This window comes from Bombus bifarius, unplaced genomic scaffold (assembly GCF_011952205.1).
Source record: "Bombus bifarius isolate JDL3187 unplaced genomic scaffold, Bbif_JDL3187 scf7180000007977, whole genome shotgun sequence".
NCBI classification, from domain to species: domain Eukaryota; kingdom Metazoa; phylum Arthropoda; class Insecta; order Hymenoptera; family Apidae; genus Bombus; species Bombus bifarius.
In genome coordinates, this window is record NW_022884362.1 from 1,932,414 (window position 1) to 2,059,237 (window position 126,824).

General features: G+C 34.2%; 8 protein-coding genes and 1 long non-coding RNA gene across 24 annotated transcripts; 5 read left to right on the forward strand and 4 right to left on the reverse strand.

Moving 5' to 3' along the window:
- Positions 1-6,576: 6,576 nt before the first annotated feature.
- LOC117204063 lies at positions 6,577-8,332 on the reverse strand. The gene is made up of 3 exons (XR_004487008.1): positions 8,225-8,332; positions 7,871-8,148; positions 6,577-7,783 (listed from the first exon to the last, which is right to left on the reverse strand). It is a non-coding gene; the product is annotated as an uncharacterized LOC117204063 (long non-coding RNA).
- Positions 8,333-38,305: 29,973 nt separating this feature from the next.
- Positions 38,306-44,226, forward strand: LOC117204062 (methyltransferase-like protein 7A). 3 transcript variants are annotated; one of them, XR_004487006.1, is made up of 4 exons: positions 38,306-38,804; positions 41,102-41,361; positions 42,871-43,735; positions 43,853-44,226. XR_004487006.1 is itself a non-coding variant. In XM_033441079.1 (3 exons), exons 1-3 carry the CDS (start codon positions 38,528-38,530, stop codon positions 43,129-43,131), a joined length of 798 nt encoding a protein of 265 aa, XP_033296970.1. In that variant the 5' UTR covers positions 38,306-38,527; the 3' UTR covers positions 43,132-44,226. The 3 variants fall into 3 exon arrangements, 1 of the variants encoding a protein (XP_033296970.1); XR_004487007.1 differs by having other exon boundaries at positions 44,016-44,226; XM_033441079.1 differs by having other exon boundaries at positions 42,871-44,226.
- A 619-nt stretch (positions 44,227-44,845) lies between these two features.
- LOC117204057 lies at positions 44,846-64,308 on the reverse strand. 7 transcript variants are annotated; one of them, XM_033441068.1, is made up of 4 exons: positions 50,938-51,057; positions 50,722-50,861; positions 48,578-48,680; positions 44,846-48,480 (listed from the first exon to the last, which is right to left on the reverse strand). In XM_033441068.1, exon 4 carries the CDS (start codon positions 48,379-48,381, stop codon positions 45,949-45,951), a length of 2,433 nt encoding a protein of 810 aa, XP_033296959.1. In that variant the 5' UTR covers positions 48,382-48,480; positions 48,578-48,680; positions 50,722-50,861; positions 50,938-51,057; the 3' UTR covers positions 44,846-45,948. The 7 variants fall into 7 exon arrangements, with proteins under 7 accessions (XP_033296959.1, XP_033296957.1, XP_033296961.1 ...); XM_033441066.1 differs by lacking the exons at positions 50,722-50,861; positions 50,938-51,057 and adding an exon at positions 63,330-64,308; XM_033441070.1 differs by lacking the exon at positions 50,722-50,861 and having other exon boundaries at positions 50,938-51,263.
- On the forward strand, positions 51,767-68,522 carry LOC117204061 (pyruvate kinase-like). Of its 3 annotated transcripts, XM_033441076.1 has the most exons (7): positions 51,801-51,953; positions 56,740-56,775; positions 64,824-65,168; positions 65,447-65,633; positions 65,737-66,258; positions 66,393-66,731; positions 67,031-67,269. In XM_033441076.1, the coding sequence occupies exons 2-7, from the start codon at positions 56,749-56,751 to the stop codon at positions 67,267-67,269; spliced, it is 1,659 nt and encodes a 552-aa protein (XP_033296967.1). In that variant the 5' UTR covers positions 51,801-51,953; positions 56,740-56,748. The 3 variants fall into 3 exon arrangements, with proteins under 3 accessions (XP_033296968.1, XP_033296967.1, XP_033296969.1); XM_033441077.1 differs by lacking the exon at positions 56,740-56,775 and having other exon boundaries at positions 51,767-51,953; XM_033441078.1 differs by lacking the exons at positions 51,801-51,953; positions 56,740-56,775 and adding an exon at positions 68,173-68,522 and having other exon boundaries at positions 67,031-67,187.
- A 376-nt stretch (positions 68,523-68,898) lies between these two features.
- On the forward strand, positions 68,899-72,994 carry LOC117204060 (pyruvate kinase-like). Its single transcript, XM_033441075.1, has 9 exons — positions 68,899-68,964; positions 69,469-69,610; positions 70,020-70,258; positions 70,401-70,578; positions 70,849-71,067; positions 71,147-71,322; positions 71,652-71,882; positions 71,978-72,200; positions 72,708-72,994. Exons 1-9 carry the CDS (start codon positions 68,899-68,901, stop codon positions 72,920-72,922), a joined length of 1,689 nt encoding a protein of 562 aa, XP_033296966.1. The 3' UTR covers positions 72,923-72,994.
- A 2,817-nt stretch (positions 72,995-75,811) lies between these two features.
- On the forward strand, positions 75,812-79,894 carry LOC117204059 (lipase maturation factor 2-like). The gene is made up of 11 exons (XM_033441073.1): positions 75,812-75,987; positions 76,148-76,307; positions 76,417-76,600; positions 76,691-76,792; positions 77,186-77,379; positions 77,460-77,638; positions 77,736-77,985; positions 78,065-78,270; positions 78,349-78,589; positions 78,677-78,893; positions 78,983-79,894. The coding sequence occupies exons 2-11, from the start codon at positions 76,214-76,216 to the stop codon at positions 79,260-79,262; spliced, it is 1,947 nt and encodes a 648-aa protein (XP_033296964.1). The 5' UTR covers positions 75,812-75,987; positions 76,148-76,213; the 3' UTR covers positions 79,263-79,894.
- A 991-nt stretch (positions 79,895-80,885) lies between these two features.
- Positions 80,886-84,499, reverse strand: LOC117204058. Its single transcript, XM_033441072.1, has one exon. It carries the CDS (start codon positions 84,415-84,417, stop codon positions 81,823-81,825), a length of 2,595 nt encoding a protein of 864 aa, XP_033296963.1. The 5' UTR covers positions 84,418-84,499; the 3' UTR covers positions 80,886-81,822.
- Positions 84,500-84,840: 341 nt separating this feature from the next.
- Positions 84,841-100,150, forward strand: LOC117204055. Of its 5 annotated transcripts, none has more exons than XM_033441057.1 (14): positions 84,841-85,120; positions 85,175-85,362; positions 85,988-86,103; positions 86,208-86,341; positions 86,429-86,540; positions 86,640-86,843; positions 86,927-87,030; positions 87,127-87,259; positions 87,506-88,115; positions 88,202-88,544; positions 88,635-88,773; positions 89,136-89,385; positions 89,562-89,609; positions 95,033-100,133. In XM_033441057.1, exons 1-14 carry the CDS (start codon positions 84,978-84,980, stop codon positions 97,651-97,653), a joined length of 5,145 nt encoding a protein of 1,714 aa, XP_033296948.1. In that variant the 5' UTR covers positions 84,841-84,977; the 3' UTR covers positions 97,654-100,133. The 5 variants fall into 5 exon arrangements, with proteins under 5 accessions (XP_033296948.1, XP_033296949.1, XP_033296950.1 ...); XM_033441058.1 differs by having other exon boundaries at positions 85,214-85,362; XM_033441059.1 differs by having other exon boundaries at positions 84,981-85,120; positions 85,189-85,362; positions 95,033-100,150.
- Positions 100,151-100,751: 601 nt separating this feature from the next.
- On the reverse strand, positions 100,752-106,989 carry LOC117204056 (ER membrane protein complex subunit 1). Of its 2 annotated transcripts, XM_033441062.1 has the most exons (15): positions 106,780-106,989; positions 106,523-106,638; positions 106,028-106,211; positions 105,155-105,310; positions 104,715-105,051; positions 104,321-104,624; positions 103,807-103,827; positions 103,142-103,314; positions 102,878-103,039; positions 102,523-102,807; positions 102,269-102,464; positions 101,978-102,175; positions 101,759-101,884; positions 101,418-101,645; positions 100,752-101,283 (listed from the first exon to the last, which is right to left on the reverse strand). In XM_033441062.1, exons 1-15 carry the CDS (start codon positions 106,920-106,922, stop codon positions 101,123-101,125), a joined length of 2,790 nt encoding a protein of 929 aa, XP_033296953.1. In that variant the 5' UTR covers positions 106,923-106,989; the 3' UTR covers positions 100,752-101,122. The 2 variants fall into 2 exon arrangements, with proteins under 2 accessions (XP_033296953.1, XP_033296954.1); XM_033441063.1 differs by lacking the exon at positions 103,807-103,827 and having other exon boundaries at positions 101,003-101,283.
- Between the last annotated feature and the right edge of the window lie 19,835 nt (positions 106,990-126,824).

Here is a 126,824-nt window from a genome sequence, read left to right on the forward strand (position 1 = left end):
GTAAAGTTACTTTTGAGGAAGGCCGTATCGTTGGCTTACACCGGCGCAAATATCGCGCGTCCACTGTTAGCGTCGTCGAGAAGAGCGGTTTTAACGATCGAACGAGACCTTTTCACGTAACAAAGCGGATACAAATGCGGGACTAATACGGCACAGAGGAACAATCGACAGGTATTTGTCGCACGTAAAAACTCTTTCGCAAAAGGTGAACGTATAACATTGCTGCATCTTTAAAGAAAATACGTTTTCAACTGTTAAAACTGTTAAAATATACGGCAGAAGCCCACTTACCGAAAGAAAATTCTATCCGATCAATGAAATCTACTCGTTCGAGCTTCGACTCTTATTATTTATACGACACGCCGTATTCGAGTAAAGTCGAATTATATGCAGCGTGTGTATCGTTAAAATCGCGCGCTTTAAATATTTCTCTTTGTTTCTCACGATAAAAAGAATATCAGAAGAAAATGTCGTTTCTTACGAGAGAGTAAATATTATGACAAACGACGTATTTCTCTGTGGCTTGTATTCTTCGAGATTTCAATGTCACCTGTGTTATTTTACGATATCGCGTGACGTTTAAGATCGAAATCGATTCGACGATTTACGATACAACCTGGTTTACGTGACTGATTGGTTACAAAAAAATTCTGATAATCCTCGTGGCTAGGAATAGACAAGAATAACGAAATAACTGCGATAAAGAGATTAGCGAGGCAAATTTATTTTAATAAATGCGCAACGCGATACTCATTGACTAACTTCTATCCATTTTCCTAAGTAATCAATAAACATTCTATTTGATAACGTACGAATTATCGTCGAACGCGATTGCGATGTATTCTTTCATACAGGGCATTCCGATGTTGCAGGAAGTTTCAATTATCCTGCTAAATGTTGAGGAATTAAGACGGCGTTCGATCGTTTCGAGACACCGAAGTATCTGTCGAACACTTTGACCGCCACACCGAAATCACGTGTTTCGCTGAGGACGACACGGGAGTACTTTTATTATTCAAAGCATATAATGGCAAAATAATAATAAATCGATGATGTAAGACGACGTTCTTCCCCGATGGGCGGTTTACCTTATCGTTGATCACGGGTGACCACCGTGACGCCTTGGTAACAGTTGATAGCGACATATTACAACGAGGCTTCGTTTATTTCAACAAACCATTCGCATTCGTTATTTCGTCGCAAGCAAAACGTGCAGAATATATCGTTGAAACGTGTAGAAGACATTAGTAAACGGTATTTGCTCATTGTATATGTCGGGTTAACGTTAGAATTTAGGGCGCGTAACAATTCTTCGTTTGGATTAGCCATCGTTTTACGAAGCAGAGATTATATTTACACGTATATACAAGACTTTCACAAAGTATAACGAATATTGAGTTTAACGAATAATAAGATTAACGAATAATATGTTTCACGAATAATAAGTTCAACGAATAATGAGTTTAACGAACGCTATTAACAATGTTCTTGGGTTCAAACGAATCCACGGTCAACGGGATAACTCTTTGCTATGCGTAGAATAATTTTAGGCACAAAATACGATTGCTGAGACGCTCGGTATAAACTGCTCGATGTGTCACTCTCCAGGGCGATCGCACGAATAATAAACTGATGGAAGTTTTCCTCGCTGTCCGATTGCATTTGTTTGTTATATACTCGTTGGAAGCATCGAGAAAGTTTCGATCGCCGTTGGTAAGCAGTTTCTGCCTGGAGTTTGATTATTGATACAACGCGTGTCCCATTATATCGACACCTCCGAGGTACAATCCCACGTGGCTAGGCCCGTTCTTGAGACCGTATGCCGCCACAACCGCATTTCTAGGGAGAACCATACAACCACTCTACGCCTCCGTCAGGCGAAACGTGCATTCCGTGACCGTGGCTACGTTCGGCGACCAGTTGTCACCTCGAGCCCAATCTCGCTATCGCAAATCTCGAACAATTACAATCAGATCGAATGACAATTGCTTAATTACAGCTATGATAAAATCTAGATTGCGATGTTGCGGGATTATCCAAAATTCCAAAGGCTCCGAACGTTCTTTCATCTCCGACGTATATATAATAGCAAGGTATGTGCACACTTCTAACTTCAATTATATGATTATGAAGCAGCATTTACGATTATTTTCTGAGCTGTGTTTATAATAATATTCGTAGATTACCCCTCAAACATATTAGATGCAAGATTTGTTCTCATTTTTTTTTATCGATGTTCTAATAAAAATGTTTAATCGTTCAATGGGGCACTTTTTATTTCAAAGTATCTTCTATTCGTCGGTTACGTTCAAAATGCCCTAATTGTCGATTTTCATGCAATTTTTACAATTGTAAGTGGTTGAGTCTGGTCACCGATGACCATCGTGGCGTCACGGGAGAAACCTTGGCCGGTCGTATGTGATCGACGTGGCAGTCAAAGTGTTAATGGCCCAGATGTAAACGATCGATCTAAGAATTTGTATAATTTTCATCATTCAAAGTACGTGGAGTAAGCTGGTCGATAAAAGACGGTCGAGTAGCGTCGTTCGCATACGGTTTCGTTTCGTTTTGTTCGAGCTGAAAGATTGTACGCACTCGCGTAAAAATGTTTATGTTTTCGAGAGTAAAAGTTGTGGCGATCGAACGAGCCACAAAGGGTAGGAACCGTATCGTTTGTTTCGTGTTTTAATGCATCGCTTAACGCTTAACGTGTAAAAGAGGTCAAGGTATGTTTTATAAAGATGCAGGCAAAGGTTCGCGACAGAGGTACGTGTATTCGCGCTGAGCAAACTCACGCGATGAAAGAATAAGATAGTAATCTAGATATTGAGAGGAAGAAAAGAAAAGAAGCAAGGACGGGTAGAAAATAAAAGTGCACCGTGAAAAGAACAGCACTGAATCATAAGAAACCAGGGTCCGATGCTCCTGTCGGCTTGCGTTACCATGACGTTACCATTATATTACGCATCGTATTATACCTGCAATTTTCAACTGCTATCTAAAAATCCGATCGCTTTAACTTGAAAGTCCAGTTCTCCCAGTGATACAGAACTTGCTCGGCTATTAAATAGCGTTTACTTACTCGCAACTTTAACGTGGCGGCGCGACTTTCCTTTTGCAAATACCTAAAGTTAACTCGAACGAGGATGTTTTTCGTCATTGCCGATTTAACGCGTTCGAAATTGTTTCCATCACAGATAGGTGCAACCTGATATTTAGACTCGCGAAACTCGAAACCGAAACATTGTCGGGTTTCGAAACTCGGAATGCTTATCTTTTTCATTTTTTCTTTCTTTTTTTTTTTTTTTTTGTTCTTAAGAAATATAACTATTTTGACAGAAACTACGATCTTGGCAGACTTTCTTCGGAAAATGAAACTATACATCGGTGAAATCGAGGCAATTAAAACGAGTCCAAGCGTAAACTCGATCGGATCGTAATTATGCAAAGAAAAATAAATTCCCATTGTCTGTTCTCATAGGAATTTATGAAAACGTACATGGCGCGTAAACGCATAGACATCGACCATCGACAAATTACGTAATATCGATACGTTGTAAATTCCAAACTAATACGAGCAATGTGATTTCTATTGCGATTGCAGAAGTGGAAACGAATTAATAAATATGTAATAGTTGTTGCTCAATATTTGCCAGATGATTCGATATAATCCTTCTAACGCGATATAATCGTCCTGAAATCCCCCGTGTTCGTGTTTTCAAAGCGGAAAGATAAGACATCGATAAAGCACACACATCGTTTTCAATTACATTCGCTGTGCATGCAAACGCATGCTACTGTTGAGTGCCGGGACGAGCAACACATGTCCTTTTCCTCCTTCGATGTTTGCGTTCTTATCTCGTGAATTTTGTGCTTTATCTCTTTATACCGGAAATCAAAGATCACCGTCATTTTTACCCCTCTACCTATTCTTATCTGCGTCTCGTAACGTGTTTTGTACGAAACACCGCTTCCGACCATAGGTAAAAAGAAATCTCCTATAAAATTTACATATCTTGGATCTCGTTCGACGAGCTCGATATATTGGGTTGGCGACTAAGTGATCGCGGATTTTATCATTGGATTGTATCGACAAAATCCGCAATCACTTAGTTGCCAAGCCAATATGTGTTTTAAAAACAGATCAGATTAATATCGATTAATTCCAGTAATATTGGATAGATATTGGAGACTCGACGAGTTAAAATATAAAATATAAAATAGATAGGAAAAGTTAAAGAACGTTTTCGTTACTTCCTGCGACGTTCTCTCACGAGATCGACACCCTTTCGTTCCTCTGCTTGAAAATGACGTTTGTTGGAAGGGCAGGTAGAATCAGACAGCGGGTAGAAACAAATATTAAATGCGGTCAAGGAAGTGGAAGTAATCGAGACCGACGATGAATCTCGTAAGCTGCGAACTGTCCCATAAAACACAGTGCGACAATGCGAGCAACGTGCTGGATAATATAATATCGTAACTACGTACCTTTCTAGACGCCGTAAACTGTGTCTTCCTCAATAACGATTCTACGACTCCCTTTTGTCGATCGAAAATAGTCATAGGATGCGTTTTTTTATTTTTCCGTTGAACGAAAACAAACCATTGAGATCGAAATAGTTTACGAGACAGCGCGACAAATCTCTACCTACCTTCTCCCTTTTGTTTCTTATTTTTCCATTCGCACGTCCACCTCTTCGTAAACGTTATATATAAAAATGTGCTTGAAATTCTCTTCGACAGAAACCTTCTGACAAATACGGACGAAACGATTCGTCGTTCCTTTTTAATTGTTATTTATTCGATTATAATGTATCGCGAATAAACGGCCAAATATGTTCGATTAGGAGACGATAATACGCTGCTGTATGGAATTACGTACTTAACGGGATTAGGTGCTGAATTAGAATGTTCTAAAACGGCGTCTTTTTGTGATTTTTTTTAGAAGGAAAAGAAAGAAACGAAGTTATCGAATTTTGAGGTACGGTTTTATATATATTTAACGAATACAACGAAATTTTGTTTAAAGTGAAAAAGAAAATAATAACGGATTTCTAAGCCTATTTCGTGAGTTGCGGTTTTCGATCGGCGTGAAAGATCCACCTCGTAATTCTTGACTTAAGCGAAAAACCAAAAAAGCATTAAATTATTATATATTTTTCTTCTCGATGAACTAAAAGAAAGGCAGGGAATAATGTGGAATTAAAAATTTTGGCGGGTTTAAAGAAAAAATGTGTTTTTTAAAAAGACAAAATAAACTCTAAGGTGCTGTAACGATTATTTGAATAAACTTTTTGACGAACTTTTTTAGTTCATCGAGAAGAAAAATATACAACAATTTAATCCTCTTTTGGTTTCTCCGTTTCGGTCAAGAATTACGAGGTGGATTTTTCACGCCGACTGAAAACTGCAGCCCACGAAATAGGCTTAGAAATCCCTTATAACTTCTTTTTTTACTTAAAAAAAAATTTTGTTGTATTCGTTAAATATATATAAAACCACACCTCAAAATTCGATAACTTCGTTTCTTTCTTTACCTCCTAAAAAAAAACACACAAAAAGACGCCGTTTTAGAACATTCTAATTCAGGACACCCCCTTAATCGCGTAGACACCGTTAAAGGAAGCGAGTACGTTGGCATCGATGGAATTGCGAAAGAATCGATCGATAATTTCCCCCAAAGCAGAACCCCATTAGCGTAAAAGACGCGCAAGTGATCTCTGTAACGTATGTTTGTTAAGCGAAGGTTTTCGCGCGGATTATAGAAACGAAGAAGAGGCGAGGAAAGTGGTTCTCTTTGTTTGTCTTAACGAACAAAAGCACGTTGCTGGAGAACGTAGCGAGAGAGGGAGTGTTACCCTGTCCTTATTTCAGACGGACAGACAGACAGAAAGACAACCTAGAATTAAGTCATTCCGTTTGCCCGTCATGATTACGTTTCGATTGAGGATAGTCGCCATTTTATGCTTAGAAATTGAATAGATGTGTGCAGGAAACGCGGCCATGCTACTCGGTTCTTTGCTGACACGTATTTTAACAAGTAAACTACCTCGAAACAGTCTAGTCTCATTATCCTGACACGCGTATCCGTTCTCCGTTTCCCTTTTCGTTTCCTGCGTTACTCTCGTCACGCTGCGGTCGTTTTTATTTGCCCGGAGTACCGTTTAACTTCCAATTCGAAAACTATGCCAAAGCTACCGAAACGAGTTAATAGAATATCGTTGTACGCGCTACTGAAACGTAAGTAAAGAATGGAGATAATACGTTACAACGTTCTATCGCGTTGCGGTAACGAAATAAAATCAAACACAAAAATTTCTCCAATTTCACTCTATGGTTTATCGTCTCCTCCACAGGAGTTTTCGTCTTAACGACACCGCACTCGCCTCGCTAAAGAAATAAAATAGACAAACTGTTATTTACACGTGTTATTTAGCGATAAAGCTCGAAAAATTTAGCGAACGTGCAGCTGGACAAATTGCAAAGTAGAAATTAAACAATAAAAGAAAAATACGCGTTAACCACGCTTTAAACGCGATTTCGTACGAAAGAGGAAGATTCGAGGGGACACGAACTTGGAAAGCTCGAGTACGCGTTAACTCGCGGCTCGAGATGGATAATCGGTGGAAAAATAATAGCTCCGTGGACAGTTTCATCGAGGAACGATTTTATAATAAGTTGTCAAGTTTGATAAGTGCGCGCTATTAATTTCGACGTTTGTTACGCGCCCGGGTGGTCGAACGGGTCTCCTTCATTTTGTCAGCCGCGCGTTTTATATTAATGTTTTCTTGACACGGAAAAGCCACGAGTGCAGTTCTTTTCATCCGACGAAAGCAAGCTCGATCCTTTGGCCGGCCAAACGACGCTGGCTGCCGCGCCTTTGGACGTATACGGACACGTCCGTAGGGTGCTAATGACGATCGATTATCCTGTATACCGGCGGCACCGTCTTCCTGCTGTTATATCTGCTACACCTCTTCTTTATCCAGCCTTCTCCTTCGATCGTCGCTTTTTGTTTGTATAATATGTGCCGCAATCGCTCGAACCTATTTGTCGCGGACACCTATTAGGTCTCCGATCAAAGGCTCTCATATTTCAGCGGATCTGATACGAAACGGACCGGTACGACGAGTTCCACGCGCGGTCGACTCTGTTGCAAGAAGGCAATTGAAAAATCTCTGTAGATGCTGTATTTGGTGCACGCATATTCCATCGACAAGGTGGCAAGAAATGTGACAAGAACAGAGCAGTGGCATTCTAGTTCGTAGTCTACGATGACGAGATTTAGTAAGCGACGATAACCAACCGAGCTAATTCCTAAATAAATTCGATGTGTGCGAGAAATGCGCAGAATATACGGATAGAGACGCGCTTATGCGTATAAATAGAAAATATATTTCCATCCAAGTTCCATTTGATCGCCTAATACTTATGGACTTACGAGGGCAGTGTATGTCGGATCGTGCTTGGTTTGGGTTAGGATTTTATAAAACGAAGCTACGAACCGATATCGAGCGGATAGCTTAACGTAGGCGAAAGTTCGGTTTTCTCGTTCGTTGAATTCGATTATCCTAAGATTCGATGGCTGTAACAGTCGCGTAGCGAATCGACGAACGCTATTGGAACGGACCTTGTGAAATAAAATATTTGTTTCCGGTAAAAAGGATCGTCGACGTGTCCTACCGCTGTAGGTGCTCCTTGATACCTGACGTCTCTAAGAGGATTACGTATTACCCGCGAATTCGAGGAGGAAACAAAACGGTTCGTCTTCTCAAGCCTAAAACTTAAGGAGATTAAAAGTTAACCCTGTTTCGTTCTACATCGCTAAGAAACTTAAGGCAGATTAGCGGTAAGTTCGGTATAACATTACCTTCGCTCTCGCTGATCCTGTTACATCTTGCCTGGAATTAAAAATATTGTCATCCCGCGGGATTATACCAACGGATATCTCCGGCCTTGTCAAACACGAATAAAAGTTTCGTCGAATCTCGCTCCTTGGCCACCTTTTCGTCATCGCCTCCCAATCTACCTGTACGATCGGAGTTTCGCAACCTTCGATACGCGGTTCTCGTAGATTTTTCAATTTTTGCAGACGATTTACGCTTTCACGGTAGCAGCTGTCGAGTTATGGAGAAGATCCTGTGTACTCTACCGAGTGAAACGACTGTTATCACGTTATAAACGTACAAATATGTCGAGACGACGATGAAAGTGAAAACCACACCTGGAAGACGCGCCATTCTTTCCTCGTATTTCTCAATTTATTCGAAAAACCGAAGATCCGTGGAAAAATCTGATTCGTAGCGGGCGACAGGGCGGACGTTTGTGCCAAGGAAAGCATCAGGGAAACTACAAAGTGGCGTTCTATTTCTAGGATAAAAGCGAAACGCCTTGGCGAGACTGGCGGCGATGGCAGTGACCTTCGACGACGATACGTAGCCGCCTGCCTACCGCTTGGCGCGTACGAACGCAAAACGCGCGCGATTATTACTTGCCAACATTGAGTAACAGTGCGACCGCCGCCGCCACGAGCCTTGCCAAAGTATTTCGCTTTTATTCTAAGAACAGAACGCGATTTTGTAATCTTGCTGCGTGCTCTTCTTGCCAGAAACGTCCGCTCTGTTGCGAGCTCAAATTTTTTCTTAGACCTTCGGTTTTTGAAATAAATTGAAACATATAAGGAAAATATGGTGCGTTTTGGAGGTGTTCTTTTCGCTTTGTAACGCGATAACCAGACAATTTTTTCCTATTCGATTTACAATTAATTAGGTGGAAAAAGATTACTTCGATTTTATCGGAGATACTTCGTTTTGTATTTATATTTATCTTTCGAGTTTCAACCGAAGAAGGAAGATAAACTTAGAAGATATAGCTGCGATGACACAGCGAAAGCTTTGCCTCTAATTACAATTTCTTAAGAAGTCGGTTTCATGTCGGAATCGTGTCAGGCAAGAATTTGATCGTCTTCATCCTAACCGTCCGGTTGCATCGGGAACTGTAATTGTTTTGGTTCTTAAAGCAGCCCTTCGTTTGTCGCGCAATAACCACCTGTCAAACTCTGCTCGATGGTACCCGCTACCTAACTGGAACTTAATCATAGCTCCGCTCGTCTCGGTCGTATTCGTTCTCTTTTCTTTCTTCCATCTCGTCCTAACGATTCTCGAAGCAACATTTACACCCACAACAACGATTCGTCATTCTCCCTTCTCTCCGCTATATAACGTTCTTCAATTTCCTACCTCTTCGTAATATACAAATATACCATCGACGCAGGGTTTATAAATCGTCATCGATCCAGCTTGAATTCCATTCCTATAAAATACCTTGGGGAATAATTTTTGCGAATAAATTTCGTCGAATTTTAAACGATTATTTCCGTTGAAGCAATTACCTCAAGAAAAACTCTACATCTTTATTACGATACAGATATTACGCAGAAATATTCTAAATAAGGAGAGATGCATATTGTTGTACCCTCGAATTTACATTATGTTTTGGGTTGCAAGGTCTAGGAACAGAGGAACTAATACAATAGAAATCTGATAGAGTCGATCGAGACATCGAAGAGTAGAGTTGAGAGAGCTAATCGAGTCGTCGAAGAGTAAAGTCGTTAGAGTTCATCGAGTTGTCAGTGTCGTAGAGTTGTTAGAGTTGTCCGGCAGTACCACGCCGCTTTTCCCCAGAAGCGACCTGGTGTCCGTGCGGATTTCCTCCACGTTAATATAAAAAAAAAGAGTTGTTAGAGTTGCTAGTGAGAGAGAGAGAGAGAGAGAGAGAGAGAGAGAGAGAGAGTGTTAGATTCGTTGTGACCAGAGTTGCCAAATAACTGTAAAGTTATTTGAGATAGACACGAGTATCGCATTTAGTTTCAGTTAAACAAACATCGTTTTCTGTCCAATTAATACCTGTATATTCGATTCATTGTTAATAAATTGTAAGTAATCGGGAAAAAATGTATATCTTAATTTCCACGATTTTACAAGTGGGAGAAACTACAACAAATTTCTATTTGTGTTCCCAGTAGCCTCTAACCAAAGCTGTAGAGTTAACTATTTTGGTAATGTCCTTTTGCTGTGACTACATGAACGTGCTCCTTATTATTCCATTGTCTAGTAACACTAAGAGAGCAAGGATCTGGATCAGCATAAACTTATACTTGTGCATTATACTTATACCTTTATACTTTTCAATTACAAATTCATCCACGCGTTCTTCGATCGGTCAACCTCAACCTCGACGATTTGTATTCTACGAACGTTTCGTTTCAGAAAGATGGTAACTAAATTCCGTGACAAAACCAAACAGACAGAAAACTACGCGTTTCTTCGATTCTGCTACTTGTCTATCCGATGAATATTCGTATTGTAACTTGAATCCTGGCCAGTGACGTTCGAGAGACCGAGGAGCTGATCCATCAAGTTTCGTGATTCCTTTATCAAAACGAACAGAAAAGCGTGCAGAGGGTTATACGCACAGATACTTGTTAAATATAATGGGTTAACCCACGGGACACCGTGTACGGACGAGATTGGACACACCTCCGATTCGCTGGTGTCCATTCGCTTCCGGAACCCGCCTACGGTGCAATGCCAAAACAACCTCGCTGCTATTGTCTATCGCAATAACGTCGCCGTGATTGATGGATCTGTTACGTCTCTCTCATATCGTTGTACGAATCATAGACGCTTTCTATATTAGGAAAGATGTAGGAGCTGAAAAACGCTACGACAGCATCGTTCCGGTACGAATTTCTTTCGAAATATAGCCCTGAAAACCAGGTAACGAATCTGACCGAAATACTTGGTTTCCTATCAGTCGGATCGAAGCGAAGACAAACCTATGGATTCTCGTTGCTTTCACGACTGTGTAGGTATCCATATTGTGTTTTTTTTTTTTTTTTTTTTTACAAAGGAGTTTATTGAGTCCAGAAAATACAGATTTTAAGTACATTATTCACAATAAACATGAATTTTTGTAATGGTATGTTAGGCAAAGGTACCGATACGCCGCGGTACGACGTAGCCATGCTGTATTATGCGTCGGCGCTTTACATTTTTTGTTGTATGATGCGGTTTTTGGGTTTAAGCCTCTGGGGAGCGGAGCTTTTTTTGGGTATCCATATTGTTATCGTCTTCATATGATCGAGAGGAAAATTAGTCTTCTATCCGAGAATTCGTCTACGTTACGGTAAACCGTGCAACGTGTTCCTATCGTCGTCTACCGTAACGACGACGAATATACAAAAATTGTACTCTTCGCTACGAATATTTGTGAAGATTAATTTGGCTAACCGACAGTAAGCAACCGACAATTATTCGCGTCGAAGGGAGAAAGATGGAATTGAACGTACGTGCAGCGAGAAATCTCAAAGAATATCGAAGAGAATTCATCGGTATTGGATCCATGGCAAATCTTCCCTCGGGATAACTCGGTTTTCTCGAAGGACAGATAATTCAGGGCGGAAAAGTCCAACCTCCTAGACCGTGTGCTTGTCGGTTTGCCCTTGTAACGAATTCTAGCGCGAGAAAAGGCGCGGACGTTTGAAAGGATCGAGCCTGGCAATGATCGAGAGTGATGTATTGATCTTCGTTCGTGCCACGCGTTCGCTTGCAGTTGCATCGAGCCACGGTTCTCCATCTTCTTGAAAAGTCAAACAGACTGTTGGAAGCTTGTTCGTGTACGCCAGCCCTCTTCCCTTTCGTCGTTTTTCCAGATATTCAAAATGTATAATATGGATTTAAGAATCCCAAGGGGCGCATCGATCGACGCATTTCCAGTTAACTTTTTCCAAGCTGAAGAACTTGTATTTTCACATAATTTAACTTATCTAAAACAGCAAGGTTACTTGTACGTAAAAATTCTCACCATTCTAACGCACTGCTATTTACAGGGTGGTTGGTAACTGATGGTACAAGCGGAAGATGGTGATTCTACGCGAACAAAGAAGTCGAAAATATAGAATAAACATTTTATTTTATTTTTTTTAATTTTTCCATCGAGACAACGATCTACAGTGAGATCCGTTATAACGAGACGCGATAAAGTGGACGCGTACCGAGCGAAGATTCAAAGTCGATTTTCTCGAAAACAAAGCCTCGAACGAACAATTTTTATTCTACATTTTCGACTTCTTTTTTCGCGTAGAATCACCCCCTTTCCGCTTGTACCACCCAGTTACCAACCATCCTGTATATAGATATAAATATGGGATGGTGTGACGTCAGGGAAGGACGTGGCGTGAGGGGTGATTGTTTATAAACATTGTCAAGATATGTTAGTGTTGTCAAGGAGTGTTGTGAGCGTCACCAAAGTTCGTTAAGGGAAAGTGCTGTCAGAGTTGAATTTATCGTGGTCGAGATAAGTTCGTCGTGTTGTTGTGACGTAAATTAGTGAGAAACGAATACGCGAAACGCGATATTATATTCGATTTTGTGAGAGTGCAACGATATTATGTTTATCATACTGTTTTTTTTGTCAGCTTATAATATAACATTCCTACATAGATAGATAGACTGTTCACTGTTTAAACGTTTCACGCCTTTCGTAATTGGATCGGATCGATGATCATATCGGTTGAACGCAAATTCAGATCATCGAGCAACTGTATAGTTTGTTGAAATTATTCAGTCGAAAAACGGTGTATTTGACAAACGCATTGAAAAAGATCAATTTCTCGATCGACGTTAGGGTAAAAGGTGGACTTTAGCGAACGTAAAGTCAGGTAGATGAAAATTGGAGGAAACCCTTCGGAAATTTATTATCGAAAAACGGTCCGACCTTCGACATCAATGGATCTGAAAATTGAACTTAAACGAGGGGGAAAAAATCGGTAATTTCGTCGAAAAATCGGTGCAACGGTTGTACCGGGTGATCCGTACACCTGAATTACGTTCTACAGAGCGGAGGCTAAATTTTTGGACAAAAAACTTCAATTGCCGAACCAACCACCCGTTTGATTATACGTAATGATCGACATTTGATTCTGGAATAACCGCGGATAAGGTTACACGTACGGGGTAGTCGAAGAGCCCTTCAGCTTTTGCGCGGATTGATTTATGAAAGTTGCCAACTGAAATGATTTCCGTGAAATTTTTTTCCCCGTTGAAATTATAAAAGTTAGAGGCGACAGTCGTGCTAACGATAAAGCGACGGAAAAACGAAACGCAGATTTTTTTTTTTTAATTACGCGCGACGCAAAGTACCGTCGAAACACGGTTTCGTCCGTCGATTTTGATTTTCGATAATTAACATAATTAGTAGCCGATGCGATGAGAAAATAATTGTAATCGAGGGCCGAGACGGACGAAACATCGGTTGCGACGGATCGTAATCCCAGAAACGAGATTATTCGAAATATTTTATAATCGAAGCGTAAGCGTTTTTAATTTTAATACGAAAGAATTACGCGCTACGTAGTTGCGTCGTTAGCCGATACTAACTTTTACGATATACTCGGAATAAATATTTTATATATTTAGCTCCGTTAACGCTCTACTCGCCCGTTCAAGATGCAAACGATACTTTACATGCAGAATTCTAATACGATTTCTTCCTTTCTGACGAGCGTAGATCGTACAAAACTGTAATTATATTACGTTACGTGACAACGTGTAGTTTCGTAGTTTCGAATTCCTCGAGTTTACAGTTTCCTACGAGTGGCTGAACCTGATATCTTTCGTTTAAATAGCTGTTTTTATATACTTGTTTCTCTTTAACGCTGTCCGTTATTATACCTAAAACACGTGTTTCGTCGCTTATTTATTTTACGATGCGAGATTAGAGCTACTCTATCCCTTGGTGTCTGTGAAATAACGAAACTCTAACGATTACCATACGATATGACATAATGTAATATTTTGTCCAGAATATAAACGAATAAAAAATACGGTATAATGTGTTTTTAATGCTTTCATGTCGTATATCCTCTATATAATATCCTATATTTAATTAACTCGATCAAGAAGAGCGTCATCCATATTTGGGTGACGGGGCCCCCACGGAAGTATACCCGTCACACAGATACGTGCGACGAACGTGTTAAGCTTAAAACTCGATTTTTACGTAACGACCATCGGCCTTAACGCGAAGAGCCGAGATAACCAAAAATGAAACACTGCCACTTGTCGTAGCAGCCAACGAAGTAGGAATAACGTTGGAAGACGAAAACTCGTGAAAAAACGATTTAAGAAATTATTCGAAGAAAGGAAAGCGGCCAAATGAAAGAGAAATTTTTCAAGAATTCACTTTTACTCGGTAGCACCCAGAGATTTTCAAGAACAATGGCCACACTGATGATGACAAACGTCTTGTAACACGATACTCGACCATATGCCGTCGGAAAACTACCCTCCGGCATTAATCGTGATACAGCGAAGCGTCTGTGTACGTACAACCTTGCGGCCAATAATGAAACGAAACAACATCATCGAGCAACAAAGGAGGCCGTGACCTGAAACCCTGCAGCTCGATACAAATGTGCAGATATGCAGGGTTATAGAGTTACACAACGGGACCGAAGCCCTCGAGGGACGAAGAGGGCATGGCTTCTTACCAATCGAATTTTTCTAGTTTCCATGCAAGCTGTTATCGAACGATCGCGCGTTATTCGTTACATCTTGCGGAAATTTCACAGGTTCGACTATTAACGAAATAGCAGAGTTCCTAAGGATGTTCTATGTTACGACGATGTGTGCGACGTTACGCGTCTTCGACATGTCGGATGTTCTCGTTTCTACGTTTTCAATTCTTGTACGAAACCATAATAGAAAGAAGACCGAAGAAGAAGCATCGCGCAGACCTCGCAATAGAAATAAAATAAACAACTTGGATGATGGAACCTCGCTGGGAACGTGTTATATTATTATACCACTAAGGTATAATATTTTACCAAATGTCCTACTGGACAGATTGTAAAATTTAAATTAAATAAAAAAAAAAAAATTCTTGTATTAGGTCGTCCGGAAAGTATCTTTCCTTTAGAGACACGTGTTTTACAGTAACGCAGTCATCTTTGTACAAACATGATCTTTAGTTTGATGGAACAAAATGGATCATGCGTAATTCGATAAAATAATATAAATATGGTTGTGCATCCATTATTTCCTTATAAAACGAGGGAAACTTTTCGGGCTACCTAATACATGGCGATTTATATTTATCGTAGCTTGTACACACCGAGGATCGTAATTCGCGAGACGTACGAAACGAAAGAGATCCCTTGACTCGAAATAAAAGGGAAATTAACGATAACGCAATTTGGTTGGAGGAAGCCCTCGAGGAACGAAGAAGAGGCTTCTTACCGATCGAAAATTTCGAATTTCCATGCGAGCAATTAAGATTACGACCGAGAGAATTTTCTTAAGAACTGAAAATGCAACGCTCCTTGTTATCTCATTTTTTCGTTCTCTATGTTTGTTTTTTAAGTTGTACGTCGAAAACTACTCTTTTTGATTCTTCTATCCTACCGATTCTTCGACGCTATAACGAAATCTAAATAGAGACTGGACGAATATCGAACGATGGCAACCGATAGAATTGTAAAATCTTTTGTCTAAATCCGAATCGATCGATTCGAAAAAGGGACGCTCTTTAAAAATTCTCTAAACGGTATGAAATTAGAGAAAAGGTATTACACTGTGCAGAAAATGGACTATTTTACTATATATAATTTGGAGTAATTTGGAGTTGCGCGTATTTTATTTTACATGTAAAATTTCAAAAGCTCCGGCACACCTTCTCTCGTTATCTCGTTCGGCTTGAATTTTTCAAAAATTAGTTTTTCCTCATTAGAAGAATTTTATTAGAAGATGTAACGTATAACTCACGTATTGTACATTATTTACTATAAACGACAGCGTGTTTCCTCGCCTCCTAATCTCCTGAAAAAGCTGAGCAAAAAGGCTAACAGTCGCATCGACGAGCTGTCGCTTAACAAATTCCCTTACGTTTATTCGCTTTATTTACAAATACGCTTGTTTCTTACTTCGTTCGCAGCAACCGTCTATCCGGCATTTTCATTGCAAGCGGAAAGTGTCAGCACCGATCGATAATTTATTTATTCGTAAAACGTGCTTTTGTAAAATCGTAGGAAGCGAAATATTGGGTTGGAAACTACGTGATTGGGGATTTTGTTTTTTTTTCTTTTAAAGGAGATTTAAAGTTTATTGAGTCCAAGAATACAGTTTTAGGTACATATCCGCAATAAACGGTGAATTTTTGTAATGGTATGTTAGGAATTGGGAATTTTGTCATTAGATGGTAATGACACCCCGATACATCTATAAGAATCCTTTTTTTCTTTTGTTTATTTGGATGAATTTTACAATCGATTCTAATACGATTATAATAGGCGATTATATCGTATGTTCGATTCCTGTTGAATCTAACGCTTAAATCTAAAGGGTAATGTCCTTTTAGCCCGCGGATCTGATCCGTCGTGTCAAGTAATCGAGTGATTAACGGGTTTTGGTGGTTGTTAACTCTTACGTTATATCTGTTGCCAAATTTGGATATTCCTTCTTTAACAATGGGTATTTTAAGGTGGCGATGTATCGTTTCGTCGGTAACATACCAAGGTGCGTCTATTAAGGATCTTAGAATTTTCATTGGTATCGTCGAAGAATTTCCATGTTGGAATTACTCGCTGTTGCCCATAGTTGGACCCAAACAGGTTTTAATATCGCCTTATGTAGCATTATTTTAGTCTGCACGCTCAAGTTGCAACGTCTGCCAACGAGCCGGTAGAATTTTTATTTAATTTTGATTTAAGTTGTTTGGACTTATCTACGATGTGTCGTTTCCATGTCGTTCTTCTGTCCAGAATCGTGGCCAGATATCCGACCAGAGTCTTTGTCTGGAATTGGAATATTATTTACGGTCGCCTGTGGACAGGATTGTTTTCGCAGCGTGGAGGTCATACGACTGGATTTACTTTCATTTATTTTCAAGCGCCATTCGTGCAATCGCAAAGCATACAACCCAACAAACACGAAGATGGTACCCCGCTGGGGGTAGCGACCCACGTGATAATCAAACAGCTAAAGAATTCTACCAAATGTCCAAATTGGACAAATTGCGAATGTGAAATATTAAATAAAAAAAATTTGTACGACCATTTTTCCATAGAGTCTATCTATAAGAATCTATCTATCTATCTATCTATCTATCTATCTATCTATCTATCTATCTATCTATCTATCTATCTATCTATCTATCTATCTATCTATCTACAAGAATCGTACGAAAAATAAAAAAGATACGAACGATTGAAACACGTTGGCCGATCATTCGAACAAGTGAAATTTTGCTGTCGACACTTTGTAGACGAGTGTAGAACAACACAGCTGAATTTCGACAAACGGTTAAGTACAAATAACCGGCGAAGACGCAGACAGTAGTGGTAGTGAAAAGAAGAGGATGTAGCTGTCCGACGAAAGGCTTTTTCAAACGAGCTTGTCAGCCATAGCATGGTGGAGCAGCTGTAGCGGCTCGATGGCATTAAATGTATAATTATCGAGTCGTTAAGAAGTATATTCTGACAGCGGACAGGCAGGCTCGCTAATTAATAAATTGCTTTTTTACTCCAACGTACTCGCTACATCTGTCAAAACGTGATCAATAAGAAATATTTTCTCGTCTCGTTCAATTTATCTTCGCTTCGGACACGCTTTGCTAACCGTTAACATCGTTTCGTTCGATTCTTTTCGTTTCGTTATACTAATTAAACGATACCCGTTTCGTAGCCAGTTGTCAGTCACCGCGGTAAATCGTTGCGAATGTATGACGAATTTGTTTTGAGTTTAATGGCTCGGTGCTGAAGAAACACGAATCGTTAAAACGAGCACCACGCGAAGGAAATAAAACGGAAATCTTTATATGTAATTGCCATTATATTTTACACGTGTGATACGTTAATAGCGGTGTTAATAGCCAAGAAACGCGCGATCGAAAATCCAATTTCACGAGCTATCCTCCGTTACTCGCGACCGTAATACGTTTATGGCAAATTTAACGATACGATTTCACGAAAATATGCTAATTATATTACTCGTTGCAATATTTGGCGCACGAAGTAAATCTCTGCTTAGGTTCCGTTTCTTCGATTAGCTTCGCAAGAATAGAAATTTGCGTCGCGCACACATTTCTAACTGTTTCGTCGAACCCATGATCTTTACAACATGTGCAAACAGATTACGTGCACAAACCCGGAATGAAACGAAGGATAAGACGAAGAGACAAAAGTATCGCAAAGAATAGAATACTCGTAGGATGTGACGTTAAGTGATCACAGCCGGTCAGGTAAACAAAGGAAAGAAAAAGGCTAATAGAAGGGGTTAAATGAAACGGTTGAACCGATTTAAGAAGATACTTTTCTGGTAGACTAGGGAAACAGCGGCGATGAGCCACATAAGCAAACTAGAGACAATGCAAGCTAAAATTCTTAGAACAGCAGTAAACGCTCCATGGTACGTTAGAAACGAGGACGTTAGAAAGTGGAGAGCACGAGACACGGAATAAGAGAAGATCGAGATGAAATTCGTCATTGTATCGCGTAGAGAAAAGCTTTATTCGATACTTCGACGAAGAGCCACCCTGTTTGTGGGTGTAGCGCGATTAAGGAGACACCCTGTGTAAATTGTACAGGCATACGTTAAATTTAACCGGATAAATTATTCAGCGGGTTGGCACGTCGTTAATTAATGCGGTGTTTTGCAAACTTGCAAAGAACGCGTTTCGTCCTCACGGTTGCCGATGGAAGTTGAAAGGGCAGTTGAACAAATAGACTCGCAGCATGTTCGTCATCGTCATCTGTTGCACTCTGGTCACGAAATACTCAGAAACGAAGACAGTCAAAGATTTTCAAGAAACAATGGCACGGCTGGCAAAAGCTTGACTCGTTCACGGCTGGACGGTGTTGGTGGAGCGAAAGAAGCAACAGATAAAAATGACGGAACACCGCGAGAATTTTCGAAGGTGACCTATCCTGAGAACGAAGATGCTCGTACAGCAGCCTACGAGATGCTTTTGAAGTCTCCCCAGACCCCTGAAGAGGCAGTAACGGCTGCATTTGTCATGATTAGCCCTTTTAGTTACGGTGACCCGCCATTATGCATGTCTTAAGACGCGCTGTAATGTTCCTACGCTCTCGGCGAAACGTGCTGATCGCCGTTATTAACGCGACCAGCGTTAACATTTTCACGTTACACGATTTTTCATGTTCACGCTATATTTCAACGTATAGAAATATCTACGCGAAACTTAGTTCTATTACTTACGTTATATGCCGATGGAAAAATTTCCACGACTTCCATAGATCTTGTTCACGATCCAAGGAACACGTTTATATCGTAGTTCGCTGTTTCATAAATCACCGTGTCTATAGAAATTAGCAAGTTTGTGTATATTTGCTCTCTTCTTATACGCGCGTTGCCTTATACGTGTACGTATACGATCGCAATATCCGTACATATACACGCGCAATTTACTTTATTTCGTCGGTTTTCGCTAATTGAACGAAATCAGCGAATAAATTACGCGTGATAAAAATATCGATTTACGACGTTACTTATCGACAGTTTAACCAAATAACTTACGCAAATTGTTTAATACAAAGGAATTCGCACGATTCTCGTTGTCGTCTGTACGTATTGGATGTTTATTTTTTTTTTAATTTAATTTGTACTTTACAATTTGTCCGGCTGGACATTCGGTAAATATATGTTTATTATAAATAATATATTTGAACGTAAGAAGATATTCGCGTACTTGTACATATGATATATCGAAAAACACGAGAACTACACGGCGTATCTATGGAACGCTTGAAACGTCGGCTTGGAAATTCGTTTGGTAGAACTTTCTCTGAAGAACAAAGTCATTACGATGCGATCGTCCGAAAAATTCAAAGAAGGCTTAGAAAAAAGATTGGACGAGCTGCAAGTGTTATTTTAGGTTCGAATACAAAGCGCTGTATCAAATGGACCCCACCTAATTGAGGCAAACACAAGGATTCGTTATATATCGAAAACAAATCCTTATCCGTCTATGTAAGCATAACTCACAGCTAATCCGTGTGTAACTGAAACCTTCCCCGAAAAGAAAACAACACGTGCACGTAAAAAAAAACGTTAAAGTTTGAAACGAAACGAAAAGACGAACTTTACGTTAACAAAATCGAATAACTATAAATTCGTATTTTCGTGTATCTTCTTCTTCTTTTGAAATTTCTTTTCCCTCGGCTTATGAGAGAAAAATTATTCGTTATCGTTACGACATATTGCGATGACTATGCAAATAAAATTGTACGTAGAAGATACAAGGTCGTTGAACGTTTAAACGACACGACGTGACAGAGAATCGATGTTTAACATAGCTTTTGTTAGTCGTACGATTGATCGGTGATTGTGTTTGCACAATGCTGTGTTACCGTAGAAGCTGATTGTTTTGGGAAAACTACCCTTATTGATTTGTTTTGTGTTCCTTATACGTAAAAACAACCGAGAAACACGACACCTTGTGTACTTCTATCGAAACGAGAGTCGCGCTTTGTGAGGGCTCGTTCGTTCGCAGATTCTCAAAAGGCCAAGTCGCCTATTGTAACATTTTTAGGCATAGAAAAATCGATCGTACAAGGGAAAAAGGGAAGCAGAAACGTTGGCCCTTCATTATGAAATTACGCAACTGTAAATTGAGCAAATACAACGGTCGTGACCCTGCTCTGCTTCAGGTCTACATTTTTTCCTCTTCTTCCTTTTGCTACCCTCTAGTAATCTAGGTATCGAGTTACGCGCAACCAAAGTAACTCCTATCTGACGAGACATCTATCAGAAGGAAAAGATTCAAATAGCGTTGAATCTTTTAACAGGGAACGTCGCTTTCATGACCCGCAAAACCGGTCAATACGAATGAAAGATTCGCTTACAGATAATTTACTTTATAATAAATCGTATATACAGGGTAGTTGGTAACTGGTGGTACAGGCGGAAAGGAGGTGATTCTACGCGAAAAAATAAGTCGAAAATATAGAATAACAATTTTTCGTTCGAGGCTTTGTTTTCGAGAAAATCGACTTTGAATTTTTGTTCGGTACGCGTGCACTTTATCGCGTCTCGTTATAACGGACCTCACTGTAGATCGTTATCTCGATGAAAAAATTTAAAAAACAAAAAAAATTAAGCTAGTCATCTTTTCCATTTATTTAGCAAGTTACTAACTTGAAGTCGAAGATATAGAATACAAATTTTTTGTTTTTTTAATTTTTCCATCGAGACAACGATCTACAGTGAGATCCGTTATAACGTACCGCACGCGTACCGAGCGAAAGTTCAAAGTCTATTTTCTCGAAAACAAAGCCTTAAACGAACAATTTTTATTCTATATTTTCGACTTCTTTTTTCGCATAGAATCACCCCCTTTCCGCCTGTACCACCAGTTACCAACCACCCTGTATATATAGTAGAATTTGTCAATGTATTCGATAACGACTAAACATATCGTTTAGAAAACGTCTCTACATGCTGTCATACGAACATCAATCTTTGATTAACCCCTTAACCTACGATTTACGTTCGAGAATTTTGGCCCGAAAACGTAAACAAGCTATTACATATTATATTATATATTATGTTTGGCCCGATCATCGATTACGGGCTATGACCGTAATATTTACGTTTGGTCCGACCATCGACTACGGGTTATACCCGTAATTGTAGGTTAAGGGATTAGTACTCGTCTACCTTTTACTACCTAATACTACCTAATACTAGCCTTTTACGATTCGCATATTTCTTTGCAACGTTGCAAACAGACTGTAAATTGGCAAATAGACTGTATAGGACTGTAAATTGTGCCATTTGTTATAGAACACTCGTGATCTTTTTTTTTTTAATTGGTAGAATTTTTACGATCAATTCTCATTGAGAATTATAAGTAAATTATTCTAGCGTGGTACTACAACGTGAATAACGAGTGATTATCTAATGTTTAAATCTAATGTTTAAATCTACAGGGTAATGTCTTTTTAATCTGCCAACTAATGGGTTTTGGCGGTTGTTAATTCTTACGTTATATCTGTTACCGAATTTGGATATTTCTTCTTTAACAATGGGTATTTTAAGGTGGCGATGTATTGTTTCGTTCGTAGCATACCAAGGTGCATCTGTTAAGGATCTTAGAGTTTTTCATTGGGATCGTCGAAGAATTTCCATGTTGGAATTACTCGCTGTTGCCCATAGTTGGATTAATAGGTCCAAAGAGATTTTAATATAGTGATCGAGAACGTAAAGCAATTTTCTTCAAAATAGGGCGCTTGTGAAAAGTATCGGGTCGTTCTTTCGTTTTATATGTCGGATTATCATTAGGATTTAAGGCGCGTAACGATTCTTTGTTTGAGTTAGCCATCGTTTTACGAGACAGAGATTATATTTACGCGAATATACAAGATTTTACAAAATATTATGAATATTGAGTTTAATGAATGATAAGATTAACAGACGATAAGTTTAACCAATAATTAGATTAAAGAATAATAAGTTTAACGAACAATAAGAGGTACGAATAATATGTTTTACGAATAATAAATTTAACGAATAATGAGATTAACGATCGATAGGTTTAACGAATAATGAATTTAATTAACACTATTAACAATGTTTCCGGGGTTCTAACGAATCCACGGTCAACGGGATAACTCTTTACTATGCGTAGAATAATTTTAAACACAAAAATACGATTGCTGAGACACTCGGTAAATTGCTCGATGTATCACTTTCCAAGGCGATCACACGAATGAATATCTGATGAAAATCTTTTTCGCTATACGACTGCATGTGTTTGTTATATGCTAGCTGGAGACACCGAGAAGGTTTCAATCGTTGTTGCTAGCCAATTTCTGTCAAAAGTTTGTTGTATACTTTTTGGAAACATCGAGAAAGATCCAAACGCCATTACTAGGCAGTTTCTGTCTGGAGATTGATTCCTAATACAACGTGTGTCCCATTATATCGACATCTCTAAAGTACAATTCTATGTGATTTCTAGGGAGAACAATACAACCGATCCACACCTTCGTCAGGCAAAACGTTTATCCCGTGACCGTGGCTACGTTCGGCGACCAGTTGTCACCTCGAACCCACTTTCGCTTTCACAAATATCAAACAACTACAAATGACAATTGCTTAATTACAGTTATGATAAAATATAGGCTAAAGCATTAGAAGGCTTCCTCAAAATTGCAAAGGGAAGGCTCCGGTTTTCCTTTCATCTCCGACATATAAATAATGGGTGCGCGACATTTTCCATTTTATATTACTTTGTCGAATGTATTTTGTTCTATCGAAATAAAGATCGCAACGTTCGACAGATTAGGTTTCGTGTTTGTATAAATATGCGTTGTTGTAAAAGACGTGTCTGTAAAAGGGAGACACTTCTCGGGCAACCTAATAATTTCTAACTTTCCCGAGTATTCGACGTATTTCGTTTAAGCTGGAAGTCATCGGTATCTTGTAAAGCGTAAACCGAGATACTTGAACATCGAAATAGATGGAGAGAAAAGTGGCTCTGTAAGCAGGAACGAGCTAAGTAGCGCATTCATACTGGAAATTCGTATCGCGTCACTCCATTGAAGTCAGATTATCCCTAGCTAGGATTACGTAGGTTGCGCTCTTCAAGGCGAACAGCATTGTCGAAGCAGCATCAAATTCCAAAAATCTGACATATCACAGATAGGTATACACTTACAAATAACCGTACAATGCTCCATTTAGGGCTCATAATACATTCATTATGGATAATCTAGCGCTCTTTTTTCGTGTCTTGCACGCTTCGTCTTAATACAGTTTCGCAGATTGCGTCTTCGTAGGACTAAAGCTTGAGTTTTAAAGTCTTCCTTCGATGACGTTTTGCGAGTTTTTCGTACGATATAAAAAGTAGTCGAGAAATGAACGAGATATCCATCGATTAGCTGGGTTCAATTTTTCGCTCTGCAATTGATATCTTCGAAACGTAGATTGATACCAGGTAAACAGTTTGTTCGTACGTTCAACGAAACGTCCAAGTACAGAGACAAATTGTTAGAAGAACGGAGTATCTTTTATAACGAAGATATTATTAAAATCCAATTTGTGGCTGTACAAACGAAAGAGAGAAAAGTTAGCAAATATAAAGGCAGGGTACACGCGTTTGTTGGTAAACATATTTTTGTCTGCATATACGTACGTACAACGAAGACTTTAATATGAATTTACAAAAACAAATAACTTTGTACGAAACAGCGCGCGAAGCAGATAAGAAAAAAGACGTCGTTGGAGCAAGATTCGTTTAAAGTTGTTTTAAAAAACGATTTCGCGTAGAAGCGGTAAAACTGTTGGCAAAGCCGATCAGAGATCAACGAGGTTTCATATGACAGCATTTTTGATCCTATTGTCCTCGTAACTAGGAATGACGTGCGAACGCGTCCCCCAGGATTCGTCACAGGATCCTGAGCGACTAATTTATGAAGCAGTAGTGTAGGATAGCCTTATTGTTGGATACAATTGTCATCCGCATTGTGCCGCTACTGTGACATAACAATCGAGCTGCTTCTCTTTGTTTGCTTGTTTGTGGCTTGTTCAAAGATCCAAGTTCTCCCAACCTATGAACGACGTGGCCGTAAAAATGTATCGAATTGTGCTTCTTCGATTTCTCTAGTTTCCGTGTGAACCTTTGAATTCGCGCAAACTTTCAAATCACATACTCTGCGTGAATTATTTTTTTAACTTCCGCCAAATCAAATTGAAAATGAAATTCCGTCTGAAAGCTCTCGCGCCAGACGCAAGAATCGAATAGCACGAGCTATGTAATATATATACTTTGTCATTAACAAGGAAAGTAAATTCTACCAAATGTCCAAACTGGACAAGTTGCGAATGTAAACGATTAAATAAAAAATAAAAATTAAAAGAAAATTAACAAGAGATCAAAGGAAACGGAAGGAACTGTGGATGCCATGGAGATTCCAAAATTAACTTTGCAACGGGCATTTCGAAAATGAGTTCGAGAAGCAAGTCGAGAGCTGATCGTTGGAAACGATATCGAAATCGCGAACCAACAAAAATTAGCTTCGAACGTCGTTTTTCATCGGAGGCAAAATATACGATAAAGATGGTTATTCGTAACCAAAATCGTTTAAACCAAGATAAGACTTCTTACGATGTAATCCTTGTAACTGGTACTGCAACAATTGCGCTTGCTGATCTCAATGACGCGATCTTATTCGCATAAACAATTACGCGAAATGGAATGTTTTACACGTGCAGCGTAGTTTTAAATGGTTTAAATATTCGCCTAGATGTTTCGTTAAAATCAAATATATTAGAAATCCGTTTCAAGAGATCATAGCGATGCCGTTATGGCTTGACGTTCGATATAAACCACTCGAGTCGTCGAATCGCGTTAAACGGCTGTTTACGATTGGGCAAAGAAACGTAAGAAAATTGATTGTCTTCGATAAATCGGTAGATGAAATAGAAGAGACGTGAAATTAATCGAGTCGGTAAAATCATCGATCTTGGCATCGATACCGCTACCAAAGTAGGATAAAGCGATAAAAATTACTCTGATAATCAGTTCCGAATAGAAGTGTAAATCGCCGCTGGGCGTTCTAACGATCCATAAACGCCTCATTAATCACACGGTAGGTGCTCGATTCTTGGCCCTGTGAAAGATGAAAGGGGGCGCTAATAAGACTAACAAGAGACAGAAGTATATACATAACGTTTGCGGTGCCTAAAAGACGAATCTCTCCTTCACACGATGGACGATAATAGAGCCGCCACGAGCACGCCCAACTAATAGTAATAAAGTTAGAAATCGTGTCGTAAGCTACGGGACGTATCACGGGACGAGCAGAAAACACGCTGCGTATACGTCTATCGACAGAGACTAATACGGTAGTCGTCGAATTAGCGCAACGCGGTTCGATAATCGTGAACCTGAGAGGTTGTGTAAGCAGAGACGAAAGAGCTTGTCAGCATCTTTGTTAATTCGTCGTTTTGTGGTATTGATCGGCGAATAATAGAGAGATGAAAGGCGATAACAGTAAAATCTTCGTATTGTAAGCGACCGATGATGAATTTATAGACTTGGAAAGATAAGAAGAAAATGTGTCGTTCTGTGGCGAAAATAAAATTTATACTTAAATCGCAACTGGTTGGAACTTCTTACGAGTATTATTAACGAGCGATCGAGATATGGAAAATTAAGAAAAACGAAAGCAAAACTTAAGAATTGTATGGTATTAGGTTGTCCGGAAAGTGTCTTTCTTTTACAACTTTTAATCTGTTGTGATTTTTATTTCCATAGAACAAAATGAATCATACGTAATTTTATTCGATACAATAATATAAAACGGAAAATGTTGTGCGTCCATTATTTCCTTATAAAACGAACGAAACTTTTCGGAACACTTGATATATTTCGATATCGATGTTTCTAAAAATAAAAAAAAAAAAAATAAAACATTTCGACCGAAAATCGTACGTTTGTTCTTTTACGTTTAAGATAAGGATTCAAATCGTCGACGATCTCCTGTATTCCAATACTTGTTCGTGATACGTTTCAACGAAATGTGCAACGAAATGTTTAAAAACTCGCGATAACCCGCGACTGCGAAAAGAGCGCAAAGCAAGTTCGCGTACAAATGCAAAAGTGAAAAGTTGGTTTCGCCGTTGATCGCGTACAATGTATCGTATCGAGTGATGGATATTGGCTGCGCATAGATGAATACGTTTGGAAGAACAGGGGTCAGCTTTAGTCTCGTTCGATTAGCATGAAGGAGCAAATAGAAAGCGCCAAATGATTTTTGTTCTGCACACGCGGTACACGATGCGACACAATACGAGCGATTGAGCGTAAGGGATGAGAGGTGGATCAGTGTCTGCCCCTCGTGGTGGCAGCAAAGCTTTCCTCTTCGGTTTCTGTGTGGTAAACACGTTGTGTTAGCAAAAGTAATGATGGCCCATCGTGCGATTGATTTGTGGCTCCATTAAGTCGGGGCTCGTCGGTTTCACACCTGGCGGATCTCCTCTTCCGTCGAGCGCATCCTGCTATCGTTCGATAAATCCGAATTATTTCTCCTTCAGAAATTTCTTTCCACTGAACCGCAGGCAGCGACACTTTCTCCCTTTCTTGCCTATTCTATCTCGATTCGTTCATTGTAAGTTAATTTCCGACCATCTTCTCGCGTGCTCGCTTACCGTTATACGTATGCGCGTGCATTTGCTTTAATCGTTGGAAAATTGTTACAAAAATACCGAAGGATCGTTTGATATCAAATTTTTACAACTCCGAGACTGCGCTACGTACTCTGTTTATAATAAACGTTTCGATAGGAAAAGTGTAATTTTAAGGAGCAACGAGAAGAAATAAGAAAACCTATATATACGTATAATCCCGAAAATAAAAAAATTTTTTTTTTTATTTATTAATATTTACAATCAATTCTCGCATTGAGAATTTTCAGTACTTTTTTCTGGCTTGGCGCAGTGACATGGCTAAATATTTATAATAAGTTGATACTTATTCTAGATAAGTATAATTTTTAAGTATAAGTGTTGTAAGTAAGTAAATATTATTTAATATAAATAACTAATTAAATCTAGCGTTTAGGTCTAACGGGTAGTGTCTCTTCAGCCTGCGGATCTGGTGCGACGTATCAAGTAATCCAGTGATTAGGGGATTTCGATGTTCGTCGACTCTTTCGCTATATCTGTCGCTATATTTTGCTATTTCCTCTTTGACTGTGGGTATCTCGAGGTCGCGATGTATTCGTTCGTTGGTGACATACCAGGGTGCATCTATAATGGATCTTAGCGTGAGATTAAAAAATAAAAATAAATTTACCGCGCCAAAGTTACAACCGCACGATCCCTTCTAGAATAAGAGATATGGATAAAGAAATGTAAATTTTAATCAGCAGTAAATATTTGCTACGATTGGCACAAATGCGAGCGTCGTTTCATTACTTGCTTACGCGACATGATGTCTTCGATTGTACTCGGAGGACAGAGGCGAACAAGAGGCACCAGACGCAACTAATTTTTGAAATTCACCGTGACTGTCTCGCAAGGAACCTTCTGTAAGCTTTTCCTCCGACACATTTCCCTCGCATTTTTTCGGAAAGTGGTTGATCCTGCCTTTCGGGGTAAGTCTTAGACGAATTCTTAACGAGTATTCAGGAAAATTCGTCACTCACCACAGGAGTCACTATCGCCAATAATCTATTTATTGCGTGCATAATCGCCCTCTTACAATGCCTATGGGATTCTTATGGGATAGCCTGCTTTGCCTTCCGCTACGAAGCTGTGACTCTGTCATCGAATTTTACAATGCTATGTATTGAACTTCCTTTCCCGTACTTTCAAAGTTGAACTAAATACATTTATAAAATAAATTTTAAATTATCTCTTCTAAACAAATTTTCTGTAACTGGTGATACAAGCGGAAAAGGGGTGATTCTACGCGAGAAAAGAAGTCGAAAATATGGAATAAAAATTTCTTTTTTAATTTTTTTTTTAATTTTTCCATCGAGACAACGATCTACAGTGAGATCCGTTATAACGAGACGCAATAAAGTGCACGCGTACCGAGCGAAGATTCAAAGTCGATTTTCTCGAAAATAAAGCCTCGAGCGAAAAATTTTTATTCTATATTGTCGACTTCTTTTTTCGCGTAGAATCACCCCCTTTCCGCTTGTACCACCAGTTACCAACCACCCTGTATGATATATTTATAATTTGTCATATTTTTTTTTTTTTTTTTTTTAGTTGTTTACATTCACAATTTGTCCAATTTGGACATTTGGTAGAATTTTTTGGCTGTTTGATTATCATGTTGGTGGTTACCCCCAGCGGGGTACCATCTTCGTGTTTGTTAAGTTATATCCTTTATGAGATCTGTTGGGTGTTTCCTTTTTAATTTTGTCATATAGCGACAAATCGGAGTTCTCTATACGTAATTCGGTCATATGGAGTAAAACTATGTTTTGCAGACGTTTACGGTTGTTCCAAAACTATTTTTTTTTTTTATTATTATTTAACTTGTACTTTACAATCTGTCCAGTTGAACGTTCAGTAAATTTATCTTGTTTCAAAGTGCACAAAAAAATTTTGGCTTGTAACGATAAAAATGTACCTGTTTTATCGTGTTATAGAATATTATGGAACGTTAATAATTGTAAATGTATGTATGTAATGTATGAAGCTATATTTTTAGTATGTAACACGATAAAACTCTGTACTCTATATCGATACTCTGCGATACTCTATAACACGATAAAACAGGTACATTTTTATCGTTAAATTCGAAGATGGTATCCCACTGGGGGTAGCCATCCACATGTTATATTATTATACCACTAAGCTATAATATTTTACCAAATGTCCTACTGGACAAATTGTAAAATGTAAATAAATAAATAAATAAAAAAAAAATTTTTATCGTTACAAGACAAAAATTTATTGCGCGCATTGAAACAAGATAAATTTACTGAACGTTCAACTGGACAAATTCTAAAGTACGAATTAAATAATAAAAGAAAATAGCTTTGGAATAGGATTGAATTACGTATATAGAACTCCGATTTGTTGCTACATGACAAATTCGTTATTACAGACTTTGAACGGTATGAAATTCCGTTGATTGCACTTTTCTATCGTACGATAATCTAATAAAGCAAATATGATTTTTAGCAAATAATTTATACCATATGAAAATATTAGACCACAGACTCTCGATACTATAAACAGTCGATTCTAATCCTAAACAAAACCGTGCACAATGCGTGTTCCAGACGATGTTTATAAAACGATCCGTATCGAGGAAAGAGGAATACCTCTTTCAGGCTACTAATTTTTTCTTTCGATGAAGAAGAGAGAAAAGGCAGCGGCGAAGTGCAAATAAAGATATCATGGATTTCGGTGAACGCGGAGGCTGCCTTGCTGTACTCTTTTCAATTCTCCGCGTCTCCACGCTCTCCCTATAATCCCGAGGTAGGCTCTACCTGCGCGTATAGCTGTAGCGGCAGCTGCTCTCTAATTGAATTATCTAGTTTCCAATTCGACGCGGAGATTTCGCCCGAAAGGGCCGACGAAAAGTCATGATGACTAAATATTGAAAAACATGCCAGAGTATTGTCGGCGTGGACCCCTGACTTCTTTCTTCTTGAGGGCGGGGCTGTCGATTTGTGAGACCTTTTGTTTGTGGCGGTTGGTCTTTATGCGAGATCCAGATGCTCCTGGCAGAACAAGCGACATGGACGATGGTGGTTGGATGCCGATGTTAGAGAAACAAGTCCGCGACGACGATGGTGGTGGCGTTAGCATCCGGTATTTTTCCAGGTACGAAAAGGCAGCGCGAAGAACGGAGCGAGAAACGTTTTGCCAGTGAATTCGATTCGTTTACTTCGGTTTGCTGAAATTTCAACGCGACGTCGTGACAGCCTTTTTGTATCGAGGAGAGCTTGTTATCGAAACACGTGGCCGTATAAAGTTTGCCGAGTAAAGGAATTCCGAATTTTTAACGTTATCTATCGATATTACCAATTTTAACGTTATCGTCGATAATGTCATATAAAACGTATTATATCTGTATACGTACGAGGGCTATTACTTGTAAAATAAAGGAGGAGAACCCATCGCAAAACGTAGATCAATATTATCTAATTAACATTCTCGATATATAGACGAATAAATACACGTTCGATAAATATTTCGACGTAGCTTGAGAAACGAATACGCTCTAAATAGGATCGCAACTTATAATAGCAGGTACTGATCGTTTCTTTTTGCATAATCTCGCACAATTCGCAGACGAACACCTGACGAGTAGGTACGACAATAACGACAGAGTAAGAAAAAAATTGGAATACGCGAGTAACAAGTTGCAGATTTGAAAAGAGGACGTTGTTCGGGGAAGTTAAGGGAATCGGCGGGTGGTCGAAGAATACGGTTGTAAATTACTGATGTTCATTGCGTCACGGTTAAACATGCCAGATTTACGGAGAGACGATGAAAAAGAAAGATCGCCGCGTGCGAGCAGCGTAGTTTTGTACCGATCCCTTTCCAATGTTTGCGAACAATGGATGTCTGGATCAATACTTATCTGGTAAACGAAAAAGACGCTTTTTTCCCTCTAAAGTCGTATACCTCTTCTCCGAGACTGGTACGTCGCGTCGTTCGACCTGCTACAGATCGAAACCGATTTTTAGCGACAGCCGTGACAGCACGGATAATATCGTGTCGTAAAATACTAATAGCCTATCGTGACACGAATGTTAGCTTGCGATTTTTCTCTTTGCCAGTGCTAAACGTCCACGCGCTTCTATGCATTCAGGTACATTTAGCAAGGAAAATTGTAAGATTGCACGTGGCTGCTTATAATTAATCGACGTAAAATTCTTAACGTTAATAAGGTGTTCTAATTAATAAGGTTCTCTAATTCCGCGAACGTAATGTTAACGTAGTATCGCTATATAAATAACTATGATCAGTTTATCAACGGTAAATGGATTAAGCAGATGTAAATTAAACAGAAAACAATGGTTATTTAACATGAACCGATTGCGACAAACGTATAATAATTAAAGACAACTGGATAATTAATTAACAACTCTCGTCAACGCAATCCGCGCTCTCTGGCTTCTCAACTCATACTGCTGTTGATTCGTTTCTGTCCCATAGCAACCCCTTGTCTTTTGTCTTAGCCTCGTGTCTTTTGTCTTAGCGCCATCGCGTACGTGCTCAGCAACCGCTTGTTCATAATTCGCACGACACGATACTACACCGATAGATACGTAAGGTGTTTCTCTAATAACGTTAGATGTACGTACGTGTTATCGATCAATCGCCATATGTATCGCTGCGTGAGAAAACTTCTCAAGACGAAGTTACGTTACTTCGAGGAGTATGGCGGACTTTCTTTGTACATTTTTAAATATTTTTTTTTCTTTTTATTTATTTGAATTTTATTTATTGCAATTTGTCCAGTAGGACATTTGGTAAAATATCATAGCTTAGTGGTACAATAATATAACATGTGGATGGCTACCCCCAGTGAGATACCATCTTGGAATATTTTGAAATTCGTTTCAAATTTCATCGATACACTCGCGATAGCCGTGTCTCGTTACGGCGCTGGCGAAATTGCAGCGTTCGGATATTCGCGCGAGACAGGTGATCGATTGATTTGTTGCAATTATCGGATCGATTTGCAAGACCGTTGATACGAAGAACGGAGCGAAAGGGACGAGGACGAACGAGTTTCGGTAAAGTTGAAAAAAAGAAAAAATGAAACGGCTCGTGTGGTGTGTCGGTAAACCCGGAAACTCGATGGGCGCATTAAGGGTCGAACTTAATAGAAAATCGAGCAAGGCGTTGAATAGATTCCATTTTGATGGAGAAGAAGCGTCGGTAGGTTGGCCGACGTGGAAGAAGGGAGGCTGACGTCGGTGCAAAGATTTTGCGCATTAACAGCGTCGAGGGAAAAAAGAGGGTGTTGCCCGATATCGTAGGTTTTTACAGGACCGAAGCATGGCAGCTCGGCCATTTATTATTTCCCGCCACGCACCAGCGTCCCAACAATACCGTCCATTGACAATTTCTGCTTCACACACGACGCCGCGCACCGCGACGCTCCGCCCACGATCGAACTACAGAGAGAGCCGACGAGCTCTCGTCCCGACAGAACCTCTGTCGCTCTCCTTTGCCGACACCGATCTTTCGGGGAAAAGAGCCCTGTTCGGATCTCTTACTTCGAACCCACAACGCCTTCTTCTCTGCGTTCTTCATAAATATTTCCTTTCCAAATCTCCTTCTGTTGGGAAACAGAACGCTTCTGTTCCCGTTTCTTCCCCCTTATCGTTTCTTACTTAAAACAGACACGACGGAGGTGGGCCTATCGACCAGCGTTGTATTAGTTTCGAATTAACGCACGTCTCTGCAACTGTTCGCATCGAAACTGTAAATTAGGCTACGCGATTGTACGGAACAGAAACAAATCGCACAGTTTGCGTCTGATATCGGAATACCGCACGCGATAGCCGATAAAGCGCCAATGTGCAATTTTTTAAACTGTATATACGAGAACCAACGACCGCGTTATTTACGAGACGATCGAACAGAGACAGAAGCTGAATTTGATATCGCAAGCAATTGTTTAAAAGAGAATATCGTCCACGAAACGAGAATACCGGAACCGAAAGGAGAGAAAATCCGTTAGGAAACTAAATCGTGAGGAAGTGTCCTCGTGTCAGCGTGTTACCGTAACCTCGGAAATAAGCACTTGTCGTAAATCAAGAGCACGACCCATCGCTTTTACGGTATTCCTATACTCGATCTATAGTTTTCTTTATGTATTGTGATCGTTTATGATTTGTTTGACGCGCGATGTATTGTGTCGGCCTTAGTTAATGCGTCTGTTAGTTTACGACCTGATACCTTGGCCGTGGCATGCGCTAACGCTACAAACTACCACGCGACTCTCGTTGCGTGAAATATTGCTGCGATGTTTGGATACTGAAAGATGCCTAACTACCTTGGAACGAAAACATGGCATTAACGTCGACTGTAAAATCGGAGGTATCTTCCTTGAGAATGATATTTTGCTGGTGATTCGGTAAACTCGGTGCTACACAGTGGTTGCAATGGTACACCGATAATTACAGCGATTTAATAAAAGTCAGAGTGGACATAGGAATTGTAAAATTAATTTATATTCTAGTTAGAAAAGGATTCGGCGTTTTCTTAAGTTTTGCGTTAAAATCGATACGGTGCCCGCAGAGAAATCGAAGTAATTGCAAGTAATAATCTTACAGAAATGTAATTGATAATCGTTGACGAATTCGTATGTAACAACATATCGAATCAAATTTTCTAAATAGAAATTTTAATCAAAGGATCGTATCTATACGAGGAAATACGCGATTTTTTAATCGAAAACCTTATCGAAATCCCACGAAAGCTGGAAAGTATATGACTGGTTGCTCACCGACAGGCGCCCCCAGGAAGCTACGTTTCTCGAGCTTCGTCGTCAAACTATCGTCGCTTTCTCGATTAAAGTCGCGATTCCAAAGCATCGTATACAAAATTTCGAAAATTCTACCGGATCGATTATTTGGCTAATGTGCATCGAACAACAATGGTACGAGGCAAATATGACGGACTCTTCGTTTCGCCATACTCTATTTTGCGTTACTTTACTGTACTTGCTAAACAATGATCCGTGACGATGCCGAGAAATAAAAGCTTCTCACAGAGTACACGAAGAACCCTTGCACCTAGCTCGTGCTAAGCACAATGGCGCCATATTGTGAAAATATTGATTACGATTCGCCAACAATGGAGACAATGCCGTCGACTTCGCTGCCGTAGCGACACTTGAAAAAAAGAGCTTCTTCTCGAGTACGTCTTGTATGCCTCACGGCGTCGTGTTTCGCTCAAGTTGAATCCCTCCTACGATGAATATATTATACGGGATTTGTTGTAAAAATACTCGAGGTAAAATACTCGAGGTGCTTCTAAAAATTACGATATCGGAATAATCGACGCGAAAGAACGCGTTTTTAGAATTACGTTACATACATATACCCCATTTGCATCATGGCCCTACTTAAGAGGACTGGTCCCTGTCACCGCGCGCGGTCGGTCGTAGGTGCAGTAGGTGACATCCGAATTCTTCGTGGAGTTTATCGAAAATTTACCGTTTAAACCGACTGGTAAACAATGTTATTTCGTGGACATCGCATCTTGTATCCTTTATAACAGAGGAAGAAAGTAAAAATTATTTATTTAAAAAAAAAATGGCGATAGAAGACAGTCGCAGCGCGCGGATTAATCCGCGCTTGGATGCAAATGAGATACCGACGACTAACTAGAAGAGTCGGAACATCGACTAAGATATACTTTAACTACAGGTAACGATGCTTCGTATTCGTATTAATGCAAATTATTAGTTCGTTGATTAATTGTTTGCTACGATCGCAGGTATGTAAATTATAGTTTATAATATTAGGATATGGAATTTTACGAAACGTTGGAAAATAATCTTTCGCTAGTAGAAAGATGTAAATAAGATATGATAAGCAAGTAGCGTTCCATATCCCCTTAACCTACAACTACGGGCATAGCCCGTAGTACGATGTTCGGGACAAATATAATATACAGGGTGGTTGGTAACTGGTGGTACAAGCGGAAAGGGGGCGATTCTACGCGAAAAAAGAAGTCGAAAATATAGAATAAAAATTGTTCGTTTAAGGCTTTGTTTTCGAGAAAATAGACTTTGAACTTTCGCTCGGTACGCGTACGGTACGTTATAACGGATCTCACTGTAGATCGTTGTCTCGATGGAAAAATTAAAAAAACAAAAAATTTGTATTCTATATCTTCGACTTCAAGTTAGTAACTTGCTAAATAAATGGAAAAGATGACTAGCTTAATTTTTTTTTTTTTAATTTTTTCATCGAGACAACGATCTACAGTGAGATCCGTTATAACGAGACGCGATAAAGTGCACGCGTACCGAACAAAAATTCAAAGTCGATTTTCTCGAAAACAAAGCCTCAGACGAAAAATGTTTATTCTATATTTTCGACTTGTTTTTTCGCGTAGAATCACCCCTTTTCCGCTTGTACCACCAGTTACCAACCACCCTGTATAATATATAATAGCTTGTTTACGTTTTCGGGGCAAAATTTTCGAACGTAAATCGTAGGTTAAGGGGATATTGTCTTGTATCGTTTAATGATAACATTTCGAGGTATTTTGCATGAAAATTGTGGACGGGTAGTTTATCAAATACTGGCTTTGTTTGCGAGGGGAAAGTCAGGAGAAGCGGAGTGACGCGCGCAAGTGGGTAAAATATAAAACAGCAACGGCAGCATTTAAATATTTTTCACTCTCGAAAGATCAAACAGATAGGTAGGCCGTTCGCTTCGTGCTCACCAATAAGCCGTCCAAGTACTCGAAGAACTGTTCACGTGCTTGTACGTGTCCAACTTAAATTTGCTGACGAGCCTTCGGGCATTCTCGAATGACAAAAAGCGGGATGAAAAGAACGCGGGGACAAAAATACCGAAACTTTCCAGTCGAGTAGACAACGAATTAAATACCGAACTAAAAAAAATTAGTTCGTCGAGTAAAAGGACGTGTACTTTTCTACCTAAATAAGACAAATTTAATGTTTGCGCGTATCGTACCGTTGCACGGAAAGTGTCGCAACTCAAAAAACGCGATTTTTCAGTTATCGCTGTAAAAATATCGCAGTTATCGCTGTGAAAATATCGTTCGACCAATTATATCGAACCAAGATATTTCCAACGTATAAGAGACATCTTACGTGCCTCTTAGTTGCATAGTATACAATTCTATCTCACGGTCCGCCTGCTTTAATTTCGTGTAATCATCTTGACCGTAAAAATACGATCAAATAAATATGATTTTATCGTCGTAGATAAATATGGTGTTGTCGATTGCTGTATTTTCTCAAGATCTCCAAAGGATCTGCAAAATACGATTGAAAACGTCCCTGAGATGTCGAATGTATCTTGACCCGATATAGCTGAACTCTTTCGAAGTGAAACGTCGAGGAACAGAGCGAGCCACGACGAGCACGTAGTAAGAGAAAATAAAAACGCCGACGAAGAACGAAGAAGGGAAGATGTATGTATGATTTTTTACGGCGATTCTCTGGAATCAACGAGCCATTACGAAAACGGTCGGCCTCCTCTCCGCCCCAGTGCCAACAACAAAACGCCTCTCTGGAGCTGGCGAAATGCTTCTGAATCGAACGAATTTCGAGTTTCGTGCATGTGAAACGCAAAGATATATGTATGGTGCGTGTACGTACGCGTAAGAGCACGAGCAAGAGGCAAACGAATGCACGCACTCGCTCGAGGGACCAAATTGATCGAACCCGTTTTGTTTGTGGTCACTCTTAAAACTCGAGTGACAAAGAATCATGCTCCCCTAGCGCCGATATGTTCGTTTCGAACGTTTTTCTTTTTGCCCGCTGGCTGTTTCCCCTTTGTTAACTTGTACGCTCTTTCTCGCATTTCGAAAACGTGAGACTATTGTTCTCCCTCTTCTTCTACCAGCCGAATCGTGTTCTCTTCCGTAAAATTTTCAACACACGCGTTCTTTCTCCTCTTCTTCCTCCTCCTCCTCATCCTCCTCCTCCCCTTTTCCTTCTCCCGTCTTCTCTCCGATTTTTCACAGCGAACCGTATGGCGAATATACATATACATTTGTTTATTTATTCCCAAGTTTATCAAAGTGCGGCGAATTTTGTGCGCCTATAATCGAAAACAATAGACCGACGTCTAAAGTCTACGTTTTTTTCAAAAATATACAACAATGATCTATAGGAAAAACTTTATTTGAATCGTTTGAATTTAAAGGCACGTTGATTATTCTTCTGTTAGAAATCGTGTCTCGGATAGAAGACGTATTACTAGTAATTAGAAAATTTGCGTTAGTTTCTGGCCGATATCGATAGAATTTCGAGCTTACGGAACGATGCGATTCAAACACGGACAACCGATTCATTATCCTCCTCTTGCTTTATTATTTTCGCATCGTTCCAATTTTTACTTTTTTCTCGGATCGTTTCAAAGTCATCGTGTCATAGGTTATTGAACTGCTCTTGATACCGTGTACAACGTCACATTATATTACAAGAGCTTGATAATAACATGCAAAAAGATATCGACGATATTGAAATAACCTTCGTGGCGATCTTTTTTCATCGTGCACATTATGCACATTTCGAAACATGTAGCAGCAATCTATGCGTAACTATAGAATATAAATTAAATTTCTTTTTATTATTATTATTTAATTTGTACTTTACAATTTGTCCAGCTGAACATTCGGTAAATTTTTCTAGCTTAATTGCCAAACAACATGTGGGTGGCTTACCCTCAGCGGATTACCATCTTCGAGTTTGTCTATTTTGTTTCGTATAAATTACACGTTAACGTTGTAAACGCATCAAAGAACACTAAACAGCGTACCGTGTAGATTTGAGCCAACGAAATAGTACAAATAAAATGGAAAGCAGAGAATATTTTCCTAAAGCTGATATAATAATAATTGTTTGTCATGCGTAGGAATGTTGGTATTATTTAGTGCAAAATCTAATGACCGGTTAACTACGTTCTTTAAAATAGAACTTATTATAATGAAGTAGTACTCATTCAGAAAATATGGCAGTAATACTTATCTTATCGTGTATGATTAGCCAACAATATTCGTTTCAGCGAACACTGGCCGTGTTAAAGTGTACTCGCCTACTAATGTACACTCGCATGTCTTATAAAACATATTCGAAATCAGTGCAAGAGGTTTACATAAGAAGCGCGAAACAAGCAAAGCCGATCATTGAAACTTAGAAAGTGTCGCCGCTCGGTCTTCTTACTTAGTCGGTTGGTTCAGTCAGCAAGATACACGTTACGAAAATATTTAAGAAGTTTTCCACGAGTGTAGGCCACAAAGAACAAAAGATGAGCAGTAAGGATTTGTGGATGCGCGACGTGATTACAAGTTATGGATTGTTAATGCTTATTTTTCTTACCATGGTGATTTCGATATTGCGAAAATGGCCAAATTTGAGACAGTACGTTTACAAGGTTCACTTAACCGGATTCGAAGTGGAGTGTGCCGAACTCATGGTACCTTATAAGAAGCATTTATTCAAGTCGTTACAGTACATTGTTTCAAGCGACAAAGTATTACGATCCATGGGTTGCATACGTCTGCTTGAGATTGGCGTTAAAACGGGTGTGCATTCCATGTACGTACATTATTAACGGTTAATATCGTAATGTTCAACTGAGATCCTACTTAAATACGTATTTTGCCTCGTGATTAATTGGTACGCGATAATACACTGAGATTTTTCCGTGATTAACTTTTTATTCCTGTTTACGAAACTGAGCTTAATATTAAAGATATTAATTTATTATTACCGGATGAATTATCGAAATTAAACGACGTCTTTAATCGTGGTACGTTTAAATCTTACCGAAAGTAGAGAAGACTTACTCCTCGAGCAATTATTTTTTATTTGTGCCAGCGGTTTATATCGTAACACACATAGAACTCGTTTCAATTTTTCCTTCCAAAAATGCAAATGGACAGTTGGAAAGTTGTTTGGAATTTTTGTCTTTATACCGCTCGTATTATCCGTGATATTTTGGATACGTATGTAACACAGCTACATTACGATATTTACGACTTAGAATAATTAAATGAATATACACTACGAGCATCGAGCGTCGATATTAAACATCAAGCATTAAGCGTAAAGACTTGAAGATATTGTTCCTCGCAAGTGGGTCAAATTTAAGATAATAAAAGGAAGAACAAAAATATTTGAATAATAAATCGCGTATTAAAAGCGTATTACTAATTATAATTTCGTGCGATAAAAGATCGTTGTATGCAGCAGAAATGGTAACGAGTAATAAAATGATAAGGAGTATACGTATTATTATTTCGACGACTTTGCATCTACGTATCATTGTACCGTTAAATATAAATTATAAATTATAAGAGACAAAGATACTTCGTTATTCGATATAATTCTTATTCTTCCATATACGCGCTGTCTAAGCTTTATCCGTTGTATCGAAAGCGCACTTCTGTTACTTCGCTATAAGCACACGTACATACAGGGTGGTTGGTAACTGGTGGTACAAGCGGAAAGGGGGTGATTCTACGCGAAAAAACGAGTCGAAAATATAGAATAAAGATTGTTCGTTCGAGGCTTTGTTTTCGAGAAAATCGACTTTGAACTTTCGCTCGGTACGCGTGCGGTACGTTATAACGGATCTCACTGTAGATCGTTGTCCCGATGGAAAAATTAAAAAAACAAAAAATTTTTATTCTATATTTTCGACTTCAAGTTAGTAACTTGCTAAATAAATGGAAAAGATGACTAGCTTAATTTTTTTTTTTTTTTAATTTTTTCATCGAAACAACGTGAGATCCGTTATAATCCGTTATATCGCACGCGTACCGAGCGAAAATTCAAAGTCGATTTTCTCGAAAACAAAGCCTCGAACGAAAAACTTTTATTCTATATTTTCGACTTCTTTTTAGGCGTAGAATCACCCCCTTTCCGCTTGTACCACCAGTTACCAACCAACCTGTATATGCATACATACGTGATACGATCTTATGCTAATTTCGCTCTCGAAATATTGGGAATAAATCGAGACCTAATTGATTCTCTATAGCAAACTTAAATAAAGGAATTAATTATATTTAAAAAAGGAGATTTTAAATAACCAAAAATGACTTGCAAAAAATAATTCGATAAAAGGCGATAAAATTAATTTTGAATAAAAAAGATTAGATATAAATCTAATATGTAATTTAAAAATGAATAAAAACACACATAAACTACACTTCTTCGATACACGATATCAACGTAAAGCAGGACAAAATTACAATATACTTGATGTTACGAAGTAACTGTATCTTTTCACAGAGGATAGACAATATCGTCTTATGTTATTTCTATATTAATATATTGAATATTTAATGACATTACAATCGTAGAACTTGTATCCTACAAATGTTTTGATGAGCGTCGATTATGTCACATAGTATAGCTGTAGTCATAAATTACACAAGTATAATTTGCGACAGGAAACTCTTTTATCAGTAACATTGAAATGCAACGGTATTTTTTTGTTAGACGCTTTTATTGTTAAACGATACAAAATACCGATACAAAAGTTTCTGTGAAAATCGTGTCTGCCTTATAATATTTACTCTCTTTATTCAAATGTCACAATATGTATTTCCGAATGTCCTAGCAAAATGCAAAAGACCATCGACGATTAATATTCGGCAGCTGATAGGATCACGTTATCGCTTTAGGTTAATTCGTTTCTTGTTGTATAATTCAGTATGCATAGGTATGAACGTAACATGACTCAACTATACCAAAGTTAAAGTTGATTAGATTATTCCTCTAAGATATTATACACATATCTACGCAATTCTGTTTTATAAAAATAAGTATCAAAGTAACGTGGATATACATGCATTAAGTTTAAATGTTACAGGTGAAAATATACAATTTTACTCGGACAGTACGCACTTGATCGGAGTCGACCGAAATCTAAAACTACCAGAATATTTGATAAACGGGAATCGTTCCTGGCAATTCTCTCATATCATTATCGAACGTCTAATAGTTGGCGATGGTAGTTGTTTGAAAGAGATACCCACTGGATATGTAGACGTAGTTGTGACAACAAGATCGTTATGCTCGGTGAAATCGTTGCAGTCGACGCTTCGAGAGATCCACAGGGTATTAACGCCGGTAAAATAATAATTAATCAAATTATACTATATTATACTATACTATATATATACTATATATATGGTACGTACTAAATTTGATTGACATATTAATCGAAGGCTTTCAATATACGCCATGTCGTAATTTAACTTAAAAGATATTAATATTCCTATGTATTACAATCAATGAGAACCAAGCTAATAATTATTAACAATTAACATGTATATATTATGTATACACACGTGTATACATAGATAAATTCTCGTGGTAAAGTTTAAATAATGCTAATGATATTCGTTTATTTAATATTTTATTTGTTAGTAAGATTAAGAAATTTAAATTTCAGAAATTATACATATATATATATATAGTAGCTTGCGATTAGATATGATCAACCATGTACATAATTATAAATAATAGATTACATATTCGCCATCGTACATTTCATTATACTCATCGTGAAAAATCCATGACCTAAGCAACCGAAATAACTTGACAGAAGTATGAAAACAAATTTCACGATTTGTCCAGAAGGCTTAGAAATGGTAGTTTCAAATCGAACGGCGTATCTCGTTTTAAACGACTTTAGACGATCGAAGACGAGTATCGAAAACGTGTCTGGATAAAAATACGACACAAATGTAAAAATATCTTGTCGTATAATTTAAAGTGACTCCGACCATCATCTTCGAGTGATTTCTACTTCGTGATAACGCGAAATCGTACAAACCGGATTGCCACTGAATTAAAAAGGCATCGTTTGACCTAAAATCTATAGATCTTGCCTTACCCAATATATTCAGCAAAAGTGCTTGGTTAATAGGCGGAATTAAAAAATATATCGATAATCTTATCGTTTTGAAAGACAGCATTTCTTTTTTCGCAACGACATCCATACGTTATATATTTAATAAATAATCCGAAATGGAAGACAAATGCTTTTATCAAAATTATTATTACATTCTCTTCGTATTAATTTTTCGGACAAAAACCATAAGAACATGTCTGTGCTTTAATAATAATTTGAATTATGAAGGCTTTCGATTTTACAGGAATATAAATATCTTTAACTTGAACTATCTATAAATCTTTGCGCCAATATAACAAAATTATGTTAGTGGAATAAATAGCGTTGTTACTTAATCTTCAAACTTCTGGTGTAAACAATATAACAAATGCTTGCAAATATTTATATCATAATTTTCGAATTATCCATTAAATATTATAAAGGGTAAATATCGTACTTATGTGAAGAGTAAATATTGCATGTTAGCTATTTCATGTATTTTCGCATATTATGTGCATTAAATACATAAAAATCTACTTATTATTTTTCAATCATACTTTTCTTCGTCTTTCTATACATATATATATATCTATTACTATAATTCAATTTTGTATACATAGTTAAATACAAAAATGCAATTTAATATTATCAGCAGATATTTTATTCAAATAGATAAATATATACATATATATATATATATATGTATAAAGATTTTATCTAACTTGTTCTGTTCTTTGTTACAGGGTGGTCAATATTTATTTATAGAACATGTACCTGAGAATGAAGGAACGTTTGTACGATGGTTGCAAAAAGTGTTATCACAAACAAAAATATGGCCATCGCTTTTTGGAGGTTGCCACCTGGATATCGATCCTATTGTGAATATTAAAGATGTTGGTTTCCATCATGTTACATGGGATATATTTACTCTTGACGGTTACGTATCCCACCCTTTTCATTTGATTCTTTCGAGGCAACATATATTGGGCGTAGCGATTCGATAGTTAAGCTTAACAAAACGAAAAAAATTACAAACATTTATATATATAAAAAATACATGTATGCATATATTAACAAACTGACAATGTATGGAAACAAAGGTAGAATTAATTGCTAAAATGAGATTATCATGTGGAAGTACGCTGTATTCAAGCAAGTGTACTTACATATTTATAATGTCAATTAATTCACAAATAAAGTGTTATTCATTTACGAAGTATAACTTCTACAATATGTCCTCCACGTATAAATACGTCGTAAAGGTTTCTTCTTACAGTAAGTAACTTTGTAATTTCCTGTTTCCTAATATGAAATTACTCTCTTCCCATCTGATTTCGAAATATAAATAACATCGATGTAAGAGCGAATGGAAATTTAAGATCATTTTCCAAGAGAACGCAACCCATTTGCAAGAGATTCCTCGGATTCCTTTGAGACTTTTGTTCTTCGGGACCAGTGTTACGCGATACAAAAATTCAAGGTCAACAGCGATTTATCGATATAAGAAACCAAGCAACGTAAATAGGGATAAGCAAGACTGAGGAATCCAATAGGACAATTCCATAGGAATCATCGACACCGCCAAATATGTTGACGCCAAAAATCCAGGTTAGAAATTATTCAGATAGAATACAAATAGAGTTTTATAAAGAACTGCTTCTAAACGTGAAATGCAATTACTAAAAAAATTTAATAACATGTAAAAAATGATGTAAATTCGAGCAGACATTGCTATAGAAAAATGGCAACCAATTGGACTCTAAGAGCTGCAGAGGTATTTCTCTGATATTTACAATTCTAAAGACATATGTATACATAAATGTTGACAAATTGGAGGATCACTAATTCGTATAAGGAAACTAAAATTCTTTCGGAATTTGTTGATCAGGTTCTGAAGCGAAGACAGATTATACGAGTCTGTATTAAACCTGTTTGTACTGAACATCAAGATAACAGTGAAAGTAAAAGATAAAAAGGAAAATTACCGACAACATTCATAGATTTTCGAAGAGCATTCGACTCAGTCGTGAACTCAGTATTATGGAAAAAGTTATTTGACATGGGCTTGAGTTCACGAATGATAAGGCTGATAAAAAAAATAGTATGAAAAAGCAATGATGAGGGTCAAGACAGCGGGTGGAATGAGAATAAAGGAGATGCATGTCTCAGACTCGTGGAAGACTCATTGAGCACGACTCTATATTCCTTACTAGTATACGATATTGATGACTTTTTTATAAAAAGAGGATACCAAAAAGTAATCAAACAAATGGAACTGTTGCTGTTTGGGGACAATCTTTTGCTAACGGAATATATATAGGATAAGCAATGCAAATGAAGACGTAATATGGAAAAGTTGAAAACACTGAAATGTAAACATCTTTGAACTGTATGGAAAAGAAAAGAATTGGAAAGACTTTCTGCAAATTTTGATTATAGGGAACATATGTACAAGAAACAGGATGCTTAGCAAACTATACTCAAACAAATAATAATAATAAAACTATGTAATAGCTTTGGATCTGGAACAGAACATGTATAAAAAAACAGTTTATTGTTATATTTTAATATAATTTGTTATAAAGTATCATAGGAACGAAACATTGATTAATTGCAAACAATAAATTAATAATTGAAAATAAGAAATTAATCAAAATATATATACAAGAGCAAAAAATATATAATAGTGCTTTATATGTATGTAAAACATGCAATATAGAGAATCAAACAAATTCTTCATTTAACCCTCCGTCCAACCTATTTTTTAACCTTTGTTATGTATATCATTTGCATACTAAGTCGTTTAAGTTCAGGCAGCTTGTTTTAGTTCTTTATGTTTGAGAAGCCCCGAAAATTCTTAAATACTCCTGCAAGTTTCTGAAATATTATCCAGCAATTTTAAAATAAAGATACTTCAATATTACCTGTTTTTAATTAATTCAGATCGAGTTAATTTCTATATAAATACGCTACTTATATTAATTTTTATATTGTTACATTTCGTTGCAGCGATAATAAGTTCCTTGTCAATTTTTCTACATTTTTTACACATTTACTTAGATACCTAACCTTTGGAACCTATTACATTTAACCATATTACTACTTTTCTATCAAAAACTTGAATCGTTATTTGAGAGTACCGGTTAACGTATTGCCGCAAATGACGACTATGGTCGTCACGAGAAACTGCATTTAGTGTCGCCTACGAAAGAAATGTGCGGCAGAAGGTTAAATATATCAGATATGTACATTATTACTATAAGATAGATGTATAGACATTTTTCTCGTAAACGGAGACAGAACAAGATGAAAGAGAAAAAATACAATAACATATATAAACATTGCAAATATAGAAAATTAATATATGTTGTTGTATCGCTTATAAAACATTGTATAAGTTTTTCTTCTGTCATCCTTTCTTCGTATTTGTCATTTAAGAACAAAATACGCACTAAAAATAGCAAGAATATGCTGTATATAATATCTATTCCATATTAGTTGAATCTTATTCTACGTCACCAACATTTACTTCTACACACATAATTTGCTGCAACGAGTTACATGCATTACATTTTGCTATATATACCAAGGATTTTTTTTTTAATATAATAACTAAATTATTTTCTATTAAGTTATTCTTTGTCATCTCAAAATAAATTATTAGGTCAATGGTTCAGGATCAAAAATTTTTGTTTTAAGACATAAAGACTTGCTTTTGTTTTCTGTAACACTCATCTTGGATAATAACTTAAATTTTCAATTTCAGTTCCTGTTTTACATAACTTTTGATTACGATCTTCTTCCACCAATACATTACATTGTTACAAACACTTCTCATTTTTCACTGGGCTTAAATTTTCTTGTTTTTTTTTAAACCTACCATCTTTAATTATAGAATCTGAAAATAACTTATTTGATAAACTAGTTGAATTCATACTTGAAACTGTAAATTTTATTATACTATTCCTTGTTTCTTCTAATTTATCTACTGTACTATTGAATTTTTCATTCAATACTTTATAATATTGTCTTAGTTTTAATTTTTGCATATCTTCTGAACAATGTACAAGTTTCATAAATTCATTATCTTCGTCAGAGGAAAACGAGATATGTGATTTCCTTTTATTCTTATTCATACATTCATTACGTCTTTCAAGAACTACGTCTGATTTGTTCAAAGATGTTGCTATATCATTTATATGACGTACATCTTTGTTTATATCTGAAGTTTCCGAATTAGTCTCAAAAGAATTATCTTTACTATGTAGCTTTGTAAATTGTCTTTTTCTCGAAGCACGCTTATTCTTAAGATTGCTTTTATTGGTACTAAGCTTTAATTGACTTTTATCATTTTCTCTTTCTATTTTATTTTTAGCAAGCGTTTTTGTCATACCTACTTTTTTATTACATATTTCGTTATTTAATTCTTCTCCTTTTTCATGAAATTTTTCTTTTATTTGTGACATATGATTATTACGAGTTTTTACAGAAATAGAATGGGGTTGAGAACTATTTTTTGAAAATATAGATAAATTATCTGTAGAACAGTCGCCGAGTGACATATTATCACACTTACAAAGCAAAACAGTAGTTTGGTCGCTAGCTGTGTCTTCAGTTACTGCAACAGCATGTAACATAGAAGTCATACGCATTAATTTATCAAGTTGTGAAAGGTTATTAATCTTATCACCATTTTGTAATTGGGCGAATTTTGAAAATGAATCACTTCTACCTAATGTACTTTTATTATTGGCACTTTTATATTTTTGAATATCAAAGTTTGACAGTCTTTTTAATAAAACTACTGGATTTAAATTTCTAAAATTGTTCATAGTGTTAGTAGATTTTGTATACCTTTGAATTTCGATCTCTGATAATTGTTTTAAACGAACCTTTGAATTTAGGTTTAATGCCACATTACTTAGCCTCTTATATTTTTCAATATCGTGTTCTGACAAACGTGATAAACGAACAACTAAGTGTTTCATATTTGTCATTTTATTTAATCGTCTACGTCGTTGATTACTAAGTCCTGATAATTCAATTGTACTTAAATTGTTAATACTTTTCATTATCTTCTTTGATCTTTTATATTTTGCAATATCATCTTTTGATAATCGTGTTAAACAAACTACTGGATTCAAACTTTGTAATTCTTCTAATTTCTTATGTTCTTTTGTATTTATTTTTTGTAAACGATTTACGGATTTATTAAATTCGGATTGTTTATTTATAAATACATTAGCTGATAGAGATCTATTTACATATTTATCAGTGCCACTTTTTACTAAGTGTTGGTCTATCACTGAATTCTTTGTAATGTTGTCATTTATAGTCTTGAATTTTGGTATACTTTTCTTCCATTTACGTTTCTTATGATTAGAAGTACTAAATTGGCTATCATTCATTAGTTTATTATATATGAAAAAGCAACTCATTCTTCTTTTCTTACTAATTTTACATTTTTTTGGTAACTTACATTCAAAATCTAATGCAGGATGTAAATTTTTATTTGAATTAGATATTGTACTTCTGTTATTACTTTTCATGCTAATAAGATCAACAGGTGAATCTCTACCAGTATATAATTTCTTCCGATGTCCTATTTTTGTGGGACTATCTTCGAACTTAAAGCTTTCTTCTGTCAAGTAAGTTTGATTGACATGTGGTGATTTTGTATTTGATAAATTTTGTTCAATGTAAGAATTTCTATTAATACTATCATGAAATGTACGTATTAGCTTTTCATGTCTATTAATTGTTCCTGACAGCATATCTGTAGCAACATCTGCACATATATTTCTTTGTGCTTGTGTCGTATATTCCTCCTCATCCTTATCCTTTTGTAATAACACATGATTTGACATTTCACAAATCTTAGGAGAATATTGCTGTTCATCACTACCATTAGTCTCCAATATATTTTCATTACTGTTTCCGTTATTCTCTTCACATATTTTATTTTGTATTATATCGATATCCTGTATCTTTTGAAAACTTCCTATTGAATTATATTTTGCTCCCTCTACAATAGCCATTGTTTCTACTTTATTAGTTGTGTTCATATTTGATAAAATATAAGCAGCAGTATCAACAGAACTACTAGAAGACTTATGATGCGATGAACTTATACATTCTTCGCTTGTCAAAGACAATTCAATATTCAATTGTTTGTCTTTATTTACATAAAGTTCTTTATAAGGTAGATAACCTGTATTTACCCAATATTGTACCACACTTAATGGTTTACACATAGGCTGCTTTATCGTTTCTACTTTTGTTTTCTCCTCCTCATAGAATTTTTTTCGACACGGTTTCAATGTAAAGATATCCAACTCAGGTTCATCAGATACCTGAAATAAAATATATTATAATTACTACTATTATTATGAAAAGAAGAAACTCTTTAGTTAATATCTATGTAATAAAAACAATAGAAATTATACATACTCTTTCTGAATATTTAAGAAATAATTCATTCCAAAATTTTTGTCTCTCTTCTATGACAGTGGGAGATATTTTAAATGTTGAATAATGTTTAAAACCTGTGATTCTGAAATATACATATAATACACACTCAATCAAAATAATTAGAAACAATTAAATACAAAAAGATATAAATAATATAAATAATATACTGCATAAAAATGTAAAATTTCATATATTGTTTATATGTATATCCTCCTTTTATTATATTGAATATACTGCCTTATAATTATACATGTTTAGCTAATACATATTCAATAATGCTATTAATCGAAATAATAATGACAAATAATATTTATATATCATGCATTAAAATACTAAAACAAATGCAATGTTAACACTTAATTAATTACTATGAAAAGATTGATATGCCTTAAAGATCAAATTAAAAATGTTGGACTAATATATAATTTAAGAAATAAAGTTATTATATGTCTGTTTTATATACCATGCCCTTAATTGTATTTAGTAACTTCACTTGTTTTTTAGAATTTAAGCTTTTTCTTCAAAACCATTACAGAGAGATACTTATTTACTGCTTTTTTAATTAAAAAGGCACGTTAATGCTTCATTACTTGTATAGCTATTAAAGTTAATAACTAAACTTTGAGTAGTATGGCAAATTTATATTTTTACGAACACAACAGAAAAAGATACACTATAAAATAGTAAATTATAGTTGCTTAACATTTAACATATTCCATTATCGAAACCATTAAATCAAATATTATTATTAAGAATTTGCCAATACTTTTATCTGGACATAATATTATCATAAAACAGGCTTTTTTACTTGTATTTATAATAATGTGTGTTTTGTGCTTTGTTTATGTTTGTATTATTATATATAAAAGAGTAAGATATTGCAAATACAGATCCATATACTATAAAGAAATGATGTAAGTTTGTTTACTACTGTATATTTTGACATATTAAAAATATAAAACGAATTAAGAACATACATATTAAAAAATTATAAAATATAACCATAGAATTATTATATTTTACTATTTCTATTGTTATTCTTCCAATTTATACTTCTAAATTATATAGATGTTATGATAAGCACAAATAGTTTGAAATAAATTTAAATATAATCAATGAACACTTAATACTATTATACTAAATACAAATTGATGAAACAAAAATTAAAGATTATGGAGGTACTGCTTGCAAAACCTACGCATTAATATCACAATCACTTTTCATATTAATATCTGCCAAAATGTCAAATTATAATATTAACCTATACCAATATTTACTTTACCTTCCAACACCTTTATTATAAGATAATGAAAGCGAATCGTCACTAGAAACCTTTTTACTTATTTTACTTGCCATAGCGCATATCGATAGACTTTTCTTTAAATATCACGAAAATCAGTAAAAAAATATCGGACATCATGACCAGATATAATAAAACCAAAATATGTATGTAAATATATATAGTCGCTGTATATCTAAGGGTGACATCTATTGCATTAAGGATTCCAATGTGTCCTTATATATATATATATATATATATATATATATATATATATATATATATATATATATATATATATATATATATATATATATGTCAAAATTTAATACATATCTATATACGTAAAAACATTTATACGAAAATGTACACATATTCAATAACAAATATATACCAAAGTAAGTACTTACGTTATAATTTATATACTTTTTCATTGTTTGTCATAAAAAACGAAATATTAAGTAATTAAGAAGAATTAGATAATTTTAAGATATTTTCAAGTAGGAGTTAAAATAATTTATAAATTTTACTGTTACGTAATGAAATTTTAATAATTGTATTAGATATTTTTGTAATTAGGCGAAACTATAATTTGGTTCATTTATATAAATATATATATATATAGTTACATGTACATCATGATACATATATATTCTTACATAGATACATATGAAGCACGATCATATAGAAAGATCTAGATGCTAGCTAGGGTAAACCGTCTAATCGTGAAAAATCAACATAAAAGATCAGTAAAGTTCGCAAACCTTCGAGACAGATAGATGAGTAGATTGTATCTGTCTCTATCTGAGCATTCATAGTATATCACGCATGCGTAGAACCATACCTTCTTGTCTTCCATGCTGATTTTTCACAAGTGGTCACGATTCAATATTAGGATGATTTTCCCTAGCGAGTGTCCAAATCTGTTTATACGTACAGTATGTACAGCTACTGATACGTAAATGCCTAAATATGTAAGCATACCTAAAAAATAGAATCGAATTCAGTTGTGGGAGAGAGGTCACTTCCCTCGTTTCATGATAATGAATTTGACCATCACCTGTGCGAATTTGTTTGGTGATGTTTCTGCCGTTATAACATCGATTTGTTGGCTTTGTTGATAGAAACGATCGAAAAACACTCTATTCTTGAACAAGGTAAGTGTATGTAGAGAGCATGTGAATGCTCACCTGTGCCAACCAATCAGATGTCTCCTGTGCGGTCCACTCATTGGACGAAGCATAGATAGAAGTCAATATGGCGTCAAAGTAATATGTAAAATACCCTTAAAATGTTCAATTTTACATAGTCTAAACTTTTGAACCAATGGATTCCGCAGATTCTACACGTCGAAAACCACAAGATTGCGAATAAAAAAATAAAAAATTTTTCGAACCCTAAAGTAAAGTGTAACCAGAGAGATTTCTATATTTCCTATATGACAATTATTGTCATAAGACAAGCTGTTATAATTCGTACTCTATTAATTTATTATTTTATATCTTAATTTATCAAATTCATGACTAATATAAGATACAAACCACTTATTTAAGTTGAAAACATATATTCTTTACTACAATATAGATTTTTTTTTTACAAATACGTAAATTGAGTTGTATGTTGTTACTTGATGTGATTAAAATAAATTACTTGTAATTCCGCGATAATTTCACAAATTGCATATTAATATATAGTATAACTGTATTAGCATATTAGTAGTTTATAATTTATATTATGTATACAAATTTAATAAAAATATTATAAATGATTTAATTAATAAAAACATGTTGTATATACTTCTTCCTGTATTAATATGGCTATTTTAAATAATGTTAATGAATCGATAAGAACTTTTATGAACATTTTGAATGCACATGATCTTTTGCGTTGAAAATCAGTCTAGAGGTACAAGATGGGCGCACTAGGAAATAGCGACTAGCGACAGCGACCTTTCGTGTCCTTAAACATCAGTTTCTTGTAAGCTGTGGGCGTGTTAGTTTGGTTTTTACAGACGTCTGATCTGATCATTGGTTTCTGTCTCGTTAAATTCGAGTTTGTTTCAACAGTTTTGGCAAGGTAATAGTTAAAATAAATTATGTAGTTTTATAAAGTAATGCATCATAAAGTGATATAAATTTTGCTGTCGCTTTGATGATTATAACCTTAAGAATTTGTATACTTTAAGTAACTTTTTCTATATCATTGTAACTATCAATAGAAGTTCCAACTTTTACTTATTCTTTTCATTTAATAGGGTTTTATTTAATTTTCATTGTATGTATGTATTACCACATGGATTTTATTCAGGAATACGTGATATTTATAACAAATATATAGCCAGAACAACGAATATCGTTTTGACCTTGAAACAATAAATTCTTTTAAATTGCTTTCTAAAAATTCAGTACCATATTTGAAAGTAATCTTGAATCATTTTTATACTTTATAATATTCGTATATTTTCCAAAATTGTTTTTTATTTATTCTTGATATAATTAAAATTTCAGTTAATATATTTGAGATTAACTATTCTTTCTTTTGTTTAAACTATATTAGCATTTTATATAATTTTTTATATATTCATAAAAGTGTAATAATAGTGTATAGAGTTTTTTTTGGAATTAACTGTATAATAACCAATAAAAATAGAAAATATACTTATACACAAATTACAAAGTGTATTTTTATATTTTTATGATTTTTATATTTTCGATGAGTAATATATCAGACATTTTAATTTGAATACATTTCTGATAAGTAATATATCAAATGGTTTTAGTTTGGACACATTTTTAAGGATTAATATATCAAACATTTGTTGTTTAGTTTGTACAAATTCATCATTCCTTGCATATGTACAATATGACTACAAAAATATTTAAACTATATTTAAATTTTATATTGTGCATAAATACTTTACGTTATTAAAGTGTACAAATTTTATACAGATAAATAATAATGACATAATAGATAGATAATAATGAAATTAAATATTAACCCACAATTTCTATAAAAAATATATTTTTGTTTAGATATACATATGTACTTTGATTCAATTTTGCATTTTTAAATTTTATGGTTACATAGGTAATATATAAGTCTTGTATGAATCTTAAATGAGGTATATATTAAAAAATAGTATGAAAATTAAATTTATATTTCAAATAAATATCCCTCAGCTTTTTCGTTGAAATAATTTTTAAGACATAGTATATGTCTTAAAGACATTTTCATATATATAAAAAAGATGTCGTCTTTTCTTTAACGTAACGTTATTGCATCTGGAATATCATAAATTATAATACAAATATGAAATTAAGCTTATAAGAGATACGAAATTGGTTGTCGTATAAAATAAAAATTCAAGTTATACATAAATGATAATATGAGTATATATTATTGGAATAAAAACCTAACGTCGTATCTTTGTTATGAAGTATACATATTTTGGTAGAAATTGACAAAGATTGTTATATTTTTCATGAATTTAATAATTTTTATACTCGAGAGGAACGAAATTTTACTTATAATATTGTTAGGAAATGTGAAGCGATTAGATTACTCGTCTTATACAAAAAAGTTTAGTGGGGGAACAAATAATAAAAAACATATCAGTATGATATTTCAAATGCCACTTTGTAATGAAAAAGTTATATAATATAATAAAATTATATGCGTATGTGTGTGTGAAATTAATTCACTTTTTTAATTGGACATTTTATTGACCTATGAATAAATTGTAATATATTAAATTCTAAAAAAAAAAGAATGAACATATAATTTGAAAAATACATGTTTGTGGTCGAAATATCATATTATAAAAGCATTGATATTCTGGCGATATTCGATAATCTTTTATAGTAAAGATTATCATGCAGTATGTTTCGGGATTTCTTTCGTCTAAAAAGGGAAAAATAATGCATGTATGACTTGGAAATCACTGCGTTATAGCGAAGCTTACGTCATGAAATACGATTCCATAATAAGTTTATATCGCCAATTGCTTCAGTTGTTGAACTGAAGATTAGTTGATGAAACTTTAATGACACGGTCTTTATGAAATTGTATGTGTGACATGATTTATAACACGCCACTATAGCGTGATGATTTTATCATCGCGCGTAATTAATCTCCTGTTTTGAAGTTAAATCTAATTTCGTTGATAATTGTTAATCAGATATGTCCTTATGTGTTTACTGATAATTATTGGAAAAATTACTGATATTCAATAATTAATTATTTCAATGAATTTATAGATATATCATTTAAATGCAGAAGTAAATACAATAGTTAACAATTTCTCTGCTAATGTATTTTACACAATTATTTTAATATTAAATATGAATTTTTGATATCTAGACTACGATGTTTTTTGTAATAAATTCGTGAAAATAGAAATTAAATGCGAAAAAGTATGCGTCTTCTTAATTTTTCGTATTTCTCAGAAATTTATTAGAAATTTACTGAATATAAATTTTTATTTTGTACAAAATAGTATAAATTTATATATTTACGCTATATTACTGTACATTTTTGAGTATTTAAATAATAGTGATGTTAGAAATATTATTTCTAAATCTCTAATTGAAATATTTATTTATATTACTATAAACTTATTTCATCTGAAAGCATTTTATTAGTTTGAAGTAGGTATTATATCTGTCTTAAGCACAAAAGTAAAGATAAAGAAGATAAATGCATACGCTCCATCGTCAGTAAGTTTGGCTACCTGTACATACTTGTTTCTAACTACAATAAAATATCAATAATTAATAGTTAGTAAAAACAAGGAATGTACGAAGCAGTTATTAAAATCGCGAAATAAGAAAGAAACGCTTTGAATATGCTAAACAATTTATAAATTGGACACTCGATATCAAGAAAAAAGCACTATAGATCGAATTCTCGTTCCTCGATGCGATTGTGACCGAAATATATATGTATGTAGGTCCTAGGGTACAGTACTCACAATAAAATATGGTACAAGTTACATCTTCGTTTGGGAACATTTTTCCTTTGAACGAATAGAAGATGTAAAAATCGATGGAGCGTATTGAAATATAATATCGTTTGGATTACATGTAGTTTAGAACATAAAGAAACGAGATGGTTATTTCGACGAACAAGATGCGTAGTAACACGAAACCTTTTTTCTTAGTAATATCACTACAATTGAGTTAACGCTACGGTACAACAAGAAAAAAGAGAAAAGTTAGTTCCAGTGTTATGCTATATTGCCAAAATTTGCTATAGATATGTTATATAGATATGTTCGATTAATTCTAAAAAATACAATAGATACGCATCACGAAAGTTCATTAAACAATTTCATTAATATAGAATGTCTCGCTTAAATCGATTCCTGTGAGTATCTTTAAAACTGATGGAAAATGTTTCGGATAAAAATTGAGAAATTTTTAGAAGCACATAATTTGATGTGAGTAATTTATATGTTGGTAAACATGTATAGGACATATGATGGTCAACTTATATAAATTTTGATTATGATTTTTCAAATCATTTCATCGTAGGTAATATTCACAAAAGTTCATCAAGATCATCAGACAATTTTGATATTTCATCGACGATGTTTATCTTATCCTGTTAAGTTTAATTTATTGCTGCATTTATTGTTTCGTTCGAACAAAGTGAGGATTTACTTTTGTTGAAAACTAGATTACGTTAACTTGAAAAATGTTTGTTTAATGAACATATAATATTTCATAGAAATGTGACAGTAAAAATGAAACAAAAAATATATACGTGCATATACACGTATTTTGTTATCAAACATATTATGTTGTTTTTATTTCTTAAGTTCGTAATTGTCAAAGAATCGTATAATTCAGTTAATTAAAGACCCCAGATATTTTCAGACGATGGCGGCGAGTGCAGACGGATGATATACATACATGTGTATTCCGTAAAAGCCAATATTTTTATTTGATTGTTCACCTTTTATTTTTATTAATTTGTATTGATTAATTCATTATTAATTGATTGCTTGATTAATTGTATATTAGTATCAATTCTTTTATTTGATATTGTAAATGAAGATATTGATAATATATAAACGAATCATAGAAGAAATACAAACATTTCTTAACTATGATCGATAATTATTAGGTTAATGATGTTTATGTATTATCTGAACATTGCGTGAATCGCAAATTGCTTCGTTTGATGCGTGTTTTCTGTATTCCATACAATAGGCTGTGTGAAGCTTAATACCGAGTTATTACTTCAATTTTTTAGATACAATTTTGACAACATTTGCTTACAAGAACAACACATGCATCGTATACTTTATTTATTTGAATATAATTTCGATTTCCTGTATAATCTAATAGTAAATTAAATATACAAAGAGACTACTTAAAATTGTACGAAGAATCAGCTTGATATAAAATTGTCGTTATACATACGTATAATGTGTTTCACGTAACTAAGGCAAGCTATCTAAATCTACGAGACATAGAAAAAGATATCGTAAGACAAATTCACAGACATTTTCTTTATCTTTACGACTTTTACTTTATTGAACTAATTTTTGATACTTTTTATATCATTAATGAAATGAAAGAACGCAGTTGGTGTGGAAATTATAATTCTTTTGAATAAATGAATTAGAATGCCGTCATTTGAATTTTGCCGCACTTGCTGTGTGCACTGGTACCGCCATCGTCTAAGACGTCCATTGGACGTTTTCGATTCCTCTATATACTTCCGTGTGTTCCGAAACTTCCGTTGCTTAAGCGATAAGCAGTTTATACCTTGTACATCAACGAATGCAGTCAGACGTAGGCTCGCTGTCATCGAGCCAGTATTGCAACTAATTCCTGTGTCCTCTTTATTTGCGCAGCCTACCAAAATGGTCTGGGTTACCATCTACGATAAGGTATTATTGTGGACAACTGTTTTGCAGTGATTTTACTTTATGTGTTGCCACAGTTTCTTTTTTTTTTAACTTCGATTTTCTGTCGCACGTATATTATTATTTCGTTAGCTTAGGCCATTACACGAATTACGCTGAATGTCGCGAATATGTGAAACTCTGTTTATATGAATGAAATGTTATGTAACACACCCTTACGCTTCGCAGTTGCTACAAGCTCGCAACATTATTATGTGTTTAAGAGTAAATGTTTCGTGGAATTCTCTTATATGAACACGAACTCCTATTCACTGGACGAAGAATCACAGATAGTGTTCTACGAACGAACTTGCTTTTCGATAGATTCATATAAACGAAGTTTTACCGCAGTGTCCGATACGATTAAAAATTGTTATCGAATTTGATCGTAGCTAAATACACCGTTGTCGAGTGTAACAAATTATAAATAATATATTTGCATTGTGTTTCCTTTTTTGCATGCGATCCTTTCGCTTGATTTCAACTTTTAAAATGTAAAAGTCACTATAGTATTTGGCACAAACTTTGTAATTAGAATTTCTAATTTACGAAAGTTAGTACGTACGTTAATCGGCAAAAATTTTCATATTTCAAAAGTTTAAACTGCTTAGGAAGTGAAAAAATGCTATTGTAGATATTATTCATAGACAAAGAGTTATGCGTAATTCTTGTCGAATATCACGATCGTGAAAGATAATGTAATGTTAGCAAACATTTTTGTCTTCGAATTTATCTCAATGCAATGATTCGATGACATTTTATATTTTCTGCGATGTTTTTCTTTTTATTTAATTTGTTTCGCTTGTTTTATGATATCTTAATAATAATCGAAGGTAAATAATTATCGAATAAACGTGATAAGTATCTAGAGTTAACTTAGTTTTTGCATGACTTGTATCTGACCTGTGCTATGTGTGTTCTTCGCAGTATGAATTTTAATGTTTCCATTTTTCCACATAGTATATTGCCTAATGTATTCGTTAGAAATTGACTTTGAACGTTCTTCATTTTTTTAAGCATGTTAATTTATGTTTCTATAAGCTATATTACAAAACTTTAGAAGCTCATTGAATTTGTAACAAATTCCAGTAATATGGGTAATATTGTTTTATTATCATTAAATCGATAAATTCAAGATATGTAGAAAATTAAACATCTAAGTGTACTATTTATGTGTTTACTAATTTCTATGTCATATAACTTTCAACAACTTAATAGTGTCCTTTTTTAAACCAAAATACTCTCTTTATAACCTTTTAGTTTCCTACAAATCATATCCAAGTCTGATTCTAATTGTCCGAATAACAACAAATGTTTCTCAAAAGACGTTATCGGACTTTATGCTCATTGTTACTGAGTTAATCTGTTTCTGGTACTATATATACAAGATTTGTAACAGGATATATACATATACTGAATGTATATTACAAGTTTTAGCGAATATATTACCACATTTACTGCTATTGGCACATACGTTGCGTATTTAAAATTTACATAGCTGATAAGTAGCCTCTCAATAATAACTACTGACGCAGTTGTTAAATTTTTTAGTTCACGCATTTTAACGAAAATATGTAGAGAGGCAAACAAAATCGTAAGAAATGAAGCGAAAGCAAATGTTATTAGTTAAACTAAAGATATCTCTGATAAAAGATATTCTGGCGAGAAATAGCTATGTTTTAGTAATAGCGAATATGTTAAGTGTTCTGTGCTGAATAATGCAATTATTTTGGTTTGCTTCTATGCTGATCTGTATGGATGGAACTTTTTAAGCGAAATTTCAACCACTTCTCAACCAGCTAGAATTTGAAACGCATAACGCTCATTTTCGATGATAATATAATATCATTTCAAAAAATCGACAATTTTCTTTAACTCACTTTTCTGCTTCTTTTTCTTCGTTTGTAAACTAATGCTCGATTTATAGCTTCGTTGTATTCGCATTCATATCGGTATCGTCACTTTAACGAAAATGGATGTAAAATCGATTTTTAACCTTATCTACAGTACCTATACATATCTATGGATAATTATTTACAAAGAGGCACGCCTCCTCGATCTTGATGAGCTTGAAATACGTAGTCAAGGTCATCATTCTGAACAACTTTTCCCTATATACGTATATATATTCGCAAAGAACTTCAATTAATTATTTGTATGTAAACTCAACTCATTGATTATTATGAAAATAAAGAAGGATAAATCAATAGGTTATATGTAAATTGGATTAGATTAATATTCGATCAGCGCGAGGCGGCCGGTAACGCTGTTATGACTTAATTTTATGTCATTGATTTTGTAAGTGTAATCGTAAATTCGATTACTAGCATTTAGTATTATATATACAATATATCGACAAACATACTTTCATGTATAAGTCGCAAAGTAAGATCGTCCATGGATTATCGTTAGGTTGGCTGTGGGATACATTTATACATATTTGAACGATGATACTCAGGTTGAGTGCTGACTCTAATTACTATTAGTATGTACGTGACGAACAGGCAGACAAGACGTACGGAACTAGTGAACAAAATTACCATTATATCGTAGAACTTTTATTTCGTCGCCGGTATAATTTTGCTAATCGAATAACTGCATTTTTCGATATAGTGGTAGAAATATTTTCCGGTTACATAATATCAATTACGATACGTAGCGATACATTTAGTAATTATAAATCGTAATATATGTATTTATTTCTCGCTAATTAGCCTTAATTTAAATAAAGATCTTAACAAATACGTAATATTAAAAGTGTGTACATTGTGATAAAAGTGTTCTTGCCTGTATATCTGAGAACATAAGATCGAGTGATCGCGACGGTAACATGTACAAGGGAAGGTTGTTCGGAATGATGACAGCATGTTTCAAGGTAATTCAAATCGATAAGAATAAATGTCTCTAAGTAAATATTAATTACCACAGTATGTAATACAAGTAAGTAAATAGTCGGTGTGTAGCAGTAATATAATGTAAGTTTGGAAAAAAGACCATGTTGGGAGAGTACTGTGTGATAATAGTCATTTATTATACTAAACTATAATACTTGAATAAATAATGCTTGAAGTTTACTGTGACTTTCATTTTTCTTGTGTACAACCTAATATTATGTCCATGAAAGACACGATTCTGTATATTGATGGTTCTAAAGACTTCATAGACGTAATTGAAAATTGAATACATCTATATTGTAATGTTTCAACAATGAAACTGGAAAAATTTCACAATCTTTCTTCATATCTATACAAAAAAATAATTACAAGATTTCGTGAAACAAATTTAAATAACTATCGGTCCCCAAAGTTTTGACATTTCAATTGGAGACACTCTGTGTATCATTTCGGTCAGCGATAAATTACACGTTTCGCGGTAAACACTTCGTTTTTGCCTACTGGGTTAAACTAAAACTGAGAACGTAAACATTAGTGGTGATCGCTGCGTCAAAATGATAGCGCTGCTTCAAAGTTTTCCTTTTTCAGTTAGCGCGAAGACGTCAAACTGCTCATACGAGAAGATATTTAATACTGCGTGTTTCAATATCGAAATTTTGTGCAATTAAGAACAATGGGTCGTGGTAAAAAATTGAGTGATGGTGAAGTAGCAGCAATTCATAATTTACGCGAAGAAAACTGTTCTATTTCTAAAATTGCGAAACAATTAAATCGTAGTCGGAAAGTTGTATACAATGTTTTAAGAAATGCAAAGGAGTATGGAAAGAGAAAAAGCACAGGTCGTCCAAAATTAAAAGCCGATTGTCAACGACGTGCGACTTTAACAAGTGCATCAAATTCTACTGCTATTGCAAGAGAAATTGTTGCAGACCTTGGTGTAAACGCTAATGTGCGTAATGTACGATGTATTAGAAAAGAACGTAAATACGTAAAACGTCAAAAATTGATCACCACCACTAACGAGGCAACGTAAAGAAGCACGTTTACAATTTCCTAAAAGATATATGCTTTTGAGAGAGAAAAATGGCGAAGAGTTATTTTTAGTCAAAAAAACTGATAGAACATAGATATTAACTTGCCGACTAGAAGGTGGTAGAAGAGTAACGGTGTGGGCTGGCGTTGGGTACTATGGAAACACTGAGATTAAATTTACAAGTGGAAAGATGAAGAGCTCAAATTGTATTACTTTAATAGACGAACAATTGGAGAAATACATTGTAATAATTCCGAGCACAAACTTTATTTTCCAATAGAATAATACAAGTATTCGCAAAGCAAAGTCAAAAGAATACTTCAGACAGCAAATTATCCAAGTTTTAGAATGAAAATGTTCGATGGTGGTCGCACTAGGACTTGACTGAGATGGGCCACTTTAGAATCACAGCTGGACAGAACGGTGGTTGGATTACGTTCGGACAGAGCGACACGCCGACCACTTGCGACCACTCGCGGCTATTCGCTACTACTCGCAACCATGCAAGTACAAAACACGGTAGAATAGAGACGAGTGATTCGCGCGTGTTCTGCGAATGGTCACGAGTGGTCGGCGTGTCGTTCTGTCCGAACATAGTCCAACCACCGTTCTATGGTTCAGCTACGGTTCTAAAGTGGCCCATCTAAGTCACGATCGTACATATTCGTGGTCTAAGTTGAGCCTCTACGAAAGATCAGTACATGACAAGGAAAGATAATTTCACGGCGTTGAGAAATTTAAAAAATGCATCGAGCGAAACTGGATATTAAGCCGAAAGTTTGTTAAAAGATGATTTAAATATTTGCCAATGTATGACGTTTAACGACGTTTAATTGCTTATAAAAGCAAACGTTTGAGCTACGAAATAATATTTTTCTATACATATTAGGCATTTAGGCATTCGATTTTTCGTTATTTTTCAATACGTATTGTAAAATAAAATTTTCTTGTAATATACGTATTCAAACATATCGAAATAATACGCTATTCTTATTAAACGGTATAAAAGGCAAAAAGTAATGTTTTTCGAAAGTTACAAATATTTATATTTATATAGCGCGCTATCTTTTTGTCGCGAAGGATTGTATGCACGGCGTGACAAACTAATAGATGCATGTCAAGAGAACTTTACTCTTCTTTAAGAGCATACATTTTTAAAACGTTTATCTTGTAACCATGTTATTTTCAGTGCCAAGTAATAACGTAGATGCATGACCTTTGTGTGAATCTTATTACTAGATCAACATTCGCATTTTTTATTTCGATTAATCTCAACATCTATACTAATTAGCATGCAATAAATATCAATGACAAATTATTCATTCAAACTAAAGGGTTTAAAAAAATATTTTCTATTATTGGCGTATGTGCAATTTCAGTAAGTGTTCGTAAATATTCAGACCTGAAATGTATTGAAAAATACAATACAGTTAGAAATATGATGAAATTAACTTACTGAGCTTACAACAAAATGTAATTTCCTAATAAATTGTAAGCAATCTTGTCCTTAACACGGTCTGTATCATATGAAAGACTATGAAGGTCAAGATAATTAACAGAAAGTTTTTCCTCGATTAAGATAAATGTAAAAGGAAGTCTGATGCTCGATGAAATTGATATTTTTCTCCAACTAAGCATCCTAAGGCAATATTTTAGCATAAGTACATTTTAACAGGATCTATTTAAACTTGAAGGCCACCAGAATGCTTGTTTTTCCTTATGCACTTCGTAGATACTAACAAAATAAATTAGCGTTTTTTTATGACTAGTATTAGCTGTTTACCAATTAACAAAGACCAATTAATAGCATTCCTATTTATTTGTTTAACGTGAAATTATGTTATAACTAAAGCAACAAATAATTTGAAATAATCACAAGATGAATCATTATTATCATTGTATACGTACCTAGTAGTTCTAGATAACCAATTCCTATGATTTTTGTATTATACGTGTATTAGCTTTAATTTGGATTCATTGCATTCTTTGAGCAACTTCTCTCGAAGAATAAAAGCATCATAAATTTAAAGTAAAATAAATTTCCTTAGTAAATACACGTTTTTTAATGAATGAGTTTAATTTAAAATAATATATGCTAAGCATGGGTTAGGTTGTGATTATCGACAACCATCTTACCAACAATGATGGACGTTTGTCTGTCGAGTTATCTATAACTCTAAACGGCAAGCCTCAGGTAGAAGTGTTCAAAAAAGTATCAAAACGTAGTATGCTCTTCACAACTGACGAGAATATACACATTTTGATGGAAACAAAATGTTTAGAAATATTTGTTATTTTCAGTAATTGACAAATTTTAGAATCTTCTAATTTATTTTTTAACTTGTATCTAGTATATGGTTAAAAATTCTTTGTTTAGATGAGTATCATATTCATTTTTTACTCCCTTAAAACAAATTAATTATGATTTATATTATAATATATTTTAAGTTAATTTTAAGCTAAATAATTATTCAAATGTATGCAAGCTTAGTTCATCTACGTACGATATACGGTTTATACCGGTTTTATAATATATGCTCTATTTAATGTTTCGTACGTAATTGTTTCCCAAGCCATAGGTCGTTTTAAAAAATGTTCCAAATAAAACTTACCCTGTTTCGAGAAAGGGAGGGGATCTTATCATGGCCACAAATCTAGATGGATGCACTTCCATAATTTCAAGGTGACCTTTGTTTTTTTTATGCAATACTGTATGTTTTTATTTAGGTAGGCGTATACCCCGTTTCGTGGCGAATTCATCGACCCATAACGTGTTGGTATTCTAAAGTCATCCAAAATCATTTGCTGTCATTTAAAATTTACTATTTTCCTATCTCCTGTATTCAAAAGAATAATTTTGGACGTCGATACAATTATTTACTCTATCCCCAAATGATAGCTCGACTCTTCTCAAATTCTTCTCTAATTCTTCTAACTTCCTCGCATTCTCGTAAACTCACAAGCAGACCGACAATTTCATTAAGCGTATAATGCACTATAGTAAAGCAGATGGTTACTGAAAGGAAGCACACGTAATACTATTTGCAATAACACTGATTCCTTCGAAGCAACTGTAACAGAAACTGAGAAGATCTGCCTAGCAGCAGATTATAGATAAGAATAAGAAGGAAAAAATAAAAATAATGATAAATCGCATCATTAGTGTGATTTCGATTCATGTTTACATCCTAATGGATGCACTACTCCGGTAAATCAAATCTTGGGGACGTCCAACGAAGGCAAATTTGGAATGGCAATAAATAACGTTCAATAACTTTGGAACAGCAACATTATAGGTCGATAAGTTCGCTACGAAACGGGATATACGCCTACCTAAATAAAAACATATGGTTTCGTACAAAAAGCAAAGGTCACCTTGAAAGTAGGGAAGTGTGTGCACCTAAAAGAGATTTGCGACCGCCGTAAGATCCTCTTCTCTCCTTTTCTCCCGAAACAGCGTAAGTTTTATTTGAAACTTCAAATGGAACATCCTGTATGTATATATATGTACATAAGTAGTTACGATACTTTAATCTCATGTTATGCATACCTCAATAAAATGGAGGCTTGTAGTTATAATCAACCTAAATTTTATGAAGGATGTCTATTGTTTGCTTTGCCATTTTAAACAAATCTTTATGTTAATAGTTAAACGAATTTCCCTGGTATTATATAATAATAATTTTGTTTGCACAGTTTTATGTAAACACCACTTTAAATTTAAATTCATCGATACTATAATAATAAGATGTAGTAGTTTATAGAATCATGTGTGGGGGTTACAAGACATTCCCTTTACGTCTTAACCACGCTTTAAAAACACAATTCCATATAAACGAATTACGCCTTATGAGCACCTTTACAGCTTATATAATATTATGATAGTAATTGCATTTACTTGCACATATTAGATTTTATTTGCTAATTAAGAAACAAGTATGCAGTGCTTTTTTAGACAATTTTTTACGTAGTAACTACTTTTATAGTTAAATGTTACGCAGAGTCTAGCGATGCTTTAAACTATTAAATGTTTGAATTGTTTTTAATAATCTTGAAATATTTCTTATGAAAACAGAATTAAATTTAATCGTTATGTATCTTCACAGATGGCTGGAAAGCCGAACACGCAAGTTTTGTACGCTCAAAGCCATTTAGATCATATGTGTGCCTTGGACATCGACAGCCATGCATCGTTCGTCCGTCTTTCGGGAATTATTTGCACGATCGGACCGGCTTCAAGATCCGTCGAAACTCTCGAAAAGATGATTGAAACGGGCATGAATATCGCTCGATTAAATTTTTCTCATGGCTCTCATGAATACCACGCTGAGACTATTAGCAACGTACGAAAAGCGCAGAAGAACTTATCCAGTCGATCAGGCATTAACGTTCCTGTAGCGATTGCTCTCGATACAAAAGGTCCTGAAATCCGTACTGGACTTTTGGAAGGCGTACGTAACTCATTTATTTGTTCGTATATTGGATCATAATACAGTAATTTAAAGTATTTCAAGATCTTTCAAGATCTTTTAGAGCCACTACCACACAATCACACACAAATTATGAAAATAAAAAGTTTAAATATATAAAAATATTCTGTCTATTTACAATATCCTCGTCGAGAAATTTTTTAATGAAAATATGTAGTGTGATAGGATTTTTCACGCATCCTATATCGTGTAAGACATAAAATTAACATATAATACCTAATTGTTTATTACTTTCTCAGGGTGGATCTGCTGAAGTCGAATTACTTAAGGACCAAACGTTTAAATTATCTACCGATAAGGCATACATGGAAAAAGGCAATGCAAATCTTGTTTACGTAGATTACGAGAATATTTCTAAAGTATTGAAAGTTGGAAGTCGCGTTTACGTTGACGATGGTTTGATTTCCCTCATAGTTACTGCAGTCAGTACGTGTCATTTCTCTACGTATATTCTTCTTTCCTTTTCTATGTTTAAAAAATATACAATTTAGTTGATTTCAATTTAATTAAAGTGTATTGAATATTTTAGATCCTGATGTGATTGTAACTACTGTTGAAAATGGCGGAATGTTAGGTTCTCGCAAAGGTGTCAATCTACCTGGATCACCAGTAGATTTGCCAGCTGTTTCTGAAAAAGATAAATCTGATTTGCAATTTGGTGTTGAACAAGACGTTGATATGATCTTTGCGTCATTTATAAGAGATGCTAAAGCTTTATCAGAAATTCGCGCAATTCTTGGTGAAAAGGGAAAGAACATTAAAATAATATCCAAAATTGAAAATCAGCAAGGAATGACAAATCTTGATGAAATTATCGACGCTTCTGATGGTATTATGGTAGCACGTGGTGATCTTGGTATTGAAATACCACCAGAAAAAGTATTCTTAGCACAAAAATGTATGATCAGTAGATGTAATAAAGTTGGGAAACCAGTAATTTGTGCTACGCAAATGCTTGAGTCTATGGTGAAGAAACCACGTGCAACTAGAGCTGAAACATCGGATGTAGCTAATGCTATACTTGATGGTGCAGATTGTGTCATGTTATCAGGTATAAATTATTTAATTACTATATTATTAATTCATAATAAGCGATTATCATCTATATATAATTTCTTAATTAATCTACTAAATTTGTATTTATTAGTATTTACATAAATATGTAATTATTTATTGTTTCAATAGGTGAAACTGCCAAAGGAGATTACCCACTGGAGTGTGTGCGCACAATGGCTAACATCTGTAAAGAAGCGGAGGCTGTAATTTGGCAGACACAAATTTTCCAAGATCTTACTCGCAAAGCATTACCACCAATTGATGCTACTCATGCTATTGGAATCGCTGCTGTAGAAGTATCCGTAAAATGTGCAGCTAGTGCTATTATAGTAATCACAACTACCGGCCGTTCAGCGCACATAGTTGCAAAATACAGACCACGTTGTCCAATTATAGCAGTAACTAGATTCCATCAAGTTGCACGACAAGCACATCTTTATCGTGGCATTTTGCCCCTTTATTATGAAGGTACTAACCAGAAAATAGTATATTACATTATATTTGAGATTGAATTAAGATTGCTAACTAGATATATTTTACATAAATAAATTGTTAGAAAAAGGAATTAATGAAGAAGTGATGAATATATTGAATTCCTATGGTTAACGTTATTATTAAACTTGAATTTTTTTATCCAAAAGAAATGTACTAAATAATCCAACTAAATGTAAAACTTTTCTAATAAGAGTATAAATATAATTTAAATATGAAAACTTTGTATATAATTATGTTATAATAATTATTTCACTTTTTTTATTTATGTGTAGAAGCGCCATTAGCTGATTGGGTGAAAGACGTTGATGTACGCGTCCAGTGTGGTTTGAAATTCGGCAAAGGCCGCGGTTTCATTAAATCTGGAGATTCAGTTGTAATAGTTACTGGTTTGAAACAAGGCTCAGGATTTACGAATACACTTCGTATTGTGTACGTAGATATAGAAGTTCCCCGAGATGATGATGCATGTACTATACGTAGTGATACAGATAGTTATGAATCTATTATGTAATTTCTGCATTTATTGTATGCAGTCCATTGATATCAATTGCTAATTTATTTCGCTTGCACTTTGCAAAAATACAAATTTATTACATTATATGTGCCCATTTTAACAAAGCTTATTAAACAAAAGAAAATAGTTAGTCTAATTAACATTTATGTATTTGGCTTTGTTAATAACGTTTTGTGTATTAATATTATGTTGTGTATTAATAATATATTTCAATATTTTCACGAAAGTGAAGAATATTTTTCAGAAAACATGCAGTGAATTTTCAGTTTGTATAAAAATATATCGTTCTGCTTAATGAAATAGAAAATAGTTAAAAAATAATATTATCTACTTTTAAATTATAAATTGCATTAAAAAGATTTGTTTCAATTCGCATTAATGTTTTCGATTTTATTATCGTAATTTTAAATTTATGAAAATTTTTCATCGGAAGAAAGTTATCTGTTCTAGTTATCAATAAAGTAAAATTTGAAAAAATCGGTTCAAATTGATATATTTTTGGGTGTACTTTATTTTAGTGAGGGCTAATATATCAAAACATATTTTATATTTGTCCTGGTAACGATCGTATTCTTTTCAGTTCTTAACAGTTTCCAACGAAAATTTTAAATCATCAATAGGTATTTTATTTAAAATGTGTGATTTAATTCACATTCATTTTTTATACTAATAATTTTATCGAATATATAGATTCACAAATAATAATTAAAAAATTGTTTGAAATATACTATAGCAAACTGTACATACTGAAAAGTACTAGAATGTAAATGTTGTTTTTGTCTTACCTTTTGTGTCCTTAACTATTGTATTTTTACTTTTAACGAATTAACTTTCATATTTTTTATTTTGTACTCTTAAAAACTCGTGATATAATTTTAATATTTATTTTTCTTTTTTTAGGACGGTTGAATAAATGTACACTGGCTGTATTGTAAAGAGCAGGAGATACTAAATAACTTTAGATTTTGGAAATTTAATATGTAACTTACATTGTATGATGATGTATGATAAACTTAGTAAAATCATTGAAAGGATAACAATCTAAAGATGCCAGTAGCTGCAGTATTAATATCATTACAATGTACCTCCATAAATACAGCACACCAAAATGTATATATATATACATATGTATTTACATGTGTATACATGTATGTATATCAGGTTTTACGTATATATATGTAAATGTACATATACATGTACACAAACCCATTGTTCAATAATAAAGTACAATAATTATTTGAAATAGTAAATTATTGAAACTTGAATTATTGTTCACCAAATGAAACGCTATGCTTGATTCTTTATCTTCTGCAGGAAACATAAATAAAGAAATTTATTTTACTTTTATGCGTTTTTTTATTATCGTTTTAAAATTACTCATAAACATAACAAACTTCAAATTCTAACATCTTGTATTAAATTTCAAAAGACTGGACTACCTTCTTATATCAGAGCATGCAGTGTTCAAATTTTTTAATAACCACAACATGTAACCTGACCACTTATAAACCTCTACCAAATTACTAATAAAATGGACAAATAACTTACAGTTCCCATTCTTAATAATCACATACATCTCTTTAAGCTTCGAAGGATACACAATTGTAACATATACTGAATTACACAATGTTATGTACCAATGACATTGCACCAGCAACTAAATGGATAAAATCATGCCGCCGAATGCCATGGGTACTATTTTTATAATTGACATTTTTGTACCTAATAGAGATTAGTTGATTAATTATCGTGATTAGGTATACGTGCTTCATTTACATTAATAAATGAGTAGGAATCAAGGACTGTTATTTCGATTGAACATATTAAACGTACTGAATTTATACAATTATGGTTTTATTTTTTAATTTAAAATTTTCTATTTACTTTCATAAAAATTTAGCGTTATGTTTTGAAACATTTTCCTTTTTCTTCAATACAGTTCTAATATTTTAATACAAAACAGTAAAAATCATAAAAATATCATACAGGGAACAAAGAGAATAGAATGTAAAGCCAAATACGTTTAAACAACGAAATAGAAGATAAGTTGCGTTGATTATAGTAAAAATATAAGTAATACGCTAATGTCCTATATTTGTTATGTTATAACTTTTTGCTTTTATGCTTTTGATTCATTCCAATCTGATCTCATAAAATATGTTTTTTAAATTTGTCAATTTATCTCGTAATACACAGATGATAAATCTTGAAGATCAGTATATAACAGACGATCAAGTAAAAGCAGCATATCAAAATACACGTCTTGAACACAACATACAACTAGATATCAATTCCAGCCCTAAACTAGCAAGGCTTACACGAATTATGGTTACCCTAGGTGAGCAAACATTTGTGTCATTTTTAGTCTTTTAATACAAATTGCTTTTGATAAGACGGTACCGTAAGATGCTCGGATAAACTTTAGTTATATGTCTCTAAATAAAAAATTTTTGCTTTTCCAAAACTAGATATTTGAAATTATATTTACAATGACTAAAACGTTGTCCATAAAGTACATTCTTTTAAAATATTTCCTTTAACAAGTGCCTTTAGTTTGTCTTCCGGTTGTTAGATACAATCATTGCTTACCATAAAACATTAAATTTTTAAAATCTGGCTACCTCATTCGTAGTGACATTCCTTTGATTATTGGGTTATATTATTTAAGTTTATTAAAAAGGAATAAATAAGTAAACTCTAGATATGAATAGAGTGTGTACTGTAAAATATCTTATATATTTAATAAGGCATGGCGAACTCTCATCCTGACGCTGTCGTTAATATGATGATGGCTGGTGCGAACATAGTTCGTTTGAATATGTCTCATGAAACAGAGAAATGGCACGCAATCACTGTACAATCTGTTAGAGAAGCAGGAAATAGAATGTATGAATTGACGACGGAGGTTTACCCCTTGGGAGTTGCAATGAATCTCCAGGGTCCCGAAATAAGAACGGGTGTATTCCGTGGTGATGAGAAGAGTATAGTATGATTATTATCTAAAACCATTTGAATCAAGATATTTATTGACGATATTGTTTAATACATGTATATTGTATATGTTTTAGTAAAATTTTTACATGGCATTCTATGTGGCGATTGTATATACTGAGTATTAATATTTATAGGGATACGCTAAATTAGAGGAAGGTAAAATGGTAAAATTGGTAACGAACAATATCGCAAAACGTGGAGGGTGTGCTACATGTTTTTGGATTTCTTACCTTGAATTACCTCGCGTATGTCGGGTAGGAGATAGGATATTGATTGATCGAGGCGCTGCTCTATTACAAGTCACCTGTATCCGTTAGTTACACTTACCCTATGTTGATAAATTAATAACTAAATGGATAAATTAGTTGTGAATGTTTCAGATTTTAAATGTTTTAGATTCAAATTTTCGCTATGGTTACTGGAACTACCTTTCGCTAATTGTAAAATATAAATTTAGGAAAATAACAGTAGTATTAATAATAACTTATTTTAGCTTTTGATCGGCAAATAGAGCTTGATTTACAAAACATTAATATGCACACGATATAAACATTAATAGAAACCAAAATACTTTTAACGCAGATGAAGAAGCTGTAACTTGTAAAATAATTAAAGGTGGTATTGTAAGGGATAACAAATTGGTGCAATTACTAGACAGTGTAGTTTCATTACCACAAATTTCGGAAAAAGACACTGAACATATGAAATTGGCTTCAATGTTAGAATGTGATTTCCTTATAATGAATCATACACGTAACGAGAAAATGTTGTACGGCATTAAAAGTCGCTTGAAGAAAATGGGTATGGATAAACTGTACATAATTCCAATGATCTGTTCGATGCACGACATTGATATTACGCTAATCGATACTGATTAAAGGTGTTACTAAAATTTGCGTTATGGCAAAGATCTCAACTCAGCAAGGATTCGAAAATTTCGATGAAATTTTACATTCAGCTGATGCTATTCTTCTCGATAGAAACAATATTGAAATAGACGTAGGGAATGAAAAACTATTTTTAGTCGAAAAAATAATTATTGCGAAATGTATAAAGGTAAGCTTTTATTAATAAATATTTGTCTTGCATAACTTCACTGTAAATTCTATAGAATACTATGCAATTCTGTTCCGTAACAAAACAGATTTGCCATAATGATAGAAATTTACAAATCGTCAATACGAATATCTGTCACAAAAATTTATGTTCCTTTTAAGTCCAGTTTTTGTTTCTGTAATTAGGTAATGTATAAATAAAAAGAAAGAGGAATTGTTCAGAAATTATATTAATTAATCGTAGCTAATATTTAACGAAACTAGCAAGCTATAATTCTCAAGATCGTGATCCATAAATAAATTTCTACTTTGCTTTTTTCTTTCCTATAGATAGGAAAACCAATTGTATTAGGGTTTCAAGTATATAATAACGAACAGTTAAATATTGATATGAATTTAATTGCGCATGCTGTTTTAAATGGAGTCGATGCAATTTTTCTGAAAACTGGTGCTATGAATATGAAAGATACTACTAAATTATTAAAAGATGTCGATATAGTATGCAGAGAAGCTGAAAGCGCTCGGTGGCAAAAGGAAATTTTCGATGAATTAAGCTACAAGGTAGGGATATTCGGTGGAATTAAGCTGATATTATTATAATTCGATTTTTCGTAATACAATATGCATTGATATGAAGATATTTTGTGCGAAAATAGGTGCCAATACCTCTAGATCCTTTACACTCTATCATAGTTGGAGCAGTTGAGACATCGATAAAATCAAATGCAGCAGCAATTGTCGTTACTACAACAACAGGACGCAGCGCTGTTTTATTATCAATGTATCGTCCTAAATGTCTAATTCTTGCAGTTACTCGTTATGGAGTAGTTGCTAGATGGCTACAGCTGTATTATGGTATCCATTCTCTTCATTACAGAAGTAAGTATATCTTATGTTTTTCCTTAAAATAAATATACTATCCTTTTCATTTCTTCATATGTATGGATGTGCACATATGTTTTTTATTATACAGAGTCCCCAAGGGTTTAACGACTAAACCTTACCAGTATATTCTATGAGTAGAGTCGAGTAAAAAACGTTATATAAACGTAGATCGTTTAAAGTTTTATTAAAAGATTGTAATATAAAAATACGAAATGTACCAAGAGAACAATACTTTTCCTTTCAATATCGTTTCCACTTTTACGGCATTAGATTTTTATGCGTGGATAATTTTCTAAAAGAAAGATACATATATCAAAGTATTTGTAACTGTGGTGAACTCATATAGACAGTTGATTATTTCATTGTGATGAAACTAAATCAAACGAGTTTCGCAGCGTAATAAATTAAATTTCTTATCGCTGTCTTATAATACAATTAGTACTAATGGTTTAGTTCTTTAGTAAAAATTAATGTATTTAATATATGTAATTATCAATACAGCGGAGCCCTTGTCTGATTGGGGTAAAGACATGCAAACTCGAATACAGACTGGTATCGACTCTCTCCGAAGAAAAGGGTACATTAGAGTTGGCGATGCGATCGTGATTGTTAGTGGATGGCGTCAAGGAGCAGGCTTTACAAACTGCATACGTATAGTTTATGTGTCACCTGGACACATGGAAAATCAAATAGCGGATTTCGAGCCTTGCTGGTGAAATATATCCCTTTTTTTAATTCAAATAAAACAATTTTACCATGGTTGAAACAATTAATAAAACATTTTTAATTAACACTTTAGTTGTTTTTTTTAAACAACTTTTTAGATATTGTTTAACTTTATTAAGTTTTTATAACATGTATCTATATACTCTTAATTCCTGCCCGAGTCATTTCTTTCTGTTAATATTACTATCCATAATCCATATACCAAAAATCAACCTCTGTTACGTATTTATTTGTTTAAATCGATCAAATTTTAAATTTAAATTTTATTAAATTTATTTTCCGTTTGATTTTGGATTTAATCGGAAGGGAAATATTGAAATGATATTATTGTGTATGAAATATTGATTTAGATTTCTGATTAATACTGTGGACAATCAGTGTGGCTTCGTAGGCCTCGCCCAAGGATGAGCAATCTGCTAACGATGGGAAGAGGAAAACGAAAAACCATAGATGTTCTCTGCGTTGAAAACACCGTAATCACTGGTTGATACAGCGAACAATTGTTAAGGAAATAGATCGAAATTTGATAAAGTTGTTTTATTCCAGACAATTTATTAAATCTTGGCCAAGAACGTTTATTTCAATTTTATATCGTGAATTCAAGACGTTCGGATGAAATCTACGTAAATTGTGTGCTTGATAGTTTTATCTGTCAACTATAACTGCCGACGGGTGCTTTTGTTCAGAGACAACTTTTTTCGACTGCAAGTTAAAAGAGAAGAGGATATACAATTTCAAATTTCCTACCTTGATTAGATGTAAAGTCGATCGGCGGTATGTATGGCTTGGTGATGTGTCGAATTTTGACAATTAACTTTGATTCCGCAGATGAAGTGACAATACGAATGATGATTTTTTGAAACCATTTTTAATATTCGATTTCGACGGACAGAGTGACGATGTGAACAATTTGAATTTTGGATGAAGACTCTTGAAACTATTTAACTTTTCTAATATTCGATTTCGACGGACAGAGTGACAATGTGAATGGTCTGAATTTTGAATAAGGACTCTCCTACTCTATGTTATTCCCGCTTATTTATAATATCCTAATTGTCACGTGATGGATCATCTCTATGGGAATCACAGCATTGCTACGTGACAAATTAGGAATTTTGTAACTGTCTACATTCGCGGATTGTGCTGAAGTTTCGTCTTCTTGATTATCTTATTTACGCTATTCCTAATTTCTCATATCCTTGAGACACGTAAATGCTGCTGAAGTTTCGTCTTCTTAATTTCTCGTATTTCGTTGGGTATTAGGGACATGCAAGGTGCGTGATAAGATGTAGGTATCGTAGTAGCTCGTATTTTGCTAATGTTGCGTCTGCGATGTTTCCCAGAACTTCCTTACTGATGCCAATGGAACGTAGCAGGCGCGTGCCAACTTGTCCTTGCATCTACGATGTATCTGGTAACTTCCTTGCTGATGCCAGTGAATCGTTCAAGGCGCGTGGCAACTTAGTATTTGCCGAGTCTTCCTATGCGTTATTTCCTGTTTCTTTCAATAAAATATCATTTTCTTTTTTTTATAATAGTAAGTTTAATATATTATTTCATAGTTTGTTTCTCACGGCTAGATTCTATTAATTTCTAATATTCTTGCGTTACGTTGTATTGATCATTATTTATTCCCTCCTCGTTACGATCTTTCAGTTTATTATCATTTATTAAATATTTATTCCTTCGTTGAAAATATGATTTATCCTGCAACGCATAAAGGCTACTATATGCACGTGTTGATTATCCAAAATGGCCGCCTGTGAATGTCCCTAGTATACAGTGACATTTTATTAATGTGAAATCTATTATTTATCCGTTAATTATTTGTGACTTTATTTTAATAGTTGACGTATAATTGCAGTGGGAATAATATTATTTTGCATTTATTTACTGTGTATAATTATTGTATGTATTCCGATGCGCACATGTAGGAGCTATCATAACAATCCAAGATGGCCGCTCGTGAATGTCTCTAGTAAAAGTATAATGACGCATCCTTAATTTGTTTAATACTGAAATAATTATTCGTCCGCACTTATTTTCCTCTATTTTAGCGCAGTTAGAATTTTTAAATGACAATAGTATTGTTATAATGTGTATATATACTATGTGTTACTTTAATATAATAACATGTGGATTGTGTTATTGTTAATTTTTATAATTTATCAATAGCACTGTTTTATTGGTGTGTTTTGAGTAATTTATTTTTATAGAGTGTTCGCTTAATTAATTTGATAGTAATATTTTACTTCGGATATTTTTTCAATTGAAATATACTGAGCGAATCAGTCCTTCTACAGTTTCATTAAGATTTTTATGTTATATAACATTTATTAGACATTAGTTCGATACAAAATAATAATAATGTAATCGTAATAATTATATATATATATAAGGCATAGATCAGTCTCTAGTATCAGTATTGTGATACCGTCTTTTCTTTGCATCCCGCCTGCTACTCAGTTCGCCGTGAGTCGAATACACGACAACATTAAGAAGAGAGAGAAAGAAACAGAGACAACCGGGTTCGAACTATATTTACATGATGGCGTCACGCAACGAATCCTAACTACTTGATTGAAGCGCTTTACTGCAGCAGTTGATCAACATCGTCCAGTCACTAAGAGTCTTACCCCACCAGAAGAGTTTTCAGACCTGTGTATACCACTGTTTGTTAATCTATCTTATATGTATGTAATTACACACATAACTCGTCTGGATAGAACTGAATAAATTCTTGTCTATGCTAGGATGGAACACAATAAGTTCTTGTCACGACCGTGGTTCTTTTATATACTAGAGTTGAATTAGTGCAACACTTGGTCCCTTGGTGCAGCACTTGCACCAGCAACTCAACCTACGGGCGTGAACACTCTCATTTCCTCTATAATACTACTAGATAGTAACGTCTAGGAAAAAACAATCGAAATCTGACAACAGCTCAAACGTTGTATCACTTGTAAGTTATATCGTATATGTATTTAGAAATAAAGGTCACGAATTTGGATTACGACTTGATGAACAATATTCTATCAGATTATGAAATAATAAGGTAACTATATCTATAAAATAATAACAATGTTTCAGAAAATATTTATAATTATTAATTAAAAGATTAAAGGATTTAAATGAAATTTTAATTTTATCTATACGCACATGTATACATATACGTATAGTATGTATATGTATATACATATTGTTTCACATTGCAGGTCTCAATCATTACATTTGAATACATTTTAATCTCTTGAAATAATCCTAACGTATAGCAATCGACGATGGTTCAAGTACGATATACACGTAATTTATTTTTACGAGGAATTTGCATTATATATCTTTTTGCCTTTCTTAGTTTTTATATACAAATACCGGGTGAGTACAAATTGAAAGGTTCAAAATAAATAATATTTATTTTACATTGTTACATTATTACATTGTTCCTTCTAACATTTATTCTTTTCTTTTTCTATTTGTGATAAAGGATTATATGGAGATAATGGCATCCTACCGGCTAGAACTCAGCTGGATCTTAAAAGTCGTTCACCTTTGTTTCATAAATTAAGACAAAAACCAACATTACTGTGGTTTGCTCCTTATCTTGGGTTAAATATAGAATACATGTTAGATGTATTATCACTTGTGGGTGTTGCTCTTTCTTTCGCAGGGTAATGATTGATCATTTCATTGTAATTTATATAACCAAAGTGTATGTATACATAAATGGTTATAATAATGTAAATATTGGTTATTTTCAGATTTATATCACAAAGATTTTGTATTGCATTGGTATTTGCACTACTTTGGTCATTATATTATTCTTTGTATCAAATTGGTCAAACATTTATGTGGTTTCAATGGCAAGTAATATTTCCTAAATTTGTTAATACTTGTGTCGTATATGCACATTACATACATGTATATATATATATAACATTAGAGACAACATACACACATACATATGCAAACATATACACATATATCTATAAAGTACAGAATAATATATCGATTAATAGTATTAATTCAATATGGATAAATTGGGTTAATTAATTTTGTTGTTTTCTGAAATTGACTTCAATCAGCACAAATATATGTATAATATAATATAACATGGTTAAAGCAATTTACAAGTTAATTAATAAAAACATATTGCAATTATGTGTAACATAGTTAGAAAAATATAAACCAATAATTCCATAAACCATATAAATCATTTATGATAAGCTTATAGATATTTTTGTATACTTTTACAGGGATGTACTTTTATTGGAAGCAGGATTTTTATGTATATTTGTAGCACCATTTTGCTATTCTCAACGTGGAAAACTAAGTACACCAAGCGATGCTGTAACCTTTTGGACTGTGCGTTGGCTACTTTTCCGCTTAATGTTTTCCAGTGGAGTAGTGAAACTTACTTCTGGTTGTCCTGTGTGGTGGAAATTAAATGGTATAATATTTTGTCAAACATGCATTTACACTATAACCAAGTGAAAGAAGAATGTTTAGTTCTTTGCAACAATGTTTCAGCCTTAAATGTACATTTTGAGTCACAGTGTATACCTACTCATTTAGCATGGTACGCACATCATTTGCCAACATGGTTTTTACGTTTTACTACTGTGATTGTCAATATTATTGAACTTGTCATTCCATTTTTATTCTTCTTTCCAAACAGAAAAGTCAGAATAATTGCATTTTATACACAGGTAAATATATTTGATCAATAATTTGAGTCATAACTATTTGTATTACCTAATGTTTAATATATGACGATTGTTTAATAATCTATATTAATTCTATTAGGTATTTCTTCAGATACACATTATAGCAACAGGAAACTACAATTTTTTCAACTTTTTAACTATCTGTTTATGTATCTCTTTACTTGATGATCAATTCTTTTATAAAAAAAAATCTAAAAATGGTACTTATAATATCATAGAATCTTTTTCTACAATATTGTGTATTGTAGTTTATGGAGGAATTTTTTATGCAACATATGTGTATTACAATCTTAGAATATCTGATAATTGGACAATCCAAAGCGACATTGGTATGTAGATATCTTTAACAAAAGACACAAATATATTTCTTAATTGCCATTTCTTTTATTATTTACTTCATTATTTCAGCATTTACGCAAGAACAATTTGATTACATTTTATCACGAACAATCCCAGTTTCTATCTCCATCGGCATAATATCCCTCGCATTTACAGTTGTAAATGCATTAGTTACGTCTTTATTAGCCATTAAAGGAATACAAAATAAAATTTTGGCAACATTCGTTACGATTCTTTATGCAGCAGCAGTTTGTTCTATCTTCGCTATAAGTATTGTACGTATGTACCTGCTATTATTATGTGTCACTGTTTATGTTATTTAATATTCGTGTTCATAATGTTTGTGTGCCTAGGTACCGTATGCCACCTTACATCACAGTTATAATTCAACAATACCAGTGCAATTAAAACAGATACAAGGGAAAGTCGAACATCTTCATCTTGTAAATAGTTATGGATTATTTAGACGTATGACCGGAGTAGGAGGTAGACTAGAAGTAATCATCGAAGGAAGCAATGACATTGACGGGCCATGGAAAGAATACGAATTTTTATATAAACCAGGAAATGTTAATAATTCATTACCGTTTGTTGGTTGGTCATTTCTTCTTCTTTCTAAATCACATTATTCAACATCTTTAAGAATTGCAATTAATTATTATTAATCTTTATTGTTTTCAGCTCCTCATCAACCACGGCTCGATTGGCAAATGTGGTTTGCTGCGTTAGGTACTTATCATCAAAATCCATGGTTAATGTCATTAGCGTATCGCCTTTTGAGCGGTCAACCAGAAGTGTTGGCTCTAATGAATAACATGAAAAACCCATTTGCTGAAAAACCACCTAGATATATTAAAGCTAGTCTTTATCGTTATCATTACACCCCATGGAGTCAATCGTAAGTATTTATACGCATGTATATCTTCTCAATTATTCTTAAGTTTGAATAGTCTTAATTATTTTCTGTTTTATCTTATCTTTTATTAGGTGGAATAAACAAGCTTGGTGGACAAGAGAAAAAATCGGGGAATATTTTCCAATATTTAGTCACGATCATCCACCGCTTCTCGAATATTTATCAAAAATGAAAATTATTCAAGATAAGCCGACTTTCAAAATAACAAACGATTCGTTAAAACTATTCTTCGATAGCATTAGGTCTCTGGTTTACAAAATCGAAGCTAGCCTTCTCTTATGGGGAGTTTTTACAGCAGGTTGTACAATCATCATGACTAGTTACAATAATTCAATGTCAAAGAAAAAGTAAGTATTTATCTCATTTTTGTCATGTTCTCAGTAAAAAATAATTCATAGTTGGTTATGTTTATAAAAACGTGCTTGTGTATAGTCGTAATCAAGTTTGGTTGTATCATACATATAAATTATTTCATAAATTATGCATATATTATATTTTTACGAATACATAATCATCTGCTCAATACATTTTTCTTTCTTTTTTTTCATACATCTTAATCAAACATCTATTGATCATATGCATCTACATAAAATTTAGAAAAGGTGTGTGGGAGGGGGGAGAGAACGAATTTACTGAGAAAATATACAATATGTTTCCTATCAATAATACTGTAAAATATCTGTACTAAACTTATAAGTACGTTTTTTGTTGTCAAATTTTTTATACATGTATTAAATCGTTTTACTTTACCTTATTCAAAAATGATACATATATATGTTCTATGATATGTCTATACATACGATAATACTCTAAATCGCATTTAAGTTTAAATTAAATTATTTGTGATCTATTTTTCTGAATGTATTTCTTTTAAGTAATTATTGCAATGTAATATAAGTGTATATAGTATGTTTTGAAATTTGTTGTGCATTTAATAAATAAAAATGGTCAGAAAGTCCACTTCCAGGTGGATTAAAATGGTATATGTTTGCATAATGTAGTTAGTATAGTAGCTCTGTGTCACTTTTCTTCCTCAAGTGAAAAGAACTATCATATTATTACAACAAAAGTAAATGAAATCATTTCGAAAATTTGATCGATAAAAGATTTATGCCATCAACTAATATTTGAATTTTTATATTTCTTATTACATTTTCATGAAATTATTACTGATGTATAATGACCTGAAAAAAGAAAGAAATATTGATTCCCTTCTTTTAATAAACATTTATTTTGTATAATACAATACGATTTTTATAAAGTAAAATGCTTGAAAGATATAATTATTTTACATAAAGATACATAAAGATGTTAATATCATTGTGGTCAGTATATTAATCGATATATTGAAATATAACTAATGTAGTATAATAAAGACATAGGATTAAGAGAAAAACATAATTCAGGAAATATGCGATAATTGCAGAGAAAGAACCTCTCGTTAATTGCATGGTTTTCATGCCCATCACAGAGGGGAGGTTCCCCCCCAACCGTGAGACAATGTTCAACTACCAACTACGGTCGAGTAATATAACATAATTTAATATTAGATATGGTTGAGACAATGTATGTGGCTACTAATTCAAAAGCGGAACTTTTTTATTTTCGACATTTTTTGAATTCAATTCTTACTACCGTATTTTTGAGATCTTTCTGATTAAAATGAGACCAAACACAATATAATTTGAATTATATTTATTTATTGTTATATCACTATCATTTATTAATATAAGCAAATATGCGCTAAATCATATCGTGTTTGGTACCATTTTAATCAGAAAAATGTAACAAACATGTTGGTAAAAGTTTCATTTACCAAAATTAAAAATAAGAACGTCTGATTTTTGAGTTAAAGATCTCAGCTTATCGCGGGTCTTTAATATTTGCCAAACACTTCGACTCTCAGTCTCTCGTTATCTTTCATTCGAGTTGTTCTTTTCCACGTTCGGCACGTCTAAGATCTCGGTTTTCAGAAAGAAAATCGTTTCTACCTTTACATAGTTGCAAAACTTGGGTCCCGATTTTTGTGCAATTATGAAATGTTTCCTGTTATTCTAATTCATCTGACAGTTAGTCTAATTTACAATTACCTGAATTACTAAGTATGGGTAAAAATCACTTCATATTCTTCGTGTTTCATCTCTTTCTAAAAAAGATTTCCGACTTATTATATATGTTGGTGTGCTACAGTTTATAGGAATGAATACTAATAATAGGAATAGATAAAGATTCACACGGAGAAGAATATCTCATTATCAGTCGCTTCTACGAGCCGCTATTCAAGTGGCTGTACGATCTCATATATGGGGATACACAAATTGTTAAAGTCCACAAATATCGAAAAATTTGCAGAAGGTAGCATCTAAAATTTATAAGCTCCCTTTAGTAATTGTTTAAGATTTGCATAAAAATACTTTGACCCTATAAAAGAAAGGACTGCCGCTTCCTTTAGCCATTGTATAATAAGCTTCTTTCAATAGAAATGTGTCCAAACATCAAGCTCACATTCACTTAACTTTAATTCCATTTACTATCTTTTTTTACACATTTTTACTAAGGAAAAATGTTATCAACCTAATGGTAGCAGTTTCATATAGATTTAGTTATAAATAAAAATATATGTCTAAATAATATAAAAACAGAAATTTCTGAAATATCCCCATAAATTAAACCGTAAGCCAGAGAAAAATAATATTTACCCAAAAATTAACGTAGTGCTTTAATTTAGTGAAATGAAAGTTGCTTTTATTTGGAAGTGTAAAATTTATAAAATGGATTTTATAAGTTATATAATTTTGTTCCGCCCTTAAAATAAAAAATGGTCTAATATCCTAAACTGAATCCTTATATTATATCCTAAAATTCTCGCTTAATATTCGTTACTTCCTTGTTTTATGTTCCACTAATGTGTCTAATATTTGAGACGTCTCTTTTTCGGTGGAATATCTTCGAACAAAAATGTATCCTCTACATAAACTTGTGGCAATAAGATATTTGACAGACCTAATGGGTACTTAAATAATTGTTCTAAACGTGTTTCTAATAAATTAAATGCTTGTAATTCGCTTGATGGTATAAAATATTCATCAAGAAAACTATACTTTTCATTTAATCGTTTCAAATATGTTAAGTTTTTAAAACTTATCAAAGTTGCATAGCTAGCATACATCATAGATGTTTCATGGTTTTGAGTAATTTCTGTCATACTGTTAGATAGACATTTGCTTTGAAATTCCATATACTGAGATTTGTAATTGACATCGTCATTTTCATGAGATGCAGCGGTACCAATGTCGAAACGAACGACTGATTCCAATTTTTTTAATGTTTTGTCAGTTGAATTGTTTCTATCGTTGCTATTATTGGTACGACATCGACGTTGTAATAGTAATTTTGTTAAAAATGTAGAACAGTTTTGAGTTTCAAAGGCTGATTCACAGCATTTTGGATTATTAACTTGAAAGGAACGAGCAAATTTTTGAAATTGTAATTCTTGTTCATCACCACCGATGTAAGGAATTATAAGCTCTGATGTATTAAACTCTGTAGGTAGTTCGAATACAAATTTATTGCTTCTATCTATATCATAATCGATACACTTCTTTAATTTCTTCAATTTTATTTGCGAATCAAAAGGACATGGAGGTAAAAAACAAGAATCTTGTTCAGACTCATTGCATTTAAACATGCGTGATTCATACTCCTCTACAATTTGAAAGTACTTTTTCTTATCACTTTTTAGTTTTATATATTCCCTTAATGAATGCAAAAGCTGTTGATCTCTATTGTTTAATTTTTTATCAATAATGTTGTTGGATATACAGAGTTTGGCATTCAATGCTTGTAAAATATTATATAAGCTTATTGTTTTACATTTCAACTTTTCCACATCATGAAGTTCCCACTTACGTATCAAGTGTTCTGCTTTACATTTTGTATGAAAATAGTCAATTAGTTCTTGATCTATATTCGTAATATTATTATCATGACCTTCATTGGTAATACTATTATTAGGTTCGAAGATATTTTTACAAAGTTCTTCCTTTTTTTGTTTCTTGTTTTCATTTTCTGAATGTTGTACTCTATTTTTTAAGCGATATTTATGCAGTTCAAGTATGGAAACACCTCTCTTAATGTATTTTTGCAAAGCTGTATATCTATGTCTTAATTGAGTCCTAGTTTTGCACGAAAAGTTTTTAGCTATTACAGACCAATTTGGACCAATGCACTGAAAAAGATGAAGTAACTTTGTATCTTCTTCAAGCGTCCACGAAGTCCAACTTTCAATTTGGTTAATGGTTAATGTTTGATAACGATCATGAAGTTGAATGGTAGATCTATTAGGCATTAATGCAGCTGATATTTTACGAAAGTTAGTACCATATTTAGTAACAGCATCTTTCAAGATATCGTCTTCAGTTTTAGTAAATCTGCCTTTAGTTAAATATGGTGATAAGCTGTATGACCATCGAAAATAAACTTGTTGCTTAGTTCTATTTTGCATCCAACTAGTTACATCGCCCCAAGGAATGAAGTCACCAATTTGAAATATTTCTACTAGTTTCAAAAGTCTTTTATCTTCTTCATTTTCCCAAATGCAATGGACTTTAGGTAATGTTTTCCTTGTATTATATCTGATAAGACATTGATACGCACTACGATTTGTATTTAACTCTTTGGCAATTTTGTCCCAGTTTTGAAATTCATACTTTTGTACTATTCTCTTGAGTTTAGTAATTTCTGACTTCGTCCAATGCTTCCTGTTGATGTTAGGGTGAAGAAAAACATTCCACATGATACGACAATCAAATGGAGAATGGACATCTTCAAAGTAATTAGATGATATTTTAAACCAATCAAATTCTTTTTGTTGTAATGGATTGACTGTTTGTAAAATATCTGTAGATGAAAATTTCTTTTTCCTGTTGTTGTATTCTTTTTCTCCTTCAGCTTCTTTTCTTACCGCATCTAAAAGCACATCTCTTTCCTTTTTAGTCCATGCAGAAATTTTGGGAAGATTTTTGAGCTGTAATTCTTTATAGCTTTCCTTCAACATTTCATCTTCATTATTAGAAGCAAAAAAATAATGTTTATCCTTAAAATAAGGCATGCCAGCATTGCAAATTGAAATTTTTGTATCTTTGGCTATATTTTTTTTTAAATTACATTCTATCACTGCTAATTTTTTTTGACATTTTGTAAGAGCAAGGATTATGTTGCTTTTTAAATCCATTAAAGAAGAGATTATTTGTTTGTTATACTCTAGCATATCATAGCAATTTTCGATACTATATTCCGTAAAGTCGTCTTTGGTTTGACATTCATTTTGTAGTACACTTATTTGATCTTTAACAGATTCCTGTTTTAAGTTATCGATTAATTCGATGTCATTTATTTCGTAATTATTCTCAAAATGATTTCCATCTTCACATTTGGGAAATATACTTTCTAACAACATTTCGACTAGATCATTATTTTCATCACCTTCATCGAGTACCGTGTTCATTACGAACAGATTTGTAAATAAGTTCGTTATTATTTATCGATTAACAAATTACACTTTCGATCAACATTAAATTCACATCAATTTATGAAAAATAACCATATCTATTATTAATATATTTGCAATAATTGTAAGCAAATTACAAAAGATAAAGTATGAAGTGTACTAAAAAACATAGGTACGTGTTAAGACTTTAAACTGCGTGTATCTATATTTACATACGTAAATAAATGTGTCGATGTAGTTTTCAAGACGTGTTGTTCGACTATTCGTGCTGCTTTTCTTTCATCTGCCTCAATATGTAAGTAAGTACATACGTATTTTGGAGCCATGATGATGCTGATTAAGTTTAAAGATTTCGATCACGAACACATTAAAAATTAAATGTTAGGTTAACCGGAGTTGATCGGAATTTTTCATTTAAAATATCACTGCACAACAAATAATGTACGTAGAAATGTATACGAATAAATGTCGATTTGACATAAACAATAAAAGTATTAGGAAATTTTGACATTCGACCGGAAGTCGTGCACATATGTTTACGATATAGGTTGTGTAAAATGGTGCATGCGCAGTTTCTACGGCCTGAATATGTCGGCTGGGTAAAATACGTTAACTGTTATCATGACTGGAACGATTTCCTTTCGTTAAGTTCATTGCTGTTAAATTATTACAAAACTGATCGTAACTTAAAGGTTGAAAGGTACGAATACGATAAATATTATTGATTTAGAAAGTCAAACTCGCCATATTGTAGATTAAAAAATTTAGTAAAGGAGGCCTTATGTCAACTCAGTTCAACATTGAAGGGGCCGACGACGTGTGCCAATATGAAGAAGCTGTTTTCAAAAATCGAAAACACGTCGAAGGAGCCTAACAGTTACATAGGAAAAGTTTTTGTGGTGGGACGTTACACTGTCACTGTCGAAGACATTCTAGCCGAAGGTGCGTCTTATTATCAACCTTGAATACTCATCACCCCTTTCCACTATTTCATTCGTCTGTTCGATCATCTTATGCTTCCCATATACAACTCGTTTATAGAAAACAACAGTATAGTTCATTATGTGATATCGAACATGAACGCCGAACATTAACCGTATTAAACTAAGAATAATTAGTAGTAATGTATATATACTGTTTGATATTCCAACTATTTTAGTTGGAACACTCAACTTCTACATTACATTTATATTAATTTATATATACATAGAGAATCTATTGATGATATTTACATTACGTGAGTGTGAATTTAAAAACTTGTTTTATATGTTTATATGTTTTCTTTGAAAACTTTATTGTACCAGATCCCTGAATTTGTATAAAAGTTAATCAAGTGTATACTTGAATAAAAATATGATATCTTTAGATATGTAGAGGAGATTATGAGTAGATAAGCACAACCAGTTAGTCATAAGAAATTCAATTGAATTTTACATCATATTGTAGCAATAGTCTGGCTTAGGTTATATATTTTTACAATTATCTATTAATCAAAACATCTATTAATATTTGATATCTGCAATCTATCATGACTACATAGTTATATACTGTAATAATATCATTGCAGGAGGATTTGCCATTGTATTCCTGGTAAAATCTTCGAGTGGACGTTATGCACTTAAACGCATGTATGTTAATAACGAACATGATCTCAATGTATGTAAAAGGGAGATACAAATTGCAGTAAGTTTTATATACTTTTTCAACTGAAATAAAATTTTCTTTCGCATAAAAGGAATTGAATCTAGCTTCTACCTGTAAAGCTACATTTGTATTTTTATTTTCAGAGTAACTTGAATGGTCATAAAAATATTATAGGATATTTGGATAGCAGTATCACTCACATAGGTGGAGGAGTACATGAACTTTTACTTTTAATGCCTTACTGCAAATCTCAAGTTTTACAAATGATGAACAATAGGTTAAAAAAATGTGTTAAATAAGTCTGAACAATCACATAAGATATAGAAGAAAATTCGCAAGTACTTACCGACTGAATTATTTACAGGTTACAGACTGGATTTAGCGAGTCCGAAGTTCTGCAAATATTTTGTGATGTTTGTGAAGCTGTATCTCGACTGCATCATTGTCAGACACCGATAATACATAGAGATTTAAAGGTTTGTGTCTATCACATGCTATATTTGTCAGTTATGCCAATAATTCTGTAGCAGTTTTATAATATCCTTTTTTAAATATTTACTTAAAATATTTTTCAGATTGAAAATATATTATACTCTGATACTGGCCATTATGTATTATGTGACTTTGGTTCTGCAACAGCAAAAATTTTAAATCCCAGTATACAGGGAGCAGCGATAGTCGAAGAAGAAATTAAAAAATACACGACTCTCAGTTATAGAGCACCTGAAATGGTTGATATGTATTGTGGAAAACCTGTTACAACGAAAGCAGATATATGGGTAGAATAAATTAAGAATTTCAAATTTAAACAATTTACTCGCGGAAAGAAGCAATAAACAAATAATATTTCATAAATCCTTAGGCATTGGGGTGTTTGTTGTACAAACTTTGTTTCTTTACATTACCATTCGGAGAAAGCACACTTGCTATTCAATCGGGAAATTTTACGATACCAAATCATTCAAGGTTTGTGTTTTATACATTCATATTTTTTGTTTTCATACATTTTATTTTTGATCGTCTTACATAATAAAACTATTACAATTATTTTACATCATACAGATATAGTAGAAGCCTTCATTGTTTGATACGTTATATGCTCGAGCCAGATCCTGATAATCGTCCCGATATTTATCAAGTGTCTGTGATCGCATTCCAAATTCAGGGAAAAGAGTGTCCAGTACAGAATTTACATGTATGTAAATGCGCACGTACTTATTTATTAAATATTTGAATATTTTATTATATTATTTATTTTATATATTATTTATATTATGTATTTTATATTATTATATTATTTATTATTAAATTCAATTTGAAATTGTTATATTTTTCGTATAATATGTTATAAATATAATGCAAAATGCAGATTTATGTTTAGACATATCGTGGACATATCGTGCATATTGCATTTTGTAATGAAATACTTTTATTCTTTTAGAAAGTTCAAACACCAGTTTTGGAATCATTACCTTGTCCGCCTATGGAATCTGAAAATATGAAAAGATCATCATTAGTGAAGACACCAAAACCGACTCCAGTAACTACTGTTGAGGGTACGTCAGTTACACCAAGACAACGACCAAAGGGGCAGGCTGTGAGCACAGGTCCGATAAGTCTAAGCGGTCAGATCGTGAGTCAAATATCTGGTCAAGGAACTCAGACTCAGTCGCAAAGTTCTGTAGGAAATACGATTTCGTATGTTCAAATGGGTCAACAACTTGCTTCGTTAAACGCGTCACAACCTTACTTAGGACAAAATATGCAAGCAAGTGTTCAGCCATTACCAGTGAACTCTCAACCATCTACTCATCAAGTGTCAACGCTCACTCAAGTTTCGCCTCAAGTTTGTTGTACTACGACTAATCAAAACGTTCCCTTTGGAACGCATCAGTCGCAAATCCAAAAATCACAACAGAGTCAGTCACAATGTTCTACGATTAGACGATCTCCTGTAAGTGTTCAAGATACCGTAGGTTCATATTACTTTGATTCACCAGTGGCAACAAACGTGAATGAAGAAAATCTAGAGGCGCTATTTCCACCGTCTGGTAAGAAGATTTATATGCAAAGATTTCTCTAAATTTTTCTTCATTAGATTAGATTGTATCTTATTTACTTTATTATATTTGTATAGGTTATCCAGATCCGTTTAAAGATGATAACAGAGCTATGCCACCACCCGCAAAAATACCACCACCTGTCGCTCCTAAACCTTCTAAAATTCTGCCTAAGGCAAATGTTTCTGCTAGTTGTCCACCTCCAAAATTTACGCCTGTTAATTCGTTAACATCGAAGCTAAATACTCCAACGGGGCCTAATAAAGCTACTCCTGTAATGGTACCAACTTTACCGAAACCAGTCAATAAGACTGAAAGTTTAAGTCAAAATATAAGTTCAAGTACCTCTCCGCCCGATAGTCCGACACTCTCCTCGGTACGTCATAGAAGAAATGTTAGCGATACAAGTGCTTTTAATAAGTAAGTATATACTTTTTTGTTCCACAAAACTAATTTATATCGAAACGTTTGCAAAATTTATAAAACACTTATTTGTTGTTTGTACTATAGAGCATTTGCAAGCGAAACAACACAATTTCTAGCACCGTATGAAGCTTCAGTGAAAGCACGTTCAGAAGATGCTAACACTCCTGAAGTTCTAACTGGTGTAAGACCTTGCCTAGGTTCTAGTGCTTCGCATGTACGTATTGTAAGTACATAAACTGCACTGATTTGTCTTAATAATTTTCTTTAACGTTCATTTGGTATCTATTACTTAATTTTAATTATATCAGTATTGTTGCTATTATCACCATTCTTATTACTATACGCTGAAAAAATGTTTATTACATTACATTATATGTATTATATTAATAATGTATTTAAACATTTTTGGATCACGAATTCATTACTATTTAAGTTCATTAAATGATTTTAAATCGTTTGAATTATATAATTTATTGTTTTTATTTTCTGTATAGCACCCATCTTAAAAACATACAGGGTATACAGTGTCAATAAATATTTTGATACATTTGAAATCACTAAACAGTTGATAATGTTTCTAATTAGGGCGAACTTTCAAGCGTAACTGCTACTGAAGGAAGATCTTTAAGTGCGGATGTAGCAGCTTGGAATCCGTTTGAAGACGTACAACCTTTCAACCAATTAACGGAAGATCATATTTTTGGTGCTGAGTTTGATAAAATTAGAAGGGGCAGTAATGCAAGCATCGCTGGTGTAAAAAGTCGCGAAAGCCTCGTTATGACGTATGCAGAATTACCAGAAGATCCATTTGAATCTGCACCTTTTAGTTTGCCAAGTAAGTACACGTTGTGATTAAATTCATCTTTAATCGAATCTGTTTTTTGAAAAATCATCACTATTAGTTGTAACATAAATTAACATCTCTATACTAAAAAAAATTGACATCTTTATACTACAATGCTTTTTTGTTGTTCGTTTGAAATAGTTGTAACATATTGACGTATTTTTTAGCAGGGAAGAAGAACAAAATTGGATCAAAGACTGCCGCACTTGCTGGAGGTAATGCATAGACTGCTTCGTATACATTCTTATTCCATTTGCCTTTTTCTCCTTTATGAGTCTGTATACAGCAGAGTTTTACAAATGATACGTAATGTGCGTAAGCGTATTAAGCATAATCGATATTTCGTAATCTTCCTTTTCTTTCTCTCTTCTTCCACCCCCTTCTCTCACTCTTTAAATCACGTTCCACCAAGTCGTAATTAAATAGTATACTCAGGGCTGTATAATTCTTCCTTACATTTATGTACAACTTTTTAAATGTAGATTTTTGTCAAAGATAGCAAGACTAGCTTAAGTCGAATCTGCTGTCTAATGTGATACGAATTATGTAATTTATAAAATGATCGATACGTCGAGGAACAAACGTTGCAAAGACGAATCTCTATCAAAAATTATGTTCCTAGATAGACGCGTTTTAAACCTATCTACTAACTACTTACAAATTTATTAGAAGATAATGTGCACATGGGAAAACAATGTGTACAAACTTACCATCTTTCTTGACTTGTATGCTTGAAGATCTAAAGCAAAAGGATAATATAAAATAACTTATTCTCGGTGTACATACATTGAAGACGATCGCAGCAATGCAATTGGGCATGATTATTCTTATAGAGTTACACTACAGCTTCTCTATTCAAGAAACGATCAAGTATTATTTGTGATGACGTAGGAAAAGAGATTTGATTTTGTTAAAGCAAGGATAAAGTATACACAACTATAACAGAAAACAAGAAATTTCTTTATTCTGTTTTGTCGTTAATACTCTGCAATCATATATATATGTACATGATTATGCTATGTATGTAATGTCGGGTACAGAACAAAATTAGTTTCAGCTGGGTCATGACGCACATGATAGAACAATAGAACAATAATGTGTACAAATTCCTTGCAATATACAGGAATAGGATAGTGACCCGAAACGATGATCGATTCTAGAACAAAAGAAACGAGGAAAGATAAAGTGGGAAAAGAGAATATTAAAAGCAAAAGAAGTTATTAGAAAATATTCGACAAGGGTTTGTGTTAGGATTTTCGACCCATAGGTAGGATTCTTCGCAGACAGAGTTAACAGTTAGTCCGCTTTAAGCTGAACTATAATTGCTAACAATAAATGAATAATCGTTATAAAAGTTACCATCATTTCGTACTAACTTAACGAATTACCAAGATAAAGATTACATAAAATTCACGTTCTAATTTGTACGATATTGGTGTCTTTTGTAAGATGTGTTTTTAATAATTGTTCGAATTACCAAAGATAGAGGAATAAGTTTTGACAAATGTCTGTTCTATCACGTACGGTGACGCGAGAAAAAGTAGGGAGAGGGGTGGTAGAATATATAATATTATTGTATAGGCAAGGATGAATCGTTAAAGGAAGAAAAACTGATACATTACACGAGAAACGTGTGTAAAAATTGTAAAGATCGCTGTTGATAAGTATCGATGATGGTTATTGTTATATACAAGGTGAAAAATTTGATTTTGATGTTTGCGAGACACAGAGAGAATTCCAATGTTGCTATATTTAACGAAGGGTTTTAAAGATAATCGGAAAGGGATAATATTACATATTTGATACGTTGATGTCGAGTTCACTTTTTCGTTGTGTGCATTCGAAGGGGAAAATTTGTAAGATGCTAATCGCGATCGTTGCTCCTATCTGATGTATTATTGTATTATTCATGTGTTTATTAAGTAATACACTTGAAGTGTATCGAATGGTGTTTCTCGTGGTTGTATATCTGTAGATAAGTAAAAAGATTACAAATATAAGAATTTAATAAATGGTGGCGATAGTACTGTCCGTAATAAAATATTTCACGTTAGAAACAATTTCACGATACTCGGTTTTCAATTGTTCATACAATATGTGTTACAGTATACTTTAATTTGATTTTTATGCCATGAAATTACACAACTATGTACGTATTTATGTACATATGTATATACCTATCCGAAACAAATTTCAATGTTTATTCATACATATAACTCGAATTATAAATTTGAGAGATTCCAAATAGAAATATACATAGGTTAAATACGGAATTGAGACGGAGAGTAAATGTATATTACAATATCCATTCGTTGTTACATATTATCCCTTTTAACGAATTGTACACGTTATAGTCAAGAAATGCGATGCATTGTAATCTTTAAGTAAACTGTAATGTTAATTAGCGTATTACAGGTATACGTGCATAGGCACAATTAATTTTTCTGTTAAAATAACAGTTTCGTAAGACTAAATAACGAATGAGAGATTTATAACTCTATAAATATGTGTATACATAGCCATATATACATATACACGCAAGCGTGCACGTACATCAAGAGACACATGTTTCACGATGTCAAAAGACAAATTTATATGGTATTGAAAAACATAGTGTGTGTAATATTATCTATCTACTAGTTTAACAAACTTCGATCCGCATAGTGTACAATTTAGAAGGGGTTACGTGAAGTTAAGAGTGCAGTGAATGACTTTACATGAATTTACGGGTAGTTATCGATTTTTTTTCATTCATACATCTCATTCATCTTTTATTGGACACGTATTATTACTATTAATAGTATTTTGGTTTTAAAGCACAAACAAATCGGAAAAATGAAAAAATTAGGAAGTATTAGGAAACTGTCAACCAACGCGGTGAGTTAACAGTAAGCGAAAAGAGGCGAGGGAATCCTTTCTCTTCTTCTTTTTCTCTTTTTTCGATTTTCTTCCTTTTTTTTTATTTCTTTCCTTTCCTATCTATATATATATCCTATATATATATATTTATGCCGTAGAACTTGGTTTATGAGTGAATCTGTCGTATAAACATAGGAAAAGCAATTCTGATAATAGGAGTTCTCTGATGTTTCTCGTTATATATGTTTTTTCATTTATATATAATAGGAATTTACGTTCACATGAGTAGATTTATTTGGCAAAAGTTTATGTAATTAGACATTATGTAATTAAAATTTCGTGATATAATCGGCTGTTCATATAAACGGAGTTCTACTGTAAAAAAGTATATTTATTAGATTGCTTTTCTGTATATACAGCTACGTATAAGAATATAACAATCGATTAACAACTCCACACTAAGTATTGACATACTGAATTTCACTTTGTTTCATGTTTTCTTATTTCTTTGATACATTTCTCTCTATTTTTGTCTGTGTAACGTTCCTTTCCTTCTGTAAATTTTATTCTCGTACTTATCCTTCTTTTTGCTCACGCTGTCTATTTTCTTTCTTGTCTTTAATCTTCTGTTTCCCCACTTACTTACTTCTTGCTTACATCTCTCCTTATTTTCTTTATAATTTGTGGAAACACGTAGTACATATCTGTATTTCCGCGTATACATCGGTATTTTGAATATTTATATGGTAGTTCTACCATAAGTCTTGTAGGTAGTTGCGTCTTGCTTTTCGTTTTTAACTAATGTTAATGGAGAAGCATCAAGTATTTTTTCTTTATTTGTATAGCTAAAATGTCTGATCGTATCGTTTGATAAGCACGTATGTGACTCCGAGCAAGTATTTCTCTGATTTTTGTCTTCACGAACTGCAGATTATATTAAGATGTAAATAGAATAGCAGTATATAGTTGATCGAAATGTTTCTTTAACGTGATATTTTATTGCCACGTCATTACCATTCAAAGCCAATAAAAACTCTTCTCGATAGGTTTTTTCTTTTTTTTTTCCGAATATTTTTTCGTAATTGTCGTTTTTCTTCGTACATATTTGTATTTTATTTCTCACTGTCTGGAACACCCTAATGAGTTTGGGAGGCATATATAATTAATTTTCACTGAATTATCAGTTTATACGTTCACATACAGTAATGTACTATTCTTCGTAAAGAGGCATTAAAAAAGAAGAATTTGTCCCGTGTCGTTTGCCTTCCATTGTGTCTCTGTGTCTTCCGTTTAAGATTTGTGTATAAGATCTAAGTTTTAGATCGTTGTGGTGATAATGATGACACACAATATGATTCAATTTGTTATTGTTCCGATACATTTGCTTTGATCCATCCATCCATTCAATACGCAATATAACGAATCGCACTTATGCATTTACATGCATTTTAATCACGAATGCCAAATGACGAGCACGTAACTCGAGAGCACCATAGGAGGCTGACAATCTTGGACATCTCGTATTCGCTGTATTAAGATAATGTTACAGCAATAAACATGTAAATTACCATATAGTGTATGGACTATTGTTTTTTTCGAATGTAAAACGCAGCAATTCTTTGTCCGTGGAGCAACTCTATTTCATTCTACATATAGAAAAATGATAACATAACTGATCGCAGTACCGCTGCTAGTATTGGGTTGATCGCTTTTATGCTAGACACATGCAATAATATATCATTGAATCATGTTACCTTGACACAAAGATCATTACTGCGTTTTCTTACATATTATCCTTAACCCCCTGAATCTGATTAGGACTGTTCCAGACCATATGGTGACGGTATGAAGTAACACGGTGATGGTAGTAATTAACGTTGTCTAAAATAGAAAAATGAGGGACAGTTGCAAAATAGAAGCGGGGCTGATACCGAGAAAAAAAAGGAGAAAAAGAAGGATGATCAGGAGAGAGGAAGAAGGGGAGGAGGAAGAGAGCAGATAAAAGAAAAGGAACGAAGAAAATAAATACTGACGCTTAATTTTTAGTATATCTGGTGTCGTGTAAGGAGTACGTTAACGTACGTTTAAGCGTTTTAGAAGTACAGTGCACCGACTGTAACAGACCTAATCAGACACAGAATAGGCCTAATATGACTCTTTATTATACAAACCACTTAAAATATTTGATTGTTTTCTTCGTAGTAAGATGGATGAAATTGTTTTATGCGAAAGGCAATAGCAAATATATATATATATATATATATATATATCGAACGTGTAATTTAAGAAGCAGTAGGATTGCAAAGCGCGATGTTTCCGTTTATCTTTCATCATTATGAATGATATATTAAGAGGTTGATAACATGTACGAATCGAAATAACGATACAATTAGAATGTATTGGTATTACGTTAAATGGTTTCTAACATATTTGCGCATATATGTATATGTAGGTAAGTACAAGTTAGTTTCTGCTGTTTTAAACAGAAACGTGGGTGACGGGACGATTTTAGCAAAAGAAACTATGAATGCCGATTATGTACATGACTCTATTGGTAAGAAATATCAATTATCTTGCTGCTATCGTTCTTTCTTCTTTTTTTTTCTTTTCTTCTCTCTTCTTTTCTTTCCTCTTCTTTTTGTTTATTTGTTCCTTTCGCCAGACTGACATCATTACAATACGGAAATGTATGAATCGATATGTTGTCGAGTCGCGACGAAAGTTGTTAGAATTAGAAAAGATACGATAACACAAGTTATGGACACATTCTGTTTTTCAGGCAAGTCGCAATTAAACGGTAGACCAAGAATACCACCGAAACAATGGAACCCGGGATTCGAGCGCCCCGAACTGGACCACAGGATGACAGGAAATAATCCTCCTATTTCTCCGCCATTCGTTCGGGTTCCTCTAGAAGATCGGTCCAAGTACGAAAAGTTAACGTTCAACGCTGGAGACGTATCCAGCGATAGCGACAAAGATTTGTCGCAAGAGCGAATTCAACAAAAGAGAAAAAGGGTGAAGAATGCGATACGCAGGAAGAGGAAAACGCAGAATGTGAACAAAGTCGTGGGTGATTCGACAGGCTCGGCTGGTAATTCGAAGACGCTCGGTAATAACTGGCGTAATCAAAGTATTTGTAACAGCGCCATTAAATTGAATGGTATCGGCGCTGATGGGTACAGAAAGCATAATAATATTCGAAACGGAAGTAACAAAGGAGAAATACAGGAGGAAGGAGAGGAGGTGCAGGAGGAGGGAGAGAGTATGAAAAAGGAAGAAACAGAAGGAGGAAATAAAAGAAGAGAGAAAGAAGAAGAAGAGGAAGGGGAAGCTGAAAAGGATGAAGACGAAGAAGAAGAGGAAGAGGAGGAGGAGGAGGAGGAAGAGGAGGAGGAGGAGGAGGAAGAAGAGGAAGAGGAAGACGACGATAAAGATAACGATGACATAGATGATAACAATAACGACAACGACAACGAAAAAAGAACTAATGAAAACGATGAAAAATATGAGGGGATAAACGAAGCAACCCCGGATGGTATATATAGAGTTTGTGGTTCTCTTCATCATTCGGAAAGAAATGTTGTTACTACGAGTGAACAAGATTACAGAACGAAAAAGTCGAAGAGGTATTATCGAGAAGAGCGATCGTCGATTAGTCCGGTAAATACGGATCCAGTTGTCGGCCATCAATATGGAGAGAAGCCTCTTTTGCTCGATGACGAACTTGATCCGGAACCGAAACTCGATTACTCTTATGGCGATCCATTCGTTATGGATGATCGGTATGGGTCAAATTATCAGTCGTTCAACGACATCGGTTCGTCAAAGAGAATCGAGAAGACGAAACTCCTGAGCGACGTATTATGGAAATTCGACAAGGACGTTTTCGCGTTAGCTCCGTTTCCAAAGTCGTCCAGCTATTCGAAAAAAGGTAACGATTTTCAAGAGAGTAATCAATTTAAAAACGTAGCTCCCGCTATCTTTGACGTGACGGCTCCATCCGAGACGGTGACGGATGTAGAAAACAAGTTGCTTTCTACAGGAAGATGTAATTCATCCTGGAAGTGTGCAAATGTCACGAAAACAGAGGGATTCACGAACATCGACTTGTTATCCGGAGAAACGCAACGATCTCCGGTTACTAAGGCAATCTCGATTGTTCGCCGAGACTCTGAACGGAAAAGGAACACGATGCAGAATCAAATAAAGGAAATGGATCAAGATGATGAGATTAAAGCGGGAGGAGCAGGAGACCGAGAAGAAGATGAAGAAGAAGATAAAGCGAGAGTAGCGATAATCGAAGAGAAAGAGAAAGAAACGGAAGAAGAAAAAGGAGAAAATAAAGAGAAAGATTTATTTGGTTCATCACCGTTTAGTCCGAGCAGTTTTGTAATAAATTCATTTGATTTTAACAGTTTACGAAACGTTACGGAGCAACCACCGAAACAATCGGCAAAAATGACGTTTGCGAATCAAGAAGAATCGTACGATGATTACACTCAAGTGTCTGTCCATCCCATTCAAGCCCAGCAATCTTCGCCGAACGTTTGTCATTTGAAACAAGCTATTACTACTGCTGCAGCGGCAGCATCATCGACTACAAAAACAGTATTGAACTCTAAATTTACCGATGTCTCTGCGAATAGCGATTATTCGCGTACGTTTTTGGATGCTTCGAAAGATCTTTTTGGTTCCATTCCGTTCGACGAATTCGCATCTTTACAATTAAACGAAGAAAAAAAGAGATCGGAGACTCGCATACCATTTGTTCAATTATCGTCATCGTCATCGTCATCGACGCAACTGCGCCAGTCGCAGCCACAGGAGCCGGGTTTCGTTGGCGAAAACTTAGACGCGATGCTATTAGATAAAGCACAACCGCCGATCTCTGATCGAGCAACATCTACCTTACAAGAGGTATATACGATTAAATCGGTTCATCATACTGCTCGAATCACTGTTCAAACGATGAACAGTGTATCGAAACCAGATGTTGCGTCGGATATTGTTTCACCCATGTCACCGGAACCGTTGGTTGTTACCGATGACGATCACCACGATATGCCAAGACATAAAAGAGAAAAATCTAATAAATCGGAGAAGTCGAAATATCATTTGATCAGTGAGATTCATAGCGATATTAGCGATGTACTGTCATCGTCGAAGCTAACTCACAAAAGTAAGTCGACTTGTTACGGTAAAAAAACACCAAGAGCGAAAAAATGTTCTGTCGTTAGCACAGCTGCTGGTTTCAGTAACATGAGCTTCGAAGATTTTCCGAGCGACGAGAACGAGGAAAGACAGATTAGGAATACGAAAATCGCGCCGTTCGAAGTAATAAGAGAACCTGAAAAACGATTCGGTTCGTTGAAGAGGAGAAGCAATCCTTTCACTTGAGACTCGAAAATAATGTGAATAGAAATTACCGTGAGTCTATCACACCTGTCGGAAGGACATTATATTGACATCGATCCGCGTAGAGACTCGACGGTTACATTTTTTCATTTATTTTCAAGCGAAGTGCAAAGCATGGAGAGAGTAAACTTTACAAAACGATGTATTTTGTCGATATTTGCATCGATTTACATTTTGTAATACTGACACTCTCCGTTATCACATGCGATCAACTTTCCTTTCCTCTCAGTTTCCCTTTTGCTTCTTCTCCTTTTTTCCTTTTTATTGTACATGTATAAAACGCTATGTGATTTGTATATAATATCGTGCGGACGTATCGTACGTAGCTGTAGTTAGCGATCGAAATAATAAGCAACAAAATTTCGTTCCATCCTTGTAACGATTCAAAAAATATATTCTGTTATGGTTCTCGCTCCATTTGGAGAATCTTTGCTTTAAAGAACAATCTCCTATATATATTTACCTTTCAATTAAAATCATACGCTGGATCAATGTTGCTAATATATATCTTTTTAATCAATATATGTAATTAATATATATAATTTTAATCAAACTCTTGAATTCTGTGAAAAAATGGAATACCATAAAAAGAGAAATAAATAAGAGTAAATAAAAAGGTAAGACAGTGGGGGAAAAGGAGAAAGGAGTCGAATAAAGAAAGCTGATGTATCTATTTTTGTAGCTATGTGTTTTCACTATGCTTGAATAGCTTTCTGCTACTGCTAGTACTAGTACTACTACTACCACCACTCCTACTCTTGCTACACTACTCCTAGTCCTACTACTACTACTATACTACTACACTACTTCTGTTGCTACCGCTACTATTATTATTATGATCTGTCAGATCATAGAAACGATGCAATATTTCGTAGAATAGAAGTACAATGTCAATGATACACGTTTTTAGTTAACTTTCTGTCGATTGTTTATGTTATGCATCTTCTAATCTACATACTACTTTTACAAAAAGCCAATCTTAAGAGAGAGAAATACCGAATTATGTTGTATGCTATACATCATAAGTAATGGCATAAAGAAAACGAACACCGAACATGTAATGGAATACGAATGGAGAAAATATTTTTGAATTTATTTCATTAACGCGCGCGTGTGCCCACCCCCTTCCTTTTCTCCAGCACGCGTTACCAAGTAAATTGACATCGCGATGCAAGTTAGTATATGTATAAATTTGACAATTATATACATATACATATACTACATATACTACATTAAGATTGATAGGTGCACGTGCAGCTTAAAAATTACTGAATTAAACGTACGATCAACATAGTGTCTACGAATTGAAGAAATCTTTTGCTGGTAACAGTTTTTATGTACGTTTGTATACACGTGTATACGTAATATTAACACATTCCATGCGTAAGACGTGAACGTACGCGCCATGGGAATTTCTTATATTTTTGCGGATGGCACCTGAATAAATGGATACATGTTGTAGAAAAATCGATTTCCGCCACTAGAGATCCCCTTCGATTTTGTGTGCCGCATTGAATGTGTTAATAAGATCCTAAGCAAGTTGCGATATATTAAAAAATTATCGCATCATACAATACATGTAGAGAATGATTTTAGAGATTAGTAAAGGCTACATTAAAACGAAGAGGATCGGTGGGTAATTATACACAAAATTATCTTTCTATGATATCCTTTAAACACTGGTATAGTATTGCCTTCTTTTTCTTTCTTTCTACTTCGGATTATGCAATGATTCATATCATTTTTGTACAACGATGAAGATTCTATGTGACTTTTCTTGATTCAAATCTATAAGTAAAAAGGTGCAAGCTCCCGAAGTATGATAAGTAACTATTGCGATATGTCATAACAATAAGTGTTTGATATATAGGTGTACGAGTGAAAATGTTTAGGGAAACGCGCATTTGAGGATGTTTGAAAACATGTTAACGCGATCATCATGGCTGTATCGACAATGGTGTAAAAATATCTGCTCAACGATCATCTCATTCTTTGCGTAGTCGCTGCAAAAAATACAATACGTTCGAAAAATCGGTCACGTTGTAAACATATTATTATTATTAGTATACATGTCGCTGCTACGGAAACAATGATTTTGGGCATTGTGGCAGGAATGATCAGTATGCGCTGAGATCAAAGTTGTTTCAAGTAGGTTTCAAATAGAAGATAGAATTTATAGTTACCTTCTTAGTAAATGAGCTACGATTGTAGCCGCAATTTAAACACGATCCTGATAATGAGTGCCGTAACTCGATGCATTGATTTATATTAAATCTAAATAATTGATACATCTTAAATCTACGACGATTGTAGCTTAAAACTGATTGTGCGAGTGGATGAGTGAGGAAGCGAGTAAGGGAGAGGGGAAGCGATAAAATAACTATTATTGTAAATATTAATAACATAGTATTACTCGCCATAATGGTAAAATTGGAAAAGTAATTGTTTCAGTATAGCAAATATATTTAATGTTTTCTTCTACCATTCTTTTCCTCCGTTTGTTATCGTTATCATAACGTTTAAGGAAACATTACGTTATCGTAATGTTAATTAAGAAAATGCATCGAAATTCTTTTCCATGTTGTAGTCACAAACAAAGAGGAAGGAAAAGGGAAGTAAACCAGACAATATCGTAAAGATGTTTGTATAATTATTGTGTATACAAGACTGTGTAAGTACACATTTATGTATATGCACATTTATATACATTTCTCATTACATGCTTACATGATAATATTTCGATTCTTGCAAGAAAGAACTATAAAATATAGTCCTTAGAATAACATATATACATATATCATGAGTTTTAAACTTGACGAATTTGTAATTTTCGGGTGATAGGGAAACTGTTTAATTTAATATGCAAATTTAAATTGACATAATATGTCTTGCAAATATTATTTCTAAATATGTATTCGAAAATGTTAGTTTTTCCAGTATTGGAATATTAAATATGACAAAATAAATTAATAATTTAAAATATTCTTGGTATTTTTATCTTAATTTTCTATTAAAATTAATTTACATAATATAGATGTACGTATATTAAAGAAATGTGTAACTCTATATTTTGTATTTTCTTAACGAAAAATAACTATATTTTGAGCATGTTGTCAGTTACTTTAATAATCTAATAATTAGTGATCCTGGTCCACTGTTGTCATACGATGATTAGCACACTTTAAAATATTCGGAAATATGTTATCTATTGTGTGCGTCCTGTACTAATAAAAGGATAAATAATACATATATATATATATATGTATGTATATATATATGTATATATTCTGATACTTAGGTAAGATAATAAATTGTTAACATTCACTTTGCAGTAACATTGTTTTTTTATAAAACAGTATTTTTTTTACAAATTATTATTAGCAAAACGTCTTGCTTTTAGTGAACAAATATTTAAGAATGTAATGTATTGATTCTCTAGAAAAATCAAACATCATTTCCATGCTTGCTTTTGCGCTTTCTGGGATGCTAGTTTCTTTGTGATGTACGACGAAATTAAAAGCGCTGCCAATACTATCACAATAAGATAATAATCAAAATCTTCTTTCAAAACGTCAAATGTTTTAGACGGTGCCACACGTGTGTAGAACAAGTCTGCGAACATCGTATTACATACATAATTACTTGTAATTTTCTAATTGTAATACATTACTAATGGGTTAAATGTATTAGTCCCTCAGTGATTGATAAAGTTACGGTAAAACAAAGTTGTATCTCAAAGTACTTACCAAGACCGTGTACAAAAACTAAGCAAGTACTTTCAAGGCCACTAGGACTAGTATGAATGCCGGAAACCCTAAAGACGCTTTGGTTATAATTAATTATTGCATCCATATGAATAGGTATTTCTGGCATATATGGTATGACACCTTCTTCGCGTATTTCGGGATTAATAGGCCGCCGTGGATCTACCATCATCCACGGTAATTCCAATACTCCGCCATTAGCTAGGGCCACTAATACGTATAAAAAGTAATTTATAAACAATTATGTTTTCCTATTTATAAATTATTAGTACAGTACTATAGTACTAATTATAAAGTATTAGTCATACAATTCATACACATACCTATGATGTGTTTACTCGTGATACCTTTCTCTGTAATAGTTTCCCGCATAGATTCTATTGCTGCTGGGAAAATAAAAGCTTGTCTTTCTACAATTGGCAACTTAGTTGTAGCTAACGATGAAAACACTAGAATAAGATATTGAATTTATAATATTTAATATAAACAAGAACAAGGATATGAATCAACATAATTATAATAAAAAATGGCGTGAACAATACCTGTGGTATTACTCTGTATTTTTCCTTCATATAATTCTAAACTAGCAATTTCTGTTCTACGACTCTTTTCGTTAAAATAACTGTACACTATCCAATTTTCTGAATGCACAACATGGACTGGACCACGAACTCTCTTGTGCATAATAGAAAATATCATTGCTCCAGACACCACGTCCAATAAATATAAATTAAGCGTATCTGTAAGTCGTGAATTATTTTTAAATTAGTTATATATATGATATGGAACTTCAATAATTACAATATTCTTATACAGCAGCATAATAAACGTACCTTTATGAGTGCGTCCAACACCCTCAGTTACAATTGCGACTAAGTTAGGATTAATATACTTATATAGAACTGATCTATCACTTAGAACCCTACCCTGGGAATGAACACGTTCAATTGGATTTTTCGATACGACGTGTGTTATTCTTTGGTTTTTTGGTGACAGCAGTAATTCCCATACTTTATGAGAAATGAGTTCCTAAAGGATGATATTAAGATGAATATTTAGAAAGTTTGCTAAATAAGCTTATACATACTTGAGCTGTACTATATGATAAAGAATATCCAGACAATATTCCAGTTGTTTGATCAGCAGTAAATATATATGTATTTTTAGCGAGTGATGCAGCAATTGCAGTTGCACCTTCAGGATATACATGAGCTTTATCTCGTGTGTCAAAAATAAGTATGCCTCGCAGAAAATCATCCGTCGTTACATGAAGTAACATAGATTGCTTTATTCTATATCCTAATTTTATTAAACCATCCAATGGTTGACCAGTAATCGGATTAAAAGTATATACAATTCCTTCTCCCGTTTGCTAAAATATTTAAAATCAAATAAGAGATCTATTTATATTGAATTAATGTTTTAATGCATACAATACATACTTTATCCTCTGCCAATAACGCACATTGTGGCGGATATGGAAAATGTCTGCTACCACGTTGTACGTATAAAATTATTGCATCAGATCTTTTATTGAAACCTCGAATACCTCGTACCCTAAGTTGCCAAATAATTTCACCTTTTCTAGTTTCAATACCATATAACTATAAATATATAAAATCAAGGATTAACATTAAATGTTTGGTTTGAATTAAATGTATATAATATATGTTAATTAATCAATGTAAGTATATTTATTTTCATACTTTTCCTGTTGATGTAACGAGTACAATCATTTTATGTAAACCAAATTTATCTCGTACTAAATCAGTACGTTGATTGGATTGTTGAGGTGTGAGACTTAATATGGATTGGAAGAATGTTCTTGCTTGTTTAAGTTGAGAACTGACTCTTCTAAACATCATGCTCAATACATCCCCTAGATATAACACAAAATTATAAAATATGTCAAATGTGTAATATTAATATTGTAAATTATTTTTTTATAACATATTTATCATAAAAAACAAAGGAACAACAAACTTTTTAACTGCAAACCTAACAAACAACTACAATATTAATAATATATGTTAATAAAAAATTACAGTAAAGCACAATTAAATTTACAAGTATAATAATAATTATTATCTTTTTTTATCATTCATGCATAGTGCTTCAATATTCTATTTGTAAGGCAAATTTAAACATACTGTTGTATTAAAAAAGTTTATATTAATATACTTTATATTGTCATGCAAATAATAACATTGTAGGAACTTTCATAAATAGCAAAGATAAAAATATTTACTAGTCTGCATTTAATTCGTTTATATTTTCTTGAGCTTCTAAAGAAAATTAACGTGCCTATAAGACTAATAAACAGCAGGAATAAAGTAATTTTCAAACCAGCCTTTGCTGCTCCACTACTTACATGAACTGTCTACATCAATACCTGCCAGCAGCCATTCACAAAAGAAATGTAATTAATACAACATAACTAATACTTTTCTTATTAAGATATAAGTTGAGAATATATAATGTGATTTATTTATTGTTGTGTGTGTTACAATTAAACTGTATCATTAAGCTGTTTAATACGTTCTAAGTAATAATATAGAAACGAAGACAATAATACAAATAGTTTTTAATCAGAATATTACTTTTATACAAGTACTACTTACTTGCATTAAAAAATGATTTACTTCTGACAAATATCAAAATATTTATATCAAATATAAGAAATGTTGCAATTAAATTACTTATAACAGATAGACACTTATTACAAATCTCAATGTGAATCTTTAATATTATAATTATCAATTTTTATAATATTATTTTTTAATATCTCGTTTAATGATCTTATACAAAAATATTTAATTTATTTTATCATAACGTTTGCTGTGCCTTAAAAAATATGATAAGCATATGTTATAGTTTATACTTACTCTCTTTCTGATCGAATTCTGTTTCTATTTCTTGATCTCTATCTGACATAGGTAGTTCTATAATCTCCACTGCTACAATGCTAGCAAGTGCTTCTTCCCTAGCCCACACTAATTTATTATGCTGTAGCAGCGCAACACTGTGATCTTCTGAAGCTAATAAATGACGGCAAGTTACACCTTTTGTTTGTCGAGGACAAACAGAAGCCATAATTGTTGGTGAGAGTAGTGAATTATGCGTTACAACGATAGATAAATTTGGCATAGGTTTTGATGTTAAAAGTTCTGAAGCAACAATTTCTGTTACCTAGAATTATATCAATAGAAGTTCTCAGTATTTTTGTTAATTAATATTCAAAAAATTTTTTTTAATACAGTTAAATTTTAAAATACTTACTCCATTTTTATAAGTTGTTTCTAAAAGCACTTTTTCATTATCAACTGAAACAATATAGAGCATAGAATCTTCTGCTATATCCCTTTGGATAGGAACAGGTACCTCTCCAACAAGAAGAATACGTTTCCGTTGGTTATTATCTGCGCTAATTGATACAACAGGTTCTTCACCTAACACTGATTCTAAATGATATGGACCTTGCGCACCAGCACCAAATATGGTATTTATTGTAACTGATTGCGGTTGAGAATGTGTATCAAATAAATGTACCAAAAGCAATATAGCTAATGAACTGTCTCCTTTCAAGCAAGCTAAATATGGAGCTGCTAAAACACATCTAAAAGACAAAAAGTTATAAAAATTTTATTACGTAGGAATTTTAAATATACCGAGCTTTTTACTAACATAACATATTTCTACTTTATAAAATAATTTCTTACTCTGTTTCTTGAGTTATAAATGGTGCTGAGACCCTTCTTGTTTTCAATTTATCTCCTGTTTTACTGTCATAGGATGTTACTTCTACGCCACTATTATAAATTGGTAAAATATGGTGTAATGTTCCATCTTTTATATGCCATTTCACATCTTTAATTCTGTATGAAAAAATGATTTTATTAGTAACACCAGTATACGTAATGTAAAATATTATGTGCTGCTGAAATATAACATTTATAAAATTATCGTATACTTTCATGTTTAGAAAGAAATTATTTTATAGAAATTGACCATAATTAGGAAATGAAATATTTTTGAATACAAAACAAGATATATTTTAATATATGAAACTTAAAAAGATCTGAAGCAGTTTATATTAGTTGCTTAACGAATTCATCTTGTTTCAGAGTAAAAAATCTTTCATTGTCTTGTTCTATTGTATTACGTTTTACAAAATCCTTTACAGATTTCTTTACACTGGAACTACCTGGTAAATACGTAATAACGTAAAGGTAACATCAAGTGTAATAACATATTACTGTGAGATATAATCATGTAGTATGTAAAAAGATATTATTGATTGTGCATTAAATACGGATAAAGAAACCTGTTAGCACTGTACAATCCCAGTGTAGAAAAGGATATAAATGGTGAGAAACGTCTGAAAACCAATAATGATAATTACATTTTATTTTGTATATTATAACTGTTTCATGAAAACAAATCTTGTTAATAAATCTATAACATTAATATTAAATAATATAAAAATTTTCTTTCAACGTTCAAACTATCTTTGAAAACGATTAATTATCTATAATTATCTATAGAATATCAAATAGAAGTATGTTTAATTAAAATATATAATATTAACAAACCTATCGTGATTTTGTTCAGCAATTGGCCATTCATGAAGTATATGTCCAGTAGCCAAATCCCATGCACGAACAATAGCCGGTACACCTCCACTTACAGAAACAAGATCTCCATCTGCAATTCCACCCAATGCTCGAATCCGACCTGCATATCCTTTTTCTAATACACGTCTCCATAGTATTTGTCCTAAATCAAAAGATTATGTCTCCCTATCTTTCTTATAATTTATACTTTTATAGTTTACATGTACGTATGATATCATATAATCACATTGCAAAGGAATGTTTAATAAAATTGTAATAAAATACTAAATTTAAAATGATAAATTGTAAAAATAGCACAGACAAATGCTACATACTTTTTGATCTTTTCGGCTAATTTCAAAGATTTCAATTAAATATGATAAATTTATATTCACACGTATATGTAAAATTAAACAAATGAAAAAGTTTCGCATATCTAATCGAAACGGCTTTACGTCAATGTTTATAGCCCACCTGACTTTAGATTTAGCGCAGCAATAACATTTTCTTCAGTAGCAACAATAATCTTTTTTGCGGTCGAGACAGTATCAAAACTGGCGAATTTAATTTTGCCGACATAATTCTGTTTCCTGCAAGCACAACGGCAAATGGTTCATTGAGAATGATTCGACACAACTGATACGCTGTCAAATCATGGTAACATGCTACTGCATTATTTAAGAGATTCAGCATTGTAAGCAACGTTTGTTCAAGGATTCCAAATAATTTACCAGTCAAATTTTCCAACTTGATCTTCGTACAGACACAGAGACAAATTAAATAGTCCGACCAGTATGATAAGATATTGTAATATCTGAACATCGATTAAAAACCGGTTGATGTTCCCTCTAAAACTCCATACGAACGGAGCCATGACGATAAGTGTGAACGTATCAACGTATTAATCCATCCGCTTACACAAATTTCTTCCGCACCTGATGTATAACCATTGGTAGTGTAAGCGAACGATGGTCACCTCATATAAAAACTACGTATTTTTTTATTATTTTTATAATGATTTCTATTTTGTAGTACATAAAGAAAAGAAAAGATAGGGGACATTTAAAAAACCAACGATCGAATATATAATTTATAGAGATCCATTTTGTAATGTATAAAATTATGTTACAATTGTCGTCGATAAACAATAATATTTATGTAAATTATTAGCAATTATATACATTGCAGTTTTAAATATGATAAGAAATATTTACAGATAAGTTTTAATTAGTTAATATGTTTGGTATTAATAAACAATGTAATAGAACAGATAACAAATTTTTTTATAAATCCTTGGAATAGGCAAATATGTATTTATATTTCATATATTACAAATGTTTTTTATTCTGTTTCTATTAATCTGTATATCAATTTTTACATTATCGACGGAGTAAATTTCAATAGTTGAGACATAATATATATACATACTAGACCATATCAATGGTCTATTCAGATTGGCGGGAATATCCGGTGCTATTTGAAATTATTTTTAGCGATGGATGAAAATCTTCATATTTAAATAGTTTAAAGTAAAATTGCAATAATTAGACACATTCTCTATAATTATTACCTTGAAACAAGTATTCTCCAAATTTTTTACACTTCTATAAGTATTATTATTTAATATTTTTGCTTATAATAATTTTCATATTTGCAATGTAAAGTAAAAACTATATATAGTAACACAATAATTTATATTCACAAAAATTTAATTGTCAGTAAAATTTCCAGCATACATTACTGGTTTAAAATTTCGTCATAAGAAATAGCAATAGTATAATGCAAATATATAATATTTATACTATTTTTTCTCCTGGCTAGTAGTAACAACGTTCATGATAATTAAAAAGAAAAATAAAATTATATATAGTTATTTTTTTCAAATATAATTGTTATATTTGTGAAAACTTACAATTCGCATTAATATCTTTAAACAGCATAAGAAATTATTTTCTTTTGGTGGCTCAAAGTATAAATTCAATTTACGAAGTCATTGGATATTCTCTTAAATACCATTTGGGAAATTTTGCAACGGAAATATTAAATTTTAAACACATACATTCAGCAAATTAAAATTTTATGATTTTATATTAATTTAACTTACATCGATAATGTAGTTTACGTACATATGAACATATCTGCAGATAATAATTCGTATACCCAATATTTATTATTCTACATTATATCAATTTATTGTTATTCATAATTTATGAACAATTGTCTTCGCACACATAATAAAATTTCGAAATATAATTAAAGACTATAATTATATTCTATGTATGTATGTACAAAGAAGCGAGGAAATTATTTTCATAAATATAATGTGTACCGACAGATGACGTTATATTACATTTCAGGAATTTACAACGTTTGAAACAACTTTTGTAGTAAAAAGAAAAACATACCAGCATATTAAAATAATATTAATTTTAGCAATTTAACTCGTTTAAGTTTTTCGTAAATTGTAAATCTACAAATTATTTAAGGATGTACCTTTCATATTACATATATGTACCTATATAATGCTTTAGCAAATATTTAAAAATAAAATAAATAGAATTTCTCAAACATCGAGAGTTATCAAATTCTTTATTGGCTAATTTAAAGTTTATTACTCAAATTATTATTCATTCGCTTAGATAACTTGACTGCTCGATAAAATTGATAAACATATTCCGTAAATCACGCTAATGCGTGAACTAATAAACGTTACATTTTTATAACTAAAGTTTACGCTTTAATCCATTAATTTCATTATATACGTTATTTACAATTTTTCCTTACTCCTAATAAAATATAACATTCTATTTATTACACTTCCAATCTATTCATCTCTATATATCATTGCACTTACAAAATGTAGCATACGTAGTATAAACTACGTTATTATCGTACTGTTACTTCTAAATTACGTGTATCGTTAGAATTGATATTCGAATATAACTCAACCTCTTTCGACCTTTCGAAAAACTTTCACTTTTCCTTGGCCTGTGTTTAACCAAGCGGCGATTCTTTATCCGCAGGAACAGAGAGGAAGAACAGGCTGGCGCCGCGCCGGAAGAATTTACGTAGCACTTAATCCCACCGCTTAGAGGGCCCGACAAAATCACCCTACTTCGCATTCTTGGCTACCTATTCTTCCGCGCTTCTGCTCTTCCTGCGCCACTCATCATCACGCGAACCTCTTCTTACGTTCAAACACTTTCACCTCAACTCTTATTCCTTAACGAGGCGAACCCATGGCCCTGTTGCTATGATTTAAGAAGGCGAAACTCACTCCTTGTAAATTACCAAGCGATGTTTTACGATAAACGTGTCCTAGGACTTCTTTCGAAGAAGGCAAGTTAGATTTCGATATTCGCCTTCGTACAGTAGAATCTGATCGGAGGAGACAGAAATAGGAGATCGAAACCTACCTATGGCGAAACATGTAGAAATATTAAATAGATCAAAACATTAGAAAAGGCTGGCCACCTGAAGATGGACGCTCCTTTATCAGTGAAACGGACAATGGCGAAGCTAAGATTGCCAGGAGAACGAGGATGGACAGTAACGACGGAAGTTGGGATAAGGCACAAAATAGAGGGAGGAAAAGCTGCCGTGTCGGATGTACGATACACGGGAAATAGAAAACAGGGACCGCCTATGTACTATGCGAGTGTCCCATATACGAAGAAATCAGGCCAAATATACTGAAAAACATAAGGAGCAAATAAGGTAAAGAGGAGAGTAAGGGAATATGGGAATCGACAGAATTCATTAAGCGATGCGTAAAATAAAGGTCGTTTTGTCTACAGCAATAGTATCAGCAACATTAAGTTACCAACAATTAAAACGAATCTGAAATATATAAAAAAAAAAGAAGAAAAAAGAAAAAGAAACGAACATCGCTTACGATTTTTAATCATAAGAAACTGGTATCAGTCGAATATTTGATTGTCAGCCGAATGTTAAGAATGGAAGATATTTCATTCTTTGGCACCTCGTTATCGGTATTTGAATTTTGCTTTTGTCACTCGATAATATTTAATCGATCGAGATAACTTTAGATAACTTTAATTAGATAATAATTCTTCAGTTTCCATATTTTCCTGCGAAAGAAGTAACTTTCAATTCGAATAACACGATACTTCTGTATGAAGCAGTGTATTTATAAATATTTATAAAATTATTATACGCGTTATTGAAATAAAATTTGGAAAAATTATACCGATCATGCAATGGAAAGAAAAATTGTTTTCTCTGTAGAAGATATCGAAGGAACAGCGAGAAGAAAATCTCGAATCAGTCGTGAAGCCAATCCTTTAATCGCCTGTACTAAAATATTATAAGACGCGTAATCACAGTGATCGTGCCAAAATCCGACGACTAATCTCTTAACCGTAAAACCGGTTTTATTTACTCATTCGCTTACCCTTACTGGGTACTTCACTGGCTGCTTTCACAGATTTTAATGACAGTTGCGAATCGTTATTGTAACCATTGTTGCGAATGCGTTATTTCATCGTTGCTGCTAGCGGTATCGTAATATCGTCATATTATCTGTATTCGCGTAAACTTAATTTTCCATCGTGAAACTTATCTCGAAGAGCTTCACGCTGAAATTTTGGACGATTTAGAAATGTAGAATTAAATAACGTAAGACTAATATTTCGGACTAATTCTGGTTTTAATACGAATGAATAGAACGCTTAATGTTCAATTTAATACATGTACATGGAGGTATCGAATCATATCGTTCGTAAGTTGTTTAAAAATCTAGCTCGTTAATTGTTTTACGTTACATGACACGTGTATACGATACAGCGTTATACGGCGAACAAAAGAGTACGAATCAAATTTTGCACGAAACAGGATAAGTACAATGCCGTTCTTTGCTTGCAGTCTATGCTTAATTCGATTAATTTTTGTAAAATGCCTCGACTGTTACGAATACCGTTGAAAGACAAACAACATTTGCAGCGAAAATAACAAATACGAGTGACAATTCCCGAAAGAAGAAGAACGTTTCTAAATCGAGTACGATACTCACTCTGTAAGGACGATATGACGTAACATTTGAAATATCACGAGTGCCTCTTCACTTATATTCTTCGACTGGCCCACCAGGGAGACGTAATCTCCATTCTCGATGATCTTTCAATTTTAATTTATCAGCGTTCCAGGCATCCTTCGATAAAATATCCAGTCTCGTAGCTATAGTTTCGATATTTCGAGTTCCTTGGAGCGATATCTACAACGATTCGAAGATCCAGTCAGCCTTCGATTCTCCTCTAATATCCTGCTACGTGTTATTTAGAGGAATCGTGCCGGTTGCCAGAGGGTGTATCGCTAGAAAAAGCTCGGCGGAGAATAGAAAGGGGCAAGAGGAGGGCGTCATGTAGAAATGACACTCGTAATCGACTTCTAGGACGGTCTCGATTTCCTTTGGCCGCTGCCAGAAATGAATGAACCTTGCCGGTCGAAGAGAGGAGAATGGGAGGGCTGCGCGAGGTGCCGGCTAACCTCCGTCAGATGAGATAGGATTGAATGGACGTCGTGAAGACTGGGGATAAGGTGTAGAGAGACGAAGCCAGGGCTGGCGAACAAACGAACACACGTGGGTGTGGAAATGGGTGGAAACAAAAAGACAAAGCTGGAGAAAATAGAGAGAGTACGGAGGAACGAGGGGGCGAGGGGAGGAAAAACAAGATCCAAAGAGCGCACGAAGAGACAGGGTTGGTATGAAAAAGCGTACTGGCGGAAAAGGAGGGAAAACCAGATGAAACTGTATAGAAGAAGAAGGAGAGGGAATATAGCGAAGAGAGGGAATGGACAGGGATAGGTGGAAAAAAATCAGCGAGGAAAGGAAGCGAGACGCGAGAACGGAGAAGAGGAAAGAGTTGGGCCGAGGTACACGGGCGATGAGACGAGACCGGATGAGATGAGATGATAGTGTTGCATGTAGCGCGTGCGCGTACCGACTCAATAAACATCCGTAGAAGCCTCGGTAAGACCCTGGCCTGCGCTCTGGATTACCGCCGCTACTTTCCTTTATTTTCCGGATGCAATGCCTCCCCCTTTCGACCCATCTTTACCCGTGGCTCTCTCTGCCCTGTCGGGAAAGAGACGGGACTTGTCATTCTTTACGTACTTCTTCCGGCTTCCTCGCCTCCCACGACACTGGATCAACCGGCGAACTGTGCCGGAGAAATCGGTGGCCGATTGGCGACGAATCGTGCGACCTACTTACAATTTTGCCTGGAATAGTTGTAATTAGGATTTTTACACTTTAGATCGTTGATTTGGTTTATCGAGAGCCAATTTGCCGCCAATTCTTCGCTGCGAAAGATAAAACGAACGTTTGCTTGATACGCGATACGAGTATTTGTAACTTTATATCGCAGGATTGCAAGCTGACCATTTTAAATTGATCGATACTTGTAATTTTACGAGAAACAGTTAGAGTCAGATCGCTTGATTTTTCATTTGGCTTCCGTTCTCAATATACACACACAGTCGCACAAAGGTCTTTATACGCACATGCATTTTATTTGACTCGAGAAGAATATTCTTGGATGAAATTTTCTTTTCGTTCCTTGTTCAAAATTAGACCGCGTTACACGTGAAAAGGCGTTCTCCCATTCGTTTGATCTACCTGCTGAACGCAATCGAACCAGGTACGCGGACAAATTTTATAAATTACCTCGACACGTGGATACAACGTACTCGTAATTAGAAACGTTCCATCGAGAAGGATTTACTGCTTTCACGTTCACCGGTCCATTTCCAGAGCGATGTGGATTTTGGCTAGACGGTTCTTTGGTTTTCTTGTCTTCGCTGATAAGAGGCAGAACTTCGGTCTTTATGTACTACGACTCTCTGTTCGCGTTTCTGGGCCAAATCGACGCGATTAAAGTTTCTTGGACATTGCGTCTTCGCATTTTCCGAACGCTTGATTTTCATCCTGCTTCTTGTTTATAGTTCCTTCAGCGCTAAGCATCTGCGAATCTTTGTAAAGAGCTTTTAAGTAGCAAACTCTATCTCTCGCGACATTCCGCAATGTTCTCTTTTTCATCCAGTCTACTATTGCTTTATGAATATAATAAACATTGTCATTTGTTAATTTACTTTTATAAAATCTCGAATAAGTCTACATACATATATATATATATGCTATGTATATGTACATTGTGTATATAGTCAGATTACCTTGTAACTCCACTAGTATAAGCCTTAGAAACTTCTTCCTTATTTTTCTTACGATACCACGTCAGTGGCTATTATGAATGTAATAAACGTAATATCGCGTGTACCTAACAGTTTCAAAGTACACGCAGAACTACCACGTACTCGTTCGTTATTCGATCTGCTTAAAAATGGGCTGCGAGTTTCGTCTTTATGTGGCGAGTAGCTGTTGCTGTAAAGTGTGTACATCTTCGACGAAGTGAGTTTCTGAAATTCGGGATTGATCGCTCATAGTTCATCCACGCACGCGCAGATACCAAAACTACGTGCCATTGGAAGCGAATAGACACACACACACACACACACACGCGTTAAAGAAAGTGAATTAAAGCACAAAAGTTGCTGCGCGTTTATGTTAAAACGTTATACGAGTCTCGACTCTTTTTTCGACGAAATTATTTAGAATTCATCGTTTCGGAATTCGATTCTAAAGTCAGAAGAACGTCTTTTATCGAGATTAAAGTGTCGATTTCTAATTTTTCTTCTTATAATGTAACTGTAAGCGAATGATTTGTTCAGACAAGCATGTACGTACTATGTGCATGATCTAAATTGAAAGAGGTAATTCGTAAAAAAAAAAAACGTGCTCATCCCCCTCGTTCAAATATTGTCCTATTTGTCTGTGCTTGCGCGAAAGATGGCACAAGTGCTACGTAAATAAACGAGCAGACCAATTAAAGAGATAGAAACATCATGTTTCTCATTACATTATCTACGCGCAGGCAAAGCGTGGTACAACTGTCGTTTTAACTTTCGTATCTTCGTAATAATCTCATATCGTATGCGTTGGTTATCAATGAGTAAACCACCCTTTCAAGGGTCATTTTCGAGCACACGTGTTTTTCGATCCGGATTTATCCGATTTCGAGGTTCACGGGGTCGCGTAAAACTTTTATTAATACACTTACGCTTCGATAGAAGGTTGTTACGATGTTACGTACTTTTACCATTATTGTACTGTAAGTCATTCACAATCTGTTTCTATAAACGTTAAACAAAAAGAAAATTCTCATTCGACGGCTGCTATCGACGCTACTGAAGTTTATACAAATTTCTTGGTACGGTTCCCAAGCTGAGACCGTGACAGTTAATAAATTATTAAATTACCAACAGACGTAAAAAATGTCAAAGTTAGGAATTTTCGTAATATCTACGATACTAGTTGGCCTTTAAGAATCGCTTTAATTACATCATAATATCTTATTATATAAGGAATGATTACCAATCAATTTTATCTGTAATTTTCTGATTAAGATACCTTATAACGCTTATATTACATAATCAAAAATAAACAAGCGTCTTGACTTTTGAACGATAGTGTGTACGATATTTCATAATCATCCTGCGAGTAGATCGATAAATTTTTGTTCATTCAACAAACACCCTCTATATTATTTACCAAAGATACCTCGCTCGCGTAACATCTGTCTACCAAGAATTCTTTGAGAACCTTAAATAAAAGTAATTGTCGAAAACGTCAAATGGAATTTTATAAAAGTATGTAATTATGTATATTTCGAGGACCAATTTCGCGGACAGAAGTATAAGTCCGCTCCCTCGAAGGCGACAACCACTCGCCCTTTACTTAATTGCGAAAATCCAAGAGTCGTAAGGTAGACCAGGCTCGGTCTTCCAGGCGTAGGGTTCGGTTAACAGGAAACCCCGACTCTAACGTCGCCAGTTCTCCTCTCTCTCTCTCTTTCTCTCTCTCTATCATCATCCAACGTCCCGTTCCATGCTGTACCTTTCCATTGCTTCTCGTTCGTCACCAGCAACGTTTGGCCAGCTTTCTCTTCTGTAGAGAAGAGAATTAGAGACGCACGAGGAGAACGACAACGATGTCGACGACGACGTCTAGCTCTCATCCTCTCTGTCTCGCCTAAAGTTTCCTCACGGTTCCACTCGGAACACGCTTCCTTCTTGCTCTGTCCCTCTTATTCTCGGTTCTCAGTTCTCCTGCTACTCTATGCCGGGAAGCCTCCATTAAATTCATTAGGCCATTAGTGGCTGCAACCCTCCAAGATGGCTCCCGTCGCTTGGCAACGCTCTGCTTTTCCACGCTCTCCTCTCTCTCTGTATCTCTCCGGGTCTCTCCTTCTTTCTCCTTCGAACCTTCGACTCTCCAACCCCCCTTTGTCGAGTCCCGTTGTCCCTCTTGCTCCGCTCCAGGGACCGTACGACCTCTTCTTCCGTTCCTCTTAGCAGCTTTACGTGTCTCCCTCTCGAGCGGGTGGGTCTTGGCGGGTGTAATTAGATTCAACGAGCGAAAAGGGAAGGCGGTGGGTAGGTTCGTAGGTCGGAAAAGGTGGTGGGTAGCCCAGGAGGGTAGCTCGAGAGCGAGCTACGGTTACTGAAGAGGGCCATTGCCTCCGGATGTCCAGACTCTCTTCCTCTTCTGTTTCTCTCCGTGCTACCGATCCCCCATACCATCCTCTCTTCTTCTACACGGTCTTCCGTCCGTTTCTCGGTCTCACGATGTGTGCTGGTTTGACGTGGCTGCCCGTGGAACGTCGGAAAGAAGTTTAGTCTCCGGGGATTATGTTGTTTGAGGAATGGAGATCCGAAAGGTGCAGGCTATCTTTCCGCTCGAATATTAGGATCCGACTTTAATGTGCTTCGGAGCTCGAATTGCGCAACATCGCACTCCCGTCTAATTCTCTACTTTTAGTTTGATATTTGGACAAATTGTCCCGGGGATCGAGTATCTTTCGTTTTTCTGGATATCGGACTTTGGGTTTTTTTGTTGTTTGTTCTTTTCCTTTTTGGTTTTAATACTTAGGCGCTCGATTACCTACTCGTTACATTTGTTGGAAAACTCTGGCAAATTTTAGTTTGTTTAGTATTCTGCGTTATATGGGGACTATGGAGGTTTATGTAAATTCATATTTTTATGAATATAATTAGGAAACCCTTGGCGACATAGATAATGAATATAATAGATCTTTGTTCTAAATGTGTTCTGCTCTATCAATGTTTAGTCGAATTTATACTTTTAGATCCGTTTTGAATACATTGAAAAATATTCCACGTATAACCAAGAATATCCGCAGACGTTTCAAAACGATGAAAAAGCGTGTTTCCTACTTTCGATAACTATACTTACATACACTGTGTCTCACGTACGTAAATTATCATAGAGAACGCTCTAAAAGACTTTTGCAATGTTTACTTATTACGTATACTATTTGCTTCGTAGTTCTGGCCTCTTTCATGAATTATAACAATGTAAACGTTATACACAATTAACATGACCTGAATTAAGACAACCATAAAACCTTCTCCTTCTTTTAGAAGAGTCGTAATAGTTTCATCTTATCAACATCAATTTCTTTCGAGTCCATAAAGTAAAATTCGAAAAAGTCTATCGAATCGTTTAAATCAATTCCGAGACGTACATAAGTTAAATAGCGATTTTAGGAAATATATAAGACCAATTTTTCCATACCAATGTAATTAATCGTTATATTTCATTTTCTGAATGGATAGAAAAATATAAATACGATTAAATATTATTGGAACACGTTAAAAAATCATTCATCGTAAAATCTTCATCTTGGAAATGTAAAGATTTAGAAGGATCTATTGTATTTACGAGTCGTTTGTCTGACTCGCGGTGTCCAGATCTACTTCAAATTCCCAATACGTACTAGGAAATCCTGAAGTCGACGATTTTGTACAGATTTATGATAATTTAAAACGGAGGACTGGTGCTAAATTATAGACGGAAACGTAATAAATGTTTGTTGATACTATATAATGGTCAATGTTGTTAATTTGAAGGAAATTTATGTAGACATAAATACTACAACTATTTTACATATTACGTATGAAACGAATAACGCCTTTATAATAAAAATAATTGTATACATAATTAATTAGACAACCTGCCACAACGACTTGGGTGTTTTAAATAAAACAGCCGAGATATTTTATATAACGCGGACAAAAAATATAACAGGAAAGAAATCATTGATATTATAAACTTTACATTCATCTGCGATCGATTAATCCATAACGTGTCGTCACTTTATAATTTCGCTGATATTATTCAAATTTCCCTCTGACGTATATAAAGAAAGCAACTTCTGTGTTCAAGATCTTGGTTACACGATACAGAGTTAGGGTAGAATTTTGTTACTTCGCGTTATATCTCTTTCAACAGGCTTATTGTCCAAGATCGACTGGGAGATCTTTGTATTTCTTCTCACGTTCCCTTTGCTTCTCCAAGAGTTGTATTTGGAGTTGCTTGCTTCCAACGGTTTCGTTTACTAAAGATGAAATGTATATAAATGTAGAATTATTTTCCTCATTTTCAAAGTAAAACGTTTAATATATTTATATCGCTTCGCATTCCATGTTACAATAATTTAATCAATTAATCAACAACGATGTGCTACCTAGAAGTTTCTATATGATATCGTTTCTATATAATAACTCTCTCTCTCTCTCTCTCTCTCTCGTAGTAGACACAGACGCTATAGGTCAGCCAGACAAGTTTGACCAACTAGACAATTTTAGTTATAATTTTGTCAATTTTCGGAATTTTTTAATGAAACTTTCACAGAATATCCTTTACATTATATATGATTAAATAAGTAAATAGAAAAAATATAATTCATTTTTTGAAACTCACAAAGATGATAGGTATACCTAATATCTACTCTTTTTAATTCCTTACAGTTCTGGTAATCTCGTAATACATGATTTTTAAACGTGTTTCAAAATGTTTAGTTGCATTTATACCTTTTATATTTCTTTGTTGTATATCGTATACCAAAATTTATTTTCGATTATTAATTTATTATTAATTCGATTAGTATGACATCTATTATAAATGCTGGACGATAATAGGTAATTTAATTATTAATCGTAGTATTTGATATATCTACCACATCAACGATCATTATCGTGACTTGTAGCGCGCGAACAATATTTTTAACACTTTTCTTAAGAGCGAGATCCAATTACTAATCGTCAAACATATTTCACATTATTCTCAACAACGCTCCATTTCAATATACACTTCTGAATTCGCTTATCGTTAACTATCAATTAACAATATTAATTTACAATTTACGACAATTAATATTCTTATATTCATTGGCATATTAATTATTAATCTGCAAGACGAATATGCGGTAAGCCGATTGCGTAACACTTTTCTCAAAATTGGAAACGTCGTTCTTTACATCTTTGTATCTCACCTTGTATTTGTCCATTTTACGCTGCTGAACCAGTCACTGTTTCACTGTTTTCGATCAACTACCCGATACATGGGACGACAGGGATTAAGAAATCAAAAACGACGATGGTCCCGGTGTTGCATTCCAGTCGCGGGTCCGAGTATTTGTACGCGGCTGTTTTCGGGGGTGGCAGAGCAAAGGGGACTCTTAAAATACTCCAAGAGCTTCTAAATCATGGAGGCTTAGTAGCCGTCGTGCGAGCAGGGATTACCTACCTTACTTCAAAGTGCCCTGCAGGTGCGGGCTCTTCGTTTCGGATCCTCTTCCACGACAGAACGTTGAATCATGCGTCAGTTGCACTTTAACGATACCGTGCGTGCGTGCTCGTCTTCGACTCTCTGCTCCTTTTCCGAACGCTCATATTTTTCTCGTCCACGTGCCTTCGTCTTATCCCACGAATTCCGCCCTCTCGAACGATAGGTTTTGTCCGAATGCTGTTTCGATATTTCAAATTTTCAAATGCGATCTACGTTTGAACCGGTCATGTCTTTCGTATATATCGGTGTTGCACCTGTGATACGCTGTTCGATCGATTAATCGGTGTTAATGTTATTGTACGAAAAAGAGAAAGAAGATATTGGGTTTTGTTTATGGTGGTGAAACGAAATGATTGGATACGATGTTCGACGATTGGGTCGACTGGTGAGGATGTGATTGATTTGTCTTTAGGGTTTTTGAAATATTTCTTATCCTTTTTTCTACGCATGATCGTATGTGTATGTAATAAACGAATGTAATGTTGTATACTCGTGTAAATTGTTTGTATATTGTTCAGGCGCACATGCTGTAAAAAAGTAGCGGTATATGTAGCGGTAAACGTGTGATAAATAATTCACTTTAAATGCCATACGTATTAAAAAATAACTTGCATCAAGTAATAAATTTCCTCCTACGGATAAATATATCGTATTTTAATTCTATCTGTGAAAAACAGAGAACTGACGTCAAAATATGTAACTACTATTTTTTTTTTTTTACTAAAAAGTTAAAATATTAAAAACAGAAATCTAGAAAAAAAAAATAAGCAGAGTATATTTTAAAGATCCCGAAGAATTAAAGCATCAAAGTCAGGAAATCTTAACTTGTCAATAATATTGAAAATTCTCTACCTACCTTCGATATGAAAATAAAAAGTTTACTTAATATTACTTTGTGTTTACACATAAAGCTTTCCCACTCGATCCCACATTCGAGGTCAATGAAACTGTCAATTCGTCTTAGTAAATATTTAAGGGCTCCGTGCTTTTTAACCGCTAAACCGTGCAAAACTTTAACGTAAGAAGGTGCGTCCTCGTCATTTTTATTTGCTGCTTATGCTCTGGCACATGCAATTACCCGTATAATAACAGTATTTGCAACATACGAACGATCTTCCCGGCAGACATTCTGTTCGGCTAACAGAATGTTTAGACGTTATTGGGATAAAGGATGTTCGGATACAGGCTCGACTGTGCTTCATTTCCAAAGGCCAATACGATGTTCCAACTTCCCCCAAAATTAAATATTTTCCTCCTGCTCCAAAATTCACGCCGTATCGAGCAGTCGATTAAGGCGGGGATGAGGTAATCGGGTTGGAAACGGGCACATGGTTAAATCTTCGATTCTATTAGCCAACTCGGAACTTCCGTTAGCGAAAATACTCAATTACCGTGGTACTGGTGTTACGCGGTGCGGTTGAACGACACGCGACGTAGAGGAGGAAGCAGGACGGCGCGTAACGCGGAAAATTCGAAAGCACGAATAGCGATTACCATGAGAATTAAATGAATAGGTCGGTGGTAAGGTGGCGCGACGGAGGCCATCCTCGATGCCCGGTGTCATTTCATTTTCGTGGCGAACGAAGGAGACGAAGAATTTGCCCGATTTTCTAAGCCCCTGTCTCTAAGCCCTCAATTTCACTAGAGTAAAAGCTGAACGGAGAACGTGATAAAACGGCTTCTTATTCCCGCGTTTATATTCAATCTCGGTCGAGTCGGTGGCCACAAAAGGCTCCATTTGAAACACGTTAGTCGATGCGCCGTATACGCCGAATAGATACAGGAAAACGTAGAAGGGAACTGGAATCGCGGCGATGCATTATGTAGTACCAGAGATGATCCTGATATGCATCTATGCATGGGCATCCTGTAGAAACATCGAGAATGATCCGTCACACACACTCTCGAATAGTATGCGGGTATTTAATATTAAAAGAAATATAATAATATAATAATTATCTCGAAAGCACGTCGATTAGGCGGTCGTCTAGAGTAAAATTCTCCGTTTGATCGTTTAATGGCTATTAAACAATTATTAAGCTTAAAAATTTACGATTCGCTCGATAGAAGAAATTGATCGTTGAACTGCTTATTTATCGGTTATTGGTCGATCGTGAACAATTAAATGAGTTTTCAAGTTGAAATTTAATTTAACTTGTATTTCGTGTATTATAAGTCTCAATCGATGTTGTGTAAAAATTTGTCGAAACTTCGGAACAAAAGCTACTTGCTGGCAATCAGAATCATTATCGATGGTTACACGATGCACGAAGCTCAAAGGCATTTCGTTGCCAATTGAATGATCGTACAGCGAACTAGCGCATACCTACTCGAAGTGAAATTACGTACTCGCATGCAAAACAACTTCAAGCCAAGTAACCTGGTCTATGCGAACAGAAACTCGAGGTCAAGACGACTTCGGTCAAGTAATTTAACTCGTATGACGGGAACTCGAACTCAAGATGACTTCGATTCAAATACATAACCTGACTCGTACGAACGTTAACTCGAGGTTAATCTACTTATATAAATTTGAGCGACTTGGATTCAAGCATGTAACACGATTGATCTGAACGAGGCTTTACGTACAGTTGAGGAAGCGTTAATGCACGCAACCGTATTCGCAGTTAGCACATGCGTTGGCGCGGTCGCAGCCAGGCATATTTCAAGCGTCTCTACTGAAAGTTTGTCGGTGCTCGAGATTAGTTTGTATCGTCTTACTGGCGGGCGTCGTGTCCTGTCTCGTAAAAAGTTTCGGGAAATTATGCGGCCGCGACGGCGGGCGCGTGTGCCCGGGCGAGCAAGCAGCCTTTTTAACTTTCCCCGGAACTTTGTCGGCCTGGCTAAATTAATATCTACACGCGCGGCATTCAGAACGCTCGTGTCGGGCTCCCTTAACGCGGGAATAATATCAAACAGAAGGATATCGACTTTTTAGGGACGCTTCCTCGACGAGGAAGGAAATTAGCGTAGCGATTTTGGAAAGAGGTTGTTCACGGTGTAAAGTAAGATGTTGAATTTTGTAAAAATAAATCGTTTGTTTCGAAGAATACGGTAAACTAGAAAAGCGTCGGATACTTGTTCTACGAAAATGTTGACGGTGATGTCGTAATTAATTATTTACTTGTTAAGTTAAAGTAGATGGATCTTTGGATCTTTCGTTATTTTTGCATTTATACATAAGATGAAAATAATTGGTTGTCATAAAAATAATCGGGCACCGATTTCTGTTATATATCTTGGTATTTTCATTTTCATCGTGCTTTTTTTCATATATATTTCTTCTTAATTTAAACAATATCAGCGTTATACACAGAATGGAGCAAAGTTTAAAGTCGATCGTTTGAAAATTTTGCGATATATCGTACAATCTTTTAGTATAAAGTGCGTAAATTTTGAAAAAATATGCAAAAGAAAGAACATTGTCGTATAACGATAATATTGATTTCTACGGCAACTCTATTCTGTTGAATACTGAATTAATACCTGTATCTATCCAATATCTACCGACGTAATTATTTGAAATTGTAAACGGACTATCATTTAATTTAGAAAGGGTACACGTTTCAGTTTTATACTAAAGCGCTAGCGTGCATGCTAAAGTACTATCACACTTTGCACTCACGCTGATTGCGACACAGTCACAAAGGCTGTCGACTGTATTAAATGGAGAACAATCGTTGCATCGTAACTGTTGGAAGAAGTAGAAGAGAAGAACACTTAGGATCCTGAATCTTTATCCAATTTTTCAACACGATGAGAAGAAAATCCTCCGTTCAGTTAGATTAAAATGGGATTACCGAATGTTTTTAATACCAATTATAGCAGTAGTTTTCTTTAACGAATTGTATAAACGACAAATGTAAATTAAAAATCCCAAGGTATAATAATTCCAAGGTAAAATACATATTTCAAGTATAATACAAAAATAGAAAATTAGTCTATACCATATGCGTACTCTATATCATAAGCGTAACTGATAAGTCTCTGATAATACAAGATATAATAAATTTTGTAGAACTATTTTATCTGGATTAGATTTCATTTATTTATACGAACTCGCGATGTACACGCAATACACAACTTTATGTATTAACTTACTTTCAATTATTCAAAATTCTTCGAAATATCCTCGACTCGATCGTACTTTTCAATCGTCAACGAATCCTCTAAGTTCGAAGAAAATCTGAAAGAATACGCGCGAATTTTCGTTTCAAGTTTTTCCCCGAAGCTTATCTTTAAATATTACGCCCTTTGTTTGTTAGAACAAGAGTGAGATTAGAATATAAGAATTCGAGGATCGCGGCGGAGTTAAATTAATAAGATAAATAATTCAAAATTAAATTTCACGGATAGCATCGTCAGACAGTATTATTAAAGTCCACGTAAAAATCACGACGATATATCTGTCTTATATATTCATTACTTTCCTTCTTCATCTTTTTTCCAATTCCTTAATTTCCCTCGCCCTGTTATCGCTATTAAAATTCATCACCCCGTGTCCTCTTCAGCCTCCTTGATTATTCCCCCCTTCTTTTTTTATCATTTTCTTTCGCTTTCTCTCAATTTTTTATCCTCGAAACCTAATTAAAGCTAGCAAACCCTATTAGTTTCTCGCGAACGAACGATCCGTATGGTTACTTCGTTCAACATCGAACGAGCCAGCTGGTATCGAATGTAAGCCGAAGACGGAGCACTGGTCTGCTGCTTTGGCTCGATTCAAACCAGCGCACCGCCAATAAATAACACGCTGCTCGAGATCCACTCTATGCGGTATATACAGGATACGGCATGGTATAACCTGTATAAGCGTAGAATTTGGAAGAAAGGAGGAAAAGTCGAGGAAAATTACGCGCGACTTTCAGTATGCGACGATGGATGTCGTGGACAAATTTTAACGATCATTTTAATTTAATTCTCTGGATGAATAACACTTTAACAACAAAATAACCGGAAATCTTGCACGATAGATTAATTTTATCGAAGAGCGACGAATATATCTTATTATCGTGTCGTGTACATATAATTATATTGTGTCATATACATGTAATTATTTTATTAGTCTTATAACGAAATAATCTTTATTGTATATTAGAATACGTGGACGAAAGAACTGTATAGGTGGATATAATAAAAGGAAAGCGAATAATATTCCATATGCGAAGAGTTAATCGATACGAGGTTAATAATATTTAAACCGGAGTAGTTAATAAAATAAAGTGACGAGGAATACAGTCATTTTAATTAGCTAGATGAATGGAAGTTGCACGGTGAAATTAATAAAGAAACTTAAATGAAATCCAATAAGTGAGTTGTACAAAACGGAACCGATGGGTGTTTCGATTAAGTTGATTAAACTGGAATTAAGTCGATTAAAACGGAGTACCTTAATAACAAAGTTGATAGCTTTTAATTAAACGGAATAACTACAAGTTTTGCCGATAACAGGACCATTTAAATCTCAACCGAATAATTATAGGTACCAACGAAAATGATTAAACACATTGAAATTCTATTTCGAATATTCAAAATTTCTTATCTTTCAAGAAGTGTCTTTCGTTTTGAAATATACATATATAACTGCCGCGCACACACACACAATTTGTTATACGCTTTATCGAGACAAAAACTGCTCAAAAATTGGTTCTTGTCTTGTCTCGGAAAGTGAAAGTAAATAGGTAAATTAGACGTGGATACGAAGCATTTATTACTTTCGATCGTCACATAAAAGTAAAGTTCTTTATGTACAATGAAATTTGATAATTACATAGAAGACGCGGCGTAGAAATGGATTATTACCGAAAATTACGACGAGATAGAGATACAATTTTCTTTTAGAAATTTGTATCATTGTTTTGCAGTAACTTCGCTCTGATTTCTAAATTTTTTATATGCTCCCAAAATATTTAGATAATATAGAAATTATCACGCGGGTTAAAGATCGCTGTTAGACTACGGATTGTTATTTATTTATGTAAAATTTAAAAATCCATAGAATGCACACGACGTGCGCTGTTTAATACTAATCTAAATTATCGTCAATTATTATCGCAACTATATTTACATTTAGTTAATATCGAAAATTATATCGAAGTAAAAGGGAATTTCTTTAAAAAAATCAAGGACCACTTCCGACCTCTGTACACTTCAAAAAAATTGAAAAACCATCTTTCGTCATTGCTGAACACTCTTTGGAAACGGAGATTGCTTAATCGAGGTAGATAAAAATCTACGAGCTGTTCCAAGAAGTAAATTTCAGCGATGCGATCAAACGTATACAAACCCACGAAGATCGTCGGTTTGAGTCACGAGTACAGAAGGATTCATCGAAGAGTGTTTGACATTACTGATCTTGGTCAAAGCGATTTGCAACGACTCTTTCAGATATTTGAAGGTCGTGTAAACGCGATCACAGGCTACGCCAATGGCGAACAATGATAATGTTTCTCGGTGATGTTGGCAGAGATACGAGACACGGTATCTTTATTACCCTATGTGAGACACGTTGCTCAAGTTAATATTAATTGCCGTTTTATCTTGCTCAGACGCCTGATATTTCGAACGAGTAATCTTCGCGAATTTTATGACGCTCGAACCAGCACGGAACTAGACCTTCGAATTTCGAGAACAAACTTTACTCGATGATTTTCGCTCGCTATTTGCAGACACCGCTTTCATCGACAAGCTCGTTGCGCGCACCTTAATTTAACTGTTGCTACGGAATCGCCTGAGACGTTTTACGACTCTGACGTTACCGCATTGCTTACCATAAGATTGTCGGAAGAATTTTGCAACGGACTGAAACGTTTCCTCGTAACGCGAATTGTCTTTCAACGTATTAAGAAGCATTTTTCGTCGATGGAAAATTATCTGTCGCCGCTTTCGTTATTTCGACCCGTAGGAATCTCTTCTTTGTTATATTAGAATGATTTTTTCACCGATTAAACGTAGTACATTTGAATCAAAGACCTTGTAATGTACCTAATAGGTGAGCGTTTTCAACCCTTTCAGGGATTAACGATTAACAACGAATGAATATTATTAAATACGGTAGTATAGGTAGACCGTAATAAATGTAAGCTTGAGGAAACTTATACAAATTAAGTACAACTTTCACGATGATATAATAGATTGTCCGAAAAGTGTCTTCCGTTGTGATTTTTATTCTGATAGAACAAAATGGATCATACGCAATTCGACAAAATAACATAAAACGGAAAATGTGGTGCATCCGATATTTCCTTATAAAACGAAAGAAACTTTTCGGACCATCTAATACTTATCTCAATAAATTGAATTCCTCCAGAATGGATCAATTTATAAATGTTAGACCTACGTAGAAATATATTAAAGTAGTTGCGATCGACAGTCACGGATATAAATTTCGAAACGTAATAATTAAAGGTAACTTGTACCAAAACGTAATAACGTAAGTTTCATAATAAAACAGAAAAGTAAGATGAAACGTTTATACGCCATTTCGTTCCATCTTCGATTTCCACCTCGCATTCTCTCAATCACATTACGATCAACTTTCGCCTGGCAGTCAATATCCCGAGCAACTGTGGAATAAAGGACGGGAGCAGCTGTTGGAAGACGGAATATCTTGGTTCTCGGTGAACAAGCTGCGATATTCGTTTCCAATGTCAGAATTCCAGCAGTCCTCGGGGGAACAGGCGACGGCAACAACGTATTCACGAGGCCGTATCCGATTTTATTCCGTCGCTAAATCCTCGAATCTCTACGGGCCTGAGTCTGCTCCGCGTGCCTGCGACCCGTGGCTCTCGATACGTAGTCGAAAAGAAAGAGCAACGGCGAAGTTTCGGGAGTTACTGCGACTCCTCCTAATCCGACGCCGATGACGATGCTCCCAACCCAGCTTTTTTACAGCCGAGGGACACCTCGACGACGAAACGACGCGACGTCGAAAAATCGCTGCCCTTCGCGCTATTTCCACGAATTCTGTCAAGGAACTGTTATTTAACGCGTTGGTTGCCACGTAAATTTGACACACAAGTACGGCGGGAAACAGAAATAAGCGAACAGGTA

Coding starts and splice junctions, on each gene's coding strand:
- LOC117204062 (XM_033441079.1), top strand. CDS start 38,528: ATGAGCAGTAAGGATTTGTGGATGCGCGACGTGATTACAAGTTATGGA. Junction 38,805..41,101: donor TGAGATTGGCGTTAAAACGG/GTGTGCATTCCA, acceptor TAAATGTTACAG/GTGAAAATATACAATTTTAC. Junction 41,362..42,870: donor TCCACAGGGTATTAACGCCG/GTAAAATAATAA, acceptor TCTTTGTTACAG/GGTGGTCAATATTTATTTAT.
- LOC117204057 (XM_033441065.1), bottom strand. CDS start 49,954: ATGGCAAGTAAAATAAGTAAAAAGGTTTCTAGTGACGATTCGCTTTCA. Junction 48,681..49,880: donor TATAATAAAGGTGTTGGAAG/GTAAAGTAAATA, acceptor TGTATATTTCAG/AATCACAGGTTTTAAACATT. Junction 48,481..48,577: donor TTCTTAAATATTCAGAAAGA/GTATGTATAATT, acceptor ATTTTATTTCAG/GTATCTGATGAACCTGAGTT.
- LOC117204061 (XM_033441076.1), top strand. CDS start 56,749: ATGGTCTGGGTTACCATCTACGATAAG. Junction 56,776..64,823: donor GGGTTACCATCTACGATAAG/GTATTATTGTGG, acceptor GTATCTTCACAG/ATGGCTGGAAAGCCGAACAC. Junction 65,169..65,446: donor GTACTGGACTTTTGGAAGGC/GTACGTAACTCA, acceptor TTACTTTCTCAG/GGTGGATCTGCTGAAGTCGA.
- LOC117204060 (XM_033441075.1), top strand. CDS start 68,899: ATGTTATGTACCAATGACATTGCACCAGCAACTAAATGGATAAAATCA. Junction 71,068..71,146: donor AAGTCGCTTGAAGAAAATGG/GTATGGATAAAC, acceptor TACTGATTAAAG/GTGTTACTAAAATTTGCGTT. Junction 72,201..72,707: donor CCATTCTCTTCATTACAGAA/GTAAGTATATCT, acceptor TTATCAATACAG/CGGAGCCCTTGTCTGATTGG.
- LOC117204059 (XM_033441073.1), top strand. CDS start 76,214: ATGGTTCAAGTACGATATACACGTAATTTATTTTTACGAGGAATTTGC. Junction 76,793..77,185: donor ACATTTATGTGGTTTCAATG/GCAAGTAATATT, acceptor ATACTTTTACAG/GGATGTACTTTTATTGGAAG. Junction 77,380..77,459: donor TGTGTGGTGGAAATTAAATG/GTATAATATTTT, acceptor ACAATGTTTCAG/CCTTAAATGTACATTTTGAG.
- LOC117204058 (XM_033441072.1), bottom strand. CDS start 84,417: ATGAACACGGTACTCGATGAAGGTGATGAAAATAATGATCTAGTCGAA.
- LOC117204055 (XM_033441057.1), top strand. CDS start 84,978: ATGGTGCATGCGCAGTTTCTACGGCCTGAATATGTCGGCTGGGTAAAA. Junction 85,363..85,987: donor CGAAGACATTCTAGCCGAAG/GTGCGTCTTATT, acceptor ATATCATTGCAG/GAGGATTTGCCATTGTATTC. Junction 87,260..87,505: donor GTCCAGTACAGAATTTACAT/GTATGTAAATGC, acceptor TTATTCTTTTAG/AAAGTTCAAACACCAGTTTT.
- LOC117204056 (XM_033441062.1), bottom strand. CDS start 106,922: ATGGCTCCGTTCGTATGGAGTTTTAGAGGGAACATCAACCGGTTTTTA. Junction 103,828..104,320: donor AGAATTCGATCAGAAAGAGA/GTAAGTATAAAC, acceptor GGCTGCTGGCAG/GTATTGATGTAGACAGTTCA. Junction 101,885..101,977: donor AATACAGAGTAATACCACAG/GTATTGTTCACG, acceptor ATCTTATTCTAG/TGTTTTCATCGTTAGCTACA.